At 43.6% G+C, this 144,179-nt stretch overlaps 2 protein-coding genes across 2 annotated transcripts; one reads left to right on the forward strand and one right to left on the reverse strand.

The window, feature by feature from the left end:
• The first annotated feature begins 15,745 nt into the window (after positions 1-15,745).
• Positions 15,746-94,926, forward strand: sec16a (SEC16 homolog A, endoplasmic reticulum export factor). Its single transcript, XM_045225220.1, has 29 exons — positions 15,746-15,788; positions 17,837-21,361; positions 27,698-27,834; positions 28,162-28,250; positions 37,145-37,316; positions 39,378-39,576; positions 39,749-39,932; positions 40,208-40,350; positions 41,481-41,542; positions 41,827-41,965; positions 51,286-51,528; positions 51,829-51,926; positions 58,355-58,436; positions 59,171-59,288; positions 77,249-77,360; positions 77,907-78,012; positions 78,421-78,561; positions 78,861-78,974; positions 79,070-79,271; positions 83,578-83,978; positions 84,073-84,120; positions 84,205-84,348; positions 84,955-85,038; positions 85,212-85,268; positions 86,458-86,581; positions 87,058-87,192; positions 87,382-87,467; positions 91,696-91,779; positions 92,108-94,926. Exons 2-29 carry the CDS (start codon positions 17,912-17,914, stop codon positions 92,177-92,179), a joined length of 7,026 nt encoding a protein of 2,341 aa, XP_045081155.1. The 5' UTR covers positions 15,746-15,788; positions 17,837-17,911; the 3' UTR covers positions 92,180-94,926.
• On the reverse strand, positions 93,318-105,281 carry LOC121582753. Its single transcript, XM_041898833.2, has 7 exons — positions 104,882-105,281; positions 104,597-104,711; positions 99,202-99,317; positions 98,671-98,770; positions 97,943-98,064; positions 97,585-97,679; positions 93,318-95,794 (listed from the first exon to the last, which is right to left on the reverse strand). Exons 1-7 carry the CDS (start codon positions 104,970-104,972, stop codon positions 95,747-95,749), a joined length of 687 nt encoding a protein of 228 aa, XP_041754767.1. The 5' UTR covers positions 104,973-105,281; the 3' UTR covers positions 93,318-95,746.
• Positions 105,282-144,179: the final 38,898 nt, after the last annotated feature.

Raw genomic sequence — 144,179 nt, forward strand, 5'->3', positions numbered from 1 at the left:
ACTCCAGGACCTTGAAATGCTTCTTACGAAGCCACTCCTTCGTTGCCGGGCGGTGTGTTTGGGATCATTGTCATGCTGAAAGACCCAGCCACGTTTCATCTTCAATGCCCTTGCTGATGGAAGGAGGTTTTCACTCAAAATCTCACGATACATGGCCCCATTCATTCTTTCCTTTACACGGATCAGTCGTCCTGGTCCCTTTGCAGAAAAACAGCCCCAAAGCATGATGTTTCCACCCCCCATGCTTCACAGTAGGTATGGTGTTCTTTGGATGCAACTCAGCATTCTTTGTCCTCCAAACACGTCAGAGTTGAGTTTTTACCAAAAGTTATATTTTGGTTTCATCTGACCATATGACATTCTCCCAATCCTCTTCTGGATCATCCAAATGCACTCTAGCAAACTTCAGATGGGCCTGGACATGTACTGGCTTAAGCAGGGGACACGTCTGCCACTGCAGGATTTGAGTCCCTGGCGGCGTAGTGTGTTACTGATGGTAGGCTTTGTTACTTTGGTCCCAGCTCTCTGCAGGTCATTCACTAGGTCCCCCCGTGTGGTTTCTGGTATTTTGCTCACCGTTCTTGTGATCATTTTGACCCCACGGGGTGAGATCTTGCGTGGAGCCCCAGATCGAGGGAGATTATCAGGTGGTCTTGTATGTCTTCCATTTCCTAATAATTGCTCCCACAGTTGATTTCTTCAAACCAAGCTGCTTACCTATTGCAGATTCAGTCTTCCCAGCCTGGTGCAGGTCTACAATTTTGTTTCTGGTGTCCTTTGACAGCTCTTTGGTCTTGGCCATAGTAGAGTTTGGAGTGTGACTGTTTGAGGTTGTGGACAGGTGTCTTTATACTGATAACAAGTTCAAACAGGTGCCATTAATACTGGTAACGAGTGGAGGACAGAGGAGCCTCTTAAAGAAGAAGTTACAGGTCTGTGAGAGCCAGAAATCTTGCTTGTTTGTAGGTGACCAAATACTTATTTTCCACCATAATTTGCAAATAAATTCATAAAAAATCCTACAATGTGATTTTCAGGATTTTTTTCCCTCAATTTGTCTGTCATAGTTGACGTGTACCTATGATGAAAATTACAGGCCTCTCTCATCTTTTTAAGTGGGAGAACTTGCACAATTGGTGGCTGACTAAATACTTTTTTTCCCCACTGTATGTAACGTACGCTCTCATTTCATCTTCCAAAAGAGCCAAGCTTGGACCCTTTCCGCTTGTTCGCAAACAAGGCGTAGGCATCCTTCTTCCTGTGACCAGTTCATGGGGTGTCATACGTAGATCACGCAACTCACTTGAGCGACACACCATTAATGCTAAAGGAAGCGCCGCTATCCAGTTTAGACCCGTATGCTGACAAATTTTAACAATGCGATTTTTCAAGACACCGTTCATTTTTTCACAAATCCCTTGACTTTGTGGGTGATAAACTGCTCCAAGATGTTGCTTAATTCCCAATTTTTGCAACATCAATTTCACTGATTTATCCACAAATTCCTTCCCATTATCTGAGGATATTCGATCAGGTAATCCCCACCTGCTTATGACTTCTTTACACAAGAACTTGGCAACCGATTGAGCATATTTTAGCTTAGTTGGACATCTTATGCACCTATTGGTGTAGGAATGTAACCAAGAATAACAGTCACACCCCTGCGAACATTATTTTTCAGACAGATTGTGCACCTGCCTATGACATAGTCAACCTGTTCAAGCAAATATGGTTCCCAAAAACCATACTCCTTTGTGATCTTTCTCCTAACCTCCCCCCTTGCAACATTAGCTAACCCATAGCTTCCTAAATCATCTGACCTAATAGGTCTAGAGGCGGTACTATCAACCCCTCATGGTTTCTCCAAAGACAACAAAGGATTGCTACTCTGAGGATTTTTTATTGTCTTCAAAACACCTGCTTTCGAAAGTCCTTCAATTTGTGGTTCAATCCCTTGGATTGCTTCATCTTTCAATGGATATTGATTCTTCCAAGGAGGTCTGGCTCCTGGTCGAAGTTCAACTTTCACCTCAATTGGGCTGATTTCACAAGTCCAATATCGGTACTGTGTTGAGACCACAAACATTCTGGAACTTGTTTCAACATCTCCTCTGTCATAGGGTCTGAATCCATATTCACACTGCAAATAGATTCATGTGTCATCCGTACAGCTTGTGGCTCTCCTTGTCCTTGAGCCGAAATCATGATTTTGAGAAATCGCTGATCTTCACTCCTCCAAATCGCCAAATTCGCTTTCATCGGTACGAAAACAGCTTTCTCTGCTTCTGTCATCATTTCTCCTATTTGCTTCTGCTCATAGCCTTCAGAAACCAACAAGGTCACATGTGGCACACTCTTCTCAATCTCAAATTCTTTATCAGATAATCGTCTGTGTTTATCTTCACAGCTGCTCCTTGTGGTCCTAAAATTATGCAACATGAGCTGAGTTGAACTTTCTTTGGTTGATGACTCAACCATTCCTCTGAGTTCAATTGGGCAGCATTCTTGGAATACTTGAGCGTACAATGAAATGGATATTCCGGAAGCCTCGCATCTGGCATATTTGCCACAATGAATTTCTCCCATATCTTAGCCTGCTTCCAAAAATCTTCACTGAGATTTCCAATCCAGAATACTGAAGAAGAATCCATCTCTGTCATCATCAACAATTGGTAAACCTTTTCCTTTCGCACTTCTACCAGACAGCCATCTGGTGTACATTTTATTGTACAGTTCAACTTACACAATGCATCTCTTCCCAACAATGCAATAGGTGTATGTTCTGATACCAGTATGGGTATTGTAATTTTCTGATTTTCATAGCAGAGCTCAATTGGTTCCGTAAGAGGAATCAGCTGTTTCACTCCCTCAAATCCGAATGTCCTAATTAGTTGATTGGATATAGGGAGATGTGTAGCATCTTCAGGCCGAACACAGGTAAAAGCAGCTCCGCTATCCGCCATCACTTCCAATGGTCGGTTGTTTATTTTCACCTCAATTGTTGGATCTTTTTCCGGTCCTGATGCTACCAGCTGACACCCCCTTCCGGATCTTCTGCACCCTAGAATCCTTGCTCCGGGCCCCTATAAGGGTTCAGCGGTCCTCCAGATGATCTTGACTGGCCCCTGTATCTTCCTCTGAAATTCCCTCTTGGGTTTCTCCTTGCCCATTACACTCACCGGGCAAAGTGACCAACCTGTCCACAATTATAACACACTTCTGAAGATTGCTGGAAGTATGGCCTAAATCTTCCTCCTCTTCCTCTTCCTAAGCCTTCTCGTCCTCTTCCTCTCCAATTCTGTGTCTGTCCAGAAACTGGCTATGGATATGAAACAACTGGTACCGCTATTGGTGGCTGGTACAATTGCATTTGACCTGGTTCAGTTGAAGCTGTGGCAGTGATTGTTGATTTGGTGCACACTGATTCTGCATAACCAAAGCTTGTTTCTTCTCCTTCTTATTCTCCACCAGTTGTATTTGATTGAGTTTTCTGAGAGTTTCTTGGTCCTGTTCTTTCTGGTTGTGTTCCTTTTTCCTGTATAGATCCACTTGATGGGCTATATGATCTGTAATATTTCTCCACACTTGATGAACTCTTGACACATAGGCTCTCTGATTTTCTTGTTGTCCTAGTGGGTCAATCGGAATGTTGTCAGGATGCACATTTGTTGGAAACGTATCTTTCAGTGCTCTCCACAGCCGATTTCTACTTGCAGCCAACAATTCAGGATCATTCACCGCAGTCCCCATATATCTATTAAGTCCAGCTCTCTGAAAAATGTCTTCCATATCTGGAATCCCAAGGAGATTAGCCAAGAGTCTCTTAATGTCTCCTATGGCAGACTGTGTTCCCACCGTAATTTCTTCCAATTTTGAAATCCAAGGATATGCTCCATCTTGAAGAGTAGGCAGCTTCTCAAGTATATCTGACATATCGGTATTCTGCAAAGGCTTATACTCCAGGTTCTGTCCTCAAATTATCACTGGCATCATCTTCTTACTTGTGCTCTCTTTCCTTGGCCTCAATGTATACCTCTTCTCCAATTCTTGGGATCCTTTTCTCAGCAGTTTTTTCTTCTGTATCTTCAGCTTCTTGAGTTGTTCTTCCAATTCTGTTACTTCTTCTAAATTATTTGCCTTATCCAGGCATAATATGCATCGGTCTATATCTCTTTCTATTTCTTCTGTGCTAGTCATTGTAGGATAAAATCCTCTTGAATATGAAGCATCTTTAATCTTCAAATCTTTGTCGCTGTCTTCATCTTCACTTTCATCAGAACTCGAATCTCTTGTATTCTTCTTCTTCCAACTTCCATCACCCCTTCTTTCCGTTCTGGCCAACCTCCGTCTGATCACAGGGTCATATCCACCCATGATCTCTTCTGAATCACTCTGATCATCATCATCATCATCTTCAAGTTCCATCCTCCTGAACCTCACTCCACCCTTAGTTTCCAGACATCTCGTTTTCTTCTTACTTTTGGAGTTTGGATTCATCTTTATGGTCGTTTCTGCTTGTCCTCTCTCTATTATTCGTTCATCTTCATCTCTGATGCAATAATCACCCTCCTGAATGATCATTGGAAGCTGAGGATAGACGTCCTTAAACTCTACTTCTTTCTCGTAAGGTGGGGGTCTTTTTGCTGAATCCGTATGTGAGAAAGGTGTATTGACTTCTGCCATTAGTTTTTCTGTCACCTTCACCTATTTTGCCATTTTCTCTATACCTCTGTTTCTTTTATCTTTGGTATCTTTTATCAGTTTTTGTCCTTCATTTTCAAACAGCTTAAGAACACCCAGCTCTCTTTGTCTATTTTCTTTACGTTGTTCCCTTTTTTTGCCCTTCTTTTTATCTGCCTTATAAATCGACACAAGCACTTTCATTATGTTGATGACGTCAGGGTTAAGAGTCCCTTCCGCTGGCCATGGTTGTTCAATGTCAGGCTAACGTTTATTCCATTTTCCAGATAACCTTGCAATACCATTAACTAGAGGATTACTATTTTCTACTACATCAACAGGAGTAATTACTTTCATAGTTTTGATGTCCTTTTTCCCCATTGTAACAACTATTTTATATTCCTTTATTGTGAATTATTTTATTATTATTATTATTTTAAACCAATTAATTTGTAAACCAAAAAATACTTTAGACTATGTAGCTTATGTAATTTAGTCTTTTATGCACTCACTGGGTTATTTCAACCATACAATACCCTTTTAGACATACCTATGTTCCCATTCGCGCTAAGAAATAAGCAAACAGCTTAACTCAAGTCAACATATCTCTCATTTATAAATTCAATATATCTCAATCAAATAGTTTCATCGTTAAGCAACAGCCGATTTAACAAACAGAATACTTTATTCGTGTGTAAGTCTCCCCCTCCTTCTCTGTCTGCATGTCACAGCAGCTCAGTGCAGGCAGGGGAGTGGCATATTTGCTCTACGTAACTCTAAACTCATAAAATCCCACGCATACGCAGTTCATGCACCAGTGCGATTTCAGAGTGAGAAGAGCTCCCAAGCAGTTCTCTCTAAGCTAAACAACAGAAAGCAGACAGACCAGCTGTCCCTCCGTTATTTCCAACACAGACAAACAGTAACACTTAACAAAACTCCAAAACCAACACAGAACATAGAACACAAATCCTACTTTGACATTTCTTAACTTCACTTATCCTAATCTGCAGATTTATAGTTATTTTCTTATCCATTACAAAACATCTCTATACACTCTTAAAATCCTCCATGTAGGCTCATAGTCTTTTAACAGTTATTAAACGTTCTCTTTTTATAGAGACTCATAGTATTTTAACCTTAACTTCCTCCCAGGTGGCTCATCGTTTTTTAACAATTATTAAACGTTCTCTTTTTATAGAGACTCATAAGATTTTAACCTTAACTTCCTCCCAGGGGGCTCATCGTTTTTTAACAATTATTAACGTTCTCGCTAATGGAGACTCATAAGATTTTAACCTTAACTTACATATTTCCTTACAAAAAACTAAAACCCCTGTTCTCAACCAAAACATATATACGTATATATCTCTAACATAAATCTTATCATAACATGAGTCGACACACAACTGAAACACAACAGAGACGTCTTTATTTTATATATTTTTTATTTTTTTCGCACACACACACAATTCAAGAGGAATGCATCCGTTCCTACGGTCCTCTAAAGCATGCTACCGTCGCTCCTTATTTCTCATCGTTCCTTCCTAAATTTCTGCTACCTCGAGTTGCAGATTTTCAATGATGGTTGCCTTGAACTATATACCTCATCAACTATATGTCGAGGGGGCGCTAGAGAGCGTGCTATGGAGTAGACGTGCATTGCTAGGAGCTCCGCTCAATTTTGAAACAAATTAATATTTATCTTAACCTCTCACAACCTATAACTTCAAAACAAATATGACAAAGGGAAAAGGCAACAAAAAAGGGGCGCTAAACAAGATAATTGGAATGAGATAGACAACGAACCATTTTCAACGTCGCCGACCCACGAGGAGCTAGCTGAAGAGGCTAGCTTCCAAGAGTTCCCCACAGATCCTACTCAAAGTGACATACTGGCTGCCATAAAACGCACTAAGCAAGAAGGTGGACACAAGGTTGGCTGATATCTCAAAGAGTATTGGGACTTTGGCCGAAACTGTGAAGGCAACTAAGGGAAGGGTGCACGAGGTTGAGCAGACAACAATCGATCACCGAGGCCAGGCTACAGGACATAGAGAAACAGTGCGCAACGTTCAAAAATGACAACAAAACCCTGAAGGCCCCGACTGGAAATGCTCGAGTCGCATTCAAGACGCCAGAACATCCGGATATGTGGGATCCAGGAGGACACGGAGAAAGGGAAACCCACTGAATTTGTCTCGGAGCTGATACGGCATTGCTGGGGAGGAACACTTCAAAACGGCCATCCTGATCGACCGCGCACACAGAGCACAGGCAACGAAGCCGGCCAAGGGCGGGCCACCAAGGCCATTCATTGTAAGGCTGCACTATCCCCACACCAGGGATCTCATCCTCAAGCTGGCTAGTCAAAGTTCCCCCTTAACTACAACGGAGCCAGGGGTGTCTTTCTACCCAGATCTTACCTTGGAGGTGAGGAACCAACGGAAAGAGTATGATGAGGTACGCAACAAATGCAGGGCGGCCAACATCCGATATGGATTCCTCTTCCCAGCCCGGTTTAAGGTGACAGTCGAGGGATCAACACGACGTTTGACAACGCAAAGAGGCAGATCTGTTCTTGACAAGCAAGCTCCCGGCTGAGGATACAGAACGGCTGTGCCAGCAGGCTAAATGGCCAAATACAGGCCAGGAATGTGTGTGAATTGAATTTCCGGCCTATGTCTTTTCGATCAGAAGATCAGAAATTGGGACTTATAGGATAGGTGAGATGTTGTGGCTAATATAGCATTGTTTGGCATGTCATGTTTTAGCGCCACTCACCCCCTAACATGAGAGTTAAGTTAAGTGTTATTTAATATTAGTTTATATCGCGGAGCATCTATAGACGACGAGTTAGTTCAAGCTTTATGTCTAGACACCCTAGCGTTTGTGTGTTAGCCAAGGAGTGCTTCGTTTGGGGAAGTCACTCAGTAAAGGGACGGGAGGGGGGTTGGGGTCTGTGTTTATGTTCACGTTTATTAGTACAGGTGGCATGACAAGCTCCCACACGGCGGGACGTTTTTCTTCTGGGTTTTGTATGACAGCAGCAATTTGCTTTAAAATAAGAAATGCCACATAGTGACCGAGCACAGAGTAGACCAGGTGGAATAAAGATAGTCAGCTGGAACTGTAATGGATTAGGGCATGTCGTGAAAACGAGCTAAGGTTTTTTCTCATCTTAAATCACTGGGTGCTGACATAGTGCTTCTTCAAGAAACTCATATTAAACGCCCCGCGGAGGCCAAGCTACGAGTCGGCTGGATCGGTCAGATATACCAGTCTAACTTTGATGCAAAAGCGGAGGGGTAGCAATCCTGATAAGGAAAAACATTCCTTTTGTTTACTCAACCTCGATTTCAGATCCTAATGGTGGGGTATATTATTGTGGCTGGTACACTGAATTCAAAACCAATAACCTTGGTCAATTTATATGGACCCAACTTCGATGATCCATTATTTTTTCAAAGGGTATTTAAGGCCATACCAAATATCTCGGATACAAGTGTTATTGTTGGAGGTGACTTTAACTGTACGATTAGACCCTCTTTTAGATAAACAGCTATCAAGGTCACTTCAACAATCAAAATGCCAGTGTCTGTCTAAATACATTGATGACAAACCTTAACATTGTCGATATTTGGAGACTGACGCACCCAACAGACAGGGATTATTCTTTCTTCTCATCAGTTCATAAATCATATTCCAGAATTGACTATTTTTTGTTGGACTCCAAACTAATCTCAGCAGCTGAGTCCGGTTACCTATCACCCCATTCTAATTACGGACCACTCTCCTCTGTCCATGGTGCTGAAACTCGACAATATGTCGACAGGTCAGGCGACCGTGGCGCTTAGACGCATACCTGTTGAAAGATGAGGCTTTTTGTCAGTATTTGGAGGAGCAGATTGCCTTTTTCCTCAGTACTAACGACACGGGGGATGTTGACGACTCCACCCTTTGGGAATCTCTAAAGGCTGTGATTAGAGGTTACATTATTTCTTATACATCAGAGAGGAAGAAACGTGCCAATACTAGGCTGAGAGAAATTCAAAGAGAGTTAGGGGAACAGGAGAACGTTTTTAGGACAAATTCTCGTATACAGTCCTTGAGAAGATCACAAAGTTAAAGTATGAATACAATACCATCCTTTCGAAACGGGTGGGCTCTTTACTTGCTAGAACGCAACAAAGTTATTTTGAACTGGGGGACAAACCACATAAATTATTAGCAAGACAGCTAAGGCATGTACAAGCATCTAGAGCTATTCACAAAATAAAAGACAAGAAGGGTAAAATAGTAACAGATCCGCAGGACATTAATAAATGCTTTGCACAGTTTTACTCAGAGCTATACCAATCAAAAATGCGATGCTACTGATCCACAAACTATGGAACGCTTTCTCGCTGATTGTGAACTTCCCTAAACTAGACAGGGGCAGCTGTCGCACTCGATGCAGGATAACCTAGATGAAATTAACACAGCGATAGCACAATTTCCAAACAGCAAGGCCCCTGGGCCCGATGGAATGTAATAGAATTCTATAAGAAGTACTGCGCTAGTCTATCTCCCACTTATGTGCGAATGTTTCAACAATCCAAAGAAAATACCAAACTCCCGCAAACACTGTATGAGGCTACAATAGCCCTGATCTTGAAAAAAGATAGAGATTCCATGGAGATGTCGTCGTATCGCCCCGTGTCGTTACTCCCCATAGAAAACAAGGTGTTGACAAAGATATTGGCAAACCGATTGAAAAAATATATTTCCGACATCATACACCCTGACCAGACAGGTTTTATCCCGGGCGACATATATACACAATTTAGAGACGCCTTTTCAACGTAATGTATCATGATCATAAAGTTGAGGCAGTGGTAATAGCTCTTGATGCAGAGAAGGCGTTTGATCAGATTGAGGGAAGTATATGATGTCGGTTCTGGAGCATTTCGGATTTGGAAAGGAATTTATTAATTGGATAAGAATTATTTATGCACACCCAATGGCGTCTGTGGTGACCAATCAGGAAATGTCGCAGTCATTCCGCTTCTGTTCAAGGGGTGGCCGACAGAGGGTGCCCTATTTTCGTCTGCTCTCTTCGCTATAGCCATGGAACCCCTTACTACGCGCATTCGGGCATGTGCCGATATAGCTTCTGTTAAAATAAAAGACACACAGCACAAAAATTTCCCTATATGCAGGTTGATGTTCTTTTGTTTTTGTCCAAGCCTAAAAACGTCTATTCCACCCATTACTTAACTTGATAAACACATTCGGCTCCTTCTCTGGCTACAAGATAAACTGGCAAAAGTGAGATGATGCCAATATCACGGCCTATGGATATGCAATTTCTGCAATCTACCCCGCTAGAACAGTGAGGGACAAGTTCACAAGCCTTGGCATTGTAGTGACAAGAGACCTTGACCAGCTATTGAAAGTGAATTGGGACATGCAAAAATATATCAGCTTAAACAAAATATAGATTTCTGGAAAACTCTGCCTATTTCCTTGGTTGGTCGTATAAACGCTATTAAAATGGTTGTCCTACCCAGGTTTCTTTACCTCTTCCAATGTCTACCCAATTTCATACCACAAAGCTATTTTTTTAAGAAACTGGATTCAATAGTAACTCCATTTTTATGGGATAACAAGGCAGCCAGAATTGCAAAGAAGCATTTATGCAAGTACAAGATAGAGGGGGCTTTTGGCCTTCTCACTTAAACTGTATTATTGGGCTGCTAATCTGAACATTGTGTCTTTCTGGAGGGAAAGTTTACCTGAGATGAGACGGAAGGATATGCCTTCATGGCTTTTGATTGAGCAGGGCCTCCTGTCAACGTTCCTCACTCCTGCACTTAATAGGCCCATCATATGTGAAAAAGCCACTTATGACTCCAATCCAGTCATTTGTCATACTCTTAGGATCTGGAAACAGATTAGGGATTTTCTTAACATACCCACTGTGTACATAGACAGCCCGATTGCTTGAATCATGCTTTCCACCCTGCAATGGATGATGTGGTGTTTTCACAGTGGAGGGAGAAGGGGCTCACAACAATTGGTAATCTATACATAGATGGTCAGTTAGCTTCATTTCAACAACTACAGGCAAAGTTCAACATGCCAACAACACATTTTTTCAGATACCTCCAAATCAGGAATTTCTTAAGGACACACATCCCACAGTATGGCATGAAGCCAAATAGTCCTACATTAGATAAGCTCGATCCTTGTCAAACCCCATTCAAAAGGGTTCGGGTCTCCAGACTGTATGATGTGCTACAGGCCCACATAGAGGTATCCACAGACACCATTAAAAGGGCTTGGGAACAAGAACTTGGTTCAGAAATCTCAAATGAGGACTGGATAGAAGCTCTCAGGAATATAAACCACAGTTCAGTGAATGCCAGACACAACCTTGTACAGTTTAAGGTGATACACAGGTTACACTACTCAAAAGTAAAACTGCATAAAATATTCCCGGACACCTCACCACTGTGTGAGAGGTGCAAGCAGGAGGAGGGGGACGTTGTCCCACTTATTCTGGACATGCCCTAAATTACAAGCTTACTGGGCTCTCATTTTTGATTACTTATCTAAGGCCTTTGATAGAGTTCTAGCCCCAGACCCATTGATCGCTCTGTTTGGTACAGTTGATGGGAATAACCAGGAGGGGAAAGCTGTCTCTTTGTACTCTATTAGCCAAAAGGCTCATATTGCAATTTTGGAAATTGGAGACTGTACCTACCTTTGAAATGTGGTTACGGGATTTAGGGAATGTAATCCATATGGAAAAGATTCGATACAACACCTCCAATAGAAGTCCATTGTTTTACAAAAATATGGCAGCCGATACTGGATAAAATGGTCTAGTCCCGCTTCATAACTGGGCTGACGATCTGCTGCTACTCTGTGCTGTACTCCACTCAATATTTATTTTTGGCTAACTACACTGCTTGTAATGACTATATGCTGTCTTCTTATACACGTACCACCTAATAGGATTTTGTTTTATTTTGTGTATGTGTGTTAACTTTTGTTTTTTTCCTCTAAACTGGCCATCCCATCCAACAGTACAATGAATGTCATTGTTTGTATTGCTGTCTCTCTACTTTATTTTTATTGGAAAATAATAAACATATTATAAAAAAAAAAAAAAAAATATATATATGTCGAGGGGTAACATGCAAATTAATGTATCTACCACAAACTCCAGTTCCCAGAACTGACCTTAAAAATCAACCTAGATCGCCTCGTTTGAGGGCTTCCGTCAACGACGTCCTAATTAGTATACATATTTCCTTAGTTCCTGGCCTTATTCCTTCATTCTATTCCTTTTCCCTTTAATTTTATTCAAGCCAAATATCCCTGTGCCCAGTGTTATCAATTCCTATAGACACTCCCCCCTGCTTGCGTTGTTTTCAACGCAAACAAATTTAGAAATTTAAAACGGATTCTTATCCCACAGCAAATAACAGCAAAGTGCACACATAAGTCTTTTAAACGGTACATCTCCTCAGCGCACACACCCACACAAGCACACGAACCGACCAGCGCCCAAAATTGTGAGAAATCTCACCTTATGTGCCAGCGTCTTGAGCGGGAGTCACTTCGTAGCTCATGAATGGAACGCTGGAGAGACGCAACACGTCCCAAAGGTCCTCGTCACCATTCTGTGGTATCGAAATAACGATGCTGATTATGCTGTGATGACAAGAAATCCGCTGACACTGTCCTTGATTATAATGGTTTATTACATTAAAGATTTCAGCGTCAATTTACAGATTTCTGCAGAAAATCCGGAGAACAACCAACCCAATCTCTAATATGTTATTTCTCCCCGTCCTTTGTTCCAAACATGGTATTTAAAATATGTAACATAATATGGGTGATTTTCCTACAGACCAATCCCTGGCCTTCACATAACAGACTTCCTCTGTTTTAGGGGGCCCCTATAGTAATGCTTTCCAGATGCTTCCGCAAGCAGAGTCAACTTCCTCTAACACACCATTTGCAAACGTCAGCAAAGTCATAAACTGTTTAGATACTACAGTAGCCTTCCACAAGCTTTCCACAATAAGTTGGGTGAATTTTGGCCCATTCCTCCTGACAGAGCTGGTGTGACTGAGTCAGGTTTGCAGGACTCCTTGCTCGCACACGCTTTTTCAGTTTTGCCCACACATTTTCTATAGGATTGAGGTTAGGGCTTTGTGATGGCCAGTCCAATACCTTGACTTTGTTGTCCTTAAGCCATTTTGCCACAACTTTGGAAGTATGCTTTGGGTCATTGTCCATTTGGAAGACCCATTTGCAACCAAGCTTTAACTTCCTGACTGATGTCTTGAGATGTTGCTTCAATATATCCACATAATTTTCCTTCCTCATGGTGCCTTCTATTTTGTGAAGTGCACCAGTCCCTCCTGCAACAAAGCACCCCCACAGCATGATGCTGCCACCCCCGTGCTTCACGGTTAGGATGGTATTCTTCGGCTTGCAAGCATCCCCCCTTTTTCCTCCAAACATAACAATGATCATATGGCCAAACAGTTATATTTTTGTTTCATCAGACCAGAGGACATTTCTCAAAAAAGTAAGATCTTTGTCCCCATATGCAGTTGCAAACCGTAGTCTGGCTTTTTTTATGGCGGTTTGGGAGCAGTGGCTTCTTCCTTGCTGAGCGGCCTTTCAGGTTATGTCGATATAGGACTTGTTCTACTGTGGATATAGATACTTTTGTACCTGTTTCCTCCAGCATCTTCACAGGGTCCTTTACTGTTGTTCTGGGATTGATTTGCGCTTTTCGCACCAAAGTACGTTCATACCTAGGAGACAGACTGCGTCTCCTTCCTGAGCGGTATGACGGCGGCTGCGTGGTCCCATGGTGTTTATACTTGAGTACTATTGTTTGTACAGATGATCGTGGTACCTTCAGGCGTTTGGAAATTACTCCCAATGATGAACCAGAGTTGTGGAGGTCTACAACTGTTTTTCTGAGGTCTTGGCAGATTTCTTTTGATTTTCCCATGATGTCAAGCAAAGAGGCACTGAGTTTGAAAGTAGGCCTTGAAATACATCGACAGGTACACCTCCAATTGACTCAAATGATGTTAATTAGCCTATCGGAAGCTTCTAAAGGCATAACATCATTTTCTGGAATTTTCCAAGCTTTTTAAAGTTACAGTCATTTTAGTGTATGTAAACTTCTGACCCACTGGAATTGTGATACAGTGAATTATAAGTGAAATAATCTGTCTGTAAACAATTGTTGTAAAATTACTTGTGTCATGCACAAAGTAGATGTCCTAACCGACTTGCCAAAACTATAGTTTGTTAACAAGAAATGTATGGAGTGGTTGAAAAACGAGTTTTAATGACTCCAACCTAAGTGTATGTAAACTTCCGACTTCAACTGTAGATGACTAGTGAAACATAACTTTAAATATATAATAACAAGGTTTATTAGCGGACTTTAGATCACATGTTGAACTCATTGGTAGCTTCAAGACCGGAACTCCTTTCAGACTACATGACAACCCCATATTACTACACGCTTGTCACTGATAGTAAAAGTGCGCGGTACTATATACTACAATAGCTAGTAAAACGTTTTTGTAACCGTTACTGAGAATGTTGTTGCTGTTCAGGCTGGCTAGTTGCAAATGTATTTATGTATTTTAAAATACAAAATACATGTATTTTAATTTTAAAAAACATACAATTAGTTTGTAGTTTATGTTGATACATTCATCTTTATGGTATGTTGTACCTGTATTTTGTCATTGTATTTTGACATTTTTGCCCATCCCTGTAGTCTAATCGGGTGATGTGGTCATCTGTGGAAATAGAGTACCATAGTATGAGTCATAATACCCATAAAACCTAGCGGTCTAACAGGGAAATGGTTCCAATCATTTTTCCAATCATTTTTCCCATAAGGGAATATATATCAATATGTTTGCCTGTATTTATCCCCCAAAAATGAAATGCTAATTTTACATTTTAGTCATTTAGCAGACACTCTTATCCAGAGCGACTTACAGTTAGTGAGTGCATACATTTTCATACTGGCCCCCCGTGGGAAACGAACCCACAACCCTGGCGTTGCAAGCACCATGCTCTACCAACTGAGCTACACATTAGCTGCTAATGTGGCTATCATAAAGAACTACAAATGCCATGATGATCTGGACGAGACTGTCGAAGGTAAGAATCTCTGGATTAACAATCTAATTTTAGCTAAATGTAGTAATGCAAAAATTGGCTAAATTTCTTTAAATTGACAATTCTGTGAACTGTCTTCTGCTAGTTTTAAATTGACACAATAGCTGTTTGCAAAGGTGTCAGCTTGAGATGATGTGCAGGAGCTTGCAGGGATTTGTAGTTTTGCATTATGTCTATTTTGATGACAATTAGCATTTTGGAATCTTTGAGTAAACAGAGCCGAATATATTGATAAAAGTCATCTTGTCCGAATGAGATTTACATGGTTATCAAATCGTCACGCCAGGGTAAGCTTACATGAAACACAGCCCTTATTTTAAGAGTTTCTAAAATCCCCTATGGGAAAATGAATGGTGGAAAAACGATTGGAACCATTTCCGTTTGACCGCTAGGTTTTATGAGTATTATGACACTTCTTTCTGGGCTGGGCGGCAGTTAAACTGCAGTAACGAAGCAAAACTGTAGGAGCAGTCGAAACCGTGATTCTCGACCCGAACCCAGGCCCCTTGAAGATCCCCGGGTGAGGCAATCGTGTTTGATATTATGCTGCGTTCAAAACAACTGGGAACTCGGAAAAATACGAGGTCAAATCATGACATCAGTGATCTTGAGGTTGGAAAGTCGGAGCTCTAGAAAGAGGCTCGAGTTCCCGAGTTGGAATTACGATTTGGATGACCGTTCAAATCGAATTTTCCCAATCGGAGCTCGTTTTTTTACGGGTTCCCAGTTGTTATGAACGCACTGAAGTCGGAACTCGGAGATTTTTGAGTTCCCAGTTGTTTTGAACGTGGCACAAGAGTGACGTTGCTGGTAGGCTACACGTAGCCTAGTAGGATGTGTTCATTGAATATGGCGGCTGTGTGTCAGCCTCACTGTCCTGCACATTTGTAAGAATTTCATATTTAATCCTTCATTTCATATTTTATTTGATCGTGAATAGGTAAGATAATGTGTTGTTCGTAAGGACTAATGGGCAGTGTTTTGGTATTCAGAGTATTTTAGAAATAAACCGCTATTTAAGTACATGCTAGCTATACCTGTCAGTCATCAAGTAAATCGTGAATAGGCTATAGCTAGCTAACGTTAGCTATATCCGAAGTTCCTGGACCGGATTTGTGTGTAGCTAAGTCTTGTAATAACAGCGTATTGATGCTACAGATCCAGTCTCGAGTCCTGTAAAATTCTGTACGTTATCTCAATTAATCCACATGTTTTGTGTCATCCATTTGATGTGCTGCTCTCTCTTTTAATCCGTGAACAAATGTTGACTGCAGTCATGGATCAGCTAACTAACGTTAGCTAAATTGGCTAGCTAACGTTAGGTAGCTACTTTAGACGCCAATGTCCGGTAGCTGTGCGGACACTCAAAATGATCCACGAAGTTATGTGTTGTTAACTAACATTGGAATCGTTGTCCGAAGGATGTAACCTGGTGGTTTGTCAATGATAGGACAGTACGTTAGCTAGCTAACTAGATCGTATAGCAGTTAGCTAGCTAGCTAGTTGCTATCAATTTCATAGTGGGAGCCTAGTTGGCTAGCTAGAATGTAGCTCAGTTTGACGTTGACTCTTAGCACACGGTCCATGCTAACCGGAATCCTTGGGACGTCCCTATCCCATTGAAGTTGACATTTTAAAATGGGTATGCTTTAGTGTAGGGACGTCCCAAGGATTCCGGATAGCACTGACGCTTAGCACAAAAGCTAAGCGTCTTGTTCCGCTTTCATAACCTATTGCTAACGTCGTTATGCAATATTTAGCTATGAAGTTTCCAAATTGAAATTTGCTGGCTGTCGTCCTTCATGTTTAATCCATGGAAGCTAGCAAGCTAGCATCCTACCTTGCTATCATGATGGAACCAACGGACTAGAACAAGCTAACTAGCTACGATTGCCTTCTAGCTAGATCTGGCCGATCAGAGTTCTGCTCGCTAATCCTCTGGCATACTGACATTTCAGCTGCTTATGTCAGCAAACCCCTCCTCATGCTCCCTCAGTGACAAGTGTCATATTATGACAAACAGACGCATAGTGGCAGTAGATATCCCAACGCAACACGCTCCCCTCTCTGTAACGTTTGGAATGTAAGGATTCATGAGTGTTGATCTGGAATTCCCTTAGTATAGGTCTGTGGAAAATCTTATTAATTCGGTATTATTTGCTGAAATGCTTAGCTAACATGGCTTTGGATGTTGTAAAATGTGTATGTATTATTGCTTGTAGTGTAGCGTTATTTTCCTGTTGTGAAAATGACCGTAACTCCAAAGTTCAATGCGAGATTAGCAGTCTTTATCTCTGCCACACCATTTGCTTTTGGATGCAGTACACTCACCACAAAAGCCGTTTAAATATGCTCAGTTTGCCTTGATGAAGTCAAGTGGTTGTTGGAGATATATTTTAGTCATTTAGCAGACGCTCTTATCCAGAGCGACTTACGGCAGTGAGTGCATACATTTTCATAATTTTTTCGCACTGGTCCCCCTGGGGAATCAAACCCACAACCCTGGAATGGCAAGCACCATGCTCTAACAACTGAGCTACACAGGACAGCAATATACTACACACACCCTCACCTATACACAAATAAATACCTTGGTCTGTTTGTGTGGGTAAGCGGGTGTAAAGGGTTTTTCCTCCATAAATCCTTAAGCTACTCAAGAATTTCTGCATTTTTGGCTAAATTGCTAGAATGGACTTCAGGGTGCTGCAGAGAATCGGATGTGACAAATGCATTCCTGTTGGTCAAGGAAAGTGGGGTGCTTGTGTTCTGGAACTCCACAATCTTCTAGAATCTTTAGCCTGTTCTCAGGTTTACATTAGAACTGCCACGCTGTACAAGATGGTTAGGTACATAGAGTGGAACAAATATGGGTGTGGTGGGTCGGTCCGACAAAAGCACCGTAATGACCCTACTCTTTCCTCTCTTCTCCCTACAGCCAAGTCTGAGCTCAACCTCTTCAGTGACGTCACTACCGAGTGGCCTGGTCCTTAGACCTGTCAGAACTGCAGCCATGCAGCCCCCTCCTCGGACCGGCCCCCCAGGCGCATCCGGCACCCCTCCTGCCGGCGGTGGGCCCAACGCCTTCCGGAGGACGAGGCCCCACAAGCAAACAGGAGCAGTGGCCATGGCAGGACTACCTGCCCAGCCCATGACAGACCCCTTCGCATTTGGCAGGCAAGCCCCTATGGCTACAGGTGGTCACCCGCCGCCACCCAATAGCAGCCCTCTGCCTATGCAAGCCCCGCCTCCTGGTATGTACCACCAGGCTGGCATGGGTCAGGGGCTGCACCAACCACAACTACTGGATGGTGCACAGGCTGGGGCTGTGCCCATCGGCCCACCACAGCCCTCTACCCCAGTGGTAAGCCTCTTAACCCCTCACAGTACTGTGTCCCCTGTACCTTTCCCTAGACAGCTACCTGGCCCCCCAGGCCATGCACCACCCAGTGCAGAGCAGGGCTATTTTAACTCTAGGGAGCCAGCACCCTCGATGACCCCAGGGCCCCTTCCCATGGCCTCAGCCCCTATGTCTGGCCAAGCGCCTTATGGCCAGGACCACGGAGGAGACCATCCCCCTCAGGCGATGCCCTTTAAGCCTGTGCCTCCCGTTTTGTCTCAGTGGGTGCCCGACCATGGGAGCCGCCCCCCGTCGGTTCAGAACTATTTCCAACCCACTAGTGATCCTCTACCCCAGGCTTATAACGCCCCTCCCCAGTCCCAGATACCTCCACACACACCCTCGCCCCACAGCACCCCTCCAACACACCCCCAGCAGCAACCACCTCCTCAGCACCCAGACAGGCCAACTAGCTCCCAATGGCCCGACCTGGCAGGTGCAAACGCACCCCAGCAACACAACTCCACTTTTCAGGCTCAGACCTACTTCAGCCAGAGCTCAGCCTCCCAGGACTCCTGGTTCAACCAGCACCCCCAGGACCTGGCCTACCACCAGATGGGAGCTGGCCCTGGCCTGGCTCGGCCAGACTCAGCCAGATCTCACTATCGGCCCGACTCGGCCGGGTCTCACCATGGATCCCACCATGGCTCTTACCATGGATCAACCCCTGGCCCAGTGCCGGTCCCCTTCGTCCCAGACGGCACCATCTCCATGTTCTTCAAAGGAAACGACGTGGAGAACGAGGAGACCCTTGCCGGCGAGGGAGGCAGAGCAGTGAATGGGCTCCAGGACTTTCAGCCCTCCCATAATCACCAGCAGATGTCTTCCCCTCAACCCCAAGCCAACCTGGTGGCTCGTGCAGAGGCCACCCACTGTGGGCCCCCCCCACAAGCTGGCCAATCGTTAACCTACATGAACGATGGTAACGTTCCTGGAGCTGGCAAACCCGTCCAGCAGAAACCCGTTGAGGCCCAGTTTGACCATGTGGAGAACCTGGAGTGTGTGCCCAACCAGGAGGTCCTACCTAGCGAGCCCCAGAGCAGCCCTGCTGCAGCACCCACCCATGGGGGAGATTGCTATGAGGCAGGCCCCAATCTGGAGACCCCCGACTCTGTACCCCGGCCCATACGCTCTGCCAGCGTGTCCTCTAGCTACAGCAACTTGAGCCACGGCAGCGGTACTGGTACAGTTCCACGCAAGCACCAAGGAGTGGTAGGCACCTTCATCCAACAGGAGAGCCCTCGGCCCTCAGAGGACGCACTCTCCTCAGCCGCTGCCGGAGGCTACTTTGAGCAGATTGACACCTCTCCGGCCGGGGATATGGCCGCTGCTTACCAGAGCATCCCGGAGAGAATGTGCCACAGCCAGCCCCCCACACCCAGTCCTCCCAAACCCACCGGCATTTTCCAGGCCAGCGCCAACTCCTCCTTTGAGCCTGTGCGCTCACACAGTGTCGCAGTGCGCCCAGCGGAGGTGGACCGTGCCCGGATGGTGGCAGAGAGGGGCTCTGATTCACTGCCTGGGAACCAGGAGCAGCCTCCAGACAACCTGGAGAATATTTACGGAGCAGCTACAGGGCACACTCAAGCTGGGAATGGAGCTGGGGCACCTCCTCTTGCATACCCTCTGAGTCACTCCCACTCCAGGCCCTCGTCCCGGGCTCATGTGGCCCACCGGCCCTGTGAGAGCCCTGCCACCACCCTGTGGGCCCAGCACGACCCCGCTAGCCTGGGAACCAACATTCTGCTGATCCCCGCTGCCCCTCCGGTCCTTGCCCCACTGCGAGAGCCCAGTGCCGAGGTCATCCAGCCCCCCGAGGATGTCCTCCTGGACCTTCAGCCTCCTCAACGCGCCCCTCCACCCTCCCAGCACCCCTCGGAGAACCTGGAGAACCCTCCTAAGGTGAGTGAGGGGGAGCCGTCCGACCCACAGCCCAATCTGGGCTATGCCTCTCTCCTGGTGTCTGAATCTCTCCACCGGCCTGTGCTGATTGCCCCACCCACCTCCAATTACAGCGTGATTCCTCCCAGTAACCCTGCACTCGCAGCCAATCAGATCAGCCCCAGGGAGGCCACCCTACCTGTGAGACCGCCCTCGCAGGCTCAAGGGGCCAGTGCCGCACAGCCCGGTCCTCCCCTGAGCTCCAATCAGAACCCATTGTTTGCTCCTACACCAATGAGCTTCAGCGCCGCCTCTAGTCAGAGCCCCCTCAATCTGGTTCGGGACGACAGGGAAGGGGTTAAACCAGAGATCACGCCCCTACCGTCCCAGCCTGCCCGCCCCCCTCTCTCAAAGGGCCAATCAATGTGCGGAAACAGCCATTCTTCTCTACCTGTTAATTTGCAGGCTCCTCTTCCTGCTGCATCTGCTGCTCCTGCTGCCGCCAATTATAATCAGCTGTCAAATTACGAGCTGCTTGATTTTTCTATGCACCAATCTCAGATCCCAAACCAAGCCACAGGGCTGCCACCTCTCTCCCTCCAGCAGGGCCTGCCCCTGGCGAGTAACGCCCCTGGATTTTACCTGCAAGTCACCAAAGATGCTCAGCAGGGGGGTAGAGGCAATGGGGATGCCTCCACAGCACAGATAACTGCCGAACCCATGCCCCCCCCAGTGGCCCCAAACACTCAACAGCCATCCATGGTACCCAACCCCCAGCCTGGGCACCAGGGCCAAGGAGATGACCCTGCAGCCCCTCTCAGTGGAGCACCACCACCCCAAGGGCAGTACCCACACCTAATGCAGGGGCCTGCCAGGGGGAATGCACCCACCCCCTCTGCGGCTTACCCTGGACCTCGGGGACCTGTGCCTCTAGCCAACCCCCCTCCACCAGGAACCGGGGTTCCTCCAGCCCAGCCAGCCCCTACAGACCAACCGCGACCTCCCTCGTCTCTGGGGAGCCAGCAGGGGTACGGCCCCCCTCCTCCAGGGCAGGTGTATGGGGGATACTACGGAGGTGCCTACCCAGAGTACCCAGATGGCAGAGCATCATATCCTCCTGCTCAGTACCCACCTGCACCTGTTGACCCCAGAGCACAGCAGTATTATCAGGTACACATACAGGTACACATACTCACAAGTCAGTCAGTGTTGCTTGCAATAGTTTATATATTGAATCACTGGTCTAAGATATCTGGTTCTCTTGATACTGTATATTTCACCATAAACTGTTGCAGAGTGAAGTGAAGCTACAATATTTGTACGGTTTAATTTGCCTGTGGGATTTAATGGAGTTTAGGGATGGGGGGGGGGGGGTACTCTGTAGGGCTGGGTGATATGGCCTAAAAATCATATCTATCTTTTTTCTAATTTATATATCAACATTTTTATTTTGACGTTTTCTCTAAAACTTTTTTTTGCACAATTAAAGGTCAAATACACTGCATTTCAAACAGTCAGGAATAATCTAATGAATTCAGGGCTTGTGAAATTATACCTAGGCTTAATATAAACCTTGCACAACCATGAGACCCACTAATCATTTCATTCTTTTATCGTTTAACCTGCTTTTTTGCAATAATCACTTATCTGGCTTTCAAGTCTTTCTATGAAAATGCCCTTTTTGTTACAAATTTAACCAGAACCATGCATAATGCACATTCACTAATAATGACTAACTTCTTGTAGCAGTCATTATAGGAAATTAACATAAGTCTCTTAAACAATCTCTCAAGCACAAGCCCATGTGCCAGTGAGTAGCCAGCTAATCATTTGGTTTGCTAAGTGGCTAAATGGCAAGATCAAGCTTCTTGGTTACAGCAGAGACAATCAATCCCCTCGTGTCTTTTTTAAAGAAATAGCGCCCCTTGTGTGCACTTCCGGTAATACCGTATACCCCGGTGTGTTACAGAAACAGTATGACGTATGAAAATCTGGATACCAGCCAACCCTATTGAGTTGCAGTGGGAGGTGCTTGGTGTGTGTGTAAATAGAAAGGTACACACAGCACAGAAGGAGCGAAGGAGACAACCAAAAAGACATGAGAACAAGTGGAGATAAACGCTCATAAAAAATACGCTCGTCACTGTATTTGGAGGAAACATGGGGAAGTAATGCTGCTTTCTCCCAATTTAGGAAAAAAGGGCATTCAAACATTTTGCTGCAATTTTCACCCTTGCTCTACATTATTCCTTGGAGAAACATATTTAGTAGTGCTGAGTGATTAACTGAAATGTCGGTTATTTTTCAGTTTTTAAACAACTAATTGACCTACGTCTGTTCAATTATTTGAATTCGATTTTCGTCTGGTTTTTTTCTTCTGTGAGCTCAATGCGCACATCGCACACAGTTTTCTAGAGATAAATCAGATCCAGCCTGAACTGTGCGATGTAGTAGGGAGTTGTAGTTTCCAACAGGCCAATATTCTACATAGTTTAGCGCATAGTATATGGTAATTAACTACAATGACCATAATCCATTGCGCATCTACTTGTCCGGTCTGTGTTTCTTTTGACTGCTGAAAATACATGATCTAAGTGATTGATAGTTGGTATTCAGCTGTCATAAAAGTATGCCTTATTTAACTTTGAACAACTACAAAATAGGGCACATGGGCTTGTGCTTTTTTTATATTTTTTATACTGGCCCCCCGTGGGAAACGAACAAACAACAACTGAGCTACACGGGGCTCATATCATCATTCTGAACATCGTAAACCTCCTTGCATCTGCAAAAAACAGCCTTACTTATGATTCAATACTAAACAAATTGGTTTAATTATTTATTTACTAGCGAACATAGGATAAACATACACACTCTGCACCGGTTATTAACTGGAGAAAACCAGACCCTAGTGGAATGACAAGAAGAGAGAGAGAGACACTTAACATTGCCACATTCAGAAACTACTCTCCTCTATAGTAACCATTTACCTTGCACACGAACCGCCGCCCTCTTTGAGTAAGAAATCATGAATGTATTTACGTGAAATGCGTGGTTCGCTGTGTATCTCTCTTGGTGGACAGGACAGCCCTGGAAAGGGAGTTGGGCCTTCTCGCGGCACGCTTGTAAGGCTCTGATTGTCCAAAAAGGTTCCAAGAAGTCTTCTATTGTTCTCTTCTTTGTAGTTGTCCGGTCTCCGATGACTTGTCGTGTAGTCCTGAACAGAACTACAGAGTTGATTTTCCTTCCATTCGCTCTTGAAGATGCTTCTTTGAAGATAGGCTAGCCAGCCGTATCGATGATTCCCAATGGGGTGATAGGCGTAGCGTAACAGGATGGTTTGAGCAGAGTAATAGGATGGGCCTACTTAAATTCGCTTTCGAAGATACTTTACTTAGGACAGCTTAGGACGGCTGATTAGCTGTCCTAAGTAAAGTATCTTCGAAAGCGAATTTAAGTAGGCCCATCCTATTACTCTGCTCAAACCATCCTGTTACGCTACGTGACAGTCAATTTAGTATATGTAAACTTCTGACCCACTGGAATTGTGATACAGTGAATTATAAGTGAAATAATCTGTCTGTAAACAATTGTTGGAAAAATTACTTGTGTCATGCACAAAGTAGATGTCCTAACCGACTTGCCAAAACTATAGTTTGTTAACAAGAAATTTGTGGAGTGGTTAAAAAACTAATTTGAATGATTCCAACCTAAGTGTATGTAAACTTCCGACTTCAACTGTATTATCACTTGTGAATGATGCCCAGTTTAAGGCAAGAAACAGCACATGCTTTTTCAAGCATAGTCGCACACCTCATGTAGCCTAGCCCATAGGCCTATATGTTTTGATAAGGTTTGTATCACAACTAAAGTGGTCAAATAACTTCTTAAAATTAAGCACATTCATCCGCTTTACAACAGGTGTAGAGCCTAACTGGCATACATACGCAGAGCGTGAGTTTCAAGTTTGGGGAAGATAATTTTCACCATAAAAATCGTTTTCCTGCTAATGGAACATTTGCGGTTATAACCTACTGTCGTGTGCGCATTGCTGCACTTATAATGTGAAAAAATTGCCTAATAGTTTATCAACATTTTAAGCTAAACGTTCTCTTCTGTTGCTTCAGGCTCATTGCTTAAAACAGGTTTTTTGATGCTAGTGGTTGTATTAATTTGGGATCTATTGCATCCCACAACTGTCCCAGACTATGTTTGGAATATGTATTTATCGCACAGAATAGAATAGGTCAACTTTTGTACTATGGGAGATAGTAGATTGACATAGGCTAGTGCTTTTGCTGTTTGATAGGCCTACTCATCTTGTTGGCTGACGAAAAGTAAATGTGGACAGTTCTTATATCTTCAATATGCTCCTCGGAATTGGATTAGGACGCACACAGTTGCGTCCCCAATGTGTCTGTCTTCACTTGTAACCTGTGAGAAAGACCCGATCACGTGACTGAGAGCTATGTGAGTAAGACGTGCTTCGGCCGCAGCGGGGAGAGAGGAATTATAATTATTATAATCAGCCCAAAGGCACAACAGTCACTGGCCGCAAAAGGCATGGATATTTTTAGGGGGATTATGGCCGCACAAAGGGGATGCACCCGGGAAATTAGAGGCATTATCAAGTGCTTGTCAAATTGTGAATGAGAGACTGATGAAGTGTGTACAGCCTGCGCAAAAAACAAAGCAGAGCTCATGCTTTTTATTCAACTTTTTTCAAATCATCATTAGAGTCGCATCATGCAGCTTTATGTATTAAAAATCAAAACATATAGCCCAACAGTTGTATCACAACTAAAGTTACATAAATAACTCTAAATTAAGCATATACAGTGGGGGGAAAAAAGTATTTAGTCAGCCTCCAATTGTGCAAGTTCTCCCACTTAAAAAGATGAGAGGCCTGTAATTTTCATCATAGGTACACGTCAACTATGACAGACAAAATGAGAAAATAAAATCCTGAAAATCACATTGTAGGAGTTTTAATAAATTTATTTGCAAATTATGGTGGAAAATAAGTATTTGGTCAATAACAAAAGTTTCTCAATAGTTTGTTATATACCCTTTGTTGGCAATGACACAGGTCAAACGTTTTCTGTAAGTCTTCACAAGGTTTTCACACACTGTTGCTGGTATTTTGGCCCATTCCTCCATGCAGATCTCCTCTAGAGCAGTGATGTTTTGGGGCTGTCGCTGGGCAACACAGACTTTCAACTCCCTCCAAAGATTTTCTATGGGGTTGAGATCTGGAGACTGGCTAGGCCACTCCAGGACCTTGAAATGCTTCTTACGGCCACTCCTTCGTTGCCCGGGCGGTGTGTTTGGGATCATTGTCATGCTGAAAGACCCAGCCACGTTTCATCTTCAATGCCCTTGCTGATGGAAGGAGGTTTTCACTCAATCTCACGATACATGGCCCCATTCATTCTTTCCTTTACACGGATCAGTCGTCCTGGTCCCTTTGCAGAAAAACAGCCCCAAAGCTTGATGTTTCCACCCCCATGCTTCACAGTAGGTATGGTGTTCTTTGGATGCAACTCAGCATTCTTTGTCCTCCAAACACGATGAGTTGAGTTTTTACCAAAAGTTATATTTTGGTTTCATCTGACCATATGACATTCTCCCAATCCTCTTCTGGATCATCCAAATGCACTCTAGCAAACTTCAGACGGGCCTGGACATATACTGGCTTAAGCAGGGGGGACACGTCTGGCACTGCAGGATTTGAGTCCCTGGCGGCGTAGTGTGTTACTGATGGTAGGCTTTGTTACTTTGGTCCCAGCTCTCTGCAGGTCATTCACTAGGTCCCCCGTGTGGTTCTGGGATTTTTGCTCACCGTTCTTGTGATCATTTTGACCCCACGGGGTGAGTTCTTGCGTGGAGCCCCAGATCGAGGGAGATTATCAGTGGTCTTGTATGTCTTCCATTTCCTAATAATTGCTCCCACAGTTGATTTCAAGTCAAGCTGCTTACCTATTGCAGATTCAGTCTTCCCAGCCTGGTGCAGGTCTACAATTTTGTTTCTGGTGTCCTTTGACAGCTCTTTGGTCTTGGCCATAGTGGAGTTTGGAGTGTGACTGTTTGAGGTTGTGGACAGGTGTATTTTATACTAATAACAAGTTCAAACAGGTGCCATTAATACAGGTAACGAGTGGAGGACAGAGGAGCCTCTTAAAGAAGAAGTTACAGGTCTGTGAGAGCCAGAAATCTTGCTTGTTTGTAGGTGACCAAATACTTATTTTCCACCATAATTTGCAAATAAATTCATAAAAAATCCTACAATGTGATTTTCTCGATTTTTTTCCCCTCAATTTGTCTGTCATAGTTGACGTGTACCTCTGATGAAAATTACAGGCCTCTCTCATATTTTTAAGTGGGAGAACTTGCACAATTGGTGGCTGACTAAATTCTTTTTTTCCCCACTGTAGGAGTACCTGTTTCATTGTTAACCGCTCAACACAGAATAGCCGCATGTGCGCACTCCCTCAAATCCTTTCGAACAAATATCCTTTCTATTTTATTCAACTATGTTCAATGGTATTCTTCATACTATAAAATAATATAAAATAATGCCACGGAATTCTAAGCAAATGTTGTCTGCTAAATGAACTAGTATAGCCCACCGCCATAAGGCATAGCCAGATCAGGGCCTAACATAAGGACATCGCAGAGTATGCTATTCTGTTCTTCTGAAATAGACTACATTTTCTTCATATCATGTTTCTTTAGACCTGTCTAAAATAAATAATTGATTTGTTGTGATGGTGTAGGCTATATTACATGGATTTATTAGACTTTTTTAAATGTAGATGTTCCAAAGGTCTGCATCAGTGGCTTGTAGGCTATGCGTGGAAGCCAGGAGATGCTAAATATGTTTATGTTAATTAACGGTCAATTACCGTGAGACGGGCAGTTATTTGCTTGACAATCACCGGCTGACAAAATGTAATGACCGCCACAGCCCTAGTCAGGACAACACTGGTATTGAAAGCTGTAGCTACACTTTGTATGTAGTTCATGATTAAAACATTAGTAAATCCAATGGATCTTTCAAATATCCATGGTAGCGGAGAGCAGGATGTGCCATTTGACAGAGAAGCCTTGTGACTCTTTCTCGTGAATGTCCCATGTCTGAACATCTTTGTGATTTCACATTTTATTCATATTTACAGATTATATGCAAGTTTATTACGGCACATAAAAGTTCACATGCTCAAAAAGGCATTTCTGCATAAGATGAAAGCTTTTTTTTACATTCAAATCCCTCCGGTGAAGTAGTGACGTTCGTCATACGCCCAGCTTTCTGAAACGGGTCACACTTGTACTGTTGCGCCAAAACATACATTCAAATTAATTTGATATAGCGCCCAGCCCTATCTGTGGGTAGAAACTATCACATTAGCGTACCTGCATCCAGTATTTCTCACACAGGTGCTGGGTAAAACAAGACAGCCATGCTCCCTTGTGTATGTCCTTCCACATTCCAATTTGACCATGTCTTTTTTCCCTCAGGATGACCCATACATGAGAGCGGACCCTCGCTACAGCAGATATGAAGGAGCCAACCCAGCCTACCCCCTATACAGAGAGCCCCAGCCAGAGAGACCCAGCTCCAGAACCAGCCAGTACTCAGACAGACCCTCCTCCAGGTCAGCGGAGAGTTACACTAGTACCAGTAACAGTACCCCATTACCAATGCAAACTGTGGAGAAGTCAATGTGTGCATGTTACTGTTGTACTGTTTACGTGGGTGGGTGGGATGGTCAAAATTCCTGCACACCTCCATTGACAGTTTGGGACTGGAAAAGCCTTTGTTTGCTTCATGTATTTGTGTGTGTAGTTGCTATAGAGCCTAACATTTAGGTAAGGACCACCTGTAACTGTCAGTTAGTTGAAGAACCTATCGTCTGACATTTTTGACCACCCCTCCGTGAGCTTGTGGACACTCAATCCTCCCTTTTTTCTGCTCATCCCAGGCAAGGTCTCCTTCCCGAAGACTATCAGAGAGCTAACCGAAGTGCTTATGATGACTACTATGCAGAGTATTACAAAAACCAGTACGGAGGTAAGAGCCACAGTACCAACCACCAATGACTTAGTTACATTGCGACAACTATGGTATAAAACCTTACAATAGTGTTACACTGTCTACTAAACACAAATAATTACACTGTTGTAGTCAGTAATTATTACTACACATAGTAATGTACATTGGGTTAAGCCTAATTTACAGTGTACAAAATATTAAGAACACCTTCGTAATATTGAGTTGCACTCCACCCTTTTGCCCTCAGAACAGCCTTAATTCGTCGGGGCATGGACCAACAGTGCATTCGAAAAGTATTCAGACCCTTGTGACTTCCACATTTTGTTACGTTACAGCCTTATTCTAAAATTGATTAAATTGTTTTTCCCCCCCTCATCAATCTACACGCAATACCCCATAATGACGAAGCAAAAACAGGTTTTTAATAGTTTTTGCAAATGTAATAAAAATAAAAACTGAAATAAATACATTTCCATAAGTATTCAGACCCTTTACTCAGTACTTTGTTGAAGCACCTTTTGGCAGCGATTACAGCCTTGAGTCTTCTTGGGTATGACGCTACAAGCTTGGCACACCTGTATTTGGGGAGTTTCTCCCATTCTTCCTCTCAAGCTCTGTCAGGTTGGATGGGGAGTGTCACGGCACAGCTATTTTCAGGTCTCTCCAGAGATGTTGATCAGGTTCAAGTCTGGGGTCTGGCTGGGCCACTCAAGGACATTCAGAGACTTGTCCCGAAGCCACTCCTGTGTTGTCTTGGCTGTGTGCTTAGGGTCGTTGTCCTGTTGGAAGGTGAACCTTCGCCCCAGTCTGAGGTTCTGAGCACTTTGGAGCAGGTTTTCATCAAGGATCTCTCAGTACTTTGCTCCGTTCATCTTTCCCTCGATCCTGACTAGTCTCCCAGTCTCTGCCGCTGAAAAACATCCCCACAGCATGATGCTGCCACCACCATGCTTCACCATAGGGATGGTGCCAGGTTTCATCCAGATGTGATGCTTGGCATTCAGGCCAAAGAGTTCAATCTTGGTTTCATCAGACCAGAGAATCTTATTTCTCATGGTCAGAGTACTTTAGGTGCCTTTTGGCAAACTCCAAGTGGGCTGTCATGTTCCTTTTACTGAGGAGTAGCTTCTGTCTGGCCACTCTACCATAAAGGCCTGATTGGTGGAGTGCTGCAGAGATGTTTGTCCTTCTGGAAGGTTCTCCCATCTCCACAGAGGAACTCTGGAGCTCTGTCAGATTGACCATTGGGTTCTTGGTCACCTCCCTGACCAAGGCCCTTCTCCCCCAATTGCTCAGTTTGGCCGGGCGGCCAGCTCTAGGAAGAGTCTTGGTGGTTCCAAACTTATTCCATTTAAGAATGATGGAGGCCACTGTGTTGTTGGGGACCAATGCTGCAGAAATTTTTTGGTACCCTTCCCCAGATCTGTGCCTCGACACAATCCTCTCGGAGCCCTACGGTCAATTCCTTCAACCTCATGGCTTGGTTTTTGCTCTGACATGCACTGTCAACTGTGGGAGCTTATATAGACAGGTGTGTGCCTTTCCAAATCATGTCCAATCAATAGAATTTACCACAGGTGGACTCCAATCAAGTTGTAGAAACATCTCAAGGATGATCAATGGAAACAGGATGCACCTGAGCTCAATTTCGAGTCTCATAACAATAATCAATACTTATGTAAATAAGGTATTTCTGTTTTACATTTTTTATGAATGTGAAAACAATTATTAAAATCTGTTTTTGTTTTGTCATTATTGTGTATAGATTGCTTTTTTAAATAAAAAATAAAAAATCCATTATAGAATAAGGCTGTAACGTAACAAAGTGGAAAAAGTGAAGGGGTCTGAATACTTTCCGAATGCATTGTATGTACATGAAGGCAGGGTAAAGTCAATAGGCATCCGGATAGACAATGATGATAATAATAAGGGTAAAATAAAGAACAGAGTAGCAGCAGAAAATGATGAGTGTAAAAGTGTGTGTATGTTTTTGTGTTGTGTCGGTATGCGTGTGTGTATGTAGTGTTAGAATGTGTGAGGGATTTTTGTGGGAGTGACAGTAGTGTGTGTGTATATACAAAGTCTAATTAGTGTGCGTAGGGTCAGTGCAAAATAGTCAGTGCAGATAATTCCTGTACCATTAATTGACTATTCAGCAGTCTGGCCATTTAGCGGTCTTATGGCTTGGGGGTAGAAGCTGTCTCGGAGCCTGTTGGTACGAGAGCCGATGCTAGGGTACCGTTTGCAGGACTTTAGCAGAGTGAAAAGTCTATGGCTTGGGTGGCTGGGGTCTTTGTAAATTTTCCGGGCCTTCCTCTGACACCGCCTGATATAGAGGTCCTGGGCTGTCCGCACCACCCTGTATAGCACTTTGTGGTGATGCAGCCAATCAAGGTACTCTCAATGGTGCAGCTGTATAACTTTTTGAGGATCTGAGGGCCCATGCCAAACCTTCAGCCTCCTGAGGGGGAAGAGTTGCTGCCGTGCCCTCTTCACGACTGCGGGTTTGTGTGGACGGGTTTGTGTGGACCATGTTAAGTCTTTAGTGATATGGACAACAAGGAACTTAAAGCTCTCGACTCGCTCCACAACAGCCCTGTGGATGGGGGCGTGCTCTCCCCTCTTTCTCCTATAGTCCACGATCAGCTCCTTGGTCTTACTGAGGTTGAGGGAGAGGTTGTTGTTCTGACACCACGCTGCTAAGTCTCTGACCTCCTCCCTGTAGGCTGATTCATCGCTGTTGGTGATCACGCCTACCACCGTTGTGTCGTTAGCAAACTTGATGGTGTTGGAGACATGCGCGGCTGCGCAGTCGTGGGTGAACAGGGAGTACAAGAGGGGACTAAGTACACACCCCTGAGGGGCCCCTGTGTTGAGGGTCAGCGTGGCGGAGGTGTTGTTGCCTACCCTCACCTCCTGGAGCTGACCCGTCAGGAAGTCCAGGATCCAGTTGCAGAGGGAGGGGTTCAGTCCCAGGGTCCCTAGCTTGGTGATGAGCTTGGAGGGGACTATGGTGTTGAACGCTGCACTGAACAGCATTCTCACAAAGGTGTTCCTTTTGTCCTGCTGGGCAGTGTGGAATGCGATTGAGATTGTGTCATGTGTGGATCTGTTGGGGCGGTATGCGAATTGGAGTGGGTCTAGGGTTTCCGGGATGATGGTGTTGATGTGAGCCATGACCAGCCTTTCAAAGCACTTCATGGCTACCGACGTGTGTGCTACGGGGTGGCAATAATTTAGGCAGGTTACCTTCGCTTTCTTGGACACAGGGACTATGGTGGTCTGCTTGAAACATGTACGTATTACAGACTCGGTCAAGGAGAGGTTGAAAATGTCAGTGAAAACACTTGCCAGTTGCTTTGAGTACACATCCTGGTAATCCGTCTGGCCCCGCGGCTTTGTGACTGTGTTTAATGGTCTTGCTCACATCGGCTACGGAGAGTGTGATCACACAGTCGTGTGCTCTCATGCACGCTTCAGTGTTGCTTGCCTCGAAGCGAGCATAAAAGGCATTTAGCTCGCCTGGTAGTTTCCCTTTGTAGTCCGTAATAGTTTGCAAGCCCTGCCACATCCTTCGAGTGTCAGAGCCGGTGTTGTAGGATTCAATTTAGTCCTGTATTGACGCTTTGCCTGTTTGTTGGTTCATCTGAGGGCATATCGGGATTTCTTATAAGCTTCCGGATTAGTGTCCCGCTCCTTGAAAGCGGCAGCTCTAGCTTTCAGCTCGGTGCAGATGTTGCCTATAATTCATGGCTTCTGGTTGGGATATGCACGTACGGTCGTCAATGCACTTATTGATGAAGCCGGTGACTGAGGTGCTATACTCCTCAATGCCATTGGATGAATCCCGGAACATATTCTAGTCTGTGCTAGGAAAACTGTCCTGTAGCGTAGCATCCGCGTCATCTGACCACTTCCGTATTGAGCGAGTCACTGGTATTTCCTGCTTTAGTTTTTGCTTGAAAGCAGGAATCAGGAGGATAGAATTATGGTCAGATTTGCCAAGTGGAGGGCGAGGAGAGCTCTGTGTGTGTCTCTGTGTATTGAGTAAAGGTGGTCGAGAGTTTTTTTTTCCTCTGGTTGCACGTGACATGCTGGTAGAAATTAGGTCAAACGGATTTAAGTCCCCGGCCACTAGGAGCGCCGCTTCTGGATGAGCATTTTCTTGTTTGCTTATGGCCTTATATAGTTGGGTTGGAACTCGTAAGATGTCGCCCTTCTCCGTCTGTGTTACCTGATGATCTTCCCTGATGTTTTCCTGAACTTTTCAATACCTCACTTTGTGATGCAATTGTTACACCTTTCCTATATTCAAGTCATTTGACATATTTTCATATTAGCCTTATGAACATAGAAACTTTGTTGCAGATTCTGTCTGTGCTAGAATGGTTATAAACACCATAAAATTATAAAAAAAATTATATCGGTATTGGCGCAGAACTTCCACATCGGTGCATCCCTAACTTGAACATGTAAAACCAGATAGAAAGTATGTAGAAATTATAATGAAATAACTGCCCTTTTTCTGGCTCACAAATTGATTTTGATGAACAAATCGGTCCCAAAATAATCTGTGCGGCCCTCCATGGAATTAAGAAATCCGATGTGGCCCTCGAGCCAAAAGGTTTGCCCACTCCTGGGTTTAGGATCACTGCTGTGAAAACAGTGTAACAACAAATTATTAAAATACAGTGGGGAAAAATAGTATTTAGTCAGCCACCAATTGTGCAAGTTCTCCCACTTAAAAAGATGAGAGGCCTGTAATTTTCATCATAGGTACACGTCAACTATGACAGACAAATTGAGAAAAGAAAATCCAGAAAATCACATTGTAGGATTTGTAATTAATTTATTTGCAAATTATGGTGGAAAATAAGTATTTGGTCACCTACAAACAAGCAAGATTTCTGGCTCTCACAGACCTGTAACTTCTTCTTTAAGAGGCTCCTCTGTCCTCCACTCGTTACCTGTATTAATGGCACCTGTTTGAACTTGTTATCAGTATAAAATACACCTGTCCACAACCTCAGTCACACTCCAAACTCCACTATGGCCAAGACCAAAGAGCTGTCAAAGGACACCAGAAACAAAATTGTAGACCTGCACCAGGCTGGGAAGACTGAATCTGCAATAGGTAAGCAGCTTGGTTTGAAGAAATCAACTGTGGGAGCAATTATTAGGAAATGGAAGACATACAACATTTACATTTAAGTCATTTAGCAGACGCTCTTATCCAGAGCGACTTACAAATTGGTGCATTCACCCTATAGCCAGTGGGTTAACCACTTTACAACAACATTTTTTATTTTTATTTTATTATTATTATTTTTTTGGGGGGGCTAGAAGGATTACTTCATCCTATTCCAGGTATTCCTTAAAGAGGTGGGGTTTCAAATGTCTCCGGAAGGTGGTGAGTGACTCCGCTGTCCTGGCGTCGTGAGGGAGCTTGTTCCACCATTGGGGTGCCAGAGCAGCGAACAGTTTTGACTGGGCTGAGCGGGAACTATGCTTCCGCAGAGGAAGGGGAGCCAGCAGGCCAGAGGTGGATGAACGCAATGCCCTCGTTTGGGTGTAGGGACTGATCAGAGCCTGAAGGTACGGAGGTGCCGTTCCCTCACTGCTCCATAGGCAAGCACCATGGTCTTGTAACGGATGCGAGCTTCAACTGGAAGCCAGTGGAGTGTGCGGAGGAGGGGGTGACGTGAGAGAACTTGGGAAGGTTGAACACCAGACGGGCTGCGGCATTCTGGATGAGTTGTAGGGGTTTAATGGCACAGGCAGGGAGCCCAGCCAACAGCGAGTTGCAGTAATCCAGACGGGAGATGACAAGTGCCTGGATTAGGACCTGGCACGCTTCCGTGTAAGGCAGGGGTCGTACTCTCCGAATGTTGTAGAGCATGAACCTGCAGGATCGGGTCACCACCTTGATGTTAGCGGAGAACGACAGGGTGTTGTCCAGGGTCACGCCAAGGCTCTTCGCACTCTGGGAGGAGGACACAACGGAGTTGTCAACTGTGATGGCGAGATCATGGAACGGGCAGTCCTTCCACTGATAATCTCCCTTGATCTGGGGCTCCACGCAAGATCTCACCCCGTGGGGTCAAAATGATCACAAGAACGGTGAGCAAAAATCCCAGAACCACACGGGGGGACCTAGTGAATGACCTGCAGAGAGCTGGGACCAAAGTAACAAAGCCTACCATCAGTAACACACTACGCCGCCAGGGACTCAAATCCTGCAGTGCCAGACGTGTCCCCCTGCTTAAGCCAGTACATGTCCAGGCCCGTCTGAAGTTTGCTAGAGTGCATTTGGATGATCCAGAAGAGGATTGGGAGAATGTCATATGGTCAGATGAAACCAAAATAGAACTTTTTGGTAAAAACTCAACTCGTCATGTTTGGAGGACAAAGAATGCTGAGTTGCATCCAAAGAACACCATACCGACTGTGAAGCATGGGGGTGGAAACATCATGCTTTGGGGCTGTTTTTCTGCAAAGGGACCAGGAGACTGATCCGTGTAAAGGAAAGAATGAATGGGGCCATGTATCGTGAGATTTTGAGTGAAAACCTCCTTCCATCAGCAAGGGCATTGAAGATGAAACGTGGCTGGGTCTTTCAGTATGACAATGATCCCAAACACACCGCCCGGGCAACGAAGGAGTGGCTTCATAAGAAGCATTTCAAGGTCCTGGAGTGGCCTAGCCAGTCTCCAGATCTCAACCCCATAGAAAATCTTTGGAGGGAGTTGAAAGTCTGTGTTGCCCAGCGACAGCCCCAAAACATCACTGCTCTAGAGGAGATCTGCATGGAGGAATGGGCCAAAATACCAGCAACAGTGTGTGAAAACCTTGTGAAGACTTACAGAAAACGTTTGACCTGTGTCTTTGCCAACAAAGGGTATATAACAAAGTATTGAGAAACTTTTGTTATTGACCAAATACTTATTTTCCACCATAATTTGCAAATAAATTCATAAAAAATCCTACAATGTGATTTTCTGGATTCTTTTTCTCATTTTGTCTGTCATAGTTGAAGTGTACCTATGATGAAAATTACAGGCCTCTCTCATCTTTTTAAGTGGGAGAACTTGCACAATTGGTGGCTGACTAAATACTTTTTTTCCCCACTGTACTTGTTTTTCCAGTTATTCCCTTTTTCTGCACTTTTCTCTCTACGCGTATTCTGACCTTGAACTTAAGCATGAGAAACATGAAGGTGTGGTGGATGTGTGTCTACAGATGCGCCATGTTCTGACCTTGACTTAATTCCCCTCATAATTCCACCCCCTTTACGCGTGATGAAACGATGAATAAGATTGAGTAACCTATCGGTTCCAAGTGGAACATCTACTTTCTTTTTCAGATAGAAATAACACCATTATCCATACACTGCAATTTACAAATTGAGAAGAGATATTGATAAGAGCTAGGTAAGCCATTTGGATAAGGGGATTGTAAATATAAATGACAATTGTTTTAGATCTATTTTACCTTATCGCTGGAGACAAATGTGAAACCAGTCATATGGCAGTAAACTGAAGTGTATATAAACATATCACCTTTTCCACAGTGAAGTTTATGAAATGCTGGCCTTATAACTTGGGATGAAATTTGGAGACCCAGGCTATAGGCTTCTGTAGCCATGCGCAAATTACAGTATAGCGCCAAACCTACCGAGTTGATTTATAATTTCTAGAATGTTTTAATTATATGCCCGGACTTTCCACTCTTTTTTAAAAAACAATTTGTATGGTGTTAAATATTAGCCACTCTGTAGCCACCATCAGTTATACCCACATGCATTTATAACGGTCACTGACTTTCGTGTTAGTTCCCTTACATTTTGCATCATTCCATTACATCGTTAGTTTACCTTTCTTTCTTCTGTCACCTTTGTGTGGTTCTTACTGAGGATCGCTAGCAATAGTGGATCATATTAGGTTAACGTAGGCCATTACAAGTTGTGCAATAATTTGGGACATGTAGCCTATTTGAATCATTATGGACAGACCATATTTAGCAGTTTTAAACCTGGAGCCTGGCGCACGGTTCACGACGACTGGACCGTTGTCATCACAATTCCATGATTAGTGAGAATTATTAGGGTAGATTTATAGGACTACAGTTCAACACCTATCGTACACTTTTTAACCTTCTAATATTTCATGGATTGAACTATTTGAATATGGCAACTTTCAGGATAAATCAAACCACAATTTTTTATTCACCAATATATTTCATGCGTAAAGGCTCTCCAAACCGTTATTTATTTGTATTATTCATCAATACTTTCCTAATACAAAATTATTTACAAGATCTGAATATTTTAAAATCTACCAATTGGTGCTGAAAAGGAGAAAATATGTGTGTATTTACATCGCTTTCTTTCATTGATCCCTAATATTCTGAACCGTTCTCTCCATATATTCTAGTGAGTCTGTTGAGAAAATTCTAATTAAAGGTACACCAAATTTAAAGGGATGGCTTTAGATAAATGTACTGAAAACCCTATTGAATGAAAACTCCATGAGAAAATCTGTTGTCCAGCAAGTGGGAGGGTTTTCAGCGGTTTAATAAAATGTATTCAGCGCACAATAGGGAACCACGCCTGGAAAGCCCGTTACGCACCTGCATAAGATCTGAATACCAACTACGGAGAAGTACGTAGGAAAGGCGTACATTTCTTCTGAATCGGGCCCTTAGTGAATAGGTGCTGCCAGCAATAGACAATGTACAAACAGAATACAGACACAAAGTCAACATACAAAATATACATACATAATTGACAATATAAATACAGTAAACATCAGGATTAATTGCAACAACAATGATATAATAATAAGAACTCTAATGGAGTGTAGCTAACGTTGACGTAATCCTGATGGTCTCCACTGGTCTCTGTGTTTGTTCAGACCGGAGCAGGTGGGAGGGCTACAATGCTTCAGCAGGCGCTTACGACCCCCGCTACAGAGACTACTATGACCAGAACTACTGGTACAACTACAACCCTGAGGCCTACCGGGGCAGGGAGGCTGCCTACTACAACCAGCAGCCCACCCAGCAGTACCCTGCCGCCACCGCCAGGTATTCGGTTATACAGCCTTGATTGTTGTAAAAATATATATTCTGGGTCATTTTTTCATTGAGATATAATGTCACTAATGATAGGGAAAAACAAATGGGTAGAGGAATACAGAATGAAGGTGCAGGCAGGGTTTGAAACCATGCCGCAAGGGGCAATGTGTGGTCCGGAGTTAGAAGTGCTACCACTAAACCAGACTATGGATTAATTAGCACTTGATTGATTAGCACTTCCAGATGCTCAGTCATAGTGGTTTACATTTGGTATTTAGCTTAACTCGCCTCATCCACAACCAACTTGTAACATCCATCACACACTACAGGAGCAAGAATGACTGAATTCAAAAGTCCAGCATTTCTACTTCGATGGCTGTTGTCTATATTGTGATTTCTGTTCTCTGTTGTGGTAATGATTGTGGGCTAAACTCTAACTTTCTAATAAAAGTTTGACATATTTATGTTGAAGGGATGGTTCACCTGAATTACAAAATTACATATTTGTTTCTTTACCTTGTAAGGGAAAAAAGTATTTGATCCCCTGCTGATTTTGTATGTTTGCCCACTGACAAAGACATGATCAGTCTATAATTTTAATGGTAGGTTTATTTGAACAGTGAGAGACAGAATAACAACAAAAAAATCCAGAAAAATGCATGTCAAAAATGTTATAAATTGATTTGCATTTTAATGAGGGAAATAAGTATTTGACCCCTCTGCAAAACATGACTTAGTACTTGGTAGCAAAACCCTTGTTGGCAATCACAGAGGTCAGATGTTTCTTGTAGTTGGCCACCAGGTTTGCACACATCTCAGGAGGGATTTTGTTCCACTCCTCTTTGCAGATCTTCTCCAAGTCATTAAGGTTTTGAGGCTGACGTTTGGCAACTCGACCCTTCAGCTCCCTCCACAGATTTTGTATGGGATTAAGGTCTGGAGACTGGCTAGGCCACTCCAGGACCTTAATGTGCTTCTTCTTGAGCCACTCTTTTGATGCCAAAGAGCTCGATTTTGGTCTCATCTGACCACAACACTTTCACTCAGTTCTCCTCTGAATCATTCAGATGTTCATTGGCAAACTTCAGACGGCCCTGTATATTTCTTGAGCAGGGGGACCTTGCGGGCGCTGCAGAATTTCAGTCCTTCACGGCTTAGTGTGTTACCAATTGTTTTCTTGGTGACGATGATCCCAGCTGCCTTGAGATCATTGACAAGATCCTCCCGTGTAGTTCTGGGCTGATTCCTCACCATTCTCATGATCATTGCAACTCCACGAGGTGAGATCTTGCATGGAGCCCCAGGCCGAGGGAGATTGACAGTTATTTTGTGTTTCTTCCATTTGCGAATAATCGCACCAACTGTTGTCACCTTCTCACCAAGCTGCTTGGCAATGGTCTTGTAGCCCATTCCAGCCTTGTGTAGGTCTACAATCTTGTCCCTGACATCCTTGGAGAGCTCTTTGGTCTTGGCCATGGTGGAGAGTTTGGAATCTGATTGATTGATTGATTGCTTCTGTGGACAGGTGTCTTTTTATACAGGTAACAAGCTGAGATTAGGAGCACTCCCTTTAAGAGTGTGCTCCTAATCTCAGCTCGTTACCTGTATAAAAGACACCTGGGAGCCAGAAATCTTTCTGATTGAGAGGGGGTCAAATACTTATTTCCCTCATTAAAATGCAAATCAATTTATAACATTTTTGACATGCGTTTTTCTGGATTTTTTTGTTGTTATTCTGTCTCTCACTGTTCAAATAAACCTACCTTTAAAATTATAGACTGATCATTTCTTTGTCAGTGGGCAAACGTGCAAAATCAGCAGGGGATCAAATACTTTTTTTCTCCTCACTGTATGGACAAGGACATGGTGCATTCCATGGGTTAGGTTTGTTTACTTAGCCACTGCCACCACCTCCTAACTTTTGGGGTGAACTACCCCTTTAATGAGAGACCAGCCCTGAAATGATTGTTCTGCATTCCAATCTCAGCGTTAGTAATCGCCCCCCAGTGTGATGATTGTTGTGCCGCCTAACATGGCCAAGTCTAGTTCTAATGGAGTTTCTGTGTGTAGGCCACATGGCTATGACGACCAGTGGCGCTACTATCCTGGTTACGATGCCAGTTTTGACGATGACTACCGGCGGCAGAGGGACCCGTACAGGGACGATTTTGACAGACGGAGCGTCCACAGCGAACAGTCGGCCCACAGTCTACACAGCTCCCAAAGCCATCGCAGCCGACGCAGCAGCTTTAGCTCCCGCTCACAACAGGTTTGTGTGTCTATATGGATTTGAGAAAGACTGTCTTAATTTCCTCCCAGTGTTGGTACTTTTTTCTTTGTTTTTAGTGTGGGTCATCACATCTGTGTGTGAATCACTTTTGTGTTGTAGTTTCTTCAAACCATCCAAAATATTAACTAATGTACCCCCCTCTGCCCTGTAGAGCGAGGTGTATAGGTCCCAGCCTGACCTGACAGCGGTTTACGACCCCACTGTGTCTACCCTGCCTGTGGACTACTCCTATGGACAATACCCAGAGCAGACGGACCCCGGACAGAGCTTCAGCCAGTACCCCTACACCTCGGGCTACCAGGCAGACGACAGCACCTGGGTTGCCGCTGAGCAGCGTAAGAACATTGTTACTGGTAACATTCATTTGTCATTTCTGGTTTGCAGAATAGAAGAAAGAACCAGTAGGTGTTGAGTCCGATGAGTGATTCTGACTGATCTGGGGATTTTCCTGATTGCTGACCTTATCTGATTCTTGAAATGGCTTGTAGCCTTTTCCCCTCTGATTTGTCTCGATTGTGCTCGTCACAGTCCTGAGTAGTGGAAATTGGAACAGAATGTTCAGTCTGTTCAGATTTTGGATTGTTGATAAAGTTCTCCCTCTCCCCCCCAGCTCCTCCTCGTCCCGTTACTCCAGAGAAGTACTCGGTATCCCACCGCTGTGCCCGCTTCGGGCCAGGGGGTCAGCTGATCCAGGTCCTGCCCAACCTCCCCTCGGCCGGCCAGCCTGCTCTAGTGGAGATCCACAACATGGAGGTAACCCTGTGAACCCAACCCACAACCCAGCCTTCTGATCGGCTGAGGCCGGAATTCAATCGTCACCGATAGCGTTTCAAAGAGCACTGGAAATAATAAATCCATACTGGGATTCAAACAAATATTTGAAGTACGGGTGTGGCTTTGTGTCAATAATATCCCATGGTAATATCCATGTGATGTCAATCTTTAAATACACAGGGAGGTGATGGGATGTCCACTAAGCAGCTTGTGAAGTGTGTTGGCCATAATGAGGTTGACATCTTCAATACAGCATAAATAACCTGAGAAGAATGTTGTAGTTCAGGCAAATTCAAATCTGGACCTTGAAGCCAGTAACACTGCTGATTTTCATTCTTCCTCTCTAATCAAGGACTGATTTAGACCTGGAACACCAAGTGGGTGCAATTAATTATCAGGTAGAACAGAAAACCAGCAGTACTCTGGATCCTTCAGGGTCTGATTTGAATACCCCTGATGTAGTAGGTAGTTGTGCTATGGGCTCTTACTTACTTTAGGTCAGCTAGGTGCTGAACATGGCCCTGGTGTTTCACCGTCTGCTTCGGTGGTGTTGATGCTTCTGATGAGTCAGCTAGTCTGTGTAAGACATCCTTAACTGGGGGTCTGTCATTGATTGTTGTGAGAAGGTGTGAGGAACGATCAGCATTTTAGCACATGGGTGTAAGGATACGAATGGACTGAGATTGGCAATGACTAGAGGAGATGGCGGTTCACTTGCAGCTCATGTATCATCAGACGGATACAGAACTGAACATGCATGAAGGATTTACCACAGCTGAATTCTGTATATAGCATATTTTATACCCGACGTAAGTACGCAACGCAAGTACGCCATTAGCTACGCAAAATTGCTTTCTTGCGTAGTTGCATCGTGTTACAGATTTTGACCTGCACACTTGTGTGTATTTTTGTGACGTAAGTACGCAGGACAGCCATTTTGCACAGCTAATAAACTAGGCTGTTATAGATTAGGCAATACAGATGCTAAACAAAGTCATTGTTTTATTATCCACCATAGGAAAAAACACAATTTGATTAGATTGTGAAAGTATGACCATTAAATGTCCTTTTGAAGTGTAATTCTCGAACATCTCTTGTTCTTCCTACAGACGATGCTGCAGGACACACCAGACCAGTCCGAGCTGCGCTCCTTCCCCGGACCGCTTTTGAAGTAAGAGCGCTTTGACCTTTCACCCTTAACCCCTAATGCCTAGTCTCCTAGGATGAGATAAAGATTAGGCTAGATCCTAGCTAGTCTCTAACCCCAACTGCTTAGCTACGTGTTCTACCTGCTTGTCGGTCTGTGTGAGATTGATTACATTGCAGGCGGACTATGCAGAAGGATTGATCTACAAATCAACTTGTATCCCAAATTCTGTGATCAAAATGAGCAATTCTGTGCCTCGCCTTGCTCAAACTGGTTCCCTCAAACAAGCTGTGTGTTACTTCTCACAGGGAGGAGACTCACAAGGTCGACGTGATAAAGTTCTCCCAGAACAAAGGCCTGGAGTGTGCCCGCAACAACGACCTCCTGGACAAGGACTCGGCTGCCCTCCTCTGGGACTTCATCGTGCTGCTGTGTAGGCAGAACGGGGTAAGACTGGTGGTCGGAGGTGGGACAAGACTCTTAGATTATATATATAGTTTCAATGTCTGTTTATTACAGATGCATTAAAAGACAACAACAAAAAGATAAACATGGTATAGACCCTTCAAATTCAAATTTGGACCTTGAAGCCAGTTCCACTGCTTTTTTTTATATTCTTCCCTTCTAATTAGGGACTGATTTAGACCTGGGACACCAGGTGGGTGCCATTATCAGGCAAAACAGAAAACCAGCAATATATCTGGACCTTTAAGGGTTGGATTTAAATAACCCTGTTATAGACCGTTGCATCGAGCATACACAGACCGTTGCATCAGACATACTTGTGTGTACAGTGCATTCTGAAAGTATGCAGACCCCTTCCCTTTTTCCACATTTTGTTACGTTACTGCCTTATTCAAAAATGGATTAAATTAATTAATTTCCTCATCAATCTACACCAGGGGTGCCCAACCAGTCGATCGCGATCTACTGGTCGATCGCGGAGTGCTTGCCAGTCGATCGTGAGATGATTATACATCTACACAAATTCAGCCACACAAATCAATGCCTATAATCTCTTTATGTTTTAATGTTCGACAGTCCTCCATTCACAGCAATGTCTGAAAAGTCACGTGATTTACATAAAATATGACCAGTCCCTGCCCACTTATTGACGTATGCCTACTTAGTGCGGTTAGATGCCGCCCGCCAACTCCAAGTCGAGGTCACGGTGATGCCAGGCAGGTAGCTAGCTAGCTAACTTTGTAGCCAGATTAGTTCTTAAATTGTGTGGTGGACAGCAGCAATAATGAGTGAAGGGAAGGATACAAAAAACAGAAAACGTATCATTTTCACAAGGAATGGGAGGAGGATAATTTTTTCGTCATGTCAAACTCAAAATGTGTGTGCCTCATCTGCCATAATAGCATCGCTATTCCAAAGAAAGGTAACATAGAACGACATTTTAAAACCACACACAAAACCCAAGAAAGAGATTTTCCAGCAAAGACTGAATTACGAAGAAGAAAGGTACAAGAACTAAACAATCAACTGGCAGTGCAGCAGTCCATTTTCATAAGGCCTGTGACCAAAGGGAAGGCGGCAACCATAGCATCTTATCGTGTGAGTCACGTTCTTGCTAAGCATAAAAAGTTGTTAAAAAGAAAAAAAAGAAAAGCCATTTAGCAGACGCTTTTATCCAAAGCGACTTACAGTCATGCGTGCATACATTTTTTGTGTATGGGTGGTCCAGGGGATCAAACCCACTACCTTGGCGTTACAAGCGCCGTGCTCTACCAGCTGAGCTACAGAGATTATCAAAGAAGCATTTATTGAGGCTGCAGACTCGCTGTTTGTGGATTTTAAGAATAACATTCAGTTGTCCAGAAATATGGTGACAAGAAGATGTGAGGGAATAGCGGAGAACCTCGAGGATCAACTGAAGAAGGATATCGACAACTGCGAGTATTATTCCCTCCAGTTTGAAGAGTCCACAGAAATGGTAGATGTGGCACAGTTATGCATTTTCATCAGAATGGTATTTGACAACATGAGTACAAAGGAGGAACTACTCGCCATTTTGCCACTGAAAGGACATACAATATATTTTGTATGCTTTTTATGGAGTTTGCTAGCAAATTCCAACTTCCCTTTTGTAAGCTTGTCTCCATTACTACCGATGCGGCGCCTGCTATGGTAGGCCGCATTAGTGGGTTTGTTGCATTGTACAAACGAGATTATTCTTTCCCGGACTTTCTTAGTTATCACTGCGTAATTCATCAGCAAGCTTTGTGCGGGAAGATGTTAAACATGAAAGAGGTGATGGATGTTGCGATGAAGATTGTGTGTTCTATTCGAGCAAGAAGCCTACAGCGGAAGCTATTTTGCGCTCACTTACAAGAGACTGAAGCGGAGCACACAGACCTGCTGCTGCACACGGATGTGCGGTGGCTGAGCCGAGGTACATTTTTAGGGAGATTCAGTTAGTTGTTGCCTGAAATCAAGGAGTTTTTCAAGGTCTCCAAACATGCAGAATATGCTCAGCTAGAGGACACAGTGGCTCCTGGATGTAGCTTTTCTCACTGACCTAACTTACATTCTTAATGAATTGAATGTAGAGCTGCAAAGAAAAGGCAACCGTAATCGACATGATCAGCTCTGTGAACACTTTTAAATGCAAACTACAACTGCTCACAAGAAAGCTGCAATGTAAGGACCTGCACTTCTTTCAACACATGCGTTCAGAACTTGAACGTCAGGGCAAGGATACAGCACAACTTGACAGTGCACGTTACGTGGAGCAAGTCCAGAGCATCTTATCTGAGTTTGACAGTCGTTTCACTGACTTTGCATCACTTGAGCCTATTGCCACTTACGTGCTTTCCGTTTGGCACAGACATAAATGTGGAAGTCATTGCCTCCAAAATGGGATCACTTTCTCAGTTGGACACAACTATAGCAGAAACTGAAATTCTCACACTTCAAAATGACATTCAGCTGAAATCCAGGGCAACCACTGAGATGAAGTAAGAGTTCTGGGAGCTACTGCTAGAGGAGAAGTATCCCAACATAAGAAGATGTGCTCTCAACTTATCAGCCCTTTTTGGATCAACCTACCTTTGTGAGTCTACATTTTCTCACATGAAGATAATAAAGTCCAAGTACAGATCTACAGTCGTGGTCAAGTTTTGAGAATGACACAAATACTAATTTTCACAAAGTCTGCTGCCTCAGTTTTGATGATGGCAATTTGCATATACTCCAGAATGTGATGAAGAGTGATAAGATGAATTGCAATTAATTGCAAAGTCCCTCTTTGCCATGAAAATGAACTTAATCCCCCCCAAAAAATTCCACTGCATTTCAGCCCTGCCACAAAAGGACCAGCTGCCATCATGTCAGTGATTCTCTCGTTAACACAGGTGAGTGTTGACGAGGACAAGGCTGGAGATCACTCCATCATGGTGATTGAGTTAGAATAACAGACTGGAAGATTTAAAAGGAGGGTGGTGCTTGAAATCATTGTTCTTCCTCTGTTAACCATGGTTACCTGCAAGGAAACACGTGCCGTCATCATTGCTTTGCACAAAAAGGGCTTCACAGGCAAGGATATTGCTGCTAGTAAGATTGGACCTAAATCAACCATTTATCGGATCATCAAGAACTTCAAGGAGAGAGGTTCAATTGTTGTGAAGAAGGCGTCAGGGTGCCCAAGAAAGTCCAGCAAGCGCTAGGACCGTCTCCTAAAATTGATTCAGCTGCGGGATCGGGGCACCACCAGTGCAGAGCTTGCTCAGGAATGGCAGCAGGCAGGTTTGAGAGCATCTGCACGCACAGTGAGGCGAAGACTTTTGGAGGATGGCCTGGTGTCAAGAAGGGCAGCAAAGAAGCCACTTCTCTCCAGGAAAAACATCACGGACAGACTGATATTCTGCAAAAGGTACAGGGATTGGACTGCTGAGGACTGGGGCTACCATCAGCGCTACCATCAGTCCTGTGTCATGCCAACAGTAAAGCATCCTGAGACCATTCATGTGTGGGGTTGCTTCTCAGCCAAGGGAGTGGGCTCACTCACAATTTTGCCTAAGAACACGGCCATGAATAAAGAATGGTACCAACACATCCTCCGAGAGCAACTTCTCCCAACCATCCAAGAACAGTTTGGTGATGACCAATGCCTTTTCCAGCATGATGGAGCACCTTGCCATAAGGCAAAAGTGATAGCTAAGTGGCTCGGGGAACAAAACATCGAAATTTTGGGTCCATGGCCAGGAAACTCCCCAGACCTTAATCCCATTTGAGAACTTGTGGTCGATCCTCAAGAGGCGGGTGGACAAACAAAAACCCACAAATTCTGACAAACTCTAAGCATTGATTATGCAAGAATGGGCTGCCATCAGTCAGGATGTGGCCCAGAAGTTAATTGACAGCATGCCAGGGCGGATTGCAGAGGTCTTGAAAAAGAAGGGTCAACACTGCAAATATTGACTCTTTGCATAAACTTAATGTAATTGTCAATAAAAGCCTTTGACACTTATGGAATGCTTGTAATTATACTTCAGTATACCATAGTAACATCTGACAAAAATATCTCATAACACTGAAGCAGCGAACTTTGTGAAGACCAATACTTGTGTCATTCTCAAAACTTTTGACCACGACTGTACTATGACTGATGACCACCTTGTGGCCTGTATGAGACTTGCAACAAGCTGACTATGAAAAACTACTTGCCTCCACCCAATGCCAAAAGTCACACTAAGGTAGGAAATGAAATTAGTTGCACTTATTTGTGGAAAACATGTTATTGGTCCACATTATATTTGGGTATCAAATAGGTATCATAGCGGCAGGTCCATACTCAGTGGTGTGTTGCGTTTCATACATTTTGTTGGTTGGTTTAGATTTAGAGACTGGTAGATCTCATCAGGCTGGCAAATGAAAAAGTAGATCTCACATCAAAGAAGGTTGGGCACACCTGATCTACACACAATACCCCATAATGACAAAGCGAAAACAGTTTTTTAGAAGTTTTTGCAAATGTATTACAAATAAAAAACAGATACCTTATTTACGTAAGTATTCTGAACCTTTTCTATGAGACTCGAAATTGAGCTCGGGTGCATTCTGTTTCCATTGATCATCCTTGAGATGTTTCTACAACTTGATTGGAGTCCACCTGTGGTAAATTATATTGGTTGGACATGATTTGGAAAGGCACACATGTCTATATAAGCTCCCACAGTTGACAGTGCATGTCAGAGCAAAAACCAAGACATGAGGTCGAAGGAATTCTCCATAGAGCTCAGAGACAGGATTGTGTCGGCACAGATCTGGGGAAGGGTATGAAAAAATGTCTGCAGCATTGAAGGTCCCCAACAACACAGTGGCCTCCATCATTCTTAAATGGAAGAAGTTTGGAACCACCAAGACTCTTCCTAGAATTGTCCGCCTGGCCAAACTGCGCAATCGGGGAGAAGGGCCTTGGTCAGGGAGGTGACCAAGAACCCGATGGTCACTTGGGTGACAGAGCTCCAGAGTTGCTCTGTGGAGATGGGAGAACCTTCCAGAAGGACAACCATCTCTGCAGCCCTCCACCAATCAAGGCCTTTATGGTAGAGTGACCAGACGGAAGCCACTCAGTAAAAGGAACATGACAGCCCACTTGGAGTTTGCCAAAAGGCACCTAAAGGACTATCAGACCATGATAAACAAGATTCTCTGGTCTGATGAATCCAAGATTGAACTTTTTGGCCTGAATGCCAAGCGTCACGTTTGGAGGAAACCAGGCACCATCCCTACGGTGAAGAATGGTGGTGGCAGCATCATGCTGTGGGGATGTTTTTCAGCGGCAGGGACTGGGAGACTAGCCAGGATCAAGGGAACGATAAACAGAGCAAAGTACAGAGAGATCTTGATGAAAACCTGCTCCAGTGCGCTCAGGACCTCAGGACACCTTCCAACAGGACAGCGACCCTAAGCGCACAGCCAAGACAATGCAGAAGTGGCTTCGGGACAAGTCTCTGAATGTCCTTGAGTGGCCCAGCCAGAACCCGATCGAACATCTCTGGAGAGACCTGAAAATAGCTGTGCAGCGAAGCTCCCCATCCAACCTGACAGAGCTTGAGAGGATCTGCAGAGAAGAATGAGAGAAACTCCCCAAATACAGGTGTGCCAAGCATGTGTCATACCCAAGAACAGTCTAGGCCAGGGGTGTCAAACGTCCGGCCCGCGGGCCGGATCAGGCCCGCAAACGGGTTTAATCCGGCCCGCGAGATGATTTTGTAAAGTATAAAAATGAGCTGCAATTTTTCAATAAAATAAACTGCTGTTCCAATTGTGTCCACTGGATGGCGCAATAGCAATTGTGTTAAGCAAGCAAACTGTTTATACCGGGGCAGAGCAAATAGGTCAAGCAAGTGCAGCCAGTCCGGATGAGCTACTTTGTTTTGCCCGCGATATTTATTACGGCTTCTACTTTTAACATTATGTGCTTTGGCGCCCTCATTGCCCCAATATGTCTCTGTCAAAAAAGAGAAAAGTGGACGCAGAGTGCAGAGTGTTCCAAGAAAAATTGTCATCCTTCTATTTATTCACGGAATTGAATGGGAAAGCTGTATGTTTGGTGTGTTCACAGCATGTTGCAGTGCTGAAAGAATATAACCTTCGTCGCCACTATGTGAGTCTTCATGCCGACAAATATGACAACTTTCAAGGACAGCGGAGAAGAGAGAAGGTGAATGAACTGTTGGTGGGTCTGAAGAAACAGCAGTCTGTTAACTCACAGCCAAGACATCAGTGACGCTGCAGTGAAAGCTAGCTACCTCATTGCTAATGAAATCGCAGTGGCTTCAAAACCATTTAGTGAGGGTGAATTTGTAAAAACATGCATGATGAAGGCAGCAGAGATTGTGTGCCCTGAAAAGCACCAGGCTTTTGCAAATATCAGCCTGACAAGAAACACAGTTGCAGACAGGATTTCTGATCTTTCAGTGGATTTGGACAGCCAGTTGAAGCAAAAAGTAAAGTCATTTATTGCGTTTTCGGTTGCAATTGATGAAAGCACGGACATTACAGATGTTGCACAACTGGCCATTTTCATCCGCGGAGTTGATGACACATTGACCGTCACAGAGGAGTTCGTGGAGTTGGTGCCGATGACAGATACAACGACAGCAGCTGATATTTTCACTGCACTCGTCGGCGCGCTGGACAGGGTCGGAGTGGACTGGTCCCGCGCTGTCAGCCTGGCTACAGATGGTGCGCCCTCAATTATCGGGAAAAAAGCAGGCGTTGTGACAAAGTTCAGAGAGAAAGTGCAATCTGCAAATGGAGGACGTGATTTTTGGACATTTCACTGTATTTTGCACCAGGAGGCTTTGTGTTGCAAGTCATTAAAGATAGATAACGTCATGAAGGTGGTCATCCAAACTGTTAATTTAATCCGATCCAGAAGCCTGAATCACCGTCAGTTTGACAGCCTTCTCAGAGAGAAAGACCACATCTATGGCCTGCCATACCACACTGAGGTAAGATGGTTAAGCCGAGGTGCTGTGCTGAGGCGTTTCTTTGATTTACGAGAAGAAATTGAACAGTTCATGGAAGAAAGGGGCAAACCAGTGTTAGAATTTAATTCCGCAGAATGGATGCAGGACCTTGCATTTATGGTGGATGTTACAGAGCACCTGAATAACTTGAACAAACAGCTGCAAGGGCGCAAAGTTGCCACGCAGTATTATGACAGCATACGTTCTTTCAAGTTGACGCTGTCATTGTGGGAGACGCAACTCGCCGGTGGTGATGCAGCTCACTTCCCCTGTCTGAAAAATGTGTGCGCGACCCAACATGTGGCAGACATGAAGCGGTTCAAAGATAAAATAACGGGACTGTTAAGGGAGTTTGAGCAACGCTTTCAGATTTTTGGTGAACTGGAGAAAGACTTAAAAGTTTTTTGTTCGCCATTCACCGTGAATCCCTCTCATCTGCCCGTCAGCATCCAACTTGAAATAATAGACATGCAGTGTGACTCGGATTTGAAGGGCAAATTTGCCGCAGCTGGCTTGGACACATTTTATCAGAATCTCTTGCCAGGTTACCCCAACTTGACAGCCCTCGCTGCAAAACTGTTGTGTATGTTTGGAACCACATATCTTTGTGAGCAAGTTCTCTGTAATGAGCATAAATAAAACAAAGCTGCGCTCAAGGCTCACGCACAAGCACTTGAATCACATCCTGAAGTTGGCTGCCACTCAGGATGTGACGCCTGATATTGATGCGCTGGTGAAAGCTAAAAGATGCCAGGTATCAGGAGTCAAATAAACTATGCAACCCCACTTAAAGTGCTGCATGAGACACCCTGATATAGTTCTGTGATCTGTGATATACTTCTGTGAATCACTGAGGCGTTGTGTGTTTGTGTGTTGTTTGTCCTCAGAATTTCAAATAACTTGAGGTGTTTTATGATTAATAGTGATGTTGTGCTTTTGGACACACTGTCCTCAGGCTCCAGCTTTATGTTTATATGTTTTTATGTTGATGTGCTATTGTTTTTAATTGATTTTATTTTATTTGTATATTTAACCTATTCTTGACTCTGTGGTTCTTGCACTTGTTTGGGGAACAGGATTTCATTATTTGTATCTACATTTCTGCCTGAGAAATGACACCCTGATATAGTTCTGTGATCTGTGAAACGGTTATTTGAATCACTGAGGCATTGTGTGTTTGTGTGTTCTTTTTCTTTAGAATTTTCAAATAAACTTCAGGTGTTTTATGATTAATAGTGATGTTGTGCTTGTACTATTTTGGACACACTGTCCTCAGGCTCCAGCTTTGTTTTATATTGATAGTATTAAAACAAAGAAAACAATCTGAAGTTGTTGTTTTTAAGTTATATATACCATGATTTTACCGGTCCGGCCCACTTGGGAATAGATTTTCCTCCATGTGGCCCCTGAGCTAAAATGAGTTTGACACCCCTGGTCTAGGTTGTAATCGCTGCCGAAGGTGCTTTAACAAAGTACTGAGTAAAGGGTCTGAATACTAATGTAAATGTAATCATTTCTAAAAATCTGTTTTTGCCTTGTCATTATGGGGTATTGTGTGTAGATTGATTGATTGAGGGGGGGCAAAAACAATTTAATCAATTTTAGAGTAAGGCTGTAACGTAACTCTCTGACAACAAGCAGTTTAAACTCGCCATTTGCATTTGAGGTTTGGTCCAACAATCGTCATATGGACATAGAAACACTTCCACATAATTTTTCTGTAATAGATGAGAACTTAACCTTTCTAACGATACCCTTTTTCTGTCTCAACTCAAAATGTAGAACAAAGCAGACCTTACTAAAACGCGAGTATCAATGAACATGTTGTGGAAAATGTATGCTCAGTTTCTGACGCGCGTGGCATTCGAATATTCCTGACCGTTAGAAATGTAGTGTATTGACCATTAATTGTGCAACAAAGCTTAGAAAGTAGAACAAAATTGAGATATATATTGTGACCCACCCATAAGTTTGAAAGAATCAAGATGATTTTTAGGTCATATAGCCCAGCCCTAGCATGGGGTAATTGTCTTGCTGGAAGATCAACTTGCGGCCAAGTTTCAGCCACCTGGCAGAGGCAACCAGGTTTTTGGCAAACAAATTATTTTCTTTGAGCAATTGTATTAGTGTAAAATATGTTTTTATTATTTTTATAGTATTTTTTGCTCATCTTAATAAAGGGTGCCAATAATTTTGGTAATGACTGTGGTGTAGACCTATATCTAAACAAACCTCTTTCTCCCTCTTCCTCGATCTTCCCTCTCTCTCCCTTTCTCTCAGACCGTGGTTGGGACAGACATAGCTGATCTGTTGCTGAAGGAGCATCGCTCAGTGTGGTTGCCGGGCAAGTCGCCTAATGAGGCCAACCTGATTGACTTCAACAACGAGCCACTGGCGCGGGCCGAGGAGGAGCCTGGGACGGGACCACTGTCCCTCCTATCAGACACCTTCATGATTGTCCCCGAGAACGTCGGCAAGGAAACGGAGCGCTTCAGGGAACTGCTGCTATTTGGTCGCAAGAAGGTTTGAATGCCATCTACCTTGAATTTACTGGTTTATGTTAAGGGGGAGAGTAGGAGGAAATGCATCTTTTTAGGAGACAATGTGAAAAACATGCATCGTGAGATTGTTGCAGAATCGAATGAGAACTTTAATTACTTCCAAAATGCAGTGCAAAGCAGGATAAAATTGCAGAACAACGTGATTGTATGGGAACTTAGTTAACCCATTTAGGGTATATTTAGAAAGTATTTTGACTGTGTTGTGATTATGTGTACTATAGCTATACGTGTTAGATCCTTTTTACTACCTGTGCGTGTGTAGGATGCCCTGGAGGCAGCCATGAAGGGAGCTCTGTGGGGCCACGCCCTGTTGTTGGCCAGTAAGATGGACAGCCGGACACACGCTCGCGTCATGACCAGGTGGGTGAAGAGAAAGCATGCAACGGCTTTAGTCAGGGGCTTCAGCAAAAAAAGACGATTCTGAACACTGATCTATGCTGCTAGCCTGGTCCCAGATCTGCCAAACATAGCATGATAACAATCATAGGAGTTGGCTATACAGCAACAGATCTGGGACCAGAGGGGTATACTACGAATCTAGCTAGATCTACTCAGGGTTTTCTAAAGCTAGCCAGCTTCAGTTAGCTTCACAAGCTCAGGCTTCATCCATGTTACGAAGGTGAATTGTGATCCTACAGCTACCGCTAGCTTGAGTAGAACTCGGGCCATGCTTGTAACTGCGCGTACATATTGCAAGTGGTCACCCCAGCTAGTCAAACGCCAAACTCTTCATTGAGAAAATGCCAAACCATCAATCCATGAGTGAGTCAGTGCCACATTTTAATTATTTCAGAAATGAAAATGAAAGAAAAGATATTCAGCAGGCTATGGTGGGAAATTGGCTATTAGAAGACCGTCTTTCTTTTTTTACTCGTATCATTAACGCCATCTTTGGTGTGAAATGCACAATCACCTTTATCCCCTCTATCGAGATTTGTTTAAAATTAAATTATATGAAAGTTTCACTGTGCTTGAAGTTTCAAATTCACCCTGTCATAAATGTGTAGTGTGATTTGTATTTGGATACAACCATTTTTAACACAAGAACATTTTAAATATTTAATTAGGAGTCTTCCTCAATTATGGTCAGGAGAATGAGGGGATGACACACTCTTTGCGAGATGGAGGGAATCTAATTGGTCCTCTACTCGAGGCTCAAACACTTCATTCAAGATAAGTGGAGTTAGCCCTGAGTTAGCCTTCCCCAGAGCAGGTTAGTTCTGAAGGATTCGTTACCATAGGAAAAAAAAGGTGCGCCACTCGGTTATCCCGAGTTCAACTCCGAGTTGACCAAAGTTAGCTCGCTAACTCCTCTATCCAGATTCGTAGTACACCACTCAAGGTTTCAAAATACAAATCAATTTTAGAATAAGGCTGTAATGTAACAAAATGTGGAAAAATTAATGGGGTCTGAATACTTTCCAAATGCAGTGTATACCAGAGCATATGAGCGGAGTGGAGCGGTGAGAATCTCAGCTCCTCGCTCACGGAGCTGTTCACCCCTCCGCTCCCCCCGCTCAAAGCCACATCAGGCCAGTCCGCTCATTATGGCTCAGCGCTCAACGCAGTTTGCATCGCGCTCCACTCAAATCGCCCCCCGCTCACTCCAAAAAAGGAACAAAATCTGCATGCATTTCACTTTTAGCTTAAACCACAGCCTTACTTTATCTCCCCGAATTTGTTGCATACAGACTCATCTCGGATTATCCATTCTGTCTTGAAACGGGGATCTAACACTGACGCTAAAATGAGATGTTAATCAGTATAGTATATTCCATAGCGAATTGACACGTTGTTTGCCAATGTTTCTGCAAAAGCAGCGATGCCCATTGGAAGTGCAGCGTGAGTGTAATCGGTGAGCAGGGATTTGATTTCTGTGATTTCTGTGCAGCTCCTTCTGCATTTTGTCTGTGAGGTCTGCTAGTGGTGTCAGCACACTGACAAGGTGCGTCAGCTGCCGTACTTGATTCAGGGTGATGTTAGCAACATTAGACTTGAGTTTGTTTTACCATAACGGGTCTTTTTGGAACAACCGGATGAACGACTGAATCATCCGCAGCTGGCTGCGCCATCGAATGGCGCAGGCATTTGTGGGGCGGACACCTAATTGGTCGGTTTCCTCTGTGCTCTTGCGTACACTTTTCACCAGGTGCCCGACTTTCACTAACAGCCTATTAATGTTGTCGTGCTTGTTAACGGCGTTTTTGATCGCCAGCTGAAGCATGTGAATGGGGCATCTCAGATGTAAATTTGACAAAGTAAAGTACTGATTTATCATAGTTTCTTGGGGGAGTGTAGCCGGTTGAGCTGCGCTGGCGAAGTGTTGCATCCCTTCGCGTTCTCCTTTACTCAGCGGTTCATAGTCCATGAAAATAATTTTAAAAAATGCTACATCCAGCTCTCTTTTTCTCTCCCTTGTTATGGTTGGGCCTTTGCGTGCAGTGAATAAACTTTTGAATTCCTCAACCCTTTTCTCTTGTTGCTGCTGCTGCTCCTCTCGCTCTATAAAATACAAATTCATGGACGACACAAATTAAATTAAACAGATGGATTCTGGGTCAGGCTTGAGCATGCTTCAGACTCGTGGTGTGAGCGAGCGAAATTGGAGCGGGACATAGGGCGACGCTCCGTCCTTTTAAAAATGCCGCTCTGCGCTCTGTTCAAAATCCGTCCGCTCACGCTCCACGCTCGCTCCCGCTCCACTCCGCTCATATGCTCTGGTGTATACACGGGGTACCAGTACCGAGTCGAAGTGCACGGGTATGAAGTAATTGAGGTAGATATGTACATACATGGCGCAGTGGTCTAAGGCACTGCATCGCAGTGCTAGCTGTGTCACTAGAGATCCTGGTTCATATCCAGGCTCTGTCGTAGCCGGCCGCGACTGGGAGACCCATGGGGTGGCGCACAATTGGCCCAGCGTCGTCCAGGGTATGGGAGGGAATGGCCGGCAGGGATGTAGCTCAGTTGGTAGAGCATGGCGTTTGCAACGCCAGGGTTGTGGGTTCGATTCCCACGGGGGGGCAGTATGAAAAAAATAATAATAATGTATGCACTCACTACCTGTAAGTCGCTCTGGATAAGAGCGTCTGCTAAATGACTAAAAATGTAAATGTAAATATAGGTAGGGGTAAAGTGACTAGGCAACAGGATAGATAATAAGCAGTAGCAGCAGTGTATGTGATGAGCCAAAAGTGAGTGCAAAGAAGTTACTGCAGATAGTCAGGGTAGCTATTTGGTTAACTATTTGGCTAAAGCTGCTGCTTTCAATGTGCGGGACACTAATCTGGAATCTTATAAGAAATCCTGCTATACCCTCCGACGAACCATCAAACAGGCAAAGGGTCAGTACAGGACTAAGATCCAATCCTACTACATCGACTCTGACACTCGTCGGATGTGGCACGGCTTGCAAACTATCACGGATTACAAAGGGCATCCCAGCCGCGAGCTGCCCAGTGACGTGAGCCTACCAGATGAGCTAAATGCCTTCCATGCTCGCTTCGAGGCAAGCAACACTGAACCATGCGTGAGAGCACCAGCTGTTCCGGACGGCTGTGTGATCACGCTCTCCGTAGCCAATGTGAGTAAGACCTTTTAAACAGGTTAACATTCACAAGGCCGCAGGGCCAGACGGATTACCAGGATGCTTACTCAGAGCATGCGCTGACAAGCTGGCAAGTGTCTTCCCTGCCACTTTAAACCTCTCCCTGACCCAGTCTGTAATGACTACATGTTTCAAGTAGACCACCATAGCCCCTGTGCCGAAGAACGCCAAGGTAACCTGTCTAAATGACTATCGCCCTGTAGCCATGAAATGCTTTGAAAGGTTGGTCATGGCTCAACACGCCCCCATTTTCCTTGTCCTGGGTAAGCATAACGTCCAGTGCTGGCGACTCGTTGAAGTAGAAATCTTCATCCAAATCGAGGCTAGTGATCGCTGTTCTGATATCCAGAAGCTCTTTTCCATCATAGGAAATTATGGCGGAAACATTAGTGCCTTCAGAAAGTATTCACCCCCCTAAAATAGATTACATTGAGATTTTGTCACTGGCCTACACACAATACCCCATAATGTGAAAGTGGAATTATGTTGTTTAAAAAAAAATCTGATTAATACAAAATTAAAAGCTGAAATGTCTTGAATCAAGCCTAAATAAGTTCAGGTGTAAACATTTGTTTAACAAGTCACATAATAAGTTACATGGACTCACTCTGCGCAATAGTAGTGTTTAACATTATTTTTGAATGACTACCTCATCTCTGTACCCCGCAAATACAATTATCTGTAAGGTTGAGCAGTGAATTTCAAACACAGGTTCAACCACCAAGACCACGTTTTCTAATGCCTCGCAAAGAAGGGCACCTATTGGTAGATGGGTAAAAAAATATTATAAGCAGACATTGAATATCCCTTTAAGCATGGTGAAGTTATTAATTACACTTTGGATGGTGTATCAATACACATAGTCACTACAAAGATACAGGCATCCTTCCTGACTCAGTTGCCGGAGAGGAAGGAAACCGCTCAGGGATTTCACCATGACGCCAATGGTGACTTTAAAACTGTTACAGAGTTTAATGGCTGTGATAGGAGAGAACTGAGGATGGATCAACAACATTGTAGATACTCCACAATACTAACCTAATTGACAGAGTGAAAAGAAGGAAGCCTGTACAGAATACAAATATTCCAAAACATGCATCCTGTTTGTCCTAAATACAAAGTGTCATGTTTGGGGCAAATCCAATACAATACATTACTGAGTATCACTGTCCATATTTTCAAGCATAGTGGTGGCTGCATCATGTTATGGGTATACTTGTAATAATTTAGGACTGGGGAGTATTTCAGGATAAAAAAGAAACGGAATGGAACTTAGCACAGGCAAAATCCTGGTTCAGTCTGCTTTCCACCAGACGCTGGAAGATGAATTCACCGTTCAGCAGGACAATAACAGAAGGCCAAATCTACACTGGAGTTGCTTTTTTAAGTTTTGACTTTAATCTACTTCAAAATCTATGGCAAGACCTGAAAATGGTTGTCTAGCAATGATCCAACAACCAATTTGACAGAACTTGAAGAATTCTGAAAAGAATAATGGGCAAATGTTGCTAAATCCAGATGTGGAAAGCTCTTAGAGACTTACCCAGAAAGACTCACAGCTGTAATCGCAGCCAAAGGTGCTTCTATAAAGTATTGATTCAGGGGTGTGAATAATTATGTAAATGAGATACACTATATACAAAAGTATGTGGACACCTCTTCAAATTAGTGGATTCGGCTATTTCAGCCACACCGTTGCTGACAGGTGTAAAAAAATCGAACACACAGCCATGCAATTTCCATAGACAAACATTGGCAGTAGAATGGCCTTACTGGAGAGCTCAGTGACTTTCAACGTGGCACCGTCATAGGATGCCACCTTTCCAACAAGTCAGTTTGTCAAATTTCTGCCTTACTAGAGCTGCCCCGGTCAACTGTAAGTGCTGTTATTGTGAAGTGGAAACGTCTAGGAGCAACAACAGCTCAGCCGTGAAATGGTAGGCCACACAAGCTCACAGAACGGGACCGCCGAGTGCTAAACTGCAAAGCGCGTAAAAATCGTCTGTCCTCAGTTGCAACACTCACTACCGAGTTCCAAACTGCCTCTGGAAGCAACGTCAGCACAAGAACTGTTCGTCGGGAGCTTCATGAAATGGGTTTCCATAGCCAAGCAGCCGCACACAAGCCTAAGATCACCATGCGCAATGCCAAGCGTCGGCTGGAGTGGTGTAAAGCTCCCCGCCATTGGACTCAGGAGCAGTGGAAACGCGTTCTCGGGAGTGATGAATCACGCTTCACCGTCTGGCAGTCCGAATATGAGTTTGGCGGAAGCCTAGAGAACGCTACCTGCCCGAATGCATAGTGCTAACTGTAAAGTTTGGTGGAGGAGTAATTATGGTCTGGGGCTGTTTTTCATGGTTCGGGCTAGGCCCCTTAGTTCCAGTGAAGGGAAATCTTAACGCTGCAGCATACAATGACATTCTATACGATTCTGTGCATCCAACTTTGTGGCAACAGTTTGGGGAAGGCCCTTTCCTGTTTCAGCATGACAATGCCCCCGTGGACAAAGTGAGGTCCATACAGAAATGGTTTGTCGGGATCGGTGTGGAAGAACATAACTGGCCTGCACAGATCCCTGACCTCCACCCCATCAAACACCTTTAGGATGAATTGGAACGGCAACTGTGAGCCAGGCCTAATCGCCCAACATCAGTGCCCGACCTCTCTAATGCTCTTGTGGCTGAATAGAAGCAGGTTTCCACAGCAATGTTCCAACATCTAGTGAAAAGCCTTCCTAGAAGAGTTGGGGGCTGTTATAGCAGCAAAGGGGGGACCAACTCCATATTAATGCCCATGATTTTGGAATGAGATGTTGGATGAGCAGGTGTCCATATACTTTTGGTCATGTAGTGTATTTCTATATTTCATTTTCAGTAAATGTGCTACAATTTCTAAATATGTTTTCACTTTGTCATTATGGGGTATTGTGTGTAGATGGGTGAGAATAAAATCTATTCAATCCATTTGGAATTCAGGCTGTAACACAACAAAATGTGGAATAAGTGAAGGGGTAGGAATGCTTTCTGAAGGCATTGTATGTACAAAAAAGTTAAGATCAATTTAGAAAAAACACACAAAATAGCAAAACACGTTTTATCCACTGCCGCGGCAATAAGAATAAAAAAGATGAATGTATTGACAGAAGATTAAACTTGTGATCCTTTTTTCTTGGGGTGGTCAGGTTTGCGAACAGTCTGCCCATCAACGACCCTCTGCAGACAGTGTACCAACTGATGTCTGGGAGGATGCCCGCCTCAGCTACTGTGAGTATGACCCTGTGGTACCTTTTCGAATTTGATAACAAAAGTATTTAATTGTTTTATTTAATTTATTAAATTAGTTATTCATTTAAACAGGAATTTACATTTAAAGGCCCAGTGCAGTCAACAACAAGATTTTGTGTTTAATATATATTTCCACACTAAAAGGTTGGAATAATACTGTGAAATTGGGAAAATTATGACAATGCCCTTTTAGTGTAATAGCTTTTTGAAAAGATCGCCTGAAAGTTAATTCTGTTTTGGTGCGATGGAGTTTTGGCTTGCCTGGTGACATTACCAGGTGGTAAATTAGTTAATAGACCAATAATAAAGAATTCCAAACCTCTCTGCCAATAAATTTGTTTTCAGTTTTCCCCTCCCCACTCAGACAGTCCTAGCAACATTGTTGCATGAGAAATGACTCTTTGCTAACCTAATTGTTGTTTCTTTTTGACCATTTTAACCGAAACAATCATAGTAAGGTACTTAATTGTTACCCAGGAATTATATGATATTGAGATAAAAACGGCTGCATTGGACCTTTAACATTAAATGTTTAAAATTAAATTGTTCTTGTGGCTTAATGAACACTTAATGTAATAAAAAAGTGATCTTTCAGCAATGCGAAATTAAAGTTGGCTGTTCAATACTGAACTGCACTGATTGAAGGACGGATCAAAAGAGTTCCGTTGGGGTCGGCAGTATACTGTAAAAGTTACATAAGAGTGTCTCTGCAGTGCTGTGGGGATGAGAAGTGGGGCGACTGGCGCCCCCATCTGGCCATGGTGCTGTCCAACCTGACCCACACTTTGGACCTGGACACACGCACCATCACCACCATGGGAGACACTCTGGGTGAGACATCTAAGGTCACGTTTGTGGGCCAGAAGTTTTCCCTGACCATGTAACCTAACCATAGTTTTCTTGGTCAGGTCATATGTGGTGAGGAGAAACTCTGCTCCCTAATCACGTTACATGCATAGGATGTATGGAGGATGTATGTTGCTGTACTCTTGTGCCCTGACAAGTGACAATGCCATCTAAATGTTCCCTATCATGAATTTAAGATTTATCATCATAATAGTTTGTCATCAACCATGATCAGCATCATCATGTGAATTATGATGGTTATTAGGGCTGGGAATTGCTTGGGACCTCAGAATATGATATGATCACTATACTTAGGTGCCGGTACGATATGTATAGCGATTCTCACGGTTCTATATGTATTGCGATTCAGTGGTGGTCGGTGCCGTTTTAAGCTTAGGGAGGGTGATTATTTATTCATTTTATAAGCATGGCCTTATTTCTATTACAGCATAATTTGGATGACTATCATTCTTATTCCATTCACCCAGCTTAATGTAACATCGATAGGTTTAGGCTACTACATGATACTCGAATTTGCCCTATACCCATCATGAGGTTGCTACAACCTAGCCTACAAATGAAAGTTTATAACACAGGTCGAGATGTGAGAATGCTGTTTATTGACTACAGCTCAGCGTTCAACACCATAGTGCCCACAAAGCTCATCACTAAGCTAAGGACCCTGGGACTAAACACCTCCCTCTGCAACTGGATCCTGGACTTCCTGATGGGCCACCCCCAGGTGGTAAGTGTAGGCAACAACACATCTGCAACGCTAATCTTCAACACGGGGGCCCCTCAGGGGTGCGTGCTTAGTCCCCTCCTGTACTCCCTGTTCACCCTTGACTGCGTGGCCAAACATGACTCCAACACCATCAAGTTTGCTGATGGTACAACAGTGGTAGGCCTGATCACCGACAACAATGAGACAGCCTATAGGGAGGTCAGAGACCTGGCAGTGTGGTGCAAGGACAACAACCTCTCCCTCAACGTGAGCAAGACACAGGAGGTGATCGTGGACTACAGGAAAAGGAGGGCCGAACACGCCCCCATTCACTGGGCTGTAGTGGAGCGGGTCGAGAGTTTCAAGTTCCTTGGTGTCCACATGTCTGACGTCATCAGAGTGCGCAGCTGAACACTGTATGCTGGAAACACTCGGTTTGTTATTTTAACTAAAACATAACCAATCTTTGTTAAACATAAATACCGAATGTGTTTTTGCCTGGATTCCGCATTGCGGTTAGCTTTTATCAACTAGGACCATTATCTCTTGACCCGGAATCCCGCTTAACTGACAGATTAAAGTCTCCTTGAAAAAGCCGCTAACATAGCTAAGCTGCTAGCCATCAAGAGACCGGTTGAAGCCTGCTTAACAGAGACGCTAAGCTGCTAGCCATCAAGCTAACGAAGTTGGTACCAGATGAGTTTTGCAATGGAGCCCTCTTTGTCTGGAGAACTAAATGAATGGTTCCAGTGCTGTAGGAGCTGTATCTATTACGCTTTGTTTCGGGACAAACCGGATCACTCAGAGTTCCAATGTGGCAATTGTTTACTTGCCGAGGATTATAGGCTTGAGGTGGCTTCCTTGATCACGCAGGTCGCCAGCCTACGTAAGAAACTGGGGAAAACGCAGAGTGGAATGTTTACATTTTCTACGCCGGTGGCTGGACGGCGTTCGCACTTGTTGGATGCATCTCCGCCTTGTCGTTTGTCATTATCCGACTGGCCGGTGTTGCCCTGAGCTCCCCCATCTGATAGCGCCGTCGAAAGAGCACAGCATGAGGAGAAAGGCAATCAACGATGGTCGCATGTCACGAGCCGTGGAAGCCGAAGACAGCGACCTCCCGCAAAGCAGTCTACACTCCCAACGAGAGGCCCGGAGCGGATAAAAACAACGAATAGTTTCGCCGTCCTGGAGCCTGATCTTCCTGCACCTTCGTCACTGGGGGTGCCTGTGTCTGCGCCGCAGTGTCGACTACTACGATGTCGACGTCGGCAACCTTCCGTCCCTGCTCTGGATCGAGCGGGGCTTCTCCATCTGTCAGAGGCCTGCATCCTGTGAAGAGTGGGCATATTTCGTCGTCCTTCTCGCCAGCCGTGATTTTGGGCAGCTCCATGGTAAGAAACGTGACCATTCCTGTTGCAAAAACAATGTCCTCTCCCAGAGCTCGAGTAAATTACATTACTAAGCTGCTCCCGAATGTACTTTGTCAGGACATGGAAATCAATTCTAACGTAGTCCATGTTGGTTTTAATGACATTATGAAGGGCAGCTCTGAACAGTTTAAACTGGATTTTAAGGAGCTGATTGACTCTCTGCTAGACACTAACAAAAAACCCATCATATCTGGCCCTGTGCCCTCTCTGAATTGTGGCATTGAACGCTTTAGCAGGATTCTTGCTCTTCACAACTGGCTACGTGATTATTGCAGCTCAATGGGTGTAACTTTTGTTGACAATTTTGATACCTTTTGGAAACAAAACACGTTTTATAAGGAGGATGGGATCCATACAAATCATTTGGGTTCCTGGATCCTTTCACAGCATTATAAGACTGCGTTCAGCTCAGCTAATCCCTACCATTGTGACGCAGAGTTGTCAAAATGCTTCAGCAAATATACATTACATCAGGGGCATCAGTAGTCACAATATAAGTAACTGCCCTGAATGCCACCGCTGATCCTACAGCTATTGTGTGCAGTAATCATGTGCCTATGAACCAGATTTATACTGTTAGCACTGAGCCGGTGTGCCCGAGCAGGCAGTCCACTGTATGCAGCTCACCGTGCACTAACATAAAGAACATGAGCACATCTACTGCTACTAAGCTTCCCAGTTAATTAATAAAAACAAGTAAGCATCCCAGAAGAAAAGTGCTCAAAATAGCCCACGTTAACATATGTAGCTTAAGAAACAAGGTTCATGAAATCAATAATTTGCTAGTAACAGATGACATTCATATTCTGACTATCTCTGAAACTCACTTAGATAAAACCTTTGATGATACAGTGGTAGCAATACAAGGTTATAACATTTACTGAAAAGATGGAAATGCCAATGGTGGAGGTGTTGCTGTTTATATTCAGAACCACATTCCTGTGAAGATTAGAGAGGATCTCATGTTAAATACTGTTGAAGTAATATGGCTACAGGTTCATCTGCCTCACCTAAAGCCAATTCTGGTGGGAAGCTGCTATAGACCACCAAGTGCTAACAGTCAGTATCTGAATAACATGTGTGAAATGCTTGATAATGTATGTGATATCAATAGAGAGGTATACTTTCTGGGTGATTTTAAAGATTGACTGGCTTTCATCAGGCTGCCCACTCGAGAAAGCTTCAAACTGTAAGCAGTGCCTGCAACCTGGTTCAGGTTATCAGTCAACCTACCAGGGTGGTTACAAACAGTACATCAATTACATCGTCAGCATGTATTGATCATATTTGTTTGAAAGCAGTATCCAAATCCATTGGATGTAGTGATCACAATATAGTAGCCATATCTAGGAAAACAAAAGTTCCAAAGGCTGGGCCTAATATTGTGTATAAGAGGTCATACAATACGTTTTGTAGTGATTCCTATGTTGTTGATGTAAAGAATATATGTTGGTCCATGGTGTGTAATGAGGAGCAAACAGACACTGCACTTGACACATTTATGAAATTGCTTATTCCAGTTACTAATAAGCATGCACCCATTAAGAAAATGACTGTAAAACTATTTTAATCCCCTTGGATTGATGAGGAATTGAAAATGGTATGGTTGAGAGGGATGAGGCAAAAGGAATGGCAAATAATTTTGGCTGCACAACCAATTGGCAAACGTATTGCAAATTGAGAAATCATGTGACTAAACTGAATAAAAAGAAGAAACTACACTATGAAACAAGGATAAATGACAAAAAATTATAGTAAAAAGCTTTGAGCACCTTAAATGAAAATTTGGGAAAGAAGGCAAACTTGGCTCCATCATTCATTGAATCATATGGCTCATTCATCACAAAACTGATATTGCCAACTACTTTAATAATTTTTTCATTGGTAAGATTAGCAAACTTAGGTATGACATGCCAGCAACAATTGCTGACACTAGACATCCAAGTATATCTGACCAAATTATGAAAGCAAGCACTGTAATTTTGAATTCTGTAAAGTGAGTGTGGAAGAGGTGAACAAATGTATTGTTGTCTATTAACAATGACAAGCCACCGGGGTCTGACAACTTGGATGGGAAATTGCTGAGAATAATAGCGGACGATATTCCCACTCCTATTTGCCATATTTTCAATTTAAGCCTACTAGAATGTGTGTGCCCCCAGGCTTGGAGGGAAGCAAATGTAATTCCATTACCTAAGAATAGTAAAGCCCCCTTTAGTGGCTCAAACAGCTGACCAAATCAGCCTGTTACCATCCCTTAGTAAACTATTGGAAAAAATGGTGTTTGACCAGATACAATGCTATTTTACTGTAAACAAATTAACAACAAACTTTCAGCATGCTTATAGAGAAGGACATTCAACAAGCACAGCACTTACACAACTGACTGATGATTGGCTAAGAGAATTTGATGATAAAATGATTGTGGGGGCTGTTTTGTAGACTTCAGTGCACCCCCTGCCATAATGTGGATAAAGAGTTACTTTTCTAACAGAACACAGAGGGTGTTCTTTAATGGAAGCCGCTCAAACATAATCCAGGTAGAATCAGGAATTCCCCAGGGCAGCTGTCTATGCCCCTTGCTTTTTTCCATCTTTACTAATGACATGTCCCTGGCTTTGAGTAAAGCCATTGTGTCTATGTATGCGGATGACTCAACACTATACAGGTCAGCTACTACAGCAACTGAAATAACTGCAACACTCAACAAAGAGTTGCAGTTAGTTTCGGAATGGGTGGCAAGGAATAAATTAATCCTGAATATTTCCAAAACTAAAAGCATTGTATTTGGGTCAAAACATTCACTAAACCCTAAACCTCAACTACATCTCGTAATGAATCATGTGGAAATTGAGCAAGTTGAGGTGACTAAACTGCTTGGAGTAACCCTGGATTGTAGACTGACATGGTCAAAGCATATTGATAGATGGGGAGGAGTATGTCCATAATTAAGCGCTGCTCTGCCGCCTTAACAACACTATCAACAAGGCAGGTCCTACAGGTCGTAGTTTTGTCGCACCTAGACTACTGTTCAGTAGTGTGGTCAGGTGCCACAAAGAGGGAGTTGGGAAAATTGCAGTTGGCTCAGAACAGTGCAGCACGGCTGGCCCTTAAAAGTACACGGAGAGCTAACATTGATGACATGCATGTCAGTCTCTCCTGGCTCAGAGTGGAAGCGTGATTGACTTCATCACTGCTTGTTTTTGTGAGAGGTGTCGACGAGCTGAATGTACCGAGCTGTCTGTCTGGAATACTGGCACACAGCTCGGACACCCATGCATACCCCACAAGACATGCCACCAGAGGTCTCTTCACAGTCCCCAAGTCCAGAACGGACTATGGGAGGCGCACAGTACTACATAGAGCCATGACTACATGGAACTCTATTCCACATCAGGTAACTGATGCAAGCAGTAGAATCAGATTTTTAAAAAACAGGTAGAAATACACCTTGTGGAACAGCGGGGACTGTGACGAGAGACACACACAGGCACATACACACATACACACATACATATAGACACTCACTCTACACCCACGTACACATGGATGTTGTATTGTAAATATGTGATAGTGGAGTAGTGGCCTAAGGGAACACACTAAATGTATTGTGTAAAGTGTTATGAAATATAATGTCATGTAATATTCTAAATTGTATATAACTGCCTTAATGTTGCAGGACCCCAGGAATGGGGATCCTTAATAAATACAAATACAAATCACCAACAAACTATCATTGTCCAAACACACCAAGACAGTCGTGAAGTGGGCATGACAACACCTTTAACCCCTCATGAGATTTGGCATGGGTCCCCAGATCCTCAAACAGTTATACAGCTGCACCATCGAGAGCATCCTGACCGGTTGCATTACCGCCTGATATGGCAACTGCTTGGCATCCGACCATAAGGCTCTGCAAAGGGTAGTGCGTACGGCCCAGTACATCACTGGGGCTAAGCTTCCTGCCATCCAGCACCTACAGTGGGGAGAACAAGTATTTGATACACTGCCGATTTTGAAGGTTTTCCTACTTACAAAGCATGTAGAGGTCTGTAATTTTTCTAAAACAAAACTCCAGAAAATCACATTGTATGATTTTTTAAGTAATTCATTTGCATTTTATTGCATGACATAAGTATTTGATCACCTACCAACCAGTAAGAATTCCGGCTCTCACAGACCTGTTAGTTTTTCTTTAAGAAGGCTTCCTGTTCTCCACTCATTACCTGTATTAACTGCACCTGTTTGAACTCGTTACCTGTATAAAAGACACCTGTCCACACACTCAATCAAACAGACTCCAACCTCTCCACAATGGCCAAGACCAGAGAGCTGTGTAAGGACATCAGGGATAAAATTGTAGACGTGCACAAGGCTGGGATGGGCTACAGGACAATAGGCAAGCAGCTTGGTGAGAAGGCAACAACTGTTGGCGCAATAATTAGAAAATGGAAGAAGTTCAAGATGACGGTCAATCACCCTCGGTCTCGGGCTCCATGCAAGATCTCACCTCGTGGGGCATCAATGATCATAAGGAAGGTGAGGGATCAGCCCAGAACTACACGGCAGGACCTGGTCAATGACCTGAAGAGAGCTGGGACCACAGTCTCAAAGAAAACCATTAGTAACACACTACGCCGTCATGGATTAAAATCCTGCAGCGCACGCAAGGTCCCCCTGCTCAAGCCAGCGCATGTCCAGGCCCGTCTGAAGTTTGCCAATGACCATCTGGATGATCCAGAGGAGGAATGGGAGAAGGTCATGTGGTCTGATGAGACAAAAATATAGCTTTTTGGTCTAAACTCCACTCGCCGTGTTTGGAGGAAGAAGAAGGATGAGTACAACCCCAAGAACACCATCCCAACCGTGAAGCATGGAGGTGGAAACATCATTCTTCGGGGATGCTTTTCTGCAAAGGGGACAGGACGACTGCACCGTATTGAGGGGAGGATGGATGGGGCCATGTATCGCGAGATCTTGGCCAACAACCTCCTTCCCTCAGTAAGAGCATTGAAGATGGGTCGTGGCTGGGTCTTCCAGCATGACAACGACCCGAAACACACAGCCAGGGCAACTAAGGAGTGGCTCAAGGTTCTGGAGTGGCCTAGCCAGTCTCCAGACCTGAACCCAATAGAAAATCTTTGGAGGGAGCTGAAAGTCTGTATTGCCCAGCGAGAGCTGGAGAAGGTCTGTATGGAGGAGTGGACCAAAATCCCTGCTGCAGTGTGTGCAAACCTGGTCAAGACCTACAGGAAACGTATGATCTCTGTAATTGCAAACAAAGGTTTCTGTACCAAATATTAAGTTCTGCTTTTCTGATGTATCAAATACTTATGTCATGCAATAAAATGTAAATTAATTACTTTAAAATCATACAATGTGATTTTCTGGATTTTTGTTTTAGATTCCGTCTCTCACAGTTGAAGTGTACCTATGCTAAAAATTACAGACCTCTACATGCTTTGTAAGTAGGAAAACCTGCAAAGTCGGCAGTGTATCAAATACTTGTTCTCCCCACTGTATATACTATGCGGTGTCAGAGGAAAGCCCAATAAATTGTCAAAGACTCCAGTCACCCTAGTCATAGACTGTTCTCTGCTACCGAACAGCAAGCGGTACCGGAGCGCCAAGTCTAGGTCCAAAAGGCTCCTTAACAGCTTCTAACCCCGAGCCAGAAGACTGCTGAACAATTAATCAAATGGCCACCCAGACTATTTACACTGCTGCTACTCACTGTTTATTATCTATGCATAGTCACTTTACCCCTACCTACATGTACAAATTACCTCGACTAACCTGTACCCCCGCACATTGACCCGGTACCGGTACCCCCTGTATATAGCCTCGTTATTGTTATAGTATAGTAAATATTTTCTTAACTATTTCTTGAACTGCATTGTTGGTTAAGGGCTTGTAAGGAAGCATTTCATGGTAATGTCTACATCTGTTGTATTCGGCGCATGTGACAAATAAAATATTTTGATTTGAGAGATATTGGAGTAATCAAGGACAGTAACACATTCAATATTGCCTTGCACCCTCTTGCCTGCATCTAGCTGACCTAGGGTGTAATCATTAGTCCAAACAGTTGCAAAAACATTCAGTTTTTCAACTAAAACAAGAGTTTCTATTGGACAAATTCAGATAGATCCCTCCCCGTTTCATTCCGTTTGCTTCCTTTTAAGAAAAGTTTTGCAACAGAATCGGCTAAATGACTACACCGCCGATCATAGCAGCCACATAACAGCATTACCACTTTGCTTGTTGTATAATTCCTTTTCGCATCTACGCGCTCTCCTCCTCTCCTCTTGTCACCATTTTAATGTTATAGTCAACAAACTGGAACTAGTTAGTAAATCTACAATCCAATCCATGTGTACAATCACGCAGTACAGTGGACAGCAAGCAGTTTAACAGGTACACCGGCAGACAGAGGTGGGACCAAGTCACTCACTATTATTCGAGTCACAAGCAAGTCACAAGGTCCGAGTCCCAAGTAGAACAGGTCAAGACTTTAATTTTTTGTTTTGTTTTTTTATTGTTATTTTTGTATAGAGTTTTTGTAGGGGGTAGATTAGCTTGAATATTGCAGATAGATTGTAACTTCCATCAATGTAATTGTCTGCGTCACTTCCAATCCCCCATATACAGTCAGGTCCATAAATATTTGGACATTGATCAAGTTATTATTATTTTAGCTGGCAGACTTTCAGCTTTAATTTGAGGGTATTTACATCCAAATCGGGTGAACGGTGTATGAATTACAGCACTTTTTATATGTGGTCCCCCCCCCTTTTAAGGGACCAAAAGTAATTGGACACTTGGCTGCTCAGCTGTTCCATGGCCATGTGTGTTATTCCCTCATTAGTTCATTTACACGTAAGCAGATACAGTGAGGGAAAAAAGTATTTGATCCCCTGCTGATTTTGTACATTTGCCCACTAACAAAGAAATGATCAGTCTATAATTTTAATGGTAGGTTTATTTGAACAGTGAGAGACAGAATAACAACAAAAAAATCAAGAAAAACGCATGTCAGAAATGTTATAAATTGATTTGCATTTTAATGAGGGTAATAAGTATTTGACCCCCTCTCAATCAGAAAGATTTCTGGCTCCCAGGTGTCTTTTATACAGGTAACGAGCTGAGATTAGGAGCACACTCTTAAAGGGAGTACTCCTAATATCAGTTTGTTACCGGTATAAAAGACACCTGTCCACAGAAGCAATCAATCAATCAGATTCCAAACTCTCCACCATGGCCAAGACCAAAGAGCTCTCCAAGGATGTCAGGGACAAGATTGTAGACCTAAACAAGGCTGGAATGGGCTACAAGACCATCGCCAAGCAGCTTGGTGAGAAGGTGACAACAGTTGGTGCGATTATTCGCAAATGGAAGATACACAAAAGAACTGTCAATCTCCCTCGGCCTGGGGCTCCATGCAAGATCTCACCTCATGGAGTTGCAATGATCATGAGAATGGTGAGGAATCAGCCCAGAACTACACGGGAGATCTTGTCAATGATCTCAAGGCAGCTGGGATCATCGTCACCAAGAAAACAATTGGTAACACACTACGCTGTGAACGACTGAAATCCTGCAGCGCCTGCAAGGTCCCCCTGCTCAAGAAAGCACATATACATGCCCGTCTGAAGTTTGCCAATGAACATCTGAATGATTCAGAGGAGAACTGGGTGAAAGTGTTGTGGTCAGATGAGACCAAAATGGAGCTCTTTGGCATCAACTCAACTCGCCGTGTTTGGAGGAGGAGGAATGCTGCCTATGACCCCAAGAACACCATCCCCACCGTCAAACATGGAGGTGGAAACATTATGCTTTGGGGGTGATTTTCTGCTAAGGGGACAGGACAACTTCACCGCATCAAAGGGACGATGGACAGGGCCATGTACCGTCAAATCTTGGGTGAGAACCTCCTTCCCTCAGCCAGGGCATTGAAAATGGGTCGTGGATGGGTATTCCAGCATGACAATGACCCAAAACACATGGCCAAGGCAACAAAGGATTGGCTCAAGAAGAAGCACATTAAGGTCCTGGAGTGTCCTAGCCAGTCTCCAGACCTTAATCCCATAGAAAATCTGTGGAGGGAGCTGAAGGTTCGAGTTGCCAAACGTCAGCCTCGAAACCTTAATGACTTGGAGAAGATCTGCAAAGAGGAGTGGGACAAAATCCCTCCTGAGATGTGTGCAAACCTGGTGGCCAACTACAAGAAACGTCTGACCTCTGTGATTGCCAACAAGGGTTTTGCCACCAAGTACCAAGTCAATTTTGCAGAGGGGTCAAATACTTATTTCCCTCATTAAAATGCAAATCAATTTATAACATTTTTGACATGCGTTTTCCTGGATGTTTTTGTTGTTATTCTGTCTCTCACTGTTCAAATAAACCTACCATTAAAATTATAGACTGATCATTTCTTTGTCAGTGGGCAAACGTACAAAATCAGCAGGGGATCAAATACTTTTTTCCCTCACTGTAAAAGGTCTAGAGTTGATTTGAAGTGTGGCATTTGCAGTTGGAATCTTTTGCTGTTAACCCTCAATATGAAGTCCAAAGAGCTGTCACTACTAGTGAACAAGCCATCATTAGTCTGAAAAATCAAAACAAACCCATCAGAGAGATAGCAAAAACATTAGGTGTAGCCAAATCAACTATTTGGTACATTCTTAAAAAGAAAGAACGCACTGGTGAGCTCAGGAACACCAAAAGGCCCGGAAGACCACGGAAAACAACTGGTGGATGACAGAATAATTATTTCCCTGGTGAAGAAAAACCCCTTCACAACAGTTGGCCAAATCAAGAACACCCTCCAGGAGGTAGGTGTATCTGTGTCAAAGTCAACAATCAAGAGAAGACTTCACCAGAGTAAATACAGAGGGTTTACAACAAGAGGTAAGCCTCAAAAATAGGAAGACCAGATTAGAGTTTGCCAAAAAACATCTAAAAAAGCCTGTACAGTTCTGGAACAACATCCTATGGACAGATGAGACAAAGATTAACTTGTACCAGAATGATGGGAAGAGAAGAGTATGGAGAAGGGAAGAAACCGCTCACAATCCGAAGCATACCACATCATCTGTGAAGCATGGTGGAGGTAGTGTTATGGTGTGGGCATGTATGGCTGCCAATGGAACGGGTTCCCTTGTATTTATTGATGTGACTGCTGACAAAAGTGGTCCTCTGTAGCTCAGCTGGTAGAGCACGGCGCTTGTAACGCCAAGGTAGTGGGTTCGATCCCCGGGACCACCCATACACAAAAAAAAAAATTATGCACGCATGACTGTAAGTCGCTTTGGATAAAAGCGTCTGCTAAATGGCGTATTATTATTTATTATTAAAAGCAGCAGGATGAATTCTAAAGTGTTCAGGGCTATATTATCTGCTCAGATTCAGCCAAATGCTTAAAAAGTCGTTGGACGGCGCTTCACAGCGCAGATGGACAATGACCCGAAGCATACTGCGAAAGCAACCCAATACTTTTTTAAGGCAAAGAAGTGGAATGCTCTGCAATTGCCAAGTCAATCCCCTGAGCTGAATCAAATTGAGCATGCATTTCAATTGATGAGGGCAAAACTGAAGGCAAAACGCCCCAAGAACAAGCAGGAACTGAAGACAGCTGCAGTAAAGGCCTGGCAGAGCATCACCAGGGAAGAAACCCAGCATCTGGTGATGTCTATGGGTTCCAGACTTCAGGCAGTCATTGACTGCAAAGTATTTGCAACCAAGTATTAAAACTCACAATTTAATTTGTGATTATGTTAGTTTGTCCAATTACTTTTGAGCCCCTAAAATTGGGGGGCTATGTATAAAAATAGTTGTAAATCCTACACGGTTCATACAATAATTTTGACAAAACCCTTAAATTAAAGATGAAAGTCTACACTTAAAGCACATCTTGATTGTTTCCTTTCAAATCCATTGTGGTGGCGAAAAGAGCCAATATGATGCAAATTGTGTCGCTGTCCAAATACTTATGGACCTGACTGTATATACATATACATACATACGTATATATACATATCCTTTAAAAAAATATATTCTCCTTTATTACTTTCTAACCCTACCACCCCTCCCCTAATTGGAGTCAACTAGTGAACAACAACGCTGAGGCCTCTACTTCCAGCTTATAAACTCAGCAAAAAAAGAAACGTCCTCTCACTGTCAACTGCGTTTATTTTCAGCAAACTTAACATGTGTAAATATTTGTATGAACATAACAAGATTCAACAACTGAGAGACAAACTGAACAAGTTGCACAGATATGTGACTAACAGAAATGAAATGTGTCCCTGAACAAAGGGGGGGTCAAAATCAGAATTAACAGTCAGTATCTGGTGTGGCCACCAGCTGCATTAAGTACTGCAGTGCATTTCCTCCCCATGGACTGCACCAGATTTGCCAGATCTTGCTGTGAGATGTTACCCCACTCTTCCACCAAGGCACCTGCAAGTTCCCGGACATTTCTGGGGTGAATGGCCTAGCCCTCACCCTCCGATCCAACAGGTCCCAGACGTGCTCAATAGGATTGAGATCCGGGCTCTTCGCTGGCCATGGCAGAACACTGACATTCCTGTCTTGCAGGAAATCACGCACAGAACAAGCAGTATGGCTGGTGGCATTGTCATGCTGGAGGGTCATGTCAGGATGAGCTTGCAGGAAGGGTACCACATGAGGGAGGAGGATGTCTTCCCTGTAACGCACAGTGTTGAGATTGCCTGCAATTACAACAAGCTCAGTCCGATGATGCTGTGACACACCGCCCCAGACCATGACGGACCCTCCACCTCCAAATCGATCCCGCTCAAGAGTACAGGCTTCGGTGTAACGCTCATTCCTTCGACGATAAACGTGAATCCGACCATCACCCCTGGTGAGACAAAACCGCGACTTGTCAGTGAAGAGCACTTTTTGCCAGTCCTGTCTGGTCCAGCGACGTTGGGTTTGTGCCCGTAGGCGACGTTATTGCAGGTGATGTCTGGTGAGGACCTCTCAGCCTATTGCAGACAGTCTGAGCACTGATGGAGGGATTGTGCGTTCCTGGTGTAACTCGGGCAGTTGTTGCCATCCTGTACCTGTCCCGCAGGTGTGATGTTCAGATGTACTGATCCTGTGCAGGTGTTGTTACACGTGGTCTGCCACTGCGAGAACGATCAGCTGTCCGTCCTGTCTCCCTGTAGCGCTGTCTTAAGCGTCTCTGCAATTTATTGCCCTGGCCACATCTGCAGTCCTCCTTGCAGCATGCCTAAGGCACGTTCACGCAGATGAGCAGGGACCCTGGGCATCTTTCTTTTGGTGTTTTTCAGAGTCAGTAGAAAGGCCTCTTTAGTGTCCTAAGTTTTCATAACTGTGACCTTAATTGCCTACCGTCTGTAAGCTGTTAGTGTCTTAACGACTGTTCCATAGGTGCATGTTCATTAATTGTTTATGGTTCATTGAACAAGCATGGGAAACAGTGTTTAAACCCTTTACAATGAAGATCTGTGAAGTTATTTGGATTTTTATGAATTATCTTTGAAAGACAGGGTCCTGAAAAAGGGACGTTTCTGTTTGTGCTGAGTTTACACACTATATACACTACCAGTCAAAAGTTTGGACACACCTACTCATTCAAGGGTTTTTCTTTATTTTTACAATTATTTACATTGTAGAATAATAGTGAAGACATCAAAACTATGAAATAACATGTATGGAATCATGTAGTAACCCAAAAAGTGTTAAACAAATCAAAATATATAATTTATATTTGAGATTCTTCAAATAGCCACCCTTTGCCTTGATGACAGCTTTGCAGACTCTTGGCATTCTCTCAACTAGCTTCAACTGGAATGCTTTTCCAACAGTCTTGAAGGAGTTCCCACATATGCTGAGCATTAATCAGACTTAATGATTATTCATGATATTTCAACACCATGCATACATGGAACAATCATTTTCTCTTATTCAACGTTCTGACTCCAAAGCGTGGAGTGCAGGCCACGTATCCTATTTCTATGCGCACTGGGTCGCGCGCCCTCCTATTACGCACAACAAAAATGATCGAGACATACATTGCATTCGGAAAGTATTCAGACCCCTTCACTTTATCCACATTTTGTTACGTTACAGCCTTATACTGAAATTGATTAAATCAATGTTTTCCCTCATCAATCTACACACAATACAAAGCAAAACAGGTTTTTAGACATCTTTGCAAAAAACAGAACTACCTTATTTACATAAGTATTCAGACCCTTTGCTATGAGACTGATGAAACGCTACCAATTATTGTAGTATTAGATGGAATATAGATTTTACCACATAGGGCCTATGCATTTAAACGTGTGAATACAACAGCAAACATTTCAACAAGAGAAAAAAAGCACCCTCCACTGGCGGGCGCAAGTGAAGAGCCGCGCCTATGTTGCATCTTCGCCACAGTAAAAATTCATTTTAACAACAAATTCCAAATACAAGCTTCATAATTAAATTGATCAATTTCAAACAATTGTTACAAACCAAAAGAACAGTAGGCCTATGCTAGTAATTGTTGCCCCATTGCTGGTGACCTTGCAAAGTAAACGGTTAATATTCTTGATCACCAAACTATTTTTGGAGCTGCATATTTATTATGGCAATCCTCTCTCCCTACAATTTGACGTTTGCGCTGCACCTGATCCTATAGCTGTACAGCAAACAAATCAGTTTGTCAACTTTCTGCCCTGCTAGAGCTTCCCCGATCAACTGTAAGTGCTGTTATTGTGAAGTGGAAATGTCTAGGAGCAAAAACGGCTCAGCCGCGAAGTGGTAGGTCACAAAACTCACAGACAGGGATCGCCGAGTGCTGAAGCTTTGTAAAAATTGTCTGTCCTCGGTTGCAACACTCACTGCCGAGTTTAAAACTGCCTCTGGAAGCAACGTCAGCACAAGAACTGTTTGTCGGGAGCTTCAAGAAATGGGTTTCCATGGTCGAGCAGCCGCACACAAGCATAAGATCACCATGCGTATTGCCAAGCGTCGGCTGGAGTGGTGTAAAGCTCGCTGCCATTGGACTCTGGAGCAGTGGAAACGCGTTCTCTGGAGTGATAAGTCACGCTTCACCATATTGCAGTCCGAAGGACAAATCTGGGTTTGGCGAACACTACCTGCCCAATGCATAGTGCCAACTGTAAAGGAGGAGGAATACTGGTTCGGGGTAGGTCCCTTAGTTCTAGTGAAGGGAAATCTTAACGGTACAGCGTACAATTACATTCTATACGATTCTGTGCTTCGAACTTGGTGGCAACAGTTTGGGGAAGGCCCTTTCCTGTTTCAGCATGACAATGCCCCTGTGTACAAAGGGAGGTCTAACCCCATCGAACAACTTTGGGATGAATTGGAACGCTGACTGTGAGCCAGGCCTAATCGCCCATCAGTGCCAAACCTCACTAATGCTCTTGTGGCTGAATGGAAGCAAGTCCCCGCAGTAATGTTCCAGTGGAAAGCCTTCCCAGAGGAGTGGAGGCTGTTATAGCAGGAAATGAGCGACCAACTCCATGATTTTGGAATGAGATGTTCGACGAGCAGCTGTCCACATACTTTTGGTAATGTAGTGAATATCTAAGAGCGATAACTTTTTATGTTTCACTTTTTATTTATCTTAAATTCACTGACTAGGATGGTCCTCTTCTGAGGAGCCTCCATTGTTGCCATTTGGTATTGTGATTTTGTGAATTGATGTTCCAAACATATTGCTCACTATTTGTCTGCTGCAGAGACAAGAGAGCCATAATACAACAAGTTTTGATCAGTCATGGAAATAAAAGTGCTGAAAACATATTGGCTCGCTATATAAAAATTTAAAAAAGATGGAGAACAAGCTATAGGATGAAAAATACAGGCGTTTTGGCGCAAGTACAGCCGACAAATCGATACTTGGAGTCAAAGTATCTGTATAATATTGGTCAAAATAATATTGCGATATGTAACTATCGTTTCTTTCCCACCCATCACTAATCGTTATGATGTTCATGTTGATGACAAACTACAGTGGGGAGAACAAGTATTTGATACACTGCCGATTTTGCAGGTTTTCCTACTTACAAAGCATGTAGAGGTCTGTAATTTTTATCATAGGTACACTTCAACTGTGAGAGACAGAATCTAAAACAAAAATTCAGAAAATCACATTGTATGATTTTTAAGTAATTAATTTGCATTTTATTGCATGACATAAGTATTTGATCACCTACCAACCAGTAAGAATTCCGGCTCTCACAGACCTGTTAGTTTTTCTTTAAGAAGCCCTCCTATTCTCCACTCATTACCTGTATTAACTGCACCTGTTTGAACTCGTTACCTGTATAAAAGACACCTGTACAAACACTCAATCAAACAGACTCCAACCTCTCCACAATGGCCAAGACCAGAGAGCTGTGTAAGGACATCAGGGATAAAATTGTAGACCTGCACAAAGCTGGGATGGGCCACAGGATAATAGGCAAGCAGCTTGGTGAGAAGGCAACAACTGTTGGCGCAATTATTAGAAAATTGAAGAACTTCAAGATGACGGTCAATCACCCTCGGTCTGGGGCTCCATGCAAGATCTCACCTCATGGGGCATCAATGATCATGAGGAAGGTGAGGGATCAGCCCAGAACTACACGGCAGGACCTGGTCAATGACCTGAAGAGAGCTGGGACCACAGTCTCAAAGAAAACCATTAGTAACACACTATGCCGTCATGGATTCAAATCCTGCAGCGCACGCAAGGTCCCCCTGCTCAAGCCAGCGCATGTCCAGGCCCGTCTGAAGTTTGCCAATGACCATCTGGATGATCCAGAGGAGGAATGGGAGAAGGTCATGTGGTCTGATGAGACAAAAATATAGCCTTTTGGTCTAAACTCCACTCGCTGTGTTTGGAGGAAGAAGAAGGATGAGTACAACCCCAATAACACCATCCCAACCGTGAAGCATGGAGGTGGAAACATCATTCTTTGGGGATGCTTTTCTGCAAAGGGGACAGGACGACTGCACCGTATTGAGGGGAGGATGGATGGGGCCATGTATCGCGAGATCTTGGCCAACAACCTCCTTCCCTCAGTAAGAGCATTGAAGATGGGTCGTGGCTGGGTCTTCCAGCATGACAACGACCCGAAATACACAGCCAGGGCAACTAAGGAGTGGCTCCGTAAGAAGCATCTCAAGGTCAAGTGGCCTAGCCAGTCTCCAGACCTGAACCCAATAGAAAATCTTTGGAGGGAGCTGAAAGTCCGTATTGCCCAGCGACAGCCTCGAAACCTGAAGGATCTGGAGAAGGTCTGTATGGAGGAGTGGGCCAAAATCCCTGCTGCAGTGTGTGCAAACCTGGTAAAGACCTACAGGAATCGTATGATCTCTGTAATTGCAAACAAAGGTTTCTGTACCAAATATTAAGTTCTGCTTTTCTGATGTATCAAATACTTATGTCATGCAATAAAATGCAAATTAATTACTTAAAAATCATACAATGTGATTTTCTGGATTTTTGTTTTAGATTCCGTCTCTCACAGTTTAAGTGTACCTATGCTAAAAATTACAGACCTCAACATGCTTTGTAAGTAGGAAAACATGCAAAATCGGCAGTGTATCAAATACTTGTTCTCCCCACTGTATATATTATGATAATAAATGCAATATAACTACCTGCTGCAATCCTGACCGAAAACAAATTTTTTATTAGCTAAGTTAGAACATAGTTGGGATATTCATCAATTGAGTTGAATTTGAGGTACAGTCAGGCTCTTTTCAACAGTCGATTGGTGTGTGTGTTACAGCTTCCAAGGGGCTAACCGATGCGGCCCACTTCTGTTACCTGATGGCCCAGGTTGGTTTGGGGGTGTTCACCAAGAAGAGCACCAAGATGGTTCTAATCGGCTCAAACCACAGGTTAGACATCTGCTGCTCTGTCCCTTTCTCACTTGTTGGCCGTTGTGGAAATTTGGCTTGCCTACTACTTACTTAAACTGAGTACTGTGTAGTAATCAGACTACATACTACATATTGCATTGATTCCCGCCATTCGTTAATTTTGGTACAGCGCATTATCAGCTTTTGTCAAACACATTTGAGTCTTTAAATACTATTCTCTTCCTCAATGGTGGTACAGCGAATTCTACTAGATGAATAGCTGAAATTAGTATGACATCCTGGCATTTAACGCATACTCAAGTTTTGAAATGTCACATACTATAACATTATTTTTTCACATACCCAAAATGCCTACTATTTAGAACGCAAGTACGGGTATTCGGACACGGGCAGTCAGTCACTCACTCTCACTCTCTCTCACACACACACACCTCTGCTCTGCTTTCGCTGCCACATTGTGGACCATAAACTCACAGGCATCTTACATACAAATATGAACTTTCATGCATATGGCATACAAAGGCTTTAATGAGTTCTCTCTCCTTTCTCTCTCTCTCTCGCTAGTCTGTCGTTCTTCCAGTTTGCGTCTAACGAAGCGATCCAGAGGACGGAGGCCTATGAGTATGCCCAGTCTCTGGGCTCCCAGCCCTGCTCCCTGCCCAACTTCCAGGTAAGTACACACACGTATCCAACATCTGAACTTGAGAACACACCATAGAAATACCTCCTGAAGCTTTCCCCCTATGATCTTACAGAAATTGACTGAATGGTCATCTAGAGATGCTGTATAGCATAACAGTAGCCGCATAGAAATAGAATGTCTGTTCTAGTAATTATATTTCTACGAGTAGTGCCGTCTGATCCCTGTTCTCCGAGTTTAAGTGAAACCCTGATATGAAGGCTAAGGACTGAAACACGTTGGTTTTATCATTAAAGAAGCATTTTGATGAACTTCCACTGCCCTCCAAGAGATGCTGAATTTCCTCTTCACTCCTAATGTAAGTGAATGTACCCGGCCTCTGTGCGATGAAATCAGCTATCGTGACCTTTGCCCTTTCTTCATCCTGTCTCCCTCTAGGTGTTCAAGCTGATCTATGCGTGTCGCCTGGCCGAGGCCGGCCTGTGTGCTCAGGCCTTCCATTACTGTGAGGTTATCTCCAGGAGCGTGCTCATGCAGCCGTCCTACCACTCTCCTGTGTTCACCAGCCAGCTCATACAGGTAGACACACGTGCGCGCACACACACCCACAAACACTCGCTCTCACAACACACACACAAGCGTGCTCTCAACACACACACGTACTCACTCACTCAGACTTGCACACACATACAAACACACACACATACCCCTCATTCATACACGCAGAGACACACACACTCACTCACTCATAGATACACGCAAACATGCGCTCACACATCCATGCGCTCACACACACTCACTTACTCTTACCCATCTCTTAGGTGTTGATTGTTGCTATGTGTGAGAATTGTGAATGTCTGATCTGCTGTTAATTGTAGATGTCTGAGAAGATGCGATTCTTCGATCCACAACTGAAGGAGAAGGCAGATCAGGAGCTCTTCAACGAGCCAGAGTGGCTGATTAATCTGAGACAGCTGGATGGACAGATGAGGGTGTGTGTGTTTGTTTATTAATGTGTATGAGAAGCCAATTCATGTTGTTGTAGGTGTGTCTGTAACTGACTGGGCTGTTCTATTTTTCCCCATAGACTGGGGTGATTGCATACAATGCAGACAGGGCTACTCCTCAGCAGTATGACTGCAGCACCCCCAGTTCTGAGTTAGACCAGGCCAGCCCGCCTGAGCCATATGCTCAGCCTCTGGACATGGATGGCCACACCTCCGACAACCCTCTGATGACATCACTCATGCCCGGACCGCCTCCGCAAGGGGTGCAGCTGATGCCTCCAGGTGAGCAACAAGCCTACCTTGTAACACGATAGGTGTGTGTGTGTGTGTTTGAAAGTGTGTGTTTGTTCATGTACGTTTTAGATCCTTTTGACTCCTAATCAATGTACATTACACAAGGGGCGTCGGTAGACACAATATAAGTAACCTCATTTATGTCCCTCTAACTGCCCTGAATGCCTCTGCTGATCCTACAGCTATTGTATGCAGTAATCATGTGCCTAAGAACCAGATTTATACTGTTAGCACTGAGCCGGTGTGCCCGAGGAGGAAGTCCACTGTCTGCAGCTCACCCTGCACTAACATAAAGAACAAAAAATATATATATGCACGCATGACTGTAAGTCGCTTTGGATAAAAGCGTCTGCTAAATGGCATTATTATTATTATTATTATTATAATTATTATTTTAACATGAGCACATCTACTGCTGCTAAGCTTCCCAGTAAAGCAATAAAAACAAATAAGCATCCCAGAAAAGTGCTCAAAATAGCCCTCGTTAACATACAGTGGGGAAGAAAAGTATTTAGTCAGCCACCAATTGTGCAAGTTCTCCCACTTAAAAAGATGAGAGAGGCCTGTAATTTTCATCATAGGTACACGTCAACTATGACAGACAAATAGAGGGAAAAAAATCCCTCAGTAGGATTTTTTATGAATTTATTTGCAAATTATGGTGGAAAATAAGTATTTGGTCACCTACAAACAAGCAAGATTTCTGGCTCTCACAGACCTGTAACTTCTTCTTTAAGAGGCTCCTCTGTCCTCCACTCGTTACCTGTATTAGTGGCACCTGTTTGAACTTGTTATCAGTATAAAAGACACCTGTCCACAACCTCAAACAGTCACACTCCAAACTCCACTATGACCAAAGAGCTGTCAAAGGACACCAGAAACAAAATTGTAGACCTGCACCAGGCTGGGAAGACTGAATCTGGAATAGGTAAGCAGCTTGGTTTGAAGAAATCAACTGTGGGAGCAATTATTAGGAAATGGAAGACATACAAGACCACTGATAATCTCCCTCGATCTGGGGCTCCACGCAAGATCTCACCCCGTGGGGTCAAAATGATCACAAGAACGGTGAGCAAAAATCCCAGAACCACACGGGGGGACCTAGTGAATGACCTGCAGAGAGCTGGGACCAAAGTAACAAAGCCACCATCAGTAACACACTACGCCGCCAGGGACTCAAATCCTGCAGTGCCAGACGTGTCCCCTGCTTAAGCCAGTACATGTCCAGGCCCGTCTGAAGTTTGCTAGAGTGCATTTGGATGATCCAGAAGAGGATTGGGAGAATGTCATATGGTCAGATGAAACCAAAATATAACTTTTTGGTAAAAACTCAACTCATCGTGTTTGGAGGACAAAGAATGCTGAGTTGCATCCAAAGAACACCATACCTACTGTGAAGTATGGGGGGTGGAAACATCATGCTTTGGGGCTGTTTTTCTGCAAAGGGACCAGGACGACTGATCCGTGTAAAGGAAAGAATGAATGGGGCCATGTATCGTGAGATTTTGAGTGAAAACCTCCTTCCATCAGCAAGGGCATTGAAGATGAAACGTGGCTGGGTCTTTCAGCATGACAATGATCCCAAACACACCGCCCGGGCAACGAAGGAGTGGCTTCGTAAGAAGCATTTCAAGGTCCTGGAGTGGCCTAGCCATTCTCCAGATCTCAACCCCATAGAAAATCTTTGGAGGGAGTTGAAAGTCCGTGTTGCCCAGCGACAGCCCCAAAACATCACTGCTCTAGAGGAGATCTGCATGGAGGAATGGGCCAAAATACCAGCAACGGTGTGTGAAAACCTTGTGAAGACTTACAGAAAACGTTTGACCTGTGTCATTGCCAACAAAGGGTATATAACAAAGTATTGAGAAACTTTTGTTATTGACCAAATACTTATTTTCCACCATAATTTGCAAATAAATTCATTAAAAATCCTACAATGTGATTTTCTGGATTTTTTTTCTCATTTTGTCTGTCATAGTTGACGTGTACCTATGATGAAAATTACAACTTGCACAATTGGTGGCTGACTAAATACTTTTTTTCCCCACTGTATGTTGGTCCGTGGTGTATAAGGAGGAGCAAACAGACACTGCACTTGACACATTTAGGAAATTGCATATTCCAGTTACTAATAAGCATGCACCCATTAAGAAAATAACTGTAAAAACTATTAAATCCCCGTGGATTGATGAGGAATTGAGAAATTGTATGGTTGAGAGGGATGAGGCAAAAGGAATGGCAAATAAGTCTGGGTGCACAACCGATTGGCAAACATATTGCAAATTGAGAAATCATGTAACTAAACTGAATAAAAAGAAGAAGAAACTACACTATGAAACAAATATAAATGACAGAAAGAATGATAGTAAGAAGCTTTGGAGCACCTTAAATGAAATTTTGGGAAAAAAGGCAAATTCAGCTCCATCATTCATTGAATCAGATGGCTCATTCATCACAAAACCAACTGATATTGCCAACTACTTTAATTATTTTTTCATTGGCAAGATTAGCAAACTTAGGCATGACATGCCAGCAACAATTGCTGACACTACACATCCAAGTATATCTGACCAAATTATGAAAGACAAACGCTGTAATTTTGAATTCCATAAAGTGAGTGTGGAAGAGGTGAAAAAAATATTGTTGTCTGTAAACAATGACAAGCCACTGACAACTTGGATGGAAAATTACTGAGGATAATAGTGGACGATATTGCCATATTTTCAATTTAAGCCTACTAGAATGTGTGTTCCCCCAGGCTTGGAGGGAAGAAAAAGTAATTCCGCTACCTAAGAATAGTAAAGCCCCCTTTACTGCCTCAAATAGCCGACCAATTAGCCTGTTACCAACCCTTAGTAAACTATTGGAAAAAAATGGTGTTTGACCAGATACAATGCTATTTTACAGTAAACAAATTGACAAGGACATTCAACAGCCACAGCACTTACACAAATGACTGATGATTGGCTGAGAGAAATTGATGATAAAAAGATTGGGGGCTGTTTTGTTAGACTTCTGTGCGGCTTTTGACATTATTGATCATAGTCTGCTGCTGGAAAAAACGTATGTGTAATGGCTTTAGTCCACCTGCTATATTGTGGATACAGAGTTACCTGTCTAACAGAACACAGAGGGTGTTCTTTAATGGAAGCCTCTCCAACATAATCCAGGTAGAATCAGGAATTCCCCAGGGCAGCTGTCTAGGCCATTACATTTTTCAATCTTTACTAATGACATGCCACTGGCTTTGAGTAAAGCCAGTGTGTCTATGTATGCGGATGACTCAACACTATACATGTCAGCTACTACAGCGACTGAAATTACTGCAACACTTAACAACGAGTTGCAGTTTGAGTGGGTGACGAGGAATAAGTTAGTCCTAAATATTTATAAAACTAAAAGCATTGTATTTCAAACAAATCATTCACTAAACTCCATACCTCAACTAAATCTTGTAATAAATAATGTGGAGATTGAGCAAGTTGAAGTGACTAAACTGCTTGGAGTAACCCTGGATTGTAAACTGTCAAGGTCAAAACATATTGATACAACAGTAGCTAGGATGGGGAGAAGTATGTCCATAATTAGATGGATGTACACAGAGAGCAAACATTAATAATATGCATGTCAATCTATCCTGGCTCAAAGTGGAGGAGAAATTGACTTCATCACTGCTTGTGTTTGTGAGAGGTGTTGACATGTTGAAAGCACCAAGCTGTCTGTTTGAACGACTGGCACACATCTCAGACACCCATGCATACCCCACAAGACATGCCACCAGAGGTCTCTTCACAGTCCCCAAGTCCAGAACAGACTATGGGAGGCGCACAGTACTACATAGAGCCATGACTACATGGAACTCTATTCCACATCAGGTAACTGATGCAAGCAGTAGAATCAGATTTAAAATTAAAATAAAAACTGATAAAATACACCTTATGGAACAGCGGGGACAGTGAAGCAACACAAACATAGACACAGACACATGCATACACACACGATAACATACGCTCTATACACACACGTACACATGGATTTTGTGTTGTAGATATGTGGTAGTGGAGTAGGGGCCTGAGGGCACACACTTAGTGTGCTGTGAAATCTGTTATAAATGTATTGTAATGTTTTTTAAATGTACAACTGCCTTAATTTTGCTGGACCCCAGGAAGAGTAGCTGCTGCTTTGGCAGCAGCTAATGGGGATATAAATACAAACACAAACAGCCACTGTCCTAAAGCAATTCACAAATCAAAGCAGCTACCACTAATCACGGAAACATTCCCCTCCCATCTAGCTCCCTCGACTATCTTCCAGGACGGCATGGTCTCCCAGCCGCTACCCCCCAACGAGGGGGTCCAGTTCTACCCAGTACCCCCCAGTCTCCCTGCACCACCCGGCCAGATCCCCCTATCAGGGTTCCCTCCCCAAGGCTCTGGCTTTGCCCTACCTTACCAACCCCAGCAGCCCCAACCGGACCAGCCTGACATGTTTGCTGGAGCCCAGCACCAGCAGATGGTGCCACCACAGCATCAGCAACAAATGATGCCCCTGCAAATGCAGCAGCCACAGATGATGCCCTCTGCCGATAATCAGTCGACGGGTCCACCGGAACTACAGCCTCCTCCCATGTCCACCTCTCCACAGAGGAACACCTTCACGCCTCAGATGGACTTCTATGACCAAATGGCTCACATGGTGCGTGTGTGTGTGTTGCGTGCATTTAGCCTTGTTGGAATAGATAGTTTGAGGCGATATGGCGATGTCACTAACTCTTGTCTTGTTTGCACAGGGCCCAGGAAGAAGATCCAGGACTACTTCACAGTCCTCAATGCACATGGTAGGGTGTGTGCGTGTCACGTCACTGTTACCTTTGGCAGTGTGTGTGCATGTGTTTGACTGACTGGCTCTGTTCTGTCTGCAGCAGCCTCCAGGTCGCCGCTCCCGCACCATGTCGGAATCTTCCACACACTCCGGAGGACGAGAGAGGAGCAACTCAGCAGCCAAGCAGTCCTCTCCACCTCCACCCTCCATCCCTGAGCAGCCCAAGAAGGACTCACCTAAAAAGGTTATGCAGACACACACACACACCACAGTTACTTTTTATTATTACCCCAGTGGCCTTGTGGTTAGTGTCCGCCCTGAGATTGGAAGGTTGTGAGTTCAATCCCTGGCCGAGTCATACCAAAGACTGTAAAAATGTGACCTGATGCGTCTCTGCTTGGCACTCAGCATTAAGGAGATAGATTGTGGGTAAGGCCCTGTGATAGACAAGCATCCTGTCCAGGGGGTGTACATGTACATAAAATATCAAGCATCAAGCTGCCTCACACTACAGAAACAGGAGATAGGCTCCTGCACTATGAGCCGTTCCAGCTCGCACAAGCCACTGCTCGTGCAAGGCTACTTACTTACTTAAAACTACTACTACTTTGAATTTTGTAGCTATAAATTGTCCCGTTAGCAATCGCCCAGATCAGCTTTTTTTTTTTACTCATTTTTATATTGGCTACTTATAGTAATTATTGATATCAGCAAAATGTCTTTGATTTGTGGTTGGTTCGGTTGGTGTCGGTAATTTTCGGTTTATCGTTTCAGCTCTTACACATTTAAAGGTTCTTTATTTCTGCTGACCATTTCGGGTTTTATTTTTCTCTCTCTCAGGGAGGTGGAGGGGGGTGGTGGTGGCAGCTGGCTGAACTGGCTCTATAGGAAGGGGAAGAATGAGGCCCACCTTCCGGATGACAAGAACAAATCTGTAAGTCAACTCTTCGGCACTCCTTGTTTTCCAGTCATCTTTGTACTTATTCTTCCTTACTACTCTGCTGAGCCCTGTCTGTAAAAGCTCACAATTTATACATGGTAGTGTGGTCAGTATGTGTGTGTATTGGAGCTGATGAGTGGCTTTAGTTGACTGGTCTGTTCTGTCAGATTGTCTGGGATGAGAAGAAACAGAAATGGGTGAACTTGGATGAGCCAGAGGAGGAGGTGAGTTTGTGTTTTGTGTGCGTGCGTTCCAGCCGTTATGATTAGCAAGTCTATATGTATTGTTCTTTTTATTAGTCCTCATTAGGGATGTTAACGGTTATCCGTTAATCGGTTAGCCGCCAAAGCTACATTTGACCGGTCATGCTTATCGGTCTATAGGTTAACTTGCATAATTTAGTGGAATTAAATTGGCATGTATATTTTATGTTAGTCCTTATTTATCACATGCGTACAGCTACAGAGCCTAGTTTGAGGAGCAGAATAGCCTATCACCTGTCAGAAAGCGCGACAGCAGCTCCTCAAAAAGCTGGTTCTGGAGTGAAATGTGTGCTTTTATAAGCCCAGGCATTGCGCAACAAATAACAATTCTAAATGCAATCGCGTGTTAAACTTTGCAATGTGAGTTTGAGGCAGTATAGTTGTTTGAAACCTGTTTTACTTTACTTCAAATAATGAGGCATGTCTTACATTACTTCAAAGTAGCCTAGCCACAATCCATCCATAGAAAAATTAGGCAATTATTTTATAAAGACTTCCTCATGCCATTAACCATAATTTCTCTCCTGTTCTATTGGTTTTCATATCAACTTTCTTTAGTTGTTTAGAAGCCAATGGCACAATCCTGGTCATATTAGCAACCCATCCTAGTTGTTGCATCTTTAGATTCCCTCTCTTTCTAAGTTTCGAACAAAGATTTTAATCTCTGTCACATATGGAACCGCTCGCATTAGGTGCGCTGTTTAGAAGGGTGTTTTCCCGTGAATTGTATTTTGGCAAATGTTTGAAAATGACTTTTTATTAGCTGCTTCATTATAGGAGTTGCATGTTGAATAGTATAGCCTTTTGACTGTAAGACGATAGGCTTGCTATTGTTGCATGTTTCCATTAAGCTCTTAATGAAAAATGTCCGTTCCTTGTATGCATGCATAGTATTACCCCTTGGTCACGTCAAATTACTGTTTGGATTTTTTTTTACCGTTTGTTGACCGGTTAATGAGGGTTGGTTAGTCGGCAGCAAAATTGACCGAAATGTGCTTTCCTAGTCCTCATAATAAGAGGTTTAGATCAGTGTCCTAGCACATGTATGACCATCTGTATTTATACAGTATTTTGGGTTATCATACTAACACAGAGAAATCATTGATCCTAATAATAAAGTATTGATGTGTGTTTGTGTGTGTGTAACCAGTACAAGCCCCCTCCTCCTCCTCCCTCGGGCTTCCCTAAGATGTTGGGACCCATGCCGGGACAAGGGGGTCCTGGAGGTCCCCCTACTGGTGGGCCGCCTGTCAACATGTTCTCCAGGAGAGCAGGTGAGATTTACTCGTTGGCATAACGTAAGCAGACCATCATTGTGGGTTTTTAGCTGATACAGGTTATAGATTCAATGCAGTGCCGCAAACCTCTTGCGGCTACGCTTCACTTGTGCTGCTGCTCATATGGCAAGTGTATCAGGTTTCATTGACTACAGTGGGAGCGGATCAATCGCTGCTCACACTTGGCAAATATGATATTGTCTGAAGGGAGTACGCTTTGAATTAGCCAGTTCTAGCAAGTCCTGCATGGCTTGTGAACATTGTAGAGGGAAACAGAGGCAGGTGCATGTTCCTGAGAGTCTTGGCTTTCAGGAATGGGATGAAAAATAATTATACATGTCACATTGTACTTGAAACCACTACAAACTGCTAGGAACCACACTAATAGTGCTTGTCATTTTGGCACTTCAGATTTTTGTGGGGATTTTTTTTTACCAGAAAAAAAAATAAAACTATGTTCTCACCCATCTCAGGTACTAAGAGCCGCTACGTGGATGTCCTGAACCCAGGTGGACCCCGTGCCAAGCCCGGTGGATCGGCACCTGCCCCGTCAGACTTCTTTGCCCCGTTGGCTCCCATGCCAGCCAACCTGTTTGTGCCTGGAGCAGGTATGCTAACCTTTGGAAAAAAAATATCAATGTACTCTAGGATGGTCATCATAGGTCTTTATGAGTGTGACTGGGTTGGGAATATTAGTTTGTTTGCGTGTTGTTTTGAGACGTGTGTGTGTGTTTCTGTGTGTGTTTGTGTGTGTACTGTATCTGTATTCTAATGTGTTCTCTCCTGTCCGGCTCCAGAGGAGCAGCAGCCCATGGAGGGTAATGTCCCAGAGACGGGAGGGAACCAGGAACAGAGTGACCCTAACCCCAGTGCTGTGCCCCAGGTACTGTATTACACTTCCAGTGATGGTTATAGTTGTGTAAACTATATTTCACTCCAACTGACCATCAGATTAGACACACCAATTCAATATCTGCAGAACTGAATTAAGATGTTGTTTGATCTGTCCAGATGTTCAACCCAACGTTGTTACCGCCCGGTCCAGAGAGGCTCCCATCAGGGGAGGTAGAAGCACCTCTATCCTCCTAGAGGACTGTAGTACCCCTGCTACTCTACCATAAACCCTCATGCCCCCATTGAAACATATGACCTTCCACTTTTAACAGTCATCTAGCTTGGTTGAGTGGAGTGGTGGTTGGTACGTGCGTGTTTATGGGCGCATGTTTCAACTTCCAGCCTTTATTTTCCGATGTGGGCCTCATAACCATGCAAACACCTGGGCAGGACGACATGTAAAAGACTCACATATTCTTGCTGTTGATTGTCTAATAATGGATCCTCTCCCCAAGATTGTCCATGTTGTGCATTTTGACAATAATGATTTATGTTTTGATTAAATCTGCTTTTGAGGAGATTATATTAAACTGGGAGTGGAGGCAGTTTTTGATCTAATCCATGCATGGTATGATTAAATAATTAATCTGGGTCTGTGGTTTTGTGTTTGTCCGTGTTTATTTCCCTCCCCCGCCGTCTTTAGCTGTCGCGTTCTAGCTCAATGAGTTCTTTATCACGTGAATTGAGTCAGCATATAAACCAGGTACCTCTAGCTGGGCCTCAATACGCACAAAAATCATATTTCTCTCAAATGTTGTGCACAAATTAGTTTACATCCCTGTTAGTGAGCATTTCTCTTTTGCCAAGATAATCCATCCACCTGACAGGTGTGGCATATCAAGAAGCTGATTAAACGGCATGATCATTACACAGGTGCACCTTGTGCTGGGGACAATAAAAGGGCACTCTAAAATGTGCAGTTTTGTCACACAACACAATGCTACGGATGTATTAAGTTTTGAGGGAGTGTGCAATTGGCATGCTGACTGCAGGAATGTCCACCAGAGCTGTTGCCAGATAATTGACTGTTAATTTCTCGACCATATGTTGCCTCAACGTCGTTTTAGAGAATTAGGTAGTACGTCCAACCAGCCTCACAACCGCAGACCACGTGTAACCACGCCAGCCCAGGACCTCCACATCCGGCTTCTTCACCAGCAGGATCATCTGAGACCAGCCACCCGGACAGCTGCTAAAACTGTGGGTTTGCACAACCGAATAATTTCTGCACAAACTGTCAGAAACCATCTCAGGGAAGCTCATCTGCGTGCTCGTCGTCCTCACCAGGGTCTTGACCTGACTGCAGTTCGGCATCGTAACCGACTTCAGTGGGAAAATGCTCACCTTCAATGGCCACTGGCATGCTGGAGAAGTGTGCTCTTCACTGATGAATCCCGGTTTCAACTGTACCGGGCAGATGGCAGACAATGTGAGGTGTATGGTGTCATGTGGGCGAGCGGTTTGCTGATGTCAACGTTATGAACAGAGTGCCCCGTGGTGGTGGGGTTATGGTATGGGCAGGCGTAAGCTACGGACAACGAACACAATTGCATTTTATCGATACCGTGTCGTGCCATTCATCCGCCGCCATCACCTCATATTTCAGCTTGATAATGCATGGCCCCATTTCGCAAGGATTTGTACACAATTCCTGGAAGCTGAAAATGTCTGTTCTTCCATGGCCTGCATACTCACCAGACATGTCACCCATTGAGCACGTTTGGGATGCTCTGGATCGACACGTACGACAGCATGTTCCAGTTCCCGCCAATATCCAGTAACTTCACACAGCCATTGAAGAGTGTAACAAGATTCCACAGGCCACAATCTGCAGCCTGATCAACTCTATGCGAAGGAGATGTCGCACTGCATGAGGCAAATGGTGGTCACACCAGATACTGTTTTTTCTGATCCACGCCCCTACTTTTTTTTTTAAGGTACAGTGAGGGAAAAAAGTATTTGATCCCCTGCTGATTTTGTACGTTTGCCCGCTGACAAAAATTATCAGTCTATAATTTTAATAGTAGGTTTATTTGAACAGCGAGAGACAGAATAACAACAAAAAAATCCAGAAAAACGCATGTCAAAAATGTTATAAATTAATTTGCATTTGAATGAGGGAAATAAGTATTTGACCCCCTATCAATCAGAAAGATTTCTGGCTCCCAGGTGTCTTTTATACAGGTAACGAGCTGAGATTAGGAGCACACTCTTAAAGGGAGTGCTCCTTATCTCAGTTTGTTACCTGTATAAAAGACACCTGTCCACAGAAGCAATCAATCAGATTCCAAACTCTCCACCATGGCCAAGATCAAAGAGCTCTCCAAGGATGTCAGGGACAGGATTGTAGACCTACACAAGGCTGGAATGGGCTACAAGACCATCGCCAAGCAGCTTGGTGAGAAGGTGACAACAGTTGGTGCGATTATTCGCAAATGGAAGAAACACAAAAGAACTGTCAATCTCCCTCGGCCTGGGGCTCCATGCAAGATCTCACCTCGTGGAGTTGCAATGATCATGAGAACGGTGAGGAATAAGCCCAGAACTACACGGGAGGATCTTGTCAATGATCTCAAGGCAGCTGGGACCATAGTCACAAAGAAAACAATTGGTAACACACTACGCCGTGAAGGACTGAAATCCTGCAGCGCCCGCAAGGTCCCCCTGCTCAAGAAAGCACATATACAGGGCCGTCTGAAGTTTGCCAATGAACATCTGAATGATTCAGAGGAGAACTGGGTGAAAGTGTTGTGGTCAGATGAGACCAAAATCGAGCTCTTTGGCATCAACTCGCCGTGTTTGGATGAGGAGGAATGCTGCCTATGACCCCAAGAACACCATCCCCACCGTCAAATATGGAGGTGGAAACATTATGCTTTGGGGGTGTTTTTCTGCTAAGGGGACAGGACAACTTCACCGCATCAAAGGGATGATGGACGGGGCCATGTACCGTCAAATCTTGGGTGAGAACCTCCTTCGCTCAGCCAGGGCATTGAAAATGTGTTGTGGATGGGTATTCCAGCATGACAATGAACCAAAACACACGGTCAAGGCAACAAAGGAGTGGCTCAAGAAGAAGCACATTAAGGACCTGGAGTGGCCTAGCCAGTCTCCAGACCTTAATCCCATAGAAAATCTGTGGAGGGAGCTGAAGGTTTGAGTTGCCAAACGTCAGCCTCAAAATCTTAATGACTTGAAGATCTGCAAAGAGAAGTGGAACAAAATCCCTCCTGAGATGTGTGCAAACCTGGTGGCCAACTACAAGAAACATCTGACCTCTGTGATTGCCAACAAGGGTTTTGCTACCAAGTACTAAGTCATGTTTTGCAGAGGGGTCAAATACTTATTTCCCTCATTAAAATGCAAATCAATTTATAAAATTTTTGGCATGCGTTTTTCTGGATTTTTTAGTTGTTATTCTGTCTCTCACTGTTCAAATAAACCTACGATTAAAATTATAGACTGATCATGTCTTTGTAAGTGGGCAAACGTACAAAATCAGCAGGGGATCAAATACTTTTTTCCCTCACTGTATCTGTGACCAACAGATGCAAATCTGTATTCCCAGTCATGTGAAATCCATAAATTAGGGCCTAATTGATATACACTGATTTCCTCATATGAACTGTAACTCAGTAAAATCTTTGAAATTGTTGCATGTTGCGTTTATATTTTTCTTCAGTGTATATCACAAATACGATAATACAAAAACTGATAAAATACCTTGGATTACAAACTAGAGGCATGCTGGAGACTTGCTCCTGCCCCTGGCCTGTTCCCTTGGTTACATCATTAACCCTCCAAGCTACACATGCTTATTAACATCAGTGGGTGTGGCAAATGCTGCCTCTAGATCCCACGCCGCTGGTCATCCTCCCCGACCCCAGGCTTCTGGCGTGATGTCACGTGTATGATGATACTTCGGGGTGGAATGGCAGGTGGATTCTCTCAACTCAACAAGAGTTGTCTGTTTTTCCATCCTTATAGTCCATAGTCAGTAGAGGAAACCTAGGTCGTGTTCATTAGGTACCAAACTATTACCTGTACAAGAAATGCTCATTTTTTTGCTTTCCATTGCAAAACTTTTCCATTTTGTGCCCTAATGAACACGACCCTGTGATCACAGATTGTCCTCTCTGTAGCCATGGAGGAAAGGGAATTATTGCCTTGCCTCACTGCCTGGTTACCATGGTAACTCTGGCCTCTATGCCTTCCAGGTGCCCCCGACTCCGCAGCCTCCTCCCCAGGGAGCTCCACCCTCTGGAGGCGTGACGTTCTATGACCCCGCCCAGTTTGCACAGGTAAGTTAGGGTTCTGCTAAGAACGGTTAGGCCAGGGTTCCCAATAAGACTTAACACTTATGTAAATGTTTACATTGACATCTGTGGGAAAATTCGAGGATCTCAAGTGAAGTTGTGATGACACCATTTACATTAAGGTAATTTAGCCAAAAGGTACAACCACATATCACAGTCATTGCAAGTAAAACTTTCCTCAATATAGCAGTGAAATCAGTGCTAATAAGAAAAGAAAAGTAAGGCTTGTTCCACCATTGGGGTGTTAGGACACACCAGTGGCTATGTTAACACTGTCAAATCAACCCTTGTATCCCTCTCTCCTTCTCCCCAGACGAGTACTCCATCGGGACGGCTTCTGTCTGGCCGGTTGGGCGGTCAGAGGGCATACCCAGTGCTGAAGTAGACATCCAGCCTAGTTCATCCTAAAACAGACTTTATGGGTTTAACCACCCCCTGTGAATGACTGAAGCGCGTAGACACCTCGACTCCCTCTCTGAAGGACCCCCCCTTACACCCCAGATGAGCACTACCATCATCGTCAAACGGCTATACCACTCTTTCACTAATTAAAACAAATATATGAAAATGAGTTAATAATTATTTGCAGGCAAGATTGTCATAAAGGGCTTTTCATGTGTCCATACTGAGTTAGTTGCTGCAATGGATCTTAACGTTCTTGATTATACTGTATGTGACAACATATTGCCCTCCCCTGACTGTGGGGACAGACATGCTAGTGTGTTCAGCTCTTAGACAACATTCCCTCTACACACACGGGGCCTGTTCTGGTCCTATTTTTATCTATTATGTGTGTCTTTGGCCCCTTTGGTGAGTGTGTTGGTGTGTAAAATACTAAAAAATGTGTAGCACTTCGGGAGCTCAACTCACTGTTTATACTAGTGTATATGGCTTCTCAGTGTTCCTGTACAGATACTGAAGGTAGCGCTGAAGTATGTGTGTGGAGTATCAGTAATGCAATGCCTGCTGTGTTCCCTCTCCCTCAGTCACCCCTCATTCAGATGTGCTCAGGTGTGAGGTGGGGTCCAGCAGAGGAAATAAGAGCAACTGTCTTGTCACGCCTCGCTACCGCAGGAGTTTAGAAGTTTGAGTGTTAGAATGTGCTTTTTAGATATTTATAAAATGTTCCTGCCTACCAACACCTCATTATCATGCACAAAGGTCTTAAGTCTCAGCTAGGCTCCCCCTCTCCCAACTGAGTTTAGAAGCAGGCCTTTATAGGAACAAGGAGTGAGCTTCCGAATCGCGGGATTCAGGGGCCTCATTTATAAACTGTGCGTATATACAATATACCCCAAAATGTGCATGCACCAGTTCACGCTCAAGTTGGCATTTATAAAAATCTAACGTGACGTGAGAATGTGCTCAGCTCCCTGTTTAGACCATGCGTACGCACATCTATTAGTGGTTGAAATATTGTATTGCAAGCTGGCAAGTAAGTATTTTGTGCAAATGGAGGATATGATGAAAAGCTTATTCATAAAAAAATTAAAAACAGGACAACATTAACATGAATGCATCTGTTAGTGAGAAGATCGAAAATCTTTATTTACTCTAAAATAATTAGACATTTGAATCTATTTTCATAACCATTGCAGAATAAATTCCTCACCTTTTCTAGCCGTGACAGGTTCATATTCTCAAAGAAGCCATACAACAAATTAGCATGTGCATCTTTCATTTAATTGGACCTAGGAGCCTAGTAAATAGATAGGCTATGTATTTCAAGATTTGCAATCCCATAGGCAGTTCGGTTTATAATATAGCCTACAGTCTAATTTAAAAGGTGAACAGTTTATTTTACATTTAAGTAGGCCTACTGTAATAAAAATAAATTGGTAGCCTGCCTTAGACAATGTTTCAGAATTCACGGCCAGTCCCATCATATTTAGGTGAAAAGTCGATGCAAAACATTGTTGAATTCAAACACAATTTGCCTTTGTTTTCTCTTTCAGAAACTGTATTAGAACATTCTGCCAACACAGTAAATAGACCGGTAGTTTATGTAAAATATTTGAGAGTATGGGTAGGATATTGTATTGCTGTGCGATAGAAGCACGACATTGTCAATTTAATCAGAGCCTATACTAAAGGCAGGACATTGTTTCTATCTATTGATAAACAAAATATTGAACAATTTGTATTTTGCACTGAAGTGTAACGTTTAGCCTACTTTTAAATTATAGGCTACAATCAATCTTGCAGAATGCGCAGACATCAGGCACTTGCTATAGGCACCATGCATGTTTAGTTTGAAAGTAACTGCAAAACATTCTGCCCACAGAAATGTGATCAAAATTGCAATTGCTATTTTAGATACTGCCATGGCCTAATTCCAAATTATACAGCAAATAAAGTGCGTTATTGTCACCATAAAAGGTGAATGGAGGGGTTTTCCAGGCTGAGTTTTAATGCGCGTACAGTTTTACAACCGGTCCGATTTATAACAGGAAACAAACATGGGTATATAGGGTGTGCACCAAATTTATAAATCTAAATATTTTTGTACTTGCACTGACTTTTCAGAAATGGCTCATGCAGAAATGTGTGAAATTTGCACAACAGTTATAAATGAGGCCCCAGGACTATACATCGGTCAAGTCTCAGATGACACCCTATTTCCTATATAGTGCACAACTAGGTGGCTTGGGTCAAAAGTAGTGTACTTTATTGGGAATAGTCATGGTGTCATTTGAGACAACAATTTTTAAATGTCATTAATCTATCCAAATATTTATGATCGATTGTATTTATGAGCTGAAGTCATGAGCAAAAGTGTGGAGAGCAACTTTTTTTCGCTGATTTAGCTTTGAAATGTCATTAATAGATGATATAATACCTGGATTCACATTTGTATCAGCTGCTTCTGCAGATGAACTAGCCCATCATTAATTAATCTGTGAAACGAGAGCAAATTTTACTCAAAATGCCCTCTTTTTTTTTTTTTTTTTTTTCCAAAATGCCTTGCTTCCCCTTTTGTGTTCTTGACTTTGTTTCTGTGTTGAACACCCAATTTAGTTTTTTCCAAAGCTCCCCTTTGTCTGAGAAAAGCTGTTTGTTTTTCCTGTTTTAGAATTCAACCCTGTAAAATTCTTGACAAAAATGGTAATAAAGATATTTTTGCGCTCTTTAGCACTTTGAAAGAAAGTATGTTTCATTTTGTTGTATGTCTAGTGAAGGGTGCGTTCTATTCTGATTAGTATCCAAGTTTCATCATGGAGTGTCATATTTATCTACATATCAAAATACATTTCCTATTCACACATTATTGCAGTACATCACAACAGTTGGCTAAAATTGTCTGAATATGGAATATTATATTCATCTTTGTGTAATGTTACTGAATTCATTTTTATTATTGAGTGAATTACAAACCAGTGGACCTAAAATGTGTGCAATATCAAGACTGTTGGCATCACTGTCGCACTACAGATGTAGTTCCCTTCTGCGGGATAAAAGTATTTTGGACCAGCACTACCTATCCCTCATTGGATTTTTCTACTTGCCCGAGTTGTTAATCAACCCAGACAGTGGTCAAATTGGAAGCAAAAAGAATACAGGCCTGTCCCATTCTCCACTCCTGAAGTCTGCAGTCTAAAGAAGCATTTGCATTTCCAGGAGTGTAGGGTGCCTGGTTTAATTTTTAGCAAGCGTGTGAGGGCATCGCAGCACACTTCACTGGCTCATTTTCCCCTTCCTGTCCAATCATGAGTGTGGCTTAACTAAAGTGCATTGCACTCCGAAACACGTCACTGACAAGTGTTGGGAGTCAGAGTGGGAAAAATATCTGCAATGAGAAATGGCAGAAGTCTGGAATCACCGCTTACAGTGCAGCAGTATACATACATCCCTTCATGGCAATCTATGATCCTGTGGGTTAGTGGCACATAACTCTGCTTGTGTTCATAAAGTAGTGTTCTTCAGCTGAAATGTCACAGTATTTTGGCCAACTTCATTTGGATTTGGTGATTTCTTTGTCCTCTTGGATCCAAAGGCTTTCCTGTAAAAATCCCAAAATAAAACACAAATTTACTCAATCTATAGGCTAACAAATTATAGATTATAATTCATGTGTATATGGGAGTTTTCGACATTGCACAATTTATTTCAAAAGCCTGGGGGAGAAGTGTTTGTGTAGTGTGACAAGATGAAAGCTGTACTTTGTTATGATTGATAATTATGCATTAATCTCTTTCCCAGACACTTTCTCCCAAATGCACAAAGAATCTGGTGGACCAACGTGTCAAACTTGGGGAGCGTTCCTCTGCCCAGGCATTGCTGACGCATGCCAGATCTTATAACGCCTGGTAGGTATTTTAAGTATCAGCTAACGTCATGTTATAGCAATGACGGAATTAGATTAATCTGGCACGGGTGCCGGGTAGGCCTGTTTTGCACTGGGTGAAAGTTGATTGCATTCATTTGGGAACCGGGCTGCCTCCCGGGTTTGAGCCAGGTGCCCCGTTAAAGTCGGCTCAAAACAAACGTGACTTAATTAAGCACGTGGAGTAATGGGTAGGATTCTATGTTTTCACATGCAAAAGTGATTGCTTTTGATAAAAACGCTTTATCTGCCTTCCCAATGAAAATTCTAACATTTTATGGGAAAGAGATATGTTTCTGGAAGATGCTGCCTTGTTGACAACATGACCGAGCGGCGCAGATTACTGTTCGATTTGAGAAAGGCTCTCCTCCCTCACCCCTTTTGAACGTTCACTTCACGGGCCATAGACCGGTGCCCCCGCGGCTCAGCATATTCGACTCCGCCCAATCTTTCAGTAGCAGCCTTGGCCTTCTTTAGCGAATAGAAAGGCTGGGATAAACTCCCTGCGCATAGGCATTATTTTAATCGGCTTAATCTACCAACCAATCATCTCCCACAGCACCTTCCTCCTAACCTAACTTGGCAGTCGTAAAATAAATGCCTGGAACTAGATCCCCCACATTCTGGTCTTGACGAGAATAACAAAACTGTCGAGAGGTTCTCTTCTGCAGTGTTCAACCAATCAAGTAAATGTGGAGGTGAAATGGACTGTCGCCTTGTTAACGTCCGAAAGCGGGAGTCCATTCACAGGCTCTCTCTTCAATTTCCCTTGAAAACCGGAACATATGGTTATTTTATGACTGCGCTGAGGCTACCCTCCCCGTACGTGTCTTGCCTCCATTTGTAGCCATGTGATTCGCTAAAATTAAATGATGACAAATACTTTACTCAGTAAGGTCACTCCCACTAAGGCCAACTTTGAATCGTTGATATCCCAGGCTTATAATATGTGCTGTGCGCAATAGCCTGGGGGCGAGGTTAATTATGCATTTAGTTTGTTAAATGTAGCTTTGTGCACACATACTTGATGAAATAGTGTATTATAAGCCCATATGTGCGGGGCACCAATTAGTGTACGAAACAAACAATCAATATATTGACATGGATAGTTTCGGTTGACATGGATAGTTTCCCGAGTGGCGCAGTGGTCTAAGGCACTGCATCGCAGTGCTAGCTGTGCCACTAGAGATCCTGGTTCGAATCCAGGCTCTGTCGTAGCCGGCCGCGAACGGGAGACCCATGGGGCGGCGCACAATTGGCCCAGCGTCGTCCAGGGTAGGGGAGGGAATGGCCGGCAGGGATGTAGCTCAATTGGTAGAGCATGGCGTTTGCAACGCCAGGGTTGTGGGTTCGATTCCCACAGGGGGCCAGTATGAAAAAATAATAATGTATGCACTCACTAACTGTAAGTCGCTCTGGATAAGAGCGTCTGCTAAATGACTAAAAATGTAAATGTAAAATGTTACCAGCGCTGCTTGTGCTTTTTGAACGGCTCCCTCCAACATGGTGCGGTCGCTCAGCATCTGTCTGAGAGCTGCAGGGTCCATCTCCAGAAGCATGCCTACGAGACAGAGTCCTTCTAAATTCCAACCATTACAGACCACTAATATGGTTTATGAAAGAAAACATTAGCGGTATCTGTGATATTACAGTTCACTCAATGAGACATTTTGTTCTAGAGACTTAGAACCAAATGCGCAATATGTTTAAACAGTTTAGTGGTAAAGCTGCCACCATATTGCTTCCGCCTTACAGATCTGCAAATATTGAAGGGCCAAAAGGAGAGTAGGGATCAAATTGGGACCCGCTAGTGGCAGGGCTAACCTGTAATGTCATTTGAGTGCGCTGCGTTCATCTCCTGCACCAGTAGAAACAGCCTCTCTTCCAGCCTCTCAGTGTCATCGGCATCTGATGAGTCACTCACATCTGTCTCTTCCACACCCAGCCTACAGCAAAACAGGGTAGGGGAAACATATCATGCTATGAATATCATTTTAAAAAACTGCACATTATAGGCTAAGCTTCCCACACATTATGGCCTGCGACTAGTGAGATATTAGATATTATTCTGGTATCACCATGTATTTACTATTGGATGTACAATAATGACACCATAAAATGGATGAATAATGTTATATTACTGTATAAGTGGGAAGCCTTCTGTGTCAGGCTTCTAGGCTCTCCTTTCGAGACCAATGTCCCATTCAGAAACAACCCCTAGTCCTCAAGGCTTTTCAGTAGATCTGAGTGTGGATAGGTATAACCAATATGGCAGAAAAATATAATCTAGTTCATCAGTGGCTACTATCATATTGCTTATACCTACCAAAATCTAGGGTAATATGGGTTGTATTTGGACAGGGCCTCAGTCTGCTTGACTGACAGATCTACAATTAATAACAGCCATTAACAGAGTAGCCTAATCACAGTCTAGTTTCCATCCATTCAGAGGTTCATCATAATATCTGTGATAGGCGTTGTGTCCGGATATACAAATAAAGTCCTTCATAATATCTTTATTCCCCACAATGATGTCCACGCTCCACACTCACTCCTGCAGTGTCTTCAAGGCCAGGTTCACCTGCTCCTCCAGTAGTGAGGGTTCTGAGAGGAGATGCAGCACCGCTTCTTTATGCTGCTCCAGTAGCATGCCTGGAGTGGTACATTGGTACATACATGTTAGGGAAGCATAATAAGCTGTTGGTTCATAAAGGATCAGCCTGCGCTTGCACTGTGTGGATTCACATTGTATAGGGCAGGGGTCGGCAACAGGCGGCCAGCAAGTGATTTTCTTGGCCCCCAACATTTAAAATGTTTTAAATAAAATAGGATTTTAGTTGAGTCAAAAAAGACTAAAATCATTCAGGAATTAAGCTTTTCTGGTCAAGCAGAAAAGTGTCAAACTTTGTGTGTTGCTTTTTTGGCCAGATTTTTTATCTCAATTAGACTAATCTGGTCAAATTGGCCAGATTTTTTTTATCTCAATGAGACTAATCTGGTAAAATAAAGGTTAAGTAAATAAAATAAATAATACGTTTGGAGGGAGGAGAGATGATTGGCTTACTGATCAGTAGGTTGATTACCAGTGATTTTCTGTGTGTGGCCAGTGTTGCAGAAGTCCACTAGCTCAAACAGCTGTTCCCCAAGCGAGTCAGAAGAGGCAGATGCTTCATCTTCCTCCTTTGACATCCCCGTATTGCTGACAGGACAGAAGTCATGAAGATCATAGTTAGTTGAGATCTAGTCTCACATGGCCATCCTTCCAAATCTACGAGAAGCCTGGGCTCTGGAGGTTAGTTAAGATCAAACTCAACCAAATTGTGACACAGAAACTCACATGGGGGCGGAGTCCAACCCGAGTTAAGCATTCGTAAATGGAACGTAATTCCCTTTGTATGCACTGTTCTCTCTACACGTATTCTGACCTTGAACTTAAGCATGAGAATAGCATGCTATTCACCCGCTATTCGTTTGGGGTGGAGATCAAATAAATGACGGTGTGGCGGAGGTGTCTACAGATCAGAGTATGTGAGCGGAGTTGAATGGTTGGATTTCCGGTCTTTTTCCAACCACTCAGCTAAAAACTGCTCCGTGCTCACAGGAAAAAAAGCTGCAGCTCCAAATTCGCTTCATTAATTAAAATCACAATTTAACCAACATCCATCTATTGTTGTGACTACCTGGACCTACCATTTGGTTTTGAAGTATTGAAACCAAACCATATGATTTGAATGAAAAGTATTTGAATAAACATGAAAAGGTGAATGTAAGACTCGCACATCATTTCAAATAGGCTACATGTCATTAAATAGCATCAATAGGTCAGGTGCCAGACAGGGAGCCTGAAAATGAATTATTTCGGCAATATTATTTCAATTATTTCAAGGCTATAGCCTACAAAGAAATACATTGTGAAGCATTTGCGAGTGCGACACAATAGACTGGTAGGGACATAAAGCACTCAGCATTTAAACAACATTTTGTTTTATTAAATCATTATAGTCTATAAATTGCACATATAGGATGTGACTTACTTGGAATTAAATATGGGATTGGTAATGTTCTCTAGTTGCGCCGTGATTGGCTCAGTGTTCTGTCACTCATGGGGACACTACGTCACCGCACAATCTATGGGGAGAGTTCGAGAATTCAAGAATTCAAGCCCCTTGGGTGCTGCCATAGTTACATTAGAAGTGCCCATCCAAGAAGGCTCAAGGTCATTGGCAACAGATTTGTATTTATTTTGGATACCCATTAGCTGCAGCAGCTACTCTTCCTGGGGTCCAACAAAATTAAGCCAGTTATACATTTGAAAAACATTACAATACATTCATAACAGCTTTCACAACATATTAAGTGTGTGCCCTCAGGCCTCTACTCTACTACCACATATCTATAACACAAAATCCATGTGTACGTGTGTATTGTGCGTATGTTATCGCGTGTTTGCATGCATGTGTCTATGTTTGTGTTGCTTCACAGTCCCCGCTGTTCCATAAGGTGTATTTGTATCTGTTTTTTTAATCTAATTTTACTGCTGGCATGAGTTACTTGATGTGGAATAGAGTTCCATGTAGTCATGGCTCTATGTAGTACTGTACGCCTCCATTGTCTGTTCTGGACTTGGGGACTGTGAAGAGACCTCTGGTGGCATGTCTTGTGGGGTATGCATGGGTGTCTGAGCTGTGTGCCAGTAGTTCAAACATAAAGCTCGGTGCATTCAACATGTCAATACCGTTCACAAATACAAGTAGTGATGAAGTCAATCTCTCCTCCACTTTGAGCCAGGAGAGATTGACATGCATATTATTAATGTTAGCTCTCTGTGTACATCCAAGGGCCAGCCGTGCCGCCCTGTTCTGAGCCAATTGCAATTTTCCTAAGTCCCTCTTTGTGGCACCTGACCACACAACTGAACAGTAGTCCAGGTGCGACAAAACTAGGGCCTGTAGGACCTGCATTGTTGATAGTGCTGTTAAGAATGCAGAGCAGCGCTTTATTATAGACAGACCTCTCCCCATCCTAGCTACTGTTGTATCAATATGTTTTGACCATGACAGTTTACAATCCAGGGTTACTCCAAGCAATTTAGTCTCTTCAACTTGCTCAATTTCCACATTATTCATTACAAGAGTTAGTTGATGTTTACGGTTTAGTCAATGATTTGTCCCAAATACAATGCTTTTAGTTTTTGAAATATTTAGGACTAACTTATTCCTTGCCACCCACTCTGAAACTAACTGCAGCTCTTAAGAACACAAAAGTACTCAACATAGTGGAGATAAAAACATAGCAAACAGAAGACATAGAAGGCACAGTATGTGGGTATGTGTGGATGTATTGTGATGGAAGGTGTGGTGTGCGTTTTTGTGTTTGGAAAAGTGTGGCGTTAAGTGAGTGAGAAAGGAAATGGTTGCATATCCCAGAACCAATGTGTGTCTGTGAGCAGGGGTTGTGAGAGAGAGAGCTTTCAAATTGTGCAGATGAGGGATATACATTTTAAAATAACGTATACATCTAATTGATTTTTTATTGTCCTATCATGATGGAACGGTCCCCAACCCTATATCCTAGACACCCACCTGAGCGACTCATACACCAAAGAGAAGTCCCCATCTATTTTATGGCCCTGCTGTAAGTTGCCTATATGCAGCCAAAACAGAAAGATAAATGCGGTCAGAGACCTACTAGAGCAGCACCGCCCCCTCAAGATTCTGAGCCTGCCTGGCAAGGTTGGTCCTACAAAGGAAGAGTCCCCTTGATTGGAGAGCATAATATACTAGGAAATTCTCAAAGCTGCTAATGCGAACCTTGACGACCTTGTACCTAGCCGGTGGGGATTCCGGTGGGGTACCCCCACCCAGGTAGTGGCAGTGCTGGCAACACTAGCTGCAGTAACCCATGGGGAGGGGGTCACACTTGGACAATCAGAGAGGGGGCATATTATTGTGGCCCTGGTGGCACAAAATAATCAAAGGTCTGACTGCACGGAGATGCTTGGGAAAATGGTTACAACGGGGGACCAGAGTTTGTGTGTTTCAGGGGAAGGGGGTGGATCTGATCTCCATCACCTAGGACTTGACATAGGTTAATCAAAGCACAAATGTGTCAAATTTTGCTCAATCTTGCATGCTTTTTCAAACAGCTGTAACTGTATATGCATTCGTAAATCAGGTCCTTTCTTGAGGTAGGCTCTGGAATGTAACAACCGTTGAGCATCTGAGCTTAAGGTTGATTGTGGAGGAAAGGGGTTGAGAATGTGCGTGTGCGTGTATCCCACATCTGTTGCAAGGGGGTAAGGATGTTAGGGAGAATATAGGATGAACCACAATAATTGTTTGCTAAAATAAGAATTGCTTGACAAAAATGTAATGTAAAACAATGGCAATCCGGGTTATAGGTAACAATCCTTCGCATGAACTGCCGACATTATTACGCATATTAATTGATATTGATGGAAATTAAGATATGCAAGACATTAGAATAGATATGTATTTTAATAGCTATATACACTACCGTTCAAAAGTTTGGGGTCACTTAGGAATTCCTGTTTTCGAAAGAAAAGCAATTTTTTTGTAACATCAAATTGATCAGAAATACAGTGTAGACATTGTTAATGTTGTAAATGGCTATTGTAGCTGGAAATGGCTGATTTTTAATGGAATATCTACATAGGCGTACAAAGGCCCATTATCAGCAACCATCAGTCCTGTGTTCCAATGGCACGTTGTGTTTGCTAATCCAAGTTTATCATTTTAAAAGGCTAATTCATCATTAGAAAACCCTTTTGCAATTATGTTAGCACAGCTGAAAACTGTTGTGCTGATTAAAGAAGCAATACAACTGGCCTTCTTGAGACTAGTTGAGTATCTGGAGCATCAGCAATTGTGGGTTCGATTACAGGCTCAAAATGGCCAGAAACAAAGAACTTTCTTCTGAAACTCGTCAGTTTATTCTTGTTCTGAGAAATGAAGGCTATTCCATGCGAGAAATTGCCAAGAAACTGAAGATCTCGTACAGCGCTGTGTACTACTCCCTTCACAGAACAGCGCAAACTGGCTCTAACCAGAATAGAAAGAGGAGTGGGAGGCCTCGGTGCACAACTGAGCAAGAGGACAAATACATTAGTGTCTAGTTTGAGAAACAGGCGCCTCACAGGTCCTCAACTGGCAGCTTCATTAAATAGTACCGCAAACACCAGTCTCAACGTCAACAGTGAAGAGGCGACTCGGGATGCTGACCTTCTAGGCAGAGTTGCAAAGAAAAGCCATATCTCAGACTGCCCATCTTAATCTTTTCTTTTTATTGGCCAGTCTGAGATATGGCGTTTTCTTTGCAACTCTGCCTAGAAGGTCAGCATCCCGGAGTCGCCTCTTCACTGTTGACGTTGAGACTGGTGTTTTGCGGGTACTATTTAATGAAGCTGCCAGTTGAGGACCTGTGCAGGTCCCCTGTAGCTTAGTTGGTAGAGCATATGCACTCACTAACTGTAAGTCGCTCTGGATAAGAGCGTCTGCTAAATGACTAAAAGGTAAAATGTACCTAGACTATTTGCATTGATCCCGCCCCCGCATAGTCACTTTACCCCTACCTACATGTACATATTACCTCAACTAACCTGTACCCCCCCACATTGACTGGAACCCCCTGTATATAGCCTCATTATTGTTATTTTATTGTTACTCTTTTTAAAAAATTACTTTAGTTTATTTAGTCAATCTTTTCTTAACTCTTATTTTTCTGCATTGTTGGTTAAGGGCTTGTAAGTAAGCATTTCACGGTAAGGTCTACACCTGTTGTATTCGGCGCATGTGACAAACACAATTTGATTGGATTTTTTTAGAGAATTTGGCAGTAGGTCCAACCGGCCTCACAACCGCAGACCACATGTAACCACGCCAGCCCAGGACCTCCACATCCGGTTTCTTCAACTGCAGGATTGTTTGAGACCAGCCACTCGGACAGCTGATGAAATTGAGGAGTATTTCTGTCTGTAATAAACCCTTTTGTGGGGAAATACTCATTCTGATTGGCTGGGCCTGGCTCCCAAGTGGGTGGGCCTATGCCCAGTCATCTGAAATCCATACATTTCCTCCCCAGTTAGCACAGGTGTTCTCGCTCTGGATAAGAGCGTCTGCTAAATGACTAAAATGTAAAGGTGTTCGGTGCAGGCTCCATAGCTAATTAGCACAGGTGGTCGCCTTTGTCTTCTGTAAACAAGCCCTGTAACATGTAGATATGTGTGGGAACATTAACCCTAGAAAAGGTGTGTAGTAATTTACCTTTTTTTTATATTATTATTTCTCGCTGATATGAAAGATTCGTTGCTTATGTTTCCAAAACAGTGCTGAAAGCGATGCGTGTTAATGTTTAGAGCAAGACTCGGGGCTCTTAACAAAACTCCTCCGATCAGAAGATACTTTCGTCAATAGGCGCTAAAGTAGTTAGCGTCTATGAATGGGGATTTCTCAATCTTACCTTGGGCCCTGAGGTAGTTGCAGAGCTCTGAGGGCTTTCTCAAGGGCCTCTGTCAGCATAGCTTCATCCTGCTGCATCTGAGTCAGGACAGGACCAGGTAGCTCCAGCAACATGCCTGCGACCCAATGACAATGCCATCTCAATATACCATATGAAACAATGTTGTAAAAATGTAATCTATTAGCTAGCTATAACATATTGGTAGTAATGCATATGCCTACATAGCTGCGTAATGCTTTGCAATTTGAATGTTAGTGTAAATGTAAAACGTTTTGGGTGACTCACCTGTGAGTTTCCCGGCGATCTCGGCGTATTTGGGGTAAATTAAATCATACAGCTGTTCACCAAGTACCTCGAGATCTTCCTCATCCTCCATGATGATGTGATGTTTGGCTGGTTCTTCACTGCTGTTGTTGTTGTTTACAATGCTAACCGGCCATTTTCTACCGTCTGATTAGTCTCCGACTTAGAAGTTCATCTTTGAGACGTCGAACGAAAAGTACAGAGCTAACTAACTATCTTCAAAAGCTGCAACACAGATCAACTGTGATCGACTAGCTAGATCTGACTGACAGTGACAGACTCAATTGATGATGTATAGCAAAATTAGCTAGCTTGTTGGCACATATCTTATTCAGAGCGCACATCGACAACAACAAGATCCATAAACTGTTCGTTCTTCTTCTTCTTCTGTGGGTTTTATGGCAGACTACAACCCCAAAATGTGTATTGCCGCCACCAACTGGACGGGTTGAAAACCAAAACAAGGTCAAAAGAAAATCCGTATGTGATAACGAAACTAACTTCATCCACCCAAATAAAAATAGTACATTGACAAAACCAAACCAAAACTCCCACTTCTTCCTTCTTTCAAATCTCCATATCTCCCTTCTCAGGCTCTAGGGCCTAACAGGGTGGTACAGCTTGTGACAATATTCCATGTAACTCCTCCGCTGAGAAATCTTTCAGTCTCAGGAACCGCTCAGCCGCATCGACAATGATATCTATCTTCCTGGACCTGCTCTCCACCTTGGCAGTGCCATTCATCACCATAGCTGTAAAAGGCCACAAAAGTCCACCTTCTTAACCTTTAAAATATCAGGGTCCTGCTGGTGAAAGGCAACCCCTGCAGCCTGCAGTGAAGGCCTATTCACCATCATGGACTCTTCAGGAACACCATTCAAACCCTCAACTCTTTTAACAGCTGCTGCATATGAAATGCTCTGGACAGCCCTGACTTTGGCTACCTCATTCTCTTTCACCCTTGTCAGGCAATCGAAAGATGTAGCTTCATGGTTCCCACCACAATTGTTCAGTAGAGAGCAGAACATCCATTGACATATGACTGTAAGTCGCTTTGGATAAAAGCGTCTGCTAAATGGCATATTATGGAGCTGCTGCAGCAGTTCGGCCACTTCCTACAGGTAACACGCACACACAGGATTGGATGAGCACACACAGACACACACATGGTCATATGTGTGTGTCTGTGTGTGCTATTTTGTTTTTGAAAGGCTTAAAATCTTCACAGAGAATCGTAGGAGATTTATTTCTGTTTATTTCAAATAAAATTGTATTTGTCACATATACAACGAATACAACAGGTGTAGACTTTACCGTGAAATGCTTACTTATGAGCCCTTAACCAACAATGCATTTCAAGAAATAGATTTCGTAAATATTTTCTTAAATAAACTAAAGTAAAAAATAAAATGAAAAGTAACATAATAAAATTAAAATAACGAGGCTATATACAGCGGGTACCGGTACTGAGTCAATGTGCGGGGATACAAGTTAGTCGAGGTAATTTGTACATGTAGGTAGGGGTAAAGTGACTATGCATAGATAATAAACAGCAAGTAGCAGCAGTGTAAAAACAAAGGGGGGTGGGGTAATGTAAATAGTGGGTGGCAGCGTTTTGGCTTGGTGTAGAAGCTGATGGACCTAGACTTGGTGCTCGTCGTGCAGTAGCAGAGAGAACAGTATGCTACTGTGACGGAAACTTAGACAATGGGTTCCTCTGACACGAGAGGTCTGGATGGCAGGAAGCTTTGGCCCCAGTGATGTACTGGGCCGTACGCACTACCCTCTGTAGCGACTTACGGTCAGATGCAAAGCAGTTGCCATACCGGCGGTGATGCAACTGGTCAGGATGCTCTCGATGGTGCAGCTGTAGAACTTTTTGAGGATCTGGGGACCCATGCCAAATCTTTTCAGTCTCCTGAGGGGGAAAAGGTGTTGTCATGCCCTCTTCAAGACTGTGGACACCAAGGAACTTGAAACACTTGACACGCTCCACTACAGCCCCGTCAATGTTAATGAGGCGTGTTTGGCACTCCTTTTCCTGTAGTCCACGATCATCTCCTTTGTCTTGTTCACATTGAGGGAGAGGTTGTTGCCCCGGCACCACACTGCCAGGTCTCTGACCTCCTCCCTATAGGCTGTCTCATCGTTGTTGGTGATCAAGCCTACCACTGTTGTGTCATCAGCAAGCTTAATGATGGTGTTGGAGTCGTGCTTGGCCACGCAGTCGTGGGTGAACAGGGAGTACAGGAGGGGATTAAGCACGCACCCCTGAGGGGCCCCCGTGTTGAGGATCAGCATGGCAGATGTGTTGTTGCCTACCCTTACCACCTGGGGATGGCCCGTCAGGAAGTCCAGGATCCAGTTGCAGAGGGAGGTGTTTAGTCCCAGGGTCCTTAGCTTAGTGATGAGCTTTGTGGGCACTATGGTGTTGAACGCTGAGCTGTAGTCAATAAACAGCATTCTCACATAGGTGTTCCTTTTGTCCAGGTCGGAAAGGGCAGTGTGGAGTGCGATTGAGATTGCGTCATCTGTGGATCTGTTGGGGCGGTATGTGAATTGGAGTGGGTCTATGGTTTCTGGGATAATGGTGTTGATGTGAGCCATGACCAGCGTTTTTCAAAGCACTTCATGGCTACCTAGGTGAGTGCTACGGGCCGGTAGTCATTTAGGCAGGTTACCTTTGCTTTCTTGGGAACAGGGACTATGGTGGTCTGCTTGAAACATGTAGGTGTTACAGACTCGGTCAGGGAGATGTTGAAAATGTCAGTGAAGACACTTGCCAGTTGGTCCGCGCATGCTCTGAGTACACGTCCTGGTAATCCGTCTGGCCCCGCGGCCTTGTGAATGTTCACCTGTTTAAAGGTCTTGCTCACATTGGCTACGGAGAGCGTGATCACAGAGTCGCCCGGAACAGCTGGTGCTCTCATGCATGCTTCAGTGTTGCTTGCCTCGAAGCGAGCATAAAAAGCATTTAGCTCATCTGGTAGGCTCGCGTCACTGGACAGCTCGCGGCTAGTTTGCAAGCCCTGCCACATCCGACAAGTGTCAGAGCCGGTGTAGTAGGATTCAATCTTAGTCCTATATTGACGCTTTGCCTGTTTGATGGTTCGTCTGAGGGCATAGCGGGTTTTCTTATAAGCGTCCGGATTAGTGTCCCGCTCCTTGAAAGCGGCAGCTCTAGCCTTTAGCTCGTTGCGGATGTTGCCTATAATCCATGGCTTCTGGTTGGGATATGTACGTATGGTCACTGTGGGGACAACGTCGTCGATGCACTTATTGATGAAGCCGGTGACTGAGGTGGTATACTCCTCAATGCCATTGGATGAATCCCGGAACATATTCCAGTCTGAGCTAGTTAAACAGTCCTGTAGCGTAGCATCCGCGTGATCTGACCACTTCCGTATTGAGTGAGTCACTGGTACTTCCTGCTTTAGTTTTTGATTGTAAGCAGGAATGGAGGATAAAATGATGGTCAGATTTGCCAAGTGGAGGGCGAGGGAGAGCTTTGTATGCGTCTCTGTGTGTGGAGTAAATGTGGTCTAGAGTTTTTTTCCCTCTAGTTGCACATGTGACATGCTGGTAGAAATGAGGTAAAACGGATTTAAGTTTGCCTGCATTAAAGTTCTCGGCCACTAGGAGCGGCACTTCTGGATGAGCATTTTCTTGTTTGCTTATGGCCTTATACAGCTCGTTGAGTGTGGTCTTAGTGCCAGCATCGGTTTGTGGTTGTAAATAGACGGCTACGAAAAATATAGATGAAAACTCTCTTGGTAGATAGTGTGGTCTACAGTTTATCGAGCAATACCTCGAGACTTCCTTAATATTAGACATCGCGCACCAGCTGTTATTGACAAATAGACACACACACACCCCTCGTCTTACCAAATGTAGCTGTTCTGTCATGCCGATACACGGAAAATCCAGCCAACTCTATTTTATCCGTGTCGTCGTTCAGCCACGACTCGGTGAAACATAAGATATTACCGTTTTTAATGTCCCGTTGGTATGATAGTCTCGAACGGAGATCATCCAGTTTATTTTACAGTGATTGCACGTTGGACAATAGAACGGATGGTAGAGACGGGTTACCCACTCGCCGACGAATTCTAACAAGGCACCCTGATCCCCCCCCCTGTATTTCCGTATTTTCTTCACGCGAATGGCGGGGATTTGGGCCTGGTGTCAGAGAAGCAGTATATTCTTCGCGTCAGACTCATTAAAGAAAAAACGTGTCTGTGTGGTGTGATGTAAGGGGGCAAAGTGAGTGTTTCCCCGATGTGCTCTGTTAGAACGCTCTAACCTGTGTGTATGAAGTGAGGAGGCAGACTCTGTCCTCTCTGAAGGGGTTAGTGTGTGAGGGCTCAAGCCTGCTGCTTCTGATGCTGCTCCATCTGAGGAAAAACGTCCCGAAAAACATGACCATCCTCTCCTTTCACCAGGACACACACATCTCAAACTCCACATAATGTGAGTGTGTCCGTCCGTGTGTGTGTGTGTCAGTTGTTTTAGTCTGCCCTACTCATAATACTCATGTTTTTTGCAAGATGAGTGTGTTCACTGTTCTATGAAGTTGATGTGTGTTCTCAGTTGTGTTTGAATTAATCTCACTTCTGCCCAAATGTGTGACGAGTCTGGTGGGTCAACGCGTCAAACTGGTCAGAGGGAGCTGAGGTGCAGACAGCAGACTGTGGGAGTGAAAGTGGTGGAGGTGGTTTGGACGGTGGACTCAGTGGAGGACATCCCAGCCACTTGGCAGTTGGCATTGCTACTTTCCACCTGATGGGTATGTAGACATCACTTATACAATCAATCAATCAAAATTATATATGGCCTTTGTTTTTTTTTACATCAGCACTTTTAGAGTAACCCGGCCTACACCAGGCGAACCCGGGACATACAGGGCACCACTGCTCCTACCATCTTTCTCCCTGTGGGATTTCATTTCCTGTTTAGGTACCTGGCCAGCCGAGTGCAGGTGGGCTTTCACGTCAAGATGAGGCTCCTGCTGCTCCCGCCCCAAATACACACAGGTACACACATACACAGGTACACAGACACACACTATTAGGAATGTTCCCCTATTTACATGTACAGTGGGGAAAAAAAGTATTTAGTCAGCCACCAATTGTGCAAGTTCTCCCACTTAAAAAGATGAGAGAGGCCTGTAATTTTCATCATAGGTACACGTCAACTATGACAGACAAATTGAGAAAGAAAAATCCAGAAAATCACATTGTAGGATTTTTTATGAATTTATTTGCAAATTATGGTGGAAAATAAGTATTTGGTCACCTACAAACAAGCAAGATTTCTGGCTCTCACAGACCTGTAACTTCTTCTTTAAGAGGCTCCTCTGTCCTCCACTCGTTACCTGTATTAATGGCACCTGTTTGAACTTGTTATCAGTATAAAAGACACCTGTCCACAACCTCAAACAGTCACACTCCAAACTCCACTATGGCCAAGACCAAAGAGCTGTCAAAGGACACCAGAAACAAAATTGTAGACCTGCACCAGGCTGGGAAGACTGAATCTGCAATAGGTAAGCAGCTTGGTTTGAAGAAATCAACCGTGGGAGCAATTATTAGGAAATGGAAGACATACAAGACCACTGATAATCTCCCTAGATCTTGGGCTCCACGCAAGATCTCACCCGTGGGGTCAAAATGATCACAAGAACGGTGAGCAAAAATCCCAGAACCACACGGGGGGACCTAGTGAATGACCTGCAGAGAGCTGGGACCAAAGTAACAAAGCCTACCATCAGTAACACACTACGCCGCCAGGTACTCAAATCCTGCAGTGCCAGACGTGTCCCCCTGCTTAAGCCAGTACATGTCCAGGCCCGTCTGAAGTTTGCTAGAGTGCATTTGGATGATCCAGAAGAGGATTGGGAGAATGTCATATGGTCAGATGAAACCAAAATATAACTTTTTGGTAAAAACTCAACTCGTCGTGTTTGGAGGACATAGAATGCTGAGTTGCATCCAAAGAACACCATACCTACTGTGAAGCATGGTGGTGGAAACATCATGCTTTGGGGCTGTTTTTCTGCAAAGGGACCAGGTCGACTGATCCGTGTAAAGGAAAGAATGAATGGGGCCATGTATCGTGAGATTTTGAGTGAAAACCTCCTTCCATCAGCAAGGGCATTGAAGATGAAACGTGGCTGGGTCTTTCAGCATGACAATGATCCCAAACACACCGCCCGGGCAATGAAGGAGTGGCTTCGTAAGAATCATTTCAAGGTCCTGGAGTGGCCTAGCCAGTCTCCAGATCTCAACCCCATAGAAAATCTTTGGAGGGCGTTGAAAGTCCGTGTTGCCCAGCGACAGCCCCAAAACATCACTGCTCTAGAGGAGATCTGCATGGAGGAATGGGCCAAAATACCAGCAACAGTGTGTGAAAACCTTGTGAAGACTTACAGAAAACGTTTGACCTGTGTCATTGCCAACAAAGGGTATATAACAAAGTATTGAGAAACTTTTGTTATTGACCAAATACTTATTTTCCACCTTAATTTGCAAATAAATTCATAAAAAATCCTACAATGTGATTTTCTGGAAAAAAAATGCTCATTTTGTCTGTCATAGTTGACGTGTACCTATGATGAAAATTACAGGCCTCTCTCATCTTTTTAAGTGGGAGAACTTGCACAATTGGTGGCTGACTAAATACTTTTTTCCCCACTGTATGTGTGTCAGAGTTGAGGGATGATAAGCCAAGAAGAGGCATCTGGTGTGGGAGGAGGACAAGCATATGCACTCCAAGTTCCTGGACAGAAAGGTGACATATTAGTGTTTCCCTAAACCCTACCATTACCCTGTACTTTCACCTAGTCCCTTACTCTTAAACCACTAACCCCTAAGTTTCCAACATGACTTGACATGTGTGTGTTACAGGACGAGTTGAAGGCGGAGCATGCCTCGTACCTGCGGCAGCACCCAGAGCTCTGTGCCATGATGGCCGACTTCTTGCAGTTCCTGTTACCAAGAAAACCGAGCGATGTCTTCATGTTCGCCCATAAGGACTTCTCTCCCTTCGCCTCCCACCGACCCCCAGGGGCCACCTTCAATACACACACTGTGCCTGCGTCTTAATAGTCTTGTAGATTCCTCCCACAGGCACTTTAGTGAGGACAATACTCTTCTGGTAAAAGTAAAGATACCTTAATAGAAAATTACTAAAGTGTCAGTCACCTAGTAAAAGACTACGTATTTTTACGTATTTACCTGCCCTGTTTACTATATATCGATAGTTAACAACTATATGCTTAACATTGGTGAAGATATTTTCATAACTTGCAATACTGTGCTTCTGAGAAAGGATGGTTCCCCCCTCTCTTCTCCCTGCAGCTGGTCTGGGCGTATCGTCAAGGACATGGGGCGACTCAGAGATAACTTGCGACTTGAGATAGAGATAACTTGAGGAACAGAACCGACCTGTTATTGTTTCCAACCATCTGGGCTTCTGAGGCTGAGGAGCTCCCGAGTGGCGCAGCGGACTAAGGCACTGCATCTCAGTGCTAGAGGCGTCACTACAGACCCTGGTTCGATTGCAGGCTGTATCACAATCCAGCCGTGGTTGGGAGTCCCATAGGGCGGCGCACAATTGGCCCAGCATCATCCGGGTTTGGCCGGGGTAGGCCGTCATTGTAAATAAGAATTTGATCTTAACTGACTTGCCTAGTTAAATAAAGGTTACATTAAAAATTTAAATTCAGAGAAACTTGGTCACACGGCATAAGACAAAGAGCCTCTGAGAGTGACCACAGTTCTTCAGTCTATCCTGTTCTTCTCATATCTTTCAAGGGCACAGCTGTGTGGAGATATGAGGTGACAGAGGCTGGCTTGAACACCTTTGACGATTCTGTCAGCGGAAAGGAGTAATGTTATCAGTTGTTTGTGCGCTATGACCCGATACACATAGCCACAGGAAGAAAACAAGGTAGCTTATGATGCCCGATCTTCCGGGGAGGGGTGGAACCAGCCATGACTAAGCATTTTTTTTTTGTTGCTATATAAGACCCTGTATTCTCTGTATGATTTTTAAGCCTCGGTCTTACACTCAAGAGTGTGGGGTCGACCAGCTTCCTTATTGCAATTTGTATAATAAAGTATTGATGGTTTGAAGAATTAACAAAGTCTCTCCTTATTGGTTAGATTTTCCACGACACTACTTAAGTAAAAGTCTAAAAGTATTTGGTTTTAATTATACCTAAGTATCAAAAGTAAATGTAATTGCTCAAATATACTTAAGTAACAAAAGTAAAACTCATTTCACAGTCCTTATATTAAGCAAACCAGCACGATTTTCTTTTTTTTTTCTATTTTCTTTACGGATAGCTAGGGGCACACTCCAACACTCAGACATAATTTAGAAACAAAGCATGTGTTTAGTGAGTCCACCAGATCCGAGGCAGTAGTGATGACCAGTGATGTTCTCTTGATAAGTGTGTGAATTTGACAATTTTCCTGTGCTCCTAAGCATTCGAAATGTAATGCATACTTTTGGGTGTCAGGAGAAATGCATGGAGTAAAAAGTACATTACTTTCTTCAGCAATGTAGTGGAGTAAAAGTAAAAGTTGTCAAAAATATAAATAGTAAAGTACAGATACCCCCCCAAAATACTTAAGTAGTACTTTAAAGTATTTTTACTTAAGTACTTTACACCACTGCAGGAAGGGAGTCAGCTGCAAGAACCATTTTCTCTATCTTGCTATAAACTCTCTAGAGCAGGGGTGTCAAACGTCCGGCCCGCGGGCCGGATCAGGCCCGCAAACAGGTTTAATCCGGCCCGCGAGATGATTTTGTAAAGTATAAAAATGAGCTGCAATTTTTCAATAAAATAAACTGCTGTTCCAATTGTGTCCACTGGATGGCGCAATAGCAATTGTGTTAAGCAAGCAAACTGTTTATACCGGGGCAGAGCAAATAGGTCAAGCAAGTGCAGCCAGTCCGGATGAGCTACTTTGTTTTGCCCGCGATATTTATTACGGCTTCTACTTTTAACATTATGTGCTTTGGCACCCTCATTGCCCCAATATGTCTCTGTCAAAAAAGAGAAAAGTGGACGCAGAGTGCAGAGTGTTCCAAGAAAAATTGTCATCCTTCTATTTATTCACGGAATTGAATGGGAAAGCTGTATGTTTGGTGTGTTCACAGCATGTTGCAGTGCTGAAAGAATATAACCTTCGTCGCCACTATGTGAGTCTTCATGCCGACAAATATGACAACTTTCAAGGACAGCGGAGAAGAGAGAAGGTGAATGAACTGTTGGTGGGTCTGAAGAAACAGCAGTCTGTGTTTACTCACAGCCAAGACATCAGTGACGCTGCAGTGAAAGCTAGCTACCTCATTGCTAATGAAATCGCAGTGGCTTCAAAACCATTTAGTGAGGGTGAATTTGTAAAAACATGCATGATGAAGGCAGCAGAGATTGTGTGCCCTGAAAAGCACCAGGCTTTTGCAAATATCAGCCTGACAAGAAACACAGTTGCAGACAGGATTTCCGATCTTTCAGTGGATTTGGACAGCCAGTTGAAGCAAAAAGTAAAGTCATTTATTGCGTTTTCGGTTGCAATTGATGAAAGCACGGACATTACAGATGTTGCACAACTGGCCATTTTCATCCGCGGAGTTGATGACACATTGACCGTCACAGAGGAGTTCGTGGAGTTGGTGCCGATGACAGATACAACGACAGCAGCTGATATTTTCACTGCACTCGTCGGCGCGCTGGACAGGGTCGGAGTGGACTGGTCCCGCGCTGTCAGCCTGGCTACAGATGGTGCGCCCTCAATTATCGGGAAAAAAGCAGGCGTTGTGACAAAGTTCAGAGAGAAAGTGCAATCTGCAAATGGAGGACGTGATTTTTGGACATTTCACTGTATTTTGCACCAGGAGGCTTTGTGTTGCAAGTCATTAAAGATAGATAACGTCATGAAGGTGGTCATCCAAACTGTTAATTTAATCCGATCCAGAAGCCTGAATCACCGTCAGTTTGACAGCCTTCTCAGAGAGAAAGACCACATCTATGGCCTGCCATACCACACTGAGGTAAGATGGTTAAGCCGAGGTGCTGTGCTGAGGCGTTTCTTTGATTTACGAGAAGAAATTGAACAGTTCATGGAAGAAAAGGGCAAACCAGTGTTAGAATTTAATTCCGCAGAATGGATGCAGGACCTTGCATTTATGGTGGATGTTACAGAGCACCTGAATAACTTGAACAAACAGCTGCAAGGGCGCAAAGTTGCCACGCAGTATTATGACAGCATACGTTCTTTCAAGTTGACGCTGTCATTGTGGGAGACGCAACTCGCCGGTGGTGATGCAGCTCACTTCCCCTGTCTGAAAAATGTGTGCGCGACCCAACATGTGGCAGACATGAAGCGGTTCAAAGATAAAATAACGGGACTGTTAAGGGAGTTTGAGCAACGCTTTCAGATTTTTGGTGAACTGGAGAAAGACTTAAAAGTTTTTGTTCGCCATTCACCGTGAATCCCTCTCATCTGCCCGTCAGCATCCAACTTGAAATAATAGACTTGCAGTGTGACTCGGATTTGAAGGGCAAATTTGCCGCAGCTGGCTTGGACACATTTTATCAGAATCTCTTGCCAGGTTACCCCAACTTGACAGCCCTCGCTGCAAAACTGTTGTGTATGTTTGGAACCACATATCTTTGTGAGCAAGTTCTCTGTAATGAGCATAAATAAAACAAAGCTGCGCTCAAGGCTCACGCACAAGCACTTGAATCACATCCTGAAGTTGGCTGCCACTCAGGATGTGACGCCTGATATTGATGCGCTGGTGAAAGCTAAAGATGCCAGGTATCAGGAGTCAAATAAACTATGCAACCCCACTTAAAGTGCTGCATGAGACACCCTGATATAGTTCTGTGATCTGTGATATACTTCTGTGAATCACTGAGGCATTGTGTGTTTGTGTGTTGTTTGTCCTCAGAATTTCAAATAACTTGAGGTGTTTTATGATTAATAGTGATGTTGTGCTTTTGGACACACTGTCCTCAGGCTCCAGCTTTATGTTTATATGTTTTTATGTTGATGTGCTATTGTTTTTAATTGATTTTATTTTATTTGTATATTTAACCTATTCTTGACTCTGTGGTTCTTGCACTTGTTTGGGGAACAGGATTTCATTATTTGTATCTACATTTCTGCCTGAGAAATGACACCTTGATATAGTTCTGTGATCTGTGAAACAGTTATGTGAATCACTGAGGCATTGTGTGTTTGTGTGTTCTTTTTCTTTAGAATTTTCAAATAAACTTCAGGTGTTTTATGATTAATAGTGATGTTGTGCTTGTACTATTTTGGACACACTGTCCTCAGGCTCCAGCTTTATGTTTTATGTTGATAGTATTAAAACAAAGAAAACAATGTGAAGTTGTTGTTTTTAAGTTATTAATACCATGATTTTACCGGTCCGGCCCACTTGGGAATAGATTTTCCTCCATGTGGCCCCTGAGCTAAAATGAGTTTGACACCCCTGCTCTAGAGGGAAGAGGGGTCTTCCTCCCCACGGCTTAAAAGAGATTCAAACAAATATTGAGATGCAGAGCGACATCTCCTGAATATCATGTACTTGTAAATAAACAAAACAGTCATTTACTGCCACACATCAGCTTGGCAGTAAATTGCACCTAAACCCAATTTCTCACACAACATACGCTTCTTACATCTAAGCTCCATTGCCTTATCCACACCCCAACATAGTATTGATACAATCCAGTCTAGACCTTAGATATGACATTGTATTTATTGACCATAGTTCCATGCTTATTTGCAGATAAATAATTTCCTTATATAACATGTGTACTTACAATAACCCTACTCTTTAAGGAGTCTGGACCAATGGCCTACATGACACAGGTGCATTTATATGAATAACTGATAGAAACCAGGCATATCAATGGATATGAGGATAGCAATAAAGAATACCATTTATATTTTCTACAATTGGAAAAGTAGTGGGCAATAGTTACCATCTTTTTTTGCCTCAATCTCCCCAAGTCCTGGAGCATCAGGGGGCACAGATCCTCCTGACATTTGCTGTTGGCTGTTTTAGCTCAGAGTCCTACTCCACCCTTTGATGCTTGGAGTTCTTTAACTGGCTATTAACCCATAGCTGGGTTAACAGTGGGCATGCACACTACATATCTGTGGCCCATTGCTGCTGCAAGATCGCAAGCATCTTAGCCTGAGTCATAAATTAGCTACTTATCATATGTGTTGCCATGAGGAGGCACTGCAAGGGTCTTGGTCAGTGGTGAAAAGTATTTAGGAAAAAAATACTTTAAATTACTACTTAAGTAGTTTTGGGGGGTATCTGTACTTTACTTTACTATTTATAGTTTTGACAACTTTTACTTTTACTTCACTACATTCCTAAAGGAAATAATGTACTTTTTACTCCATACATTTTCCTTAACACCCAAAAGTACTCATTAGATTTTGAATGCTTAGCAGGACAGGAAAATAGTCAAATTCACGCACTTATCAACAGAACATCCCTGGTCATCCATACTGCCTCTGATCTGGCGGACTCACTAAACACGCATGCTTCGTTTGTAAATTATGTCAATGTTGGAGTGTGCGCCTGGCCTTCCGTAAATAAATAAAAAACAAGAAAATGGTGCCATCTGGTTTGCTTAATATAAGGAATTTGAAATTATTTATACTTTTACTTTTGAAACTTAAGTATATTTTAAACCAAATACTTGTAGACTTTTACTCAAGTAGTATTTTACTGGGTGACTTTTACTTGAGTCATTTTCTATTAAGGTATCTTTACTTTTACTCAAGTATGACAGTTGGGTACTTTTTCCACCACTGATCTTTGTAGTGGAAAGGCTACTGGCAGGAGCAGGCTTACTACATCTAGTTTCAATCTGTGGCCCTTGGCTAATGCGCTTGATGCACTACTTACTCTGTGGTAGAACCACCAACACACAACTCACAAAGTAGGGATACAAAACTTTTGGAGTGTACATGAAGGGGTTGAATTGATAAGTTGGAAATGAGATTCAGATGGACTAGTAATGTATTCCAGACCTTAATGAATGCAGCTGTTTGATGGGTTGTGGTCGTTGTGATTTCTTCCATGGGTACATATTCAATGATCAGTTGGTGCCAGTGCTGCATGGAGGTATTTTAGTTTTTCCAGTTTTGAAAGATTAACAGAGCAAAATAAATCCAGAGAAGTTTGTTTTGGTGGGGTAGAAGGTCAAGATTGCCCAGGTTGCCAAGGAGACAAAAGCCCTGTTTATACCTGGTTCTAACATGCATCCATTGTCCTGGGCTTTTTGAAATTATTAGTTGGTAAATAAAATCTATTTCTCTGAGCAATTGTATTAGTATAAAATATATTTTTTTTGGAGCATACAATATAACTCTATATTTGTGTTAGTCTTTTTTTGCTCATCTTTATCAAGGGTTTCAAAAATATTGAACCTGACCATTTTTTCTTGATGTGAAGTTGGTTGACTTGAACATGTTTGTTTCTATGTTAAATTTGTTCGTTGTTTATGTTACAATACATTTTACGAAATGCATAGAGTTCTGTAAATTGATGAATTTGTAACATCTTTGCCAGCTGTCCGATTTCATTAATTGATATGTGTATACATGACAATATCCTTCGGAAATAAGGGCAGCTAAGTTATCCAAACAATAGCATTACTTTAATTTTGAACTTAATTCTTACAAATTTATGGGGTGATCACATCAGAGCAAAAGCAGTAGCTGAAATTATCACACTCAAGGATAAAGTTAACAGAATTAAAGCTGGGAAAATATACAAGACATGAAATACATTATTATATTCACACCAACTGACAACTGTAAATCTTGTGATTGCCATATCAGAGTTGACCCATCACAAAAAAAAATACAAAACATCAATAAAAGCATTTATATTTGATGATCTCGAGGGCCTCTACATACTAGTGACAAGTGCTAACAAGAAGAGTATTGTCCTCACTAAAGTGCCTGTGAAAGGAGCTACTAGACTATTGAGACACAGCCAATGTGTGTCGTCAAGAAGAGGTGTTTAAGGTGCCCCCCGGGGGTCGGCGTGAGGCTAAGGGGGAGAAGTCCTCGTGGGCGAACATGAAGATGTCGCTCGGTTTTTGTAGTAAAAGGAACTGCAAGAAGTCGGCTGGCATTAAGATTGCACTGAATGAGCTGTATAAGGCCATAAATCAACAGGAAAACGCTCATCCATAGGCAGCGCTCCTAGTGGCCGGGGACTTTAATGCAGGGAAACTTAAATCCGTTCTACCTAATTTCTACCAGCATGTTAAATGTGCAACCAGAGGAAAAAAAACTCTAGACCACCTTTACTCCACACACAGAGACGCATACAAAGCTCTCCCTCGCCCTCCATTTGGCAAATCTGACCATAACTCTATCCTCCGGATTCCTGCTTATAAGCAAAAACTAAAGCAGGAAGCACCAGTGACTCGGTTAATAAAAAAGTGGTCAGATGATGCAGATGCTAAGCTACAGGACTGTTTTGCTAGCACAGACTGAAACATGTTCCGGGATTCTTCAGATAGCATTGAGGAGTACACCACATCAGTCACTGGCTTCATCAATAAGTGCATCGATGATGTCGTCCCCACAGTGACCGTACGTACATACTCCAACCAGAAGCCATGTGACTGATGTGGAAACATCCGCACTGAGCTAAAGGGTAGAGCTGCCGCTTTCAAAGAGCGGGACTCTGACCCGAACGCTTATAAGAAATCCCGCTATGCCCTCCGACGAAAGAATCAATACAGGACTAAGATTGAATCGTACTACACCGGCTCTGACGCTCGTCGGATGTGGCAGGGCTTGAAAACTATTACAGACTACAAAGGGAAGCACAGCCGCGAGCTTCCCAGTGACACAAGCCTACCAGACGAGCTAAACCACTTCTATGCTCGCTTCGAGGCAAGCAACACTGAAGCATGCATGAGAGCACCAGCTGTTCCGGATGACTATGTGATCACGCTCTCCGTAGCCGATGTGAGTAAGACTTTTAAGTAGGTCAACATTCACAAGGCCGCAGGGCCAGACGGATTACCAGGACGTGTACTCCGAGCATGTGCTGACCAACTGGCAAGTGTCTTCACTGACATTTTCAACATGTCCCTGACTGAGTCTGTAATACCAACATGTTTCAAGCAGACCACCATAGTCCCCGTGCCCAAGGACATTAAGATAACCTGCCTAAATGACTACCGACCCGTAGCACTGACGTCTGTAGCCATGAAGTGCTTTGAAAGGCTGGTCATGGCTCACATCAACACCATTATCCCAGAAACCCTAGACCCACTCCAATTTGCATACTGCCCCAACAGATCCAAAGATGATGCCATCTCTATTGCACTCCACACTGCCCTTTCCCACCTGGACAAGAGGAACACCTACAGTGAGGGAAAAAAGTATTTGATCCCCTGCTGATTTTGTACGTTTTCCCACTGACAAAGAAATGATCAGTCTATAATTTTAATGGTAGGTTTATTTGAACAGTGAGAGACAGAATAACAACAAAAAAATCCAGAAAAACGCATGTCAAAAATGTTATAAATTGATTTGCATTTTAATGAGGGAAATAAATATTTGACCCCTCTGCAAAACATGACTTAGTACTTGGTGTCAAAACCCTTGTTGGCAATCACAGAGGTCAGACGTTTCTTGTAGTTGGCCAACAGCTTTGCACACATCTCAGGAGAGATTTTGTCACACTCCTCTTTGCAGATCTTCTCCAAGTCATTAAGGTTTCGAGGCTGACGTTTGGCAGCTCGAACCTTCCGCTCCCTCCACAGATTTTCTATGGGATTAAGGTCTGGAGACTGGCTAGGACACTCCAGGTCCTTAATGTGCTTCTTCTTGAGCCACTCCTTTGTTGCCTTGGCCGTGTGTTTTGGGTTATTGTCATGCTGGAAACCCATCCCCGAACAATTTTCAATGCCCTGGCTGAGGTAAGGAGGTTCTCACCCAAGATTTGACGGTACATGACCCCGTCCATCGTCTCTTTGATGCGGTGAAGTTGTCCTGTCCCCATAGCAGAAAAACACCCCCAAAGCATAATGTTTCCACCTCCATGTTTGATGGTGGGGATGGTGTTCTTGGGGTGATAGGCAGCATTCCTCCTCCTCCAAACACGGCGAGTTGAGTTGATGCCAAAGAGCTCCATTTTGGTCTCATCTAACCACAACACTTTCACCCAGTTCTCCTCTGAATCATTCAGATGTTCATTGGCAAACTTCAGACAGGCCTGTATATGTGCTTTCTTTAGCAGGGGGACCTTGCGGGCGCTGCAGGATTTCAGTTTCACGGCATAGTGTGTTACCAATTGTTTTCTTGGTGACTATGGTCCCAGCTGCCTTGAGATCATTGACAAGATCCTCCCGTTTAGTTCTGGGCTGATTCCTCACCGTTCTCATGATCATTGCAACTCCACGAGGTGAGATCTTGCATGGAGCCCCAGGCCGAGGGAGATTGACAGTGTTTTTGTGTTTCTTCCATTTGCGAATAATCGCACCAACTGTTGTCACCTTCTCACCAAGCTGCTTGGCGATGGTCCTGTAGCCCATTCCAGCCTTGTGTAGGTCTATAATCTTGTCCCTGACATCCTTGGAGAGCTCTTTGGTCTTGGCCATGGTGGAGAGTTTGGAATCTGATTGATTGATTGCTTCTGTGGACAGGTGTCTTTTATACAGGTATCAAACTGAGATTAGGAGCACTCCCTTTAAGAGTGTTTCCCTAATCTCAGCTCGTTACCTGTATAAAAGACACCTGGGAGCCAGAAATCTTTCTCATTGAGAGGGGGTCAAATACTTATTTCCCTCATTAAAATGCAAATCAATTTATAACATCTTTGACATGCGTTTTTCTGGATTTTTTTGTTGTTATTCTGTCTCTCACTGTTCAAATACACCTACCATTACAATTATAGACTGATCATTTCTTTGTCAGTGGTCAAACGTACAAAATCAGCAGGGGATCAAATACTTTTTTCCCTCACTATACGTGAGAATGCTATTCATTGACTACAGCTCAGCATTCAACACCATAGTGCCCTCAAAGCTCATCACTAAGCTAAGGATCCTGGGACTAAACACCTCCCTCTGCAACTGGATCCTGGACTTCCTGACGGGCCGCCCCCAGGTGGTAAGGGTAGGTAACAACACATCTGCCACACTGATCCTCAACACGGGGGCCCCTCAGGGGTGCGTGCTCAGTCCCCTCCTGTACTCCCTGTTCACCCATGACTGCATGGCCAGGCACGACTCCAACACCATCATTAAGTTTGCCGACGACACAACAGTGGTAGGCCTGATCACCGACAACGATGTGACAGCCGATAGGGATGAGGTCAGAGACCTGGCCGTGTGGTGCCAGGATAACAACCTCTCCCTCAACGTGACCAAGACAAAGGAGATGATTGTGGACTACAGGAAAAAAAAAGAGGACTGAGCACGCCCCCATTCTCATCGACGGGGCTGTAGTGGAACAGGTTGAGAGCTTCAAGTTCCTTGGTGTCCACATCATCAACAAACTATCATGGTCCAAACACACCAAGACAGTCGTGAAGAGGGCACGACAAAGCCTATTCCCCCTCAGGAGACTGAAAAGATTCGGCATGGGTCCTCAGATCCTCAAAAAATTCTACAGCTGCACCATCAAGAGCATTCTGACTGGTTGCATCACCGCCTGGTATGACAACTGCTTGGCCTCCGACCGCAAGGCACTACAGATGGTAGTGCGTACGGCCCAGTACATCACTGGGGCCAAGCTTTCTGCCATTCAGGACCTCTATACCAGGCGGTGTCAGAGGAAGGCCCTCAAAATTGTCAAAGACTCCAGCCACCCTAGTCATAGACTGTTCTCTCTGCTACCGCACGGCAAGCAGTACCGGAGTGCCAAGTCTAGGTCCAAAAGACTTCTCAACAGCTTCTACCCCCAAGCTATAAGACTCCTGAACAGCTAATCATGGCTACACGGACTATTTGCACTGCCCCCCCACCCTATCTTTTTACGCTGCTGCTACTCTGTTAATTATTTATGCATAGTCACTTTAACTCTACCCACATGTACATATTACTTCAACTACCTCAACTAGCCGGTGCCCCCGCACATTGACTGTGCACCGGTACCCCCCTGTATATATAGCCTCCCTACTGTTATTTTATTTTACCTCAGCTCTTTTTTTCTCAACATTTTTTTGTTGTTGTTTTATTTTACATTTTTATAAAAAAATAAATGCACTGTTGGTTAAGGGCTGTAAGTAAGCATTTCACTGTAATGTCTGCACCTGTTGTTATCGGCGCATGTGGCCAATAAAATTTGATTTGATTTGATTTGATTTTGTCCCACTCCTCTTTGCAGATCTTCTCCAAGTCATTAAGGTTTCGAGGCTGACGTTTGGCAACTCGAACCTTCAGCTCCCTCCACAGATTTTCTATGGGATTAAGGTCTGGAGACTTACTAGGCCACTCCAGGACCATAATGTGCTTCTTCTTGAGCCACTCGTTTGTTGCCTTGGCCGTGTGTTTTGGGTCATTGTCATGCTGGAATACCCATCCACGACCCGTTTTCAATGCCCTGGCTGAGGGAAGGAGGTTCTCACCAAAGATTTGACGGTACATGGCCCCGTCCATCGTCCCTTTGATGCGGTGAAGTTGTCCTGTCCCTTTAGCAGAAAAACACCCCCAAAGCATAATGTTTCCACCTCCATGTTTAACGGTGGGGATGCTGTTCTTGGGGTCATAGGCAAGCATTCCTCCTCCTCCAAACACGGCGATTTGAGTTGATGCCAAAGAGCTCGATTTTGGTCTCATCTGACCACAACACTTTCACCCAGTTCTCCTCTGAATCATTCAGATGTTCATTGGCAAACTTCAGATGGGCCTGTATATGTGCTTTCTTGAGCAGGGGGACCTTGCGGGTGCTGCAGGATTTCAGTCCTTCACGGCGTAGTGTGTTACCAATTGTTTCGTTGTTGACTATGGTCCCAGCTGCCTTGAGATCATTGACAAGATCCTCCCGTGTAGTTCTGGGCTGATTCCTCACCATTCTCATGATCATTGCAACTCCACGAGGTGAGATCTTGCATGGAGCCCCAGGCCGAGGGAGATTGACAGTTATTTTGTGTTTCTTCCATTTGCAAATAATCGCACCAACTGTTGTCACCTTCTCACCAAGCTGCTTGGCGATGGTCTTGTAGCCCATTCCAGCCTTGTGTAGGTCTACAATCTTGTCCCTGACATCCTTGGAGAGCTCTTTGGTCTTGGCCATGGTGGAGAGTTTGGAATCTGATTGATTGATTGCTTCTGTGGACAGGTGTCTTTTATACAGGTATCAAGCTGAGATTAGGAGCACTCCCTTTAAGAGTGTTTCCCTAATCTCAGCTCGTTACCTGTATAAAAGACACATGGGAGCCAGAAATCTTTCTGATTGAGAGGGGGTCAAATACTTATTTCCCTCATTAAAATGCAAATCAATTTATAACATTTTTGACATGCGTTTTTCTGTATTTTTTTGTTGTTATTCTGTCTCTCACTGTTCAAATAAACCTACCATTAAAATGATAGACTGATCATTTCTTTGTCAGTGGGCAAACGTACAAAATCAGAAGGGGATCAAAATATATATATATATATATATATATATATATATATATATACAGTGGGGAGAACAATCATTTGATACACTGCCGATTTTGCAGGTTTTCCTACTTACAAAGCATGTAGAGGTCTGTAATTTTTTATCATAGGTACACTTCAACTGTGAGAGACAGAATCTAAAACAAAATCCAGAAAATCACATTGTATGATTTTTAAGTAATTAATTTGCATTTTATTGCATGACATACAGTGGGGGAAAAAAGTATTTAGTCAGCCACCAATTGTGCAAGTTCTCCCACTTAAAAAGATGAGAGAGGCCTGTAATTTTCATCATAGGTACACGTCAACTATGACAGACAAATTGAGGGAAAAAAATCCAGAAAATCACATTGTAGGATTTTTAATGAATTTATTTGCAAATTATGGTGGAAAATAAGTATTTGGTCACCTACAAACAAGCAAGATTTCTGGCTCTCACAGACCTGTAACTTCTTCTTTAAGAGGCTCCTCTGTCCTCCACTCGTTACCTGTATTAATGGCACCTGTTTGAACTTGTTATCAGTATAAAAGACACCTGTCCACAACCAGTGGCGGCTCCTGAAAAAATTCTCAGGGGGGGCAATTTTTCTGATGATTTAGGTGACCTACACACATTTTAAAAAAGATATGTCCAGCAACAACATGAAGACAGGGGCAGCATATAAGTCAATACTGATATACACATTACTTGCTTCAAAAAGGCCTCATGGTTGAATTGGAAATATGTGCACCTGAGCATAATTCACAACAAGCAAGCAGGAGCTTTTGATAGAGGCTACTGAAAACATTGATGCAAGTTATTGGTAATAGGAAATTTTTATAGACTTCCATATTCTGCCCTCTTGTATAGATTTGTGAAAATGAACAGTGATAGACATTTTGCCTGAAAACAGAATTTGAAAATAATTTATAGAAAAGGTAAACACAGCTATCTGTATGGCTTTGTAAAAATGAACAACCATATTCTGGCCAATTGTATAGATTTGTAAATATGAACAACCATATTCTGGCCAATTGTATAGATTTGTAAAAAAAAGTTTAACTTTTTTTAAAATGAAAAATAACTATTTTAAACAACATCAACTGTGAACTGATTTGGGCGTGTGTGTGTTAAAGAGACAGACAGGGAGGGACAAAGAGAGAGAGAGGCTACATTACTTGTACTGAAACTGTTCTCTTCTCTCTTTCAATGCAGCAAAGCGGTCAATGACTTTCTCATTGAAATCAGGCATGCTGAGGACTAGTTTACTAGTTACTTTTTTGATGCGAGAAGTAGCTTGCTGCATGATAAAATTCAGCTGATGCACATAGCAATGCACGTAATGGGCATTCTTGGAAATGCTCACGTACCTTTTGCTGCACACCAGCCTTCTCTCGCCTCATCACACTGGCTCCATCGTAAGCTTGCGCAATGAGTTTGACTTTCTCGTCGTCGGCAAAAAGACCGTTCAGTCTCTCCAAAAGCACACTGGCGATTGAGACTGAGGTTGATTCCGAGATGGGAAGGAACTCAAAAAAGCGCTCCTGCACTTTGTGGTTGTACCTCAGCACCAGCTGTGTCTGTGTAGAAACGTCCGTGGTCTCGTCAGCTTGGATAGCTACGAAGTTCGCCGACTTCACCTCCTCCACAATATGTTCCCTCATGACCGCTAGCATACACTCCAGTAGCTCGTTTTGAATGGTCTTTGATGTGAACTTCTTTCAAAGAGACAATCGAGTTGCACTGAACGCTAGCCATCTTGATAGTAGTACGTGAATTGATTGACGCTGCTACCCGCTCTTTTCTTAGTTACGTTCATGGTTATGTTACGTATGACGAAAGCGCGTAAGTGCAAGCCCTCAGAAACCCATAGAGATTGTATTGAAAGCTCTGATATTTGAAAAAAAAAGATTTTACATGAGAGGCTATGAGAGACTTCTGGGCGATTTTCAACCTGACTGAAATCGCCCCAAAACGGGCGGGGCCATTTGAAGCACGACTTTAGCCTGATTGGACATTTAGTGGCAGATCAGACGTCTAGATTAGAACACTGATAACTACTGTTGCCGTGATATAATTGATTAGAAAAAAAATCCCTTGCTTTTCCCGTTTGGCAGTGCGTCGCCCATATCGCCCTAATGAACACACCGCCCCTGTCCACAACCTCAAACAGTCACACTCCAAACTCCACTATGGCCAAGACCAAAGAGCTGTCAAAGGACACCAGAAACAAAATTGTAGACCTGCACCAGGCTGGGAAGACTGAATCTGCAATAGGTAAGCAGCTTGGTTTGAAGAAATCAACTGTGGGAGCAATTATTAGGAAATGGAAGACATACAAGACCACTGATAATCTCCCTCGATCTGGGGCTCCACGCAAGATCTCACCCCGTGGGGTCAAAATGATCACAAGAACAGTGAGCAAAAATCCCAGAACCACACGGGGGGACCAAGTGAATGACATGCAGAGAGCTAGGACCAAAGTAACAAAGCCTACCATCAGTAACACACTACGCCGCCAGGGTCTCAAATCCTGCAGTGCCAGACGTGTCCCCCTGCTTAAGCCAGTACATGTCCAGGCCCGTCTGAAGTTTGCTAGAGTGCATTTGGATGATCCAGAAGAGGATTGGGATAATGTCATATGGTCAGATGAAACCAAAATATTACTTTTTGGTAAAAACTCAACTCGTCGTGTTTGGAGGACAAAGAATGCTGAGTTGCATCCAAAGAACACCATACCTACTGTGAAGCATGGGGGTGGAAACATCAAGCTGTTTTTCTGAAAAGGGACCAGGACGACTGATCCGTGTAAAGGAAAGAATGAATGGGGCCATGTATCGTGAGATTTTGAGTGAAAACCTCCTTCCATCAGCAAGGGCATTGAAGATGAAACGTGACTGGGTCTTTCAGCATGACAATGATCCCAAACACACCGCCCGGGCAACGAAGGAGTGGCTTCGTAAGAAGCATTTCAAGGTCCTGGAGTGGCCTAGACAGTCTCCAGATCTCAACCCCATAGAAAATCTTTGGAGGGAGTTGAAAGTCCGTGTTGCCCAGCGACAGCCCCAAAACATCACTGCTCTAGAGGAGATCTGTATGGAGGAATGGGCCAAAATACCAGCAACAGTGTATGAAAACCTTGTGAAGACTTACAGAAAACGTTTGACCTGTGTCATTGCCAACAAAGGGTATATAACAAATTATTGAGAAACTTTTGTTATTGACCAAATACTTATTTTCCACCATAATTTGCAAATAAATTCATAAAAAATCCTACAATGTGATTTTCTGGATTTTCTTTTCTCATTTTGTCTGTCATAGTTGACGTGTACCTATGATGAAAATTACAGGCCTCTCTCATCTTTTTAAGTGGGAGAACTTGCACAATTGGTGGCTGACTAAATACTTTTTTTCCACACTGTAAGTATTTGATCACCTACCAACCAGTAAGAATTCCGGCTCTCACAGACCTGTTAGTTTTTCTTTAAGAAGCCCTCCTGTTCTCCACTCATTACCTGTATTAACTGCACCTGGTGAACTCGTTACCTGTATAAAAGACACCTGTCCACACACTCAATCAAACAGACTCCAACCTCTCCACAATGGCCAAGACCAGAGAGCTGTGTAAGGACATCAGGGATAAAATTGTAGACCTGCACAAGGCTGGGATGGGCTACAGGACAATAGGCAAGCAGCTTGGTGAGAAGGCAACAACTGTTGGCGCAATTATTAGAAAATGGAAGAAGTTCAAGATGACAGTCAATCACCCTCGGTCTGGGGCTCCATGCAAGATCTCACCTCGTGGGGCATCAATGATCATGAGGAAGGTGAGGGATCAGCCCAGAACTACACGGCAGGACCTGGTCAATGACCTGAAGAGAGCTGGGACCACAGTCTCAAAGAAAACCAGTAGTAACACACTACGCCGTCATGGATTCAAATCCTGCAGCACACGCAAGGTCCCCCTGCTCAAGCCAGCACATGTCCAGGCCCGTCTGAAGTTTGCCAATGACCATCTGGATGATCCAGAGGAGGAATGGGAGAAGGTCATGTGGTCTGATGAGACAAAAATTGAGCTTTTTGGTCTAAACTCCACTCGCCGTGTTTGGAGGAAGAAGAAGGATGAGTACAACCCCAAGAACACCATCCCAACCGTGAAGCATGGAGGTGGAAACATCATTCTTTGGGGATGCTTTTCTGCAAAGGGGACAGGACGACTGCACCGTATTGAGGGCAGGATGGATGGGGCCATGTATCGCGAGATCTTGGCCAACAACCTCCTTCCCTCAGTAAGAGCATTGAAGATGGGTCGTGGCTGGGTCTTCCAGCATGACAACGACCCGAAACACACAGCCATGGCAACTAAGGAGTGGCTCCGTAAGAAGCATCTCAAGGTCCTGGAGTGGCCTAGCCAGTCTCCAGACGTGAACCCAATAGAAAATCTTTGGAGGGAGCTGAAAGTCCGTATTGCCCAGCGACAGCCCCGAAACCTGAAGGATCTGGAGAAGGTCTGTATGGAGGAGTGGGCCAAAATCCCTGCTGCAGTGTGTGCAAACCTGGTCAAGACCTACAGGAAACGTATCATCTCTGTAATTGCAAACAAAGGTTTCTGTACCAAATATTAAGTTTTCTGATGTATCAAATACTTATGTTATGCAATAAAATGCAAATGAATTACTTAAAAATCATACAATGTGCTTTTCTGGATTTTTGTTTTAGATTCCTTCTCTCACAGTTGAAGTGTACCTATGATAAAAATTACATCTCTACATGCTTTGTAAGTAAGAAAACCTTCAAAATCGGCAGTGTATCAAATACTTGTTCTCCCCACTGTATATATATATATATATATATATATATATATATATATATATATATATATATATATTTTTTTTCGCTCTTCTTCTTCTGTCGGTTTTATGGCGGACTACAACCCAAAAACGTTTATTGCCGCCACCAACTGAATGGGTTGAAACCAAAACAAAGTAAATAGAAAATCCATACGTAATAGGGAAACTAACTTCATCCACCCAAATAAAAATAGTACATTGGCAAAACAAAAGAAAACTCCCCCTTCTTCCTTCTTTCAAATCTCCATATCTCTCTTCTCAGGCTCGTGACAATATGTACAGTGAGGGAAAAAAATATTTGATCCCCTGCTGATTTTGTACGTTTGCCCACTGACAAAGAAATTATCAGTCTATAATTTTATTTATAGAACAGTGAGAGAATTATCTGAACAGTGAGAGACAGAATAACAACAACAAAATCCAGAAAAAGGCATGTCAAAAATGTTATTAATTGATTTGCATTTTAATGAGGGAAATAAGTATTTGACCCCCTCTCAATCAGAAAGATTTCTGGCGCCCACTCTTAAAGGGAGTGCTCCTAATCTCAGCTTGTTACCTGTATAAAAGACACCTGTCCACAGAAGCAATCAATCAATCAGATTCCAAACTCTCCACCATGGCCAAGACCAAAGAGCTCTCCAAGGATGTCAGGGACAAGATTGTAGACCTACACAAGGCTGGAATGGGCTACAAGACCATCGCCAAGCAGCTTGGTGAGAAGGTGACAACAGTTGGTGCGATTATTCGCAAATGGAAGAAACACAAAAGAACTGTCAATCTCCCTCGGCCTGGGGCTCCATGCAAGATCTCACCTTGTGGAGTTGCAATGATCATGAGAATGGTGAGGAATCAGCCCAGAACTACACGGGAGGATCTTGTCAATGTTCTCAAGGCAGCTGGGACCATAGTCACCAAGAAAACAATTGGTAACACACTACGCCGTGAAGTGTGGTCCTCTGTAGCTCAGCTGGTAGAGCACGGCGCTTGTAACGCCAGGGTAGTGGGTTCGATCCCCGGGACCACCCATACACAAAAATGTATGCACGCATCACTGTAAGTCGCTTTGGATAAAGCGTCTGCTAAATGGCATATTATTATTATTATAAGGACTGAAATCCTGCAGCGCCCGCAAGGTCCCCCTGCTCAAGAAAGCACATATACAGGGCCGTCTGAAGTTTGCCAATGAACATCTGAATGATTCAGAGGAGAACTGGGTGAAAGTGTTGTGGTCAGATGAGACCAAAATCGAGCTCTTTGGCATCAACTCAACTCGCCGTGTTTGGAGGAGGAGGAATGCTGCCTATGACCCCAAGAACACCATCCCCATGGAGGTGGAAACATTATGCTTTGGGGGTGTTTTTCTGCTAAGGGGACAGGACAACTTCATCGCATCAAAGGGACGATGGACGGGGCCATGTACCATCAAATCTTGGGTGAGAACTTCCTTCCCTCAGCCAGGGCATTGAAAATGGGTCGTGGATGGGTATTCCAGCATGACAATGACCCAAAACACACGGCCAAGGCAACAAAGGAGTGGCTCAAGAAGAAGCACATTAAGGTCCTGGAGTGGCCTAGCCAGTCTCCAGACCTTAATCCCATAGAAAATCTGTGGAGGGAGCTGAAGGTTCGAGTTGCCAAACATCAGCCTCAAAACCTTAATGACTTGGAGAAGATCTGCAAAGAGGAGTGGAAGAAAATCCCTCCTGAGATGTGTGCAAACCTGGTGGCCAACTACAAGAAACGTCTGACCTCTGTGATTGCCAACAAGGGTTTTGCCACCAAGTACTAAGTCATGTTTTGCAGAGGGGTCAAATACTTATTTCCCTCATTAAAATGCAAATCAATTTATAACATTTTTGACATGCGTTTTTCTGGATTTTTCTGTTGTTATTCTGTCTCTCACTCTTCAAATAAACCTACCATTCAAATTATAGACTGATCTTGTCTTTGTCAGTGGGCAAACGTACAAAATCAGCAGGGGATCAAATACTTTTTTCCCTCACTGTAACTCCTTCGCCGAGAAATCTTTCAGCCCCAGGAACCGCTCTGCTGCATCCACAATGATTTCTATCTTCCTGGACCTGCTCTCCACCTTGGCAGTTCCATGAATCACCATAGCTATAAAGGCTACAAAGTCCACCTTCTTAAACTTTAAAATGTCAGTATCCTGCTGGTGAAAGGCAACCCCTGCAGCCTGCAGTGAAGGCCTATCCACCCCCATGGACTCTTCAGGTGCACCATTCAAACCCTCAACCCTTTTAACAGCTGCTGCATATGAAATTATCTGGACAGCCCTGACTTTGGCCACCTCATTCTCTTTCACTCTTGTGGGGCATTCGAAAGACGTGGCTTCATGGTTCCCATCACAATTGCAACGTCACATTTTCATCACTTTTATAACACATTCTATAATATTTTCCACAACTTGGACATCTCGGCTTCTCCCTTCTGCAAACACTTGAAACATGAGCAAAAGCTTTACAATGATCACATTGCATTGGTCTTGGGATAAATGCTCTGACTCTGTAGTTAATATACCCTAACTGCACTTGAATAGGGATAGATTCCATATCAAAAAACAAAAGAACAGATAGACTCTTCACTTTTTATTCATTCACCACACAATTCATCCGACATGCATCAATCACTCCAGGAATATTTTTAATGTCTTCAACATCGACTTCCCACGAGACGCCAGATATAACCCCCTTGAGGGGTGCCCTGTTACTAAGAGACACACACGACACTTCAAACTTATCAAATCGTGTGAGACGCAGAAGCACAAAAAATCTAAACAAGCCCGCCTCTCTCCTCACAGCCTTCACTCTCTCCACCAGTTTGGATATCTCAAGATTGGTAATTCGATCAGCTACTCATCATTAACAAACTGACATTCTCATCACTGTACATTACTTTGCTCCATTTTCCATTCTTTTGGACAATATTCAAATCCTCCTTGATTCTACCACATTTACATTTTAGTCATTTAGCAGACGCTCTTATCCAGAGCAACTTACAGTTAGTGAGTGCATACATTATTATTATTTTATTTTTTATACTGGCCCCCCGTGGGAATCGAACCCACAACCCTGGCGTTGCAAATGCCATGCTCTACCAACTGAGCTACAGCCCTGACGGCTATTCCCTCCCCTACCCTGGACGACGCTGGGCCAATTGTGCGCCGCCCCATGGGTCTCCCGGTCCCGGCCGGCTATGACAGAGCCTGGATTCAAACCAGGATTTCTAGTGGCACAGCTAGCACTGCGATGCAGTGCCTTAGACCACTGCGCAACTCGGCGCCCATACCACCATTAGATTCAGAATCCACTTCATCATCCGCTTCCACCATCTTTATCCATCTCTCCGGCTACCAAGACAATCCTCCAACAGCCTTTCACGGGAGTTCCTTGTTCATGAGTTTCAAGTATGTGTAGCTGGCGACCAGTCCTTTATTTTATTTATTTTTAATTTTTGTTTAACAAACAAATATCAACAAACAAAAGAGGAATAGTCACATGCAAACAAGCATACATACATTGCCAGGAATCCTAAACAAACAAATAATATTAATTAATAATGCAACAAGTTTTAATTGCCTTTTTGTTTTTTGTTTTAGTTAAAGTAGTGCTATATTGTTTAATTCATTTATAAAGTGAAAAAAGTTAGGTTTTGAATTAGATCATTTGCATTTGTGAATATGAAATGTACCTAATATTATTAGCAGTTGAATTAAATATACTACATCTTTTATCAATGTCAGAATTTCTTAAATAAATCATTATATCAAAACCATTAAATTGTACAACCTGTCCTGTTTTCTTTGTAACAAAGTTCTGTATGTCAATCCAAAAAATTATACTATAAATATATATATATATATATATATATATATATATTTAAAGGTATCCTCCATTCCACAGAAATCAATCACAATTATAGTCAAAATTCTATGTAACATTTTAAATGAAACTTCCTTTACCTTGTTACTGATACTGATTTGTTAGGAATTTTCCATGCTTTCTCCCATTGTATATCACCATAGATATTCGACCAAAAAAATCTTGCTGATGGAAATGTAGTATCACAAACAATATTCCTAATCTGTTTATTACTACATTTATCTTTGATGTTAATATTGCCAATTAATATATTTTAATGTAAATCTATGTTACTTACATCAACCACAGAGGAATAAAAACAAATTTAAAAAACTTGGAATTGCATCAAAAATCGCATCTTTCGGGGTTATTGGAATTCTAAACTTATCAAGAAATTCCCCATATGAGAGTAGATATCCATCCTCATTCAGTAACTGACCAACCAAAATAAATGTATTCTCAAACCAGTTACGAAAAAAAGAGACTTCTTTTTAAATCATATCTTTGTTGTTCCATAGAAAGTATCTGTGAGGGGGGAAATTATGTTTATACGCTAACATCCAAGCTAAACGTGCATGGAATTTGGCCAAGTTTACTGGGATTTTATTAACATCAAAATTACACCGAAGCAGAAATTCTAAACCACCAACAGAGTCAAATAAATACTTACGGAAGACATTCCATAGTCCCCTGTAGCTCAGTTGGTAGAGCATGGCTTGCAACGCCAGGGTTGTGGGTTCGTTTCCCACGGGGGGCCAGTATGAAAATATACGCACTCACTAACTGTAAGTCACTCTGGATAAGAGCGTCTGCTAAATGACTAAAATGTAAAATTCCAAATACTGTTCTGGCTCTTAATATACTTTAGAATCCAATTTATTTCGAGTATTGAAATCTAAAACCTCAAGACCTCCTTGTTCTTGGGTATTACTGAGAATATCTTTCCGTAAATAGTGAGGCTTGTTCCTCCAAATAAAACTATGAAGAATCTTATCTAAGTCAAGTGATTACGAGACATAAATCGATCTGGATAACCCTTCAGCTTTGGACAATAAAACCCGACTGTATAATGAAATGTCTTATTAGTTTTCTCAATAATGGGGTTAAAGTTTAATCAATTATATGACATAAGCCTTGTTTCAACCTCTTAGCAAATACAAGGACAAATAACTTTCCTTCATTATTCCCACACCGTCTCTGCTCATTAATTCAATCTTGTGGACGACATAAGGAAAATGAATTCATGCAGTCAAAATGATTATCTGTGTTAGTTGTTTAAGTTCGCATATTGACTGAACAAACTGCACACGGATCCAATAGCTAGTAAAACAGTTCCGTTGTCATAATCAAACATGTTCCCACGACGTTGATATCTACTTGGCTGTATGAATATTTGCTTCCCATGGGTTTTATTAGATTTAGCTATTAGCTATCTTTTTCAATATTAGTTTAAGCCTAAAATCTAATAAAACCCATGGGAAGCAAATATTACTAGCTATTGGATCTGTTAGAAATAACGTAATTCAAATCTGGTATTGGAATAAGAGAAAACATAATCAAGAGATATTCAATCGAAGCTAAATTTATTATATGCAAAATGTATGTATGATAAGTATGATGGTTCGTATACGGGCTCACTGAAATACCACGCAGGGCAGACAGAGAACTGATCCATTGTTACAGGCTGTTCTTTAAATACCCTGACAGTGATAGTTCCCGCTCCTTGCTGGGCCTATCAGGGTTGAGACTGAGCGTGGTTTAGACTTACTAAGCCAATCCGTTGGCGCACAGGCTGGTCCCAGCTCCTTGGCGCTCCACTGTTGCCAGGTGTCTAGTTGTTTTGCAACTTATCCAGAAAGTCAGCACTTTTTGCAGTACACATCCTTGAGTATGATGGTTTAACAAAGAGGCAGTGTGTATGTGTCTGTGAGAAATACAAGTCTTATCTCATCCTACCCCCTAACGTTCCTCACATGAATCACAGCTTGTTATGTGAAACAATTTATATCAGTACAGTACAAACCCTTTATGTTTAATCATTAATGCATTCTTTCTAAGCTAGTCATCACATCTAGATCCCCACAATCCCCCTTTTCACACCCACTGGGTGTGAACCCAAAATAAGAAAACACAGGGTGTCACTCATTAAAATACAATACAAACAAAAATAATCACACTTTTATTAATAGGCAATAAGATAATAAAAAGGCCTTCAGTCCTTCCATCTACACCTAACTTGTACTAGGTTGGCTACCAGCCACCCAGGAACTTCAAACCTTCACATTAGGAAAGACAAACATTCACAATGGTTAACTTGATTAATAAAGCATTAACACAGGATTAATAGAACACAAAACACAAGATTATTAAAACATAAAACACAAACAGGGAAGTACATTTTGGCCCCCTTTAGACACCCTCTAGGGTGTCACTCCACCAAGCCTGGTAGGTCATATCCTTCATTCCTTAGGTCGGAGTCCGGGATTGGGCCGTATCTCACCATCTGTTGGGAAACCGCCTTCTCCATCTCCTTTCTCACCAACCCTCGGACACAGGGAATAAGACAACATCCACAAAGAACAAGTATACCCATAGAAGCTATAACTTCACCCAGAATAGTTACAACAATAGTTTTCCATTTACCAAATATGTTATCAAACCAACCGTTTAGGGAGCTATCAATACCAGAGTTCTCAGCCAGTTCGTTCGCCAGCATGGTGAGTCCCTGAAGCGCTTTGGTCATGGACCCGTCCAGTGCTGTATTGTTGGAGTTGAAAGTACAGCACATAGATCCAAACAGAACACAAACTCCACCCCGCTCAGCCAAAAGCATATCTAAAGCTATTCTATTCTGCCATGCCATTAAGCTAGTTGCCGCTGTCTGCTCAGCCAATCCCTTTATTGCATCACGAGTGTGGTTTATAAATCTTTGCTGGTTATAGTAAATATAATTTATCCAATCTACGTTTTTATTAATTGTTGACCACCAGAAAAGACTTGATTCAAACCCAGCTGCGATCTGATTCCTAGCTTTGAATTCTTCTGGAACCCCTCGAGGTACTCCTATCCCATCAATATATATCCTTTCATCAAAGGATCCCGGGAGGAGGTCCCACTTTCTACGTGACAACTCACCAGTCTCTGACACGTTTGATTGTTTGCGTATGTAGGTGAGTTCACAATCTGTTATCACCACACAAACATCAGATGTCAGCACGGGCCTGGTTTTGGCTCCTAAAATCCTCTGGCTGCAACAAAGAGGAGAGATTAGTCATGGTCTCTTTAGTTGTGACATTCTCTGTGTGGGAGCAGGAGCTAAGAAGCCCTACCCTGTATCGTATCTTATTAGTCCTAGAAAAACAATAATAAGAATCCCCTGAGACTTCAAACGGAGGCAACCTAGGTCGGGGTGACTTTGTTATCGGGGGATACCGATAGTGCAAGTTACTACAAGACTCTTTCACCACATTCCCAGGTGGCTTGAACAATTTAATAATGGAGGATAAACCTGACGGAGAGTTAAAGCCTGTCAAGGGGAACGGAGTAGTTGTTAACCTTGGTTTGGCTGTCCCACAGGCATAACAGTCCTCTTTAGACATAGTTATTGCCGTATACTGAATCCATTCCAACCACAGGTTAAGATCTCTATACCCCGTCTCCACCTGTACTACTTCCTTCAGGTCTATAGTTTGCACTATCTTCACCACAGCCCCGGTCTCACTATCTCCCTCAGAGAGGTTTACTCTATAGGGTGCCCCAGTTGAAGAGGATATCTCACTTGTCAGGTCTGTAACCTGTTTTAGCGTAATTCAGTCTTTCAGACAGTACCTACCTACCCTTATATGGGTCGCACTGCCATTTCTGGTAATTCCCTACTTTCACAATACTACACCTGTCCTTATACCCCGCTCGGTATGAGCAACTACATAGTCCCAGGATGTACATGGTGACATACATATATATCTCCCATCCTTTACGATACTACCAGCCAGTAGTCCCCAACTCCCCAACTGGTCCGCAAAGACCTCAAAAGGTGATGTCCTTCCCTAAAGTCCCTAGTACTTCCCCTTTCCCTACGTCTAGCTGTCTCCTATGCCTTCGTAGACTGTGCTCAGGTATTATTTTATCAACTTGTGTTAGGTTAACTACTACTTCTGGCGGATCAGGAGGGTTTGAGTGTGTTAGGAATATGGCCCCCCACAATCAGACAGCTACCTACCGTCAGGAGACCTGTGAATCCCCACCCTCGCCCTGAGAACATGTCAGACGCCAGAGGCCAACCCATTGCTTTACCTTCTATCGAACTCACACAGGGATGATCAGACAGGGTAAGGGAATCTTCGTTAAGGAGCCAACCCCTGAGCCCTAGTGGTGATCGGTTCTTTCTCCTAACTATGTGTTTGTTCGTCAAGTGTAGCTGGGTTTACCTTTTTGCAGTGTGTGACATGCACCCAGGTGGATCTCTCAGCTATTCCAATGGCGAAGGCCGTCACCAACAGGACCTGATATAGACCTTCCCCACGGGGCTGCTTCCAGTTTTTCTTCTTTAAGGATTGGATCCACACCCAGTCGCCTCGTTGGATGGAGTGGGTTACCTTCTCCTTTAGTTCACCTGTGGGGCACAAAACCTCTGACATACGGGTGTGGTTAATAAACTATCTTCACACATACATGTTCAACTCTCAATTTCTATTCTTGTTGTTTTTTTGTTTTTTTAAAAGTATTTTGTCCTCTCCTTCGTATATATTTATTATTTAATCCTACCATCTCCTACCATCCCCCTTTTGACACATGATTTGCCCATGTGTCAATATTACCACCTACCTAAACAATCACTTAGGTAATATTGGTAATTCATTATCCAATTGCCATCCCTCCACTCTCTCTTCTGTTATTTTATGGTTCAAATCATATATATTATTACCAAATTATAATCTTCTTCACACTTTTCACAGTATTATAAATTACCCTCAACTTAGTAAAATAAACTATCTTAAAGTCCTCCTCTCATGCCTTTAGAATTTACTAGTGTGGATGATTAATTAACACCAGAAAGTTAAAACAGAGTTCAGAGGCCATTGAAATCATTCAACGAACTGTTCCATCCCATAGTATACTAAACATTACCATTATTCTAAATATTTCATAAATGTTAGTTATCCCAAGGGTTCATTAAGTCCTCATGACATTCATTCTCATAAGAAATCATATATACCCCAAACTCAGCCAAAACCTAAAAAACTCCATAAAATTCACTGTGCGTGCTCCTCTAAGACCTATCACCCTTGACCTGCTGAAACCCCCCCAAAATTGAAACAACAAGGCTTTATAAACATCATACTAGGTGTGTTGTTTTTGTTTGAAAAACCCAATTTGAAAAACAACAACCACAAATAGCCAGGCCTCACTTGATTTTGTAGCTCACTTTTATGACCTAAATACTGCCTAACTTCACTACTGCTCTCCCTAGCCCTGGGCAACATTCCAATGAGATAAGCTAATTCTCTTTCTCCTGGTTATAATCTAAAGATGGTAGTACACACAAAACATGATACAGATATCCCCAGTCCTAACCCATCAATAATTGTTTGTATCAATCTAATTCCTGTTCTCTCTGATTAGGCCCTAATTAATAAAACAACACTGGCTATAATTTACCAGCACACATTTAATTCACATCCCTATCATTTTTGAACTATGTACTGTCTCTCATCCCCCCCCCCCCTTGCTCCTTCCTACACAACGGGGGAGGCGCGGGGACCCTGCAACACTTCCTCAGACCCTTCTAGAACTCTTCCACTCAAGCCATCTAATTCAACCTTCCACATCTCTCAATCCACGTAGTAATCTAGGTCTATAGCCCCAATGCGAAAGCTTTACCCACTGTCCCTACCTGTGTTTGAACCCGGGACCCTCTACATACATCGCCAGTCACTCCACACCATCTGCGATTCTCTTAAAGCAACTACTTCCAGTTCATAGAGCAAGTGACGTCACCAAATGAAAATCGCACTAGCTTTCACCTCAGCAAAAAACTCTCTCTCCCTTCACCCATACCAGCCGCCGAATTCACTCATACACACAGATTTCACCTTATGCCATTGAAATGCCAAACGAAACATAATAGTTCAATGGAGCCCCCTACTGGCTCTCCACTATTTATACATGACTTCCATAACCACACCAGTCATAGTCCGATCACCCGTCAAACCCCATCACATAATCAAACAACGGTACAACCTTAAACTCATATGGGGCGGCAGGTAGCCCAGTAACCAAGAGCACCGTGCCAGCAACCGAGAGGTCGCCGGTTCCAATCCCCAGGTGGAAAATCTGCCGATGTGCCCTCGAGCAAGGCACCCAACCCCAAACCAAATTATTTCTGTTTAATTATTTAACCAGTATTTTGCAGGATCAAACATCAACCGTTAAATTAAACAATAAACCAAATAGCTTCAACTTAATTATTTAAAACCAATATTATGCTATGTCAAACATCAAACATTAAATCAAATTATAAACAAAATTGCTTCAACATAATTATTTAAAACCAGTATTATGCTATGTCAAACATCAAACGTTAAATCAAATTATAAACCAAATTGCTTCAACATAATTATTTTAAACCAGTATTATGCTATGTCAAACATCAAACATTAAATCAAATTATAAACCAAATTGCTCCAACATAATTATTTTAAACCAGTATTATGCTATGTCAAACATCAAACATTAAATCAAATTATAAACCAAATTGCTTCAACATAATTATTTTAAACCAGTATTATGCTATGTCAAACATCAAACGCCACAGTTCAATCATATCAGCTCAAACGTTTCAGTTCAGTCACACTAGCCATTCATCACTTTACCTTTATGTTCCCAATTGTTATTAACGGGTTATACGGTTTAAGCAACCACAAACCCAACAGTTATTCACAAATTATACAGTTTGGACAGCCACAGACATCTTTAATTCCCAATTAGTTTTCTATCAAGGTATACAGGTTTATCATTCACACTCTCATGCATACGACAACACTCTACACGCTAAAGTGCCCCTCTGATCTTAGCCGTACCTAGCCTTTGCTGATACGTGTCAATAGCGTCACCCCTTTCTTAAAGAATTTTAAGTGCCTCATATGAACCTAGTCATATCTAGTCTGAACTGATATGTGCCATAGCGCCGCACTGCCTATCTATTTAAAGTACCTCCTATGAGCCTCAGTCATAGCTCGCACTGTCTAACTATTTAAAGTACCTCCTATGAGTATCAGTCATAGCTCGCACTGTCTAACTATTTAAAGTACCTCCTATGAGTCTCAGTCATAGCTCGCACTGTCTAACTATTTAAAGTTCCTCCTATGAGTCTCAGTCATAGCTCGCACTGTCTAACTATTTAAAGTACCTCCTATGAGTGTCAGTCATAGCTCGCACTGTCTAACTATTTAAAGTACCTCCTATGAGTCTCAGTCATAGCTCGCACTGATGATCATACAATTCCCATGGGTTTTAACATCACAATTATCAAACATTTGCATAGTATATTGTGAAATCGAAGGAGTATACTGTAATCGTTATTTATAGTACAATAGGGTTCACTTACATCAAACAGGTGCTTCACAAAATTAATTTGGATAAAGCCAATGTGCAGAACTTTAGTTACAGAACAATAGGTGTCTGCTTACCTGTTTTTAGAAGCCCGGGCACTTTGTGAAATACACCGTCCGACGACAGCGATGTCCAATGGGCTGGATGAATTCCAGCGAAGTTCCGCTACCAGATCACAGTCGGAGGTCACCAATTGTTAGAAATAGCGTAATTCAAATCTGGTATTGGAATAAGAGAAAACATAATCAAGAGATATTCAATCCAAGCTAAATTTATTATACGCAAAATGTATGTATGATAAGTCTGATGGTTCGTATACGGGCTCACTGAAATACCACGCAGGGCAGACAGAGAACTGATCCATTGTTACAGGCTGTTCATTAACCCTCCCGTTGTCCTGGTATTCTGTACACACGCCGTGCCCTCCGGGTCGAACTGTCCTCCTCTCACTAAAGGCCCAATTGGAACATGTGGGACAGTATGCGTGCGAACAGCCTTTGCAGATGTATTTGTTACACCTGGTGCACACAGTGTGTGTTTTACAGTCCTTCTTTGTGGGGCAGACCTGACACCTCTTCCTCTTACTGGGTTGTGCGGGGTCGGGTGCTTGGGCCGGTGCGTGGTCCGGTGCGGCGGGGGCGTGATCCCGGGGCTGATCACGATACGTAGCCCTCTGAACAGCTTTGACGAGCGCCGCAGAGGCTTCGGTGCGAGGGAGACGGGCCCTTCTTTGTATGAACGGAGTCACTAGTGCCTTTCCAAGCTGCTCGAGGAACACCCTCCTCTTGTTTAGCTTACCAGGCATCCAAGTAGGGTTGAGCTCTCGCCATATGACAAAAGCGTTGTAGGAGGACACGTCAAGGTTGTTGTGGAAGATGACCAGGGGCCAGCGGGCGGTCATCCTCCTGCAGCTGTAGGTTCCAATCACCTTGTCTAGGTTGTCCACACCTCCCTTGTTGCTGTTGTAGTCTAGGACGATGGCCGGCTTCTTGTCCTGGCGACGGCTAACGTGAGCCTCGGTGTGCAGCGTGCTCAGGAGTAAGACGTTCTTGTTTTTCTTTGGCAGGTAGGACACTAGAGCGGTGGTGGGCGTGAAGGCGAACTTGGAGGAGAAGAGGAGCCTGTCCTTTGAGGCGAGCAGCGCCTGCGGGAGCTCTGGCTTGTTCTTTCTGACTGTGCCGACCACGGTGACGTTCCTCCTCAGGAGCTGGCGCGCGAGCTCGTATGAGGTGAAGAAATTGTCGCAGGTGACGTTGTGACCCCTGAGTCCCTGCGTCAAATCGAGCACGACCCTCATCCCCTGGTTCTTCTCGGGGCCTCGCAAGTGGCCTTCCCGGTGTAGACCTGCATCTTCCAGGCGTAGCTGGATTTGGAGTCGCAGGCCACCCAGGTCTTGATGCCGTATTTGGCCGGCTTGCTTGGAATATACTGGCGGAAAGGACATCGGCCTGGAGGAGAGAGAGAGAGAGAGAGAGAGAGAGAGAGAGAGAGAGAGAGAGAGAGAGAGAGAGAGAGAGAGAGAGAGAGAGAGAAGAGATTAGCTTTAGCGTGTTGTGTTGTGTTGTGTACGGTGTTGTTGTGCTCTTGTACGGTGTTGTTGGCCCGGCCCACCTCTGAAAGGGACCAGTTGCTCGTCCACCGTCACGTCGAGCCCGGGGTTGTAGAGGAGCGGCAGCCTCTCGACCCACTTTGAGCGGCATGGTTGCGCGGAAAATGGTCCTCCCGCTCTCGGCGTCCCAGAGACTAGAGGCTGCTTCGCCTCGGGACCTGTACACGCCGGCTAGGATGAGCAGCCCTACGTAGGCTCGCAGGTCGGTGGAGTCCATCGCTTTCCAGCCGCCGCAGCGGTCGCGGTCGTGGTCTTCGTGGTCGTCGGCGTAGTGGCGGTGGTCGTCGTCGCCGCAGCCGTCAACTCGGACTCTGTATTTTCGAACGCCCTCCAGATTGGTCATCTCCAGGATGATGTCTTCTATCTCTGGTGTGAAAAACAAGCGGAACGTGGAGAGGATGTCGCGGGCTTGGCCTACGGCCTGCCTAGTAGGCCCGGGCCTCATGTCCTCCGGCACCTCAGCAACCGGCCTGTTACTTTTTGCCGCTGCGGCGGCCCCTCCGACGCCCCGATTGTTGTCACAGGGCACCGAGCACCATTGGATTTGGCCGTTTCTCGACACGAATGTCTCTCTTTCCACTCGAGGGATATCGTGTTGTGTTCGGGGGCTAAGGCGGCGGCGGCAGCGGCGGCGGTCTCCTCGCTCTCCTTCACCTTCACCTTCCCCTTGTTCTTCTCCTTCTTCTTCTTCTTCTTGTTGGTCGTCGTCGTCGTCGTTGTGGTCGTCGTCGTCGTCGTTGTCGTCGTCGTCATCGTCTCGTTCGTCTTCTACGCCTTGGCCTTCTTCTACTTAGACATCGTCCTCGTCGTCCTCGTCGGGCGGCGGCGGCGGCGGCGGCGTCGTAGTCGTCGTCGTCGTCCTCTGTGGTCTCCTCGTCCTCTGGGTTGTATTTCTCCCTGTCTTCTTCTTCGGATGCTTCCTCCTCCGCTTCCTCGTCGCAGTCAGAGTCATTGGAAAATATATGTTCTAGGACCTGTTTGGCCGTGAAACGCACAGCACTCATAATAGCTTCGGCACCCAGGCTGGGGAAGTCCCCAAGACCTCTCTCTTCGGGACGTGTCCGGACATGCCACCGAGGCAATATTAGTAGTAGTAGTAGTAGTAGTAGTAGTAGTAGTAGTAGTAGTAGTAGTAGTAGTAGTAGTAGTAGTAGTAGTAGTAGTAGTAGTAGTAGTTGTAGTTGTAGTTGTAGTTGTTCTTGGTGTTGGTGTTTGTTTACGGCTTACCTACTACCTCTGGCTCAGAGCTTATGCCTCTAACGTGTAGCCTGGGTCGTTTTGACCCCGGCCAGGACAGGACAGGACAACGCTAGGGGTTATACAGCCACTCGCTCTAACACTCTAACACGTAGCCTGGGTCTTTTTGACCCGGACAGGACAGTGGGAGGAGATATACAGCCACTAGCTCTAACACGTAGGAACTGACACGTAGCCTGGGTCGTTTTGACCCCAGCCAGGACAGGACAATGCTAGGGGTTATACAGCCACTCGCTCTAACACTCTAACACGTAGCCTGGGTCTTTTTGACCCGGACAGGACAGCGGGAGGGGATATACAGCCACTAGCTCTAACACGTAGGAACTGACACGTAGCCTGGGTCGTTTTGACCCCAGCCAGGACAGGACAGGACAATGCTAGGGGTTATACAGCCACTCGCTCTAACACTCTAAC

Source organism: Coregonus clupeaformis, chromosome 15 (assembly GCF_020615455.1).
Source record: "Coregonus clupeaformis isolate EN_2021a chromosome 15, ASM2061545v1, whole genome shotgun sequence".
In the NCBI taxonomy this organism is placed as follows: domain Eukaryota; kingdom Metazoa; phylum Chordata; class Actinopteri; order Salmoniformes; family Salmonidae; genus Coregonus; species Coregonus clupeaformis.

Excerpts from the sequence above, each read along its gene's own strand:
- sec16a (XM_045225220.1), top strand. The coding sequence starts at position 17,912 with ATGCAGCCCCCTCCTCGGACCGGCCCCCCAGGCGCATCCGGCACCCCT. Across the intron at positions 41,966-51,285 it reads TGCTGTGTAGGCAGAACGGG|ACCGTGGTTGGGACAGACAT; the intron begins GTAAGACTGGTG and ends CCTTTCTCTCAG. Across the intron at positions 78,562-78,860 it reads TCACCAGCCAGCTCATACAG|ATGTCTGAGAAGATGCGATT; the intron begins GTAGACACACGT and ends TGTTAATTGTAG.
- LOC121582753 (XM_041898833.2), bottom strand. The coding sequence starts at position 104,972 with ATGGAGGATGAGGAAGATCTCGAGGTACTTGGTGAACAGCTGTATGAT. Across the intron at positions 99,318-104,596 it reads CAACTACCTCAGGGCCCAAG|CAATACGGGGATGTCAAAGG; the intron begins GTAAGATTGAGA and ends CTGTCCTGTCAG. Across the intron at positions 95,795-97,584 it reads AAAAAGCACAAGCAGCGCTG|GAAAGCCTTTGGATCCAAGA; the intron begins GTAACATTTTAC and ends GGATTTTTACAG.